Source organism: Xyrauchen texanus, chromosome 43 (genome assembly GCF_025860055.1).
Source record: "Xyrauchen texanus isolate HMW12.3.18 chromosome 43, RBS_HiC_50CHRs, whole genome shotgun sequence".
NCBI classification, from domain to species: Eukaryota; Metazoa; Chordata; class Actinopteri; order Cypriniformes; family Catostomidae; genus Xyrauchen; species Xyrauchen texanus.
In genome coordinates, this window is record NC_068318.1 from 1,416,215 (window position 1) to 1,560,393 (window position 144,179).

Below are 144,179 nucleotides of genomic sequence, written 5' to 3' on the forward strand. Positions count from 1 at the left end.
TCGGCATGCTTCCCTGTTCCCTTTTGCTCTGCTGCCATCAATCTGACACACGTTTGCTCGTTTCCAATGAGTGCCTATATAAGTAATGTGTGTTTGAGTACTTCTAGGCAGGATTTTATAAAATAATATAATAAATAAAGAATTTGTAATAATGACACGAGTTACTCAGAGAGGACACCCAAAGAGTGTTTTTCTTTCTTTAAAAAACACAAAAAAAACAAATCTTTAAATCTAGAGAAGAACATGCTCTGGATTAAACTGCTTCAGCCCTCGTTCCCAAATTAACTTTATAACACCTGCAACATCACCTATATTTGCTCCAAGGTAAATTAAAGCTAATAACTGAACATTAATTAATTTCTGTGTTGATTCAAGTCATAGTAATAGTAAATAAACAGGTCACAGGATAAAAATGTGTGTGTTATGAGATGTTCTAAATAGCTCTATGCACTTACGCTAATGTTATTAGATGTGTAATCTTTATTAAATGTTAAAAGTTTTTCTCTTTTCAAGTGACTAATAATCATTTGCCTTGATTCTGATTCACAGTCCACAGTTTTTAATAAATTTACTGAGTAATTTAAAAAAAAATTACAAACAACTTCAGATAAAATATTAGGGCTGTTAATCGATTAAAAAATTTAATTGAATTAATTACGTGGTGTCCCTTTGGATAAAAGTGTCTGCCAAAATGCATAAATGTCTGATTAATTAATCGCATAAACAAATATTTGCTGAGAAAGCCCCTCATATAACAATAAATCAATATATAATGATGAAATAATTATACATAGTTATCTTTTAAATATTAAAAACTTGTGTGTGTGTGTGTGTGTATATATATATATATATATACACATTTATATGTATCATAAAACACAAGCACAAACATTATTTTTGTGTTTACTTGGTTGCGTTTTGCTTTTATGTTTTTTTGTATTTAATTTATGTATTACAAATACATTAGAGAATTCCAAAATATGTGTTGTTTGAATTGATTTTAAGCCTTACCAAAGGTCGGCTTTGTCTTTTTAGGTTTAACTCTGCACTCTCCCTTCCTACCCTTTGGAAATGAGAGTTTGAAGATAGGTACACCTTCCTGCGTTTCTGCCTGTGGTCGGTCTGCATTTTCATTATAATGCATAGCAGCCAGGTAGAGCCTGGAAATACAAGACAAAACGTGTTAATATTAACAATACTTATGGTTATTGTAGCATAAAATATCTCAGTAAACAAACTTTCTTTTACCTGCACAGCATTCCAATAAAGGAAAAGACAACATTTTTGGGAGCAAAACGAAGGATGACGGCATGGAAAGCCTCCAACGATGAAGTTTGGTGGTGGGGGCTCAGTTTTGCAACATCCTTCAGCATTCTTTTGTTTGTTAGCAACTTCTCTAACTTGTTGAAAGCTCGAGAATCTGCAGACAATAACAAATATATTAGAAAACAATACAGTACAGAATATTACAACGATGATCTCTGGTAAATTTCTGAAAGTGACTACATAACTATGTGTAGTTGTCCGATTACTGTTTTGACATTTAGCCTGTATATTGATTAAATACCTGCTTTGAGCCATTTACTCTTGTCAGTTGTCTTGCGGATTGCATGCTCGCACTCGGGGTAAAGAGGATCCTCATGTGTATGGATATCTTGAACATGGTTCAGGATTGCGTTCCACTTTGCAATTCTCTCTGGCTCGGACGTTGATCCAGCTGCAGTCCAGTATATGTGATTGTTGATGCTTTTCATCCACTTTTTGAGTATCTCACAGTCTTTCTGCTTACTAATTGCTTCCAGTTTCTTTGAAAGTCCTACAATGAAAACACAAATTCCACTTAATTGAGATACTCATGAACTAAGTGATTACTCTATTATAGTGTTTCATAATCAATTTCAAAGCATTTGATAACATTTACTCATAGGGTCTCAGTTTCAAAGTAAGGACAAGTCTTTTCACAAAAAACTGCAGTTGCACATCATTTACCTTTTCAATTTGTATGAAAGATGCCCCACTCAGGTACACGGTGGCAGAAAGGTGCAGATTTCCAGCCGGCACGCTCCCATGCATAGGCTGGCTATTCCATTGTCTTGAAAATGTGCAATGGGGGCACCGCTGCTTCACAGACAGGAATGTCCCCATCGTTTGGGTCGTCACATCACATGCCCGTGTGCAGACTGGACATAAATTAAACAAGTCCATGATGCAGTTCTCGTACACTATGTACTTTTTGCTGTTCTGGGTGGGAGTGGTTGAATCTTCTCTATATCAGACCACAAAGAAAGAAGGAAAACACATTTTCAGTTAAACCGATTGAACTTTCATCTTGACTGTACTGTAAACCATCACCCTTTTTCAGATTGTTTAATAATTGTTATGCATATAAACTATCCTAAAAGTAGTGCTATAAACAACAACAGTCTCAAAGAGACTAAACACTCAGTAACTTACGACTGTTGTGTAGAGTATAACGATGCTGTGATGGAGTCAGCAGGATCATAAGTGGAATCATGTCCCTTTAAAGCTTCCACTAAAGAGCTCCCCTCCAATGGATTGTCCTCGAGCAGTTCATCAAGGTCTAGACGAGGTCTTTTGGCTGGTCTCTTTAAAGGTGTTGATGACAGGCACAGAGGGTCTGCATTGGACGTCCCAACACCAAAATCTTTGCAGGAGACAGTTGCCTGGACACCTACGGCCCAAATTAATTTTTACTATGGAAAGTCTAATGACAACACATAATGAAAGCAAAGAAATAATGCCAGAATACTTACTAATTACATCAAAAGTAAATGCATTTGCAGGTGGCAGGTACATACCTTCACTTCTAAATTTTGTCCTCAGTGTTTTTCTGTATAGCTGTGTGCCTACAGTATGTGTTTCCATGTGGTCTGTCTGGCAGGCAACATCCCTTGAGAGAGGCAGCTGAATGCAAGCACTTGATGTGCTGGCCTACATAGAAACAATAAGGTCAAATTAGTTCTCAATTTATTACTTTGTATTAGTACAATTGCAATTTGTAAGAAGATTAGAATGTTTAGTGAGTAAGATTAATAATTAAAATTAGATCAATGAAATTATAAAATATTAGATAATTTATTTATTTACATATTTTATATTTCATATATCTTAAAAGTTCTTTGAATCAGAATCAGAATGAGCTTCATTAGCCAAGTGTGTGCAGATAGCATGGGGAAAAAACTGTTTTTTTTGTGCCTAACGTTTGATATTCTAGTACGCAGAGATCTGAAACGTCTGTAATTTTGTAAACATATCACCAACAGGAGAACGGATATCCAAATAACAAAGTGTACAACACTTGCGTTACAGTGTGTGCATTCACACATATACCTGATGCTATCTACCTTTACATTAGCGACAGTAACTCGGCTGTTAGCTGCATAGCTAATGTTACAGCCACATTCTACGTGTAACAAGCTAGGTAACCATAAATAGTAAAGCAACACAATTATATATAATTAGTTGACTTACTTGTCCGAGGTTTGTAGGTGGGCCAAAGAGAGTTGGTACTGATCCAGACTTCAGTTTCAGACGTTCAGCATGCCAAGCTCTGAACTGACCCATGTTTTGAAAACAGTCGTCTGTGAAATGTTTGGCGCAGACATACAAAAATTTGGTGTGTTGTGTCGGTGCATTCCCAGAGTAAATGAAATTTATCCATTGATCCTTCTGGGGATTGGATGAAGGAAGTAAAAAAAGACTTCTGTGATCATTTGTGCATTCAATTATTGAGCAACTTTTGTGCATCGATCGGTCACACACCATGATATCTCTCGAGGATAAACTAAAATCGCGCGCGTACTTCCTAACTCGTTTTCTCATGGGCGGGTCAAATTCTCTGGGCGGGCAACTTTCCCCTGTATGACGTCATATAGGGGAGATTCAAGATCAGCCCGTCTGAGATCTCATTTTCTCACAGGCAGAGAAAGATAGCCAAAACTCGGTTTACACCGACTGAAATTTCTAGACACGAGGGGACCAAATAAAGGCTAGGGGAACTAATATTAATGTTAAAAAACCTCAGAAAGTGAAAATTTCATGTCAGGGGACCTTTTAAGATTTCCACTTTTAAATAAAACTATTCAAATTTAAAACAAATATCCTGCAATGTAATCTGTATGAAACAAAGCACTGTACATTTTTTACAGGCTTAGCTCATTATAGATAATGTGATCCCACCCACCAGCAGAGCGTGCCTCCTTTTAACTTAAAACTTGATTTTGATCATTAAGTCTCCTCACATTCATTTTCTTTCTGTCACATTCCTCATTGATAGGCCCAGGGGAGGGGTCTTTGTGTCCTCAGGTGTGAATACCTCAATATTCGTGTGTATTACCTTAATATTCATGATAGTTCACACCTCCTCGCATATGAGCTTTCAACACGAAAAGTGTCTTACAAAAGTTAAAGTACTATATTGTTTTGGATGAATGAGTGATCAGGATGGTTTTCACATCATTTTGTAGCAAAACCTCTAGGCTACAGGATCCAGTTCTCAAAATTCTTGTGGACAAATATTTAGTATGTGTTATATGGCCTTATTTCAATGACTTACATTTTTTTTTTAAACCACGCATAAACGTTATTTTCTCAATAATCCCTGGGAGGAGTCCAAATTCCATCAATCACAGAGAAGCCAGTTAAGAGCCTGGAGAAAGTGTTCAACAGCACATTTAGGGACACAGCCACACTTCATGAAACCGGGAAGGAGTTGCACACCTGGATTGCTGCAGTGGACAAGTCAGGGCTGCCAGGCAAGTTTAAAGCCTGGATTTACCAGCATCCTGCTGCGACAACTCTGGCCACTGCTGTTTTATGATGTCCCCCTAACCACCTTTGAGGGCTTTGAGAGGAAGATCAGCCACACCCTGCGTAGGTGGTTGGGCCTCCCTCGCAGCCTCCGCAGCATAGCCTTGTATGGGAGAAAGAACAAGCTACAACTCCCCTTCAGCAGCCTGTCAGAGGACTTCATAAGTTTCCCGGGCAAGAGAGGTGCTGCTGTTCAGAGAGTCCACTGATAGCAAAGTCTCCTCGGCTGGTATAGAGGTGAGGACGGGTAGGAAGTGGAGGGCCCAGGAGGCAGTCGACCAGGCTGAAGGGCGGCTGTGGCACAGTGTGCTGGTGGGGACAGTGGCGTCAGGACGAGCAGGGCTTGGTTGTATCCAAAGACCTTGATACGACAAGGCCCAGGGAAAGGACAGGCGTCGAGGCGTTTCCTCAGGGGTGGAGGAAAGACGCATCAGCAGGATGGTGGGGATGCGACAACAGGGAGTGTGGACTCGATGGGAAGAGATAATAGACCGAAAGATCTCGTGGTCAGAGTTGTGGAAAGTAGAGCCACACCGGATCCAGTTCCTTATCCGATCAGTCTACGATGTCCTCCCCAGCCCTACCAACCTTTTCTCCTGGGGCCTGAGAAACACCCCTGCATGCCCTCTGTGCCAAAAAAGATGGTCCCTGGAGCACATATTAAGCTGCTGCCCTAAAGTCCTGGGAGAGGGACGTTATCGGTGGCGTCACGATCAGGTGCTAAGGGTCATTGCAGAAGCCATCAGCACAGGGATCTCCCTCAGCAGGCACCAGCAGCCAGCACGGCACTCAATTGCATTTGTCAAGGCTGGAGAGCAGGAACCCAGCAGGGGGACGTCTGGCAACAGCCCGGGACTGGCAGCTAAAGGTTGACCTGGGAAGGCAGCTCAAATTCCCAGAAACCACCGCCACGAATACACTTAGGCCTGACATGATCCTCCTTTCAGAATCATCAAGGCAGGTGGTCCTACTGGAGTTGACTGTGCCCCTGGGAAGACCGAATGGAAGAGGCGTTTGTACGGAAGAGGGCCAAGTACGAGGAATTGGCTGGTGAATGCCGTAGCAGAGGATGGAAGACCCGCTGCTTCCCCATCGAGGTTGGCTGCAGAGGGTTTACTGGCCTGTCGCTCTACAGGGCCCTCAAGCTTCTGGGAATAAGGGGACTGCACAACAAAAAAGCCATCAGGAACATCACGGATGCCAATGAGAAGTCATCTAGATGGCTGTGGATCAAAAGGGGTGATCCGTGGATCACACATGCTACCTAGCCACAAGTCGGGGACTGATCACCCCTGGCTGGGTTGGCACAGCGAGGGTGTATGATGTTGAAAGACCTGAAACACCCGATGACTCCAGGTTACATCACCGATGATGTGTCTAGGTTGCACCTGCATTAAGGTGTATGTTAAATAATGTAATTTCATACCTGCCCATTTTTTTTATTTTATCCATTCCATTTGAGAATAATTTGCCAAAAATCGCGTTGTTCACGGCAATCTCCCATTCATTCCAATGGGGAGTCTGAGTGAGCAACTGTAACAAAGGGGTGCAGAGCTTAGCAATGGATAAATTCCTGGTGAAGAACTACACTGCCCATGATCCTGTAGAGAAATGCTCTACCAGTCAGAATCACAGTGATCAAAGTGCAGCAAATGAGCTCAGCAATGACCGCCAACTCCCATGACGCACTCTGAAGGACGCAATAGAGTCAGACTTCTAACACTGTCAAACTTATATGTTTGCAAATATTTTGCAATAAAATGAAACTGATTAGTTTCCATATTCATAATCAACAAATTCAACAATACATCTGATCAGTAGTTTTATATTTTTCCATCGTTTTTAATTTAATTACATCATTCACAGTTCTTCATTGAATTTTAATTTAGTCATGCATATAGCCAGCAAAGTTGAAAACACTCGTTTTAGCACAATGGTTGATTGACCGGTGAGTGGGTGGTGCTTCACTGCTTTTAGGGACACATTTAATTGTTAGCATTTATGCTTCAAATGCAGTGTGGTTACATGTGTTTTTGACTATCCCTTTGTGTGTGAGATTTTTGTGTCACAAATCGTATTAGATACCATTTACACCACTAATTAGCACTGTTCACTTGTATCATCTTAAAGACAAATTAATATCAGGTGTAAATGGTACATTCCATTTTCCATAACCAGGCTTGACTAGAGGTTGTCTGATATATCGATTTTGATGATTAATCTGTGCCAATAGCACCTTTTTGAAATATTGGTCATCGGTAGAAATTAACTTAAATTGTTTGCCGATAGGTTGATGAATAAAGTGTCTTCCATGTATTCCTGTCTTTTATTATAGTTAACAGCCTCACGTTATGTACCAAATGTTTTTCTTTCTTTTATTTCTGGTTATTATTAGGATTTTAGTTGCACGATAAACTACATTTGGCACCTTTCAAGTTTTGCTCTTGTAGCTTCTATATCTGTGCTTGTCACAGTAAGAAAAGATTTAGAAAAAAAAACACTGGAAAAAAAAACTCTCAATACATCAATTGAATAGCCTGTTCAGTATTGGCCTAGGTCAGCTTCAAATTTAGCATTGAAGTGCTTCCTAAGCATTAGGATTGAGCAGTGTTTGTTTCAAAAGTCTGCATGCCACCCAATTTTTATGGCTAGTACCACACATGGATTTGGGAACACTGGAAACACAGGACAAAATGGAGGCACATAGCTTGGTAAGATAATTCAAACCATTAGGAGGGTACCCATTTGGGGGGAGCGCAGAGACAATAAATCAATGGATCAATCCTGTCATCCAGGTAGAGGTACGTTTATGGTTTAGGATAATGTGTTCAGCTTTAGGACTGTGGTTGAAGATCCAGTTTTTCTTAATCATGTTCATTTGTGTTGTCTCAGGTTGAATACATTTATAAAACAGCATCTTAGAAATTTAAAAAAAATAAAATAAAATTGTGTTTGTCTTAAGTTTGAAGGCCAGAGATGGGTGAATTCCAGAGTTGTAGTTGCTTGTCAGCACTGCTTATGTTGTTTATCTTCTCAATCACGGCCGTCCACAAATAGTCCAGAAATCTGGACATTAAGTTTTCATTTTTATTTGTATAGCGCTTTTCAAAACATGCATCATTCCAAAGCAGCTTTACAGAAAATTATGCTGTAACAGAAAATGAAGCTATGATATCTGTAATGAAAAATGTAAAATTAAAAAGACATAATTTCAGTAAGGGCAAAAAACTACAAGACATCAGTGATAACAAGATTTTTATATCGATATTGTCTCAAGTCCACAAGAGGGTGCAATGAGTCAATATGAACCAAACAACACTGTGTTATATAATTTATTGCAAAGAACTTTTTAGAACCTTTTTAAACTAAAGTGTATACAATTATAAACTCTAAAGATTTAGCCGGTTCATGTTCTCAAATTGGAAAAATTTAAACAAAGAAGCACTCCAATAGACAGTTTTAAGCTAACTAGATTTTGTGATTTAGACATGGTATACCGCTACCACCATTTCATTAATAAGATTTATATATGTTTTTTCATTAATTACAGTTTTAAACAAGCGCTAGATGCATATTTTTGACCATTGCACCATTTTTGTACAAAAGCGATTACTTTTTTTGTTTGTTTTTAAATGCTGTGTCGAGCAAAAAAAAAATAAAAAATCAAATAATTCAATTTTGAATTTGACAACCTTAGTAGCATGCCAGTTTACAACAGAATACATATTGTTTGTTTTTTTGTTTGAGCCAAAGTAATTCTACCATTCCAAATTTTTCTTTCATTTTCTGACAGCCTCTCAAGTCTTCTGATTTATTTATATTTATTGTCAACAAAGTTTTTACAATGCATATAGCTCATTCTACAAATTCTTAAATAATGCTTTTTAATATGCTGACAAATAAGAACTATTTTGTTCTCATCATTTGCAAATTTGTTATCACAACAATTGTATTCATAGTTGGTAAAACTATAAAAAAGTATCGTTAATGCAATTAGCAAATTTGTTTCACTCGGAGGCCAAACTGCAGTGAGTATTAGTGTATGAAATTCCCACTGACACACATAAATATAATAAACAGGAGTGGCTTTTTGTCACTTTTGTGTGTGTTGTGTTCTGTGTATGTTTTGTGTGTGTGTGCACGTGTCCGAGGACTTTGTATGTGCAAACACACATCCACAAATGTGTTCATTTTAAGGATTGGGATCCACTGAACACTTAATATTTCTATATTTTGTAGTCTAATCCATTCATTTCCAATGGCCAGTCATTTTTGAATGGGAACACAACAAGTGTAACAAAGTGAAATAAAACCAAACAATGAGGAATTTTATTCCAGCTGGATTAAGGGAAAAAAAATATTTGTAAGGAAAAAAAAAGTAGTTTAATCTGCTATTCTTTCTAATGCTGGCACACTTTTTTCCTAACTCTTAGCTATTTGCCAGGCATGAATAACATTGTGCTGTTATTCAGGCCCCTGGACCACAGTGGTGGAGAGCGTAAATCGGATCTAAAACCGTACAGACAGCATGTGCAAATTAGCAACATTACTTTCGGGTGCAATTCATTCTTAGTTCAAGTTCAAGTTTATTTATAAAGCACACTTAAAAACAACAAGTGTTGTAACCAAAATGTTGTACAATTTTTTACAAACATTAATAACAGAGTTAAATAGAACTTATAAAATGTTAAAAAGAACAAATTAATAAAACATTATAAAACCTACACAAAAAACTGTTATAATTCTCAACCAACATTATAGTCTAAAGAGAAAACATGTGTCTTCATTCTAGATTTAAATATAGGCAATGAGGAAAAAGACCTAACAACAAATGGGAGTGCATTCCACAACCTGGGGGCCGAAACCTCAAAGGCCCGATCACCTTTGGTTTTCAAACGGGATCGAGGAACAGAGAGGAGTAACTGATTTGATGATCAAAGAGAACTAGATGCCGAATGTAGATGAAGTAAATCGGCAATGTACTGAGGAGCTAAACCATGCAAGGCCTTATAAACATACAGCACAATCTTGAATTTAACTCTGTAACTAACCTTGGTACCCGTTAGATGTCTAGCTGCTGCATTTTGGACTACTTGCAGACATGAGAAAGAAGATCGAGACAGACCCACATATAATGCAAGTAATCCAGCCGGGATATAATAAGAGCATGAATCACTATTTCCAAGTCCTTCTGTGAGAGAAACTGTTTTAATTTAGCAATGGACCTTAGATTAAAAAAAAAACTTCCTTTAACAACAGCATTTATCTGCTTATCAAATAATAAGTCAGAATCAAAAATGACACCCAAGTTCTTAACTCTATTGTGCACGGTTAAAGACAAAGTACCCAACTGATTTTCAATTACAGCGATACGTAACGATGAGCCAAAAGCAATGACCTCGGTTTAATCCTCATTAAGCATGAGGAAGTTTTCAGATATCCATAATTTAACTTCCTCAAGACAGGAGATGAGATTAATGATGGAACAACAATCGTTAGACCTGACAGGAAGGTAAAATTGTGTCATCAACATAACAATGATAGGCTACACTGTACTTCTGAAAGATGGAGCCTAAAGGAATAGAGCCTTGTGGAATGCCACATGTGAGCAGTGTTGGGGAAGAGAAGTGATTATCAATACTGATAGAAAAAGTTATTTCCTTAAGATATGAGGAAAACCAGTTTAATGCAGCTCCCTGGATGCCAACCACCTTCTCAAGGCGATTTAAAAGAATGGAGTGATCGATCACTGAGGTCTAGAAGGATTAAAATGGCCCCATTGCCAGAATCCAGGGAGACTAAAATGTCATTGGTCACCTTTAATAGTGCAGTCTCAGTACTATGCAGTGCCCTAAAGCCTGATTGAAATTTGTCAAATATGTTGAAGGTGGTTAGATAAGAATAGAGCTGCGAATAAACCACCTTTTCCAAGATTTTGGACAGAAAAGGCAATTTTGAAATAGGCCTATAATTCTTAAAAACTGTAGGGTCAAGGTTAGGTTTTTTCAGCAGAGGCTGAACCACAGCATGTTTAAAGCTGGCAGGGACTACTCCATTTCTCAAAGAACTGTTGATGAGTGAAATCCCTCATCTTTAAATGTGTGCAGGGCATCCAAATTCTGTCTTGTAGTGTGTGCCTTATGTCTTGCAATCATGAAGCTGTGGTTTGGACAACTTGGCAACTGCCTGTCAAGCCATTTATGGATACATACCACACATATGATGGCTTTGGGCTGAAAGATATGATCTCAGAAGAGGTTTGAGTGTGCAGTGGATCTCAAATCTGCTTGATAAGGCTGAGGTCTGGCTCTCATGTGCACGGCTGTGTTTATTTGAACTCTGGCTCCTCATACTCAATGTGATTACACTTTTCACTAGCTGAGGTTGTCCAGGGACCGTCACCTCACATGCTCTTTTCACTCTTGTTGTCATTATCCATGTTTTCCCCTCATGAAATCCTTTTGCATTCCTCACCTCCACACCATCCAGTCATCTCACATGTGTCTATAAACAGCAAAGGGGGGCGATGGGCTCTGACTCAATAGACTGTGGCAAAACACACCTACTGTTTGGCGTGTTCTTTAAAAATAACAGTGACAATTTATGGCACGAGTTCGGGCATTAGCTACAGCAGCATTTAGCGAGAATGCTTTTAACCCTTTTAAACATACAGAGAAAAAATGGTTTACTTGAATACTTCATATTACTTTTAGATACCTAAACAAAAAACGAATCACTGTTACTTGATATAAAAATATATATATATATATATTCCTGAAGGCCCATCACTTTTACATTTATGTTACATAAAATAACAAAATAAACATTTGCGTCTCAAATTAGTGCCCCTTAGAAGTAATAGGGTAGAAATATTTATGTTAATTTTAATTAATATAGCTCTTAAATAGACAAGTCATATATCAATATAAATATTTATTTTGTTGCCCTAATACCACAGTTAGAAATATTTTCAGAAGAATCGCAAAATCAAATATGATTTCTGTAAGTCATCAAATTCAAATGTCTCTTTTATGCACCAATCTTTGCTGCTGTAAGCCCTAAGTAGTCAAAACCTATCTGTTCTTCTTTTCTTTTCTTTTTTTCTAGTGCTTGTTGCCTAATGGAATGAAATTACTTTTCAAAGTGAGAGCGTGAACAGAACCCGAATTACATGCTTACAATGTTAGAAAAAAAAAAAAAAACGTTTCGTTCTGAAAAATTAGAATCAATTTTGGCAATTAGTCCACAGTATGTGTGAATGGTGGGCTTTTATATTTGAGTGTGATAAATTGCAATCGACAGCCCAAAAATGGACCAGAGTTTAAAGCTCACAATTAATCGCAACAGAGAATGAATTCGGTCTTTGGCTTTAGTTTTCAAATCCTTCATCCAGTGTTTGTGACTTTTCAGGGCTGGTTTGCTCCAAATCATACATTTGACAAAAAAAAACAACAAAAAAAAAATCCCCTCCTGAGAGGTTTCTTTCATCCTACAGTTGTCAGGATAACAGCTCAACGGAAGATGTTTATTTCATAGAACAAAGCTGAAGTTGGTTAATCCAAATGTGCCCTCCCAGAGTTCAGGCGATCAAATGCAGGGTGAGCGCTGTGACTGTCAGACCTTGACCAGTAAGCATGTAGTTTACCTTTTGTGTCAGAAAGACAGGCATCTGTAAATTAAACAATGACTTAAACATGCACAAGACACAAAAGCATTGCTTCCAAAAATGTATGGGCACTAAATCATGTCTTTGAGCACAGGACATGGAAATTATCTAGATGCATTACATGTACTTTATTGGTCATAAAAGTAACAACAGTAGAGTCTTGACCTCACCACTGTCTTGAGTAAGTAGCCTCTCTATGACAGACCTCTCAACGTGAATTGGGGGTTGATTTCTTCTTAAGCTTGCATTGTGGTTCAGGGTCCTGAACTTTGACCCCTCTTACAGCCTCCCATGCCTTCTTCCCTCAGGTTATTTCCTGGAGTTTGTGCAGCAGCCAAACAATATAACAATAGTTCAGGGCCAGACAGCCACTCTGCACTGCAAAGTAGCGGGCCACTCACGGCCAAGCATCCGCTGGCTGAAGAATGACGCCCCAGTGGTGCAGGAGCAGGGCCGAGTCTACATCCGCAAAACAGAGACCGGATCCAAACTCCGCATTCAGGACCTGGACACCACTGACACCGGATACTACCAGTGTGTGGCCACCAATTCTGCCAAAGTCATCTCTGCAACTTGCCTTAACATTTTTTTAATGTTTTGATTTATTTATTTTATTACTATTAAATTTGCATACATTCACATGTATTCAATGAGCAAGGAAAGTATTTTAATAAATTTTACTTTTTACTTTGGGGGGATTTACAAGTAAATTATGACAAAGTTTTCATTTTTTGGTTATATAAAATTATGAAAGTAATAAAATAATTACTAATAACTTACAATTATTACAAATGACTAATAACTTCTCACTGATTCTTGAGATAAGGGACAAAACATGTATAAAGTTTCTATTTTTTAATACTAAATTCATTTAAATGGATATATTTGTAGACAAAGGTCTCAGCTAACAAACCATGTAAGGCAGGGGTCGGGAACCTATGGCTGGCAAGCCACAAGTGGCTCTCTGTTAAAAATCAAGTGGCTCGCCAGGTCTTTCACCATTCACCAACACTTGATTGTTTAAAACTTTCTAGAGATACTTTTCCAACAGAAAGTGTGGGTGTGATTGCAAAGCTTGAAGTCAATGACACTGTTTTGGTTGCCTTTCTCCTGAATTTTACAGCCTACTTCTGGTGAATCATGTTTGAAATGAACACCCGCCAAATGCAGATTTTTCATGCAGAGTACTTTGCTGATGTACCAGCCACTGTGGAAGGCGACCTGAAAGACCTCTCTGAGAGATATATAACAAGAAATTAGATGCAAAGACGCGCATTTGACGAAACGTGATAATATTTTGAAGAACAGACGAAAGAAAAACTGCCGATGCACGTCTGATTTGATGTGTGCGCTGTGAAATCTGAGTGCAATGAAAGCGCTTCTCCAACACACAAACATTCATAGAATTCTGAGACCCGGTTCCCAATAATTATTGATCTTAGCTGTTAAGTGCATTTTCTACTAGCTATTTTATGAACGTTTGTTATTATTTATGTGCAACCAGGGTGTGATATAGCACCCGCAAAATGCTACGAGACTCAATCCAGTTCGTGAGCTCCTCTCCAAATGCATTTCATGCACGAGATGGCAAATGGTGGGTGACCTGTAAGATGTCTCGGATTGACACGTGACAAGAAATGCTGACGTGTTTGAAGAAACATGCTTTATTATATTTTTAAAGACCAGGCAAAGAAAAGCCATCAATGCTCATGTCTGATTCACTGTTCAGAGGCATGCAACGGGACCCTGTCTCGTGAAACAAGCGAATGTAAAAGTTATCACTCCTTTTTCTGTTTCATTCAACTGAAACTGTTTGCAAGAATAATGTAGTCTATGAGAATGCTGCAAATGATCTCCGATCATCTCGTGAGGTACTGCGAGTATAGTTCGCTCTTACACATTGTGAACGTAACTCCGTAGGTTCAGTAATATATATATAGGTATCTTTGTATTAAATAAAAAGACGGAAATGATTAAATAATAAGGTAATACAAGACACGTACACCTTGAACCTAAAATTGAGTTCTATGTTTTTCTTTAGGCAGCATTAACTGTATTAACCAACGCAATACAAACACATTTGATAAGAACACACATTTGGCAGCATTTTTTGGGAACACAACAATTTTTTAGGCTTATTGATTATGATGATTATTATAATTAGCTTCACATTTATAATTGTCTTCAGTTCTTCATTTGTATACTAGTAATTTTCACCTGTTGCCGCATACTGATACTTGCATGGGAAATGTTGCTGTTGGAGACGGTAAATGTTTGGATTTGGGGAGGTGGTTATATATAAGATTTTTTATCACTTCGTTATTTGTATTTCATTTTCGTTTAGTTTAAAGGGAAATTAGAATTTTGAAATATCTTTTGTTCAAGTTTTTCATGTTTCAATACATTTAATTTTTAAAACAAAATCAATAAAGTAAAAATATTCACGACCTTGGGGATTGACCATATAATCGGATATTGATATTTTAAATTAGATTATCATTAAAATGTGTTTTCATATCGCCCAGCCCAAAAGGGAAGTAACATTTTTCATGAAGTAAAATTAAGTAATTTTATGGAGACCCGCACAAACACGTGTACTCAATACCATATTGCAACATGTTACCTTTTTTGAGTAGTCTATGGGCAATATAAACATTGTATTTTATTGAAACACTTTGTAAAATAGTAAATTATTAACTTGTGATATGGCTCTTTCGAAAAAAATGCATCAACCAAAAATTTTACAATTGGCTCCTTAGTGAAAAAAGGTTCTCGACCCCTGATGTAAGAGAACAGGTTTTTATAAAAATGTTTTTTTTTATTTTTTTATTTTCTGAAAAATTATATTTATTCACTTCATAACTTACTGTCATTTGTGTCAACTCTGTCAGACACACTAAAAGCATGTTATTTTAATTTGTCTTTCAATATCTTATAATGGTATTATTAAAGGAGTTAAGATCAAATATTTTCTATTAGGGCTGTCAATCGATTCGAATTTTTTATCAAATTAATTACATTGTGTCCCGATTAATTAATCGTGATTAATCGCATATACAAATATTTGTTGAGAAAGCCCCTCATATAACAATAACTCAATATATAATGATTATACATATTATATCAATATATAAACTAGAAAAAAAAGTTCGTCGAGACAAACTTTAAGTTGGCTTGTGAAAGTTTGGACCAGAAAGTTTGAAGAAGTTTAAAGTAGTTTGAATTTTAAATTTGTTTATAGTTTAAATTAGTTTGAAGTTTAAATTAGTTCGTAGTTTAAATTAGTTTGAAGTTTAAATTAGTTTAAAGTAGTTTATAGTTTAAATTAGTTTAGTTTAAATTAGTTTAAAGTAGTTTAAAGTTTAACTTAGTTGCTAGAAAGATAGATAGATAGATAGATAGACAGACAGACACTCAGATAGATAGAGAGATAGATAGATATTTACCCTCAGATAGATAGATAGATAGATAAGTATCTATCTATCTAGATAGATAGATAGACATTGACCCTCAGATAGATAGATAGACAACAGACAGACAGAGAGACAGATAGATAGATAGATAGATATTGACCCTCAGATGGATGGATGGATGGATGGATGATGGATGGATGGATGGATGGATGGATGGATTGATCCTTGCTACCCTGAGTCCCATGAACAAAGCCAGAAGTCTTTATGTTGTTCTGTTGCAGAGATATGTGATTTGTTACTCGGTTGCTAGGGTAACCCCATATGGTTGCTAGGCAGTTACCATAGTGATACTTATCAAGTCTTCTTGCCATCCTGATTGAAATAAATCAGCCCAGACGTCTCTACGATTTTCTGGTCCAGAGATATGTGATTTGATACTCGGTTGCTAGGGTAACCCAATGTGGTTGCTAGGCAGTTACCATAGTGATACTTATCAAGTCTCCTTGACATCCTGATTGAAATAAATCAACCCAGAAGTCTCTATGATTTTCTGGTGCATAGATATGTGATTTGTTACTCCGTTGCTAGGGTAACCCCATCTGGTTGCTAGGCAGTTACCATAGTGATACTAATGAAGTGTCCTTGCCATCCTGATTGAAATAAGTCAATCCGGAAGTCTCTACGTTTTTCTGATGCAGAGATATGTGATTTGTTACTCGGTTGCTAAGGTAACCCCATGTGGTTGCTAGGCAGTTACCATAGTGATACTTATCAAGTCTCCTTGCCATCCTGATTGAAATAAATCAACCCAGAAGTCTCTCTGATTTTCTGGTGCAGAGATATGTGATTTGTTACTCGGTTGCTAGGGTAACCCCATCTGGTTGTTAGGCAGTCACCATAGTGATACTTATCAAGTCTTCTTGACATCCTGATTGAAATAAACCAACCCAGAAGTCTCTACGATTTTCTGGTCCAGAGATATGTGATTTGTTACTCGGTTGCTAGGGTAACCCAATGTGGTTGCTAGGCAGTTACCATAGTGATATTTATCAAGTCTCCTTGACATCCTGATTGAAATAAATCAACCCAGAAGTCTCTACGATTATCTGGTGCAGAGATATGTGATTTGTTACTTGGTTGCTAGGGTAACCACATCTGGTTGCTAGGCAGTTACCATAGTGATACTAATGAAGTCTCTTTGCCATCCTGATTGAAATAAGTCAATCCGGAAGTCTCTACGTTTTTCTGATGCAGAGATATGTGATTTGTTACTCGGTTGCTAAGGTAACCCCATGTGGTTGCTAGGCAGTTATCATAGTGATACTTATCAAGTCTCCTTGCCATCCTGATTGAAATAAATCAACCCAGAAGTCTCTATGATTTTCTGGTGCATAGATATGTGATTTGTTACTCCGTTGCTAGGGTAACCCCATCTGGTTGCTAGGCAGTTACCATAGTGATACTAATGAAGTGTCCTTGCCATCCTGATTGAAATAAGTCAATCCGAAGTCTCGACGTTTTCTGATGCAGAGATATGTGATTTGTTACTCGGTTGCTAAGGTAACCCCATGTGGTTGCTAGGCAGTTACCATAGTGATACTTATCAAGTCTCCTTGCCATCCTGATTGAAATAAATCAACCCAGAAGTCTCTCTGATTTTCTGGTGCAGAGATATGTGATTTGTTACTCGGTTGCTAGGGTAACCCCATCTGGTTGTTAGGCAGTCACCATAGTGATACTTATCAAGTCTTCTTGACATCCTGATTGAAATAAACCAACCCAGAAGTCTCTACGATTTTCTGGTCCAGAGATATGTGATTTGTTACTTCGGTTGCTAGGGTAACCCAATGTGGTTGCTAGGCAGTTACCATAGTGATATTTATCAAGTCTCCTTGACATCCTGATTGAAATAAATCAACCCAGAAGTCTCTACGATTATCTGGTGCAGAGATATGTGATTTGTTACTTGGTTGCTAGGGTAACCACATCTGGTTGCTAGGCAGTTACCATAGTGATACTAATGAAGTCTCTTTGCCATCCTGATTGAAATAAGTCAATCCGAAGTCTCTACGTTTTTCTGATGCAGAGATATGTGATTTGTTACTCGGTTGCTAAGGTAACCCCATGTGGTTGCTAGGCAGTTATCATAGTGATACTTATCAAGTCTCCTTGACATCCTGATTGAAATAAATGAACCCAGAAGTCTCTCTGATTTTCTGGTGCAGAGATATAGTTACTGCTAAGCGGTTGCTAGGGTACTCTGTTTAGTTGCTAGGGAGTGGCTTGACAGCTGCCAATCATGAAACTCCAAAGGCTGCTTGTCAGTATGAATGATATAAACCAACTCCCATGCCTCTGTGACATTCACAATGGAAGATATCCCTCTATGGATTTTGGTTGTTAAGGTGCTTCGACAATGGTTGCTAGGGAGGGGCTAGGAAGTGTTGAGGTGATTCATGATTGGCTGTTTGCTGCCCCGAGTCAAACGAGACCACCCTTGTGTTTCTATGACACTTCTACCGGAGATATCCCTTTGATATCTTTCATTAGAAGTCTATGGGAGTTGTTGCTAAGGTGCTTTAAATTGTTGCTAGGGCATGGCTTGATAGCTTCACAATGATCCGAGAGACTGATTGGTCGTCTGAGTAAAATGAGCCCGCCCCTTGTCTCTATGACACTGTGATCCAGAGCTATGTTCAATACAAAATCCCTATGCAATGAGGGAGAGAGAGGGAGAGATGCAGGGCTGACAGGCCCTTTTTGTCTGTGTGTGTTCCCAAATTAATGACTCTAATGAGCCGGTTCTTTTGACTCTACAGTGTGAAACATACAGTGTGACCAGTGTAGTCTGATTCCCAAATTAATGACTCTAATGAGCCGGTTCTTTTGAATCTACAGTGTGAAACATACAGTGTGACCAGTGTAGTCTGATTCCCAAATGAATGACTCTAATGATCCAGTTCTTTTGAATCTACAGTGTGAAACATACAGTGTGACCAGTGTAGTCTGATTCCCAAATTAATGACTCTAATGAGCGGTTCTTTTGAATCTACAGTGTGAAACATACAGTGTGACCAGTGTAGTCTGATTCCCAAATGAATGACTCTAATGATCCAGTTCTTTTGAATCTACAGTGTGAAACATAAAGTGTGACCAGTGTAGTCTGATTCCCAAATGAATGACTCTAATGAGCCAGTTCTTTTGAATCTACAGTGTGAAACATACAGTGTGACCAGTGTAGTCTGATTCCCAAATTAATGACTCTAATGAGCCAGTTCTTTTGAATCTACAATGTGAAACATACAGTGTGACCAGTTTAGTCTGATTCCCAAATGAATGACTCTAATGAGCCAGTTCTTTTGAATCTACAATGTGAAACATACAGTGTGACCAGTGTAGTCTGATTCCCAAATGAATGACTCTAATGAGCCAGTTCTTTTGAATCTACAGTGAGAAACATACAGTGTGACCAGTGTTGTCTGATTCCCAAATGAATGACTCTAATGAGCCAGTTCTACAGTGTAGTGTTAAAAAAGTTTAACTTAGTTGCTAGATAGATAGATAGATAGATAGATAGATAGATAGATAGATAGATAGATAGATAGATAGATAGATAGATAGATAGATAGATAGATAGATAGATAGATAGATAGATAGATATTTACCCTTAGATATATAGATAGATATAGATAGATAGAGAGAGAGAGATAGATATTTACCCTCAGATAGATAGATAGATAGATAGATAGATAGATAGATAGATATTGACCCTCAGATAGATGCTAGCACGTTTTTAGCATGTTTTAGCGTGTGGCTAGGAAGATTTTAGGTCATTACTTTTTGGCTGCTTGATAAAAGAAATCCTCTGAGGAGAGAGAGAGGGAGAGATGCAGGGCTGACAGGCCCTTTTTGTCTGTGTGTGTGAAAATGTCAGTTGGAATTTGAATTTCTGAACATTCCGCAATGTTAAGTCAATGGGAGTTTTTTCGAGTTTGATCATTTTTAGGAAAACCGTAAGTCCGATCAGTTAGAAAAGATATAGCACACTATTCGGGATTAGTCTGAAGGTCTGTGCCGAGTTTGGTGCCTGTAGCTTAAAAGCTCTAGGAGGAGTTAGTCTTGGTAATTTTAGTCTCAGAATAATAATAATAATAATAATAATAATAAGTTTAAATAGGATTTCAGTAAGTTGGCTCTCACAAGCCAACTTAATTATACATAGTTTTTTAAATGTAATTTATATATATATATATATATATATATACACATACATACATACACACACTCACCTAAAGGATTATTAGAAACACCTGTTCAATTTCTCACTAATGCAATTATCTAATCAACCAATCACATGGCAGTTGCTTCAATGCATTTAGGGGTGTGGTCCTGGTCAAGACAATCTCCTGAACTCCAAACTGAATGTCAGAATGGGAAAGAAAGGTGATTTAAGCAATTTTGAGCGTGGCATGGTTGTTGGTGCCAGACGGGCCGGTCTGAGTATTTCACAATCTGCTCAGTTACTGGGATTTTCACCATTTCTAGGGTTTACAAAGAATGGTGTGAAAAGGAAAAACATCCAGTATGCGGCAGTCCTGTGGGCTAAAAATGCCTTGTTGATGCTAGAGGTCAGAGGAGAATGGGCCAACTGATTCAAGCTGATAGAAGAGCAACTTTGCCTGAAATAACCACTCGATACAACTGAGGTATGCAGCAAAGCATTTGTGAAGCCACAACACGCACAACCTTGAGGCGGATGGGCTACAACAGCAGAAGACCCCACCGGTACCACTCATCTCCACTACAAATAGGAAAAAGAGGCTACAATTTGCAAGAGCTCACCAAAATTGGACAGTTGAAGACAGGAAAAATGTTGCCTGGTCTGATGAGTCTCGATTTCTGTTGAGACATTCAGATGGTAGAGTCAGAATTTGGCGTAAACAGAATGAGAACATGGATCCATCATGCCTTGTTACCACTGTGCAGGCTGGTGGTGGTGGTGTAATGGTGTGGGGGATGTTTTCTTGGCACACTTTAGGCCCCTTAGTGCCAATTGGGCATCGTTTAAATGCCACGGCCTACCTGAGCATTGTTTCTGACCATGTCCATCCCTTTATGGCCACCATGTACCCATCCTCTGATGGCTACTTCCAGCAGGATAATGCACCATGTCACAAAGCTTGAATCATTTCAAATTGGTTTCTTGAACATGACAATGAGTTCACTGTACTAAAATGGCCCCCACAGTCACCAGATCTCAACCCAATAGAGCATCTTTGGGATGTGGTGGAACGGGAGATTCATGCCCTGGATGTGCATCCCACAAATCTCCATCAACTGCAAGATGCTATCCTATCAATATGGGCCAACATTTCTAAAGAATGCTTTCAGCACCTTGTTGAATCAATGCCACATAGAATTAAGGCAGTTCTGAAGGCGAAAGGGGGTCAAACACAGTATTAGCATTTATATATATATAAAACACAGTATTTATATATATATATATATATATATATATATATATATATATATATATATATATATATATATATAAAATTATACATTTAAGAACATGCCAAATCCCTGCGTGCGGAAATCGTGACTCTCTTACTCAAAGACGCAATAGAGCCTGTCCCTCCAACCGAGATGAAGAAGGGTTTCTACAGCCCTTACTTCATCGTACCCAAGAAAGGCGGCGGCTTATGACCGATCTTGGACTTGCTAGTTTTCAACCGGGCCTTGCACAAACTCTTGTTCAAAATGCTCACACAAAAACACATTTTAACTTGCGTCCGGCATCTAGATTGTTTCGCAGCGGTAGACCTGAAGGACGCGTACTTCCACCTCTCAATATTGCTTCGACATCGACCCTTCCTACGGTTCGCGTTCAATGGCCAGGCGTATCAGTACAAGGTCCTCCCCTTCGGCATGTCCCTGTCCCCTTGTGTCTTTACGAAGGTCACAGAGGCAGCCCTTGTTCCGCTTCAGGAAGCAGGCATCCGCATACTCAACTACCTCGATGACTGGCTCATCCTGCCCCACTCCCGAGAGTTACTATGTGTCCACAGGGAACAGGTGCTTAGGCACCTCAGCCGTCTAGGGCTTCAGGTCAACTGGGAAAAAAGCAAGCTCACCCTGGTTCAGAGCTCTCTTTTCTCAGCATGGAGTTAGACTCAGTCTCAATGTCAGAGCGCCTCACCAACGAGAGCGCGCAGTCAGTGCTGAAATTCCTCGCCGCCTTCAGGCCGGGCACAGCGGTCCCTTTAAAACTTTTCCAGAGGCTCCTGGGGCATATGGCGTCCTCCGTGGCGGCGCTGGGGTTGATGCATATGAGATTGCTTCAGCACTGGCTCCAGACTCGTGTCCCGAGACGAGCATGGCGCCACGGCACACACCGTGTGATCATCACCCCTGCCTGCCGCCAAACGTTCAAACCCTGGACAGACCTCTGCTTTCTGCGGACAGGAGTCCCCTTGCAGCAGGTGTCCCGACGCATCCTGGTCACTACCGACACCTCCAAATTGGGTTGGGGTGCCGTGTGTAACGGGGTGTGTTGGAAAGGGGCCCCGCTGTGCTGGCACATCAACTGCCTAGAGTTGTTGGCTATACTTTTTGCCCTGCGGAGGTTTCTCCCGCTAATTCAGGCCAAACACATCTTGATCCGATCAGACAGCACCACCACGGTAGCGTACATAAATCGCCAAGGCCGCGTACGCTCCCGCCACATGTCACAACTAGCCCGTAGTCTCAAGCCAGCAGCGACTCAAGTCCCGGGCAACCTCAACATGGTGGCGGATGCGATATCGCGACAACGTTTGCCCAGCGGAGAGTGGAGGCTTCACCCCCAGTCGGTCCAGCTGATTTGGGAACGTTCGGCAAGGCTAAGGTAGACCTGTTCGCCTCCCAAGAGACCTCCCACTGCCCGCTCTGGTACGCCCGAACGGAGGCTCCCCTCAGGGCACACAGCTGGCCCACAGGGCTGCGCAAGAACGCATTTCCCCCAGTGAGCTTTCTTGCACAGGTGCTGTGCAAGGTCAGGGATGGACGAGGAACAAGTCACTCTACTGGCCCCCTATTGGCCCACTTGGACTTGCTTCTCTGATCTTGTACTCCTCGCGACAGCCCCTCACTGGTGAATTCCCCTGAGGAAGGACCTTCTTCCTCAGGGACGGGGCACACACTGGCATCTGCACCTAGACCTTTGGAACCTCCACGTCTGGCCCCTGGATGGGATGCGGAAGATCTAACTGATCTACCACCTGCCGTCATAGACAAGATCAACCAAGCCAGAGCTCCCTCTACCAGGCAACTTTACGCCCTGAAGTGGCACTTGTTCACAAATTGGTGTTCTTCCCGGGCTGAAGACCCACAGAGGTGCGCAGTTAGGTCAGTGCTCTCATTCCTGCAGGAGAGCTTGGAGGGGAGGCTGTCCCCCTCTTCCTTGAAGGTGTATGTAGCCGCTATCGCGGCCCACCACGACACAGTAGACGACAAGTCTTTGGGTAAGCACGACTTAATTATCAGGTTCTTAAGAGGCGCCCGGAGGTTAAATCCCTCCCGGCCAAGCCTGTTCCCCTCCTGGGATCTCTCAGTGGTCCTCTCAGGCCTTCAGAGACCCCCCTTAGCCGCTAGAATCAGTCGGACCTCCCTTGGGCAGTTCCCACTGGCCCTTGGTTGCCGTGTCTGTAGCAACTCCTCCCTCCCAATGAGGTAGGATCTACCACCGCGCCATTCTCCACATGTGACCTAAAAGCCCATGTGATGTATTTCACCACTTTCTACCTCCCTCAGTCTGGGCAGGTGTGGTCTCCGCAGGGTCTTTCCCCCCTGAAAGAATAGGAAAACTGGGAAAGATCGCCTTCCCCAGATGGCCCCAGCCACTTTAACTCTATGCGAGAAACATAGAGAGAGAAAAGACGCGGCTGGCGCCTCCTGCCCACTACACTGTGCTGTATGAGTCTGTGGCCCAAACACACTCTGAATGAATATATGAATGAAAATACTTTTGGCTACTATTAATGTATCGTTGCATGCTGAAATGTGTCAGAGAGCAATTCATAACTCAGCACAGCAATTCATAATTTCAGCATTGCCACAAGAGTCAGCACAGCAGGCTGTAGTGCAAAATATCTTCTACATCACTATTCAGTTCAACTACTGTCATGGCGGAGCATATGTTTGTGAAATTGGCAACAGAAGGTCTATTGTTCATAAGCTGAAATCGGTCTGTGCTTACCGAAATTCAAACCACTGCCCCCAGTAGTTGAAGCGGTAAGTGTTGTTGAGTGTATGGGCACAGGTGAGCTTCAGTTTTCCAGGTGAAATGCTCACAGAGTGGCACCAAAAGAGAGTTGTTTAAATGTAAATTAAGTAATACAGTGAAGATGAATGCATAGTTTATTAACTCCACACCCCAACCCTAAACAGTCATTAGAGTGAAATTGTAATCTTTGACGGAAATTGTAACCGCAAATTTGTGTTCATCGTTGATTGTCAACACATTTACTTCCTGGTTTCCTGTAAATCTCCAACTGATTTCTTTGTCATTGTAATTTGCTGTATTTAAGAACACCCCTCGAGGGAGTACAAGAATACTAAACAGTGTAGGCCCTCACGCATTGAAGCACAGCTGTTATTAATCAACAGAGTCGCTGTACTTTACAAAGACAATATCGTTAATTTTCCTTGAAGATAATCAAACTTACAGTGTTATTATGAAAGATAAATTACATTAATTAAAGAAATACAAATATAAAAGAGTGTACTTTATACCTTCTTTTAACAACTTACGTATTTAAAAGATTGATTCGCTTTCATGGTAATTATGAATGAAAGACATGTCAAACAACAACCCTTTTTAAGAGATTAACGGCTTGGACGTCATAGTTTTACACTTGTGCTCATCATCTAATAACTTCAGAGACTTCAGAAGACATTACAACATTTCTGATAAGGGTGAGCAATGATGCTACCTGGTTTTTATGTTGCATTGTGGGATTTATTTTAAGGGAGCGAACTTTTCAGTGCACTAGAAGAATTTTGCAATTTTCTCTTCTGGCCAGACAAAATGTCCTATGTTCATGTTCATGTCCTAACAGTGTCTGAAATTCAAGAGACTTTGACAAAAGCGTTTATACTGTGTTCCTATAGAATTTATTTATGAATATAGTAGAGCCCGAAGCCATTTGTTTTGAGAATAATGGCTGGCTGATGAAGTTATTGGCTGGCTAGCCGGCTCAGCCAAAACCTAAATGGCTGCTGCAGCCGCCAAACTTTTCATAGCTGCAAATGGCTGAAGCTGCCACTTCATGTCTACAGATGTCTATGTTCAGTGGTGGACAGTAACGAAGTAAATGTAATTTGTTACTGTACTTAAGTAGCTTTTTTGTGTATCTGTACTTTACTGAAGTATTTAAATTTGGGGAGACTTTTGCTTTAACTCCACTACATTTCAAAGTCAAATATCTTACTTTTTACTCTACTACATTTTCAAAATCAGTCGTTCCTTTTTATTTATGAGTGGATAAAAATGTAACTGGTCAAACGAGCCACCAATCACAGTACAGCGCGCTTTGTTTTGAACTTGCCTTGGCGGCATCTACTAAGCCTGAACCAGGGGTGCGTTTCCCAAAAGCATCGTTAGCCAACTATGGTAGCAAGTTCCGTCGTTATCATCATAGTTCAACGAGTCGGTGTTTCCCGAAACCATCGTTCCAACGAACATTCGCAAACAGCATCGCAGAGTTGTGTGGTTGGAACGACAGCTCTCGACCTGTGGTTAGAAGCAGAGTTTCTTGATATTATAACATGTGGGCTTAATAAATTATTATCTTGAGCCAAATAAGCAAGATGACATTCAGTACAATCAGTATCTTTTATTTAGAAGACATACAAATGTCCTTTATGTCTTTTAGTTTGTCAATAGGTTTAAAGCACCGTTTTTGAAGAGTGCGCATGTGTGAACGTGCTCTAGTGCGTAAGAACGAGCCTATGATTGAATCTGGAAATAAAGCAAATAACTGAGAAAAATATGAGAGAGTCCTCAGATGACATGTCCGTAATTTATTGCAAAACATCTAGCATTAATTCGATCATTAATTCGAACAGATTCATTAAAAGTAGTTTTTAATCCACCACATGTGTGACATCATTAACCAACGTGGTTGAACAACCAATTTGCGACAATACGGTTTTGGGAAACAGTCGTGACTAGCAAGTTGATTTCTTCAACAGTGCATCGTACTACGGTAGTGGAGCAGCAAGTTACGTTGTTGTACAGGAAACACACCCCAGAGCCGTCAAATATGAGAGTTGCGAACATAGACGGTTGCGACAGTGATCTCGCCGCCACACGGTCACGTGATTCGTGTAGCTCTCAATAGTTCCAAACAAATTGCATTGCCAATGATTTTAAGCGGGGCAGAGAGCAGCAGCTATTATTGCAGCAATTATCGGTAAATATTGACGCATAATGTACATTGCTTATTATGTTGACACTAAAATGACTTGCATATAATAGCATTGTTTTTCTGGAGAGTAGCAGAAACACTGCATTAATACGTTTTTGTGTTTAATTTTGGAGGAAATTGGCTGCTCCCATAACATAGAATATATATATATATATATATGTCTATGTATGTGCGTGCATGTCGCAAGTGTGTGTGTGTGTGTGTGTGTGTGTATATATATATATATATATATATATATATATATATATATTTATATTTAATGGCATTGTGCCATATATATTTAGATTTAATGGATGTTAATAATTATGACCATAGACGCTCGAGAAAAATATATACAGTAAATACTGTAAATGTATTATACCTTATGGGAACAGTCCCTTCCCTCCAAAATTAAACACACAAAAAATGTATTCAATTCAAATATATATATATATATATATATATATCATACACACATCTGACTAATTAATGTCATTTTATTAATAGATTGGTGTGCCAAGAGTGACATTAGTCTTCATGTAGACTGAGTTAAGCAAGAGTCTTGTGACAAATTATAATAGGACATTATGGCCATAAAAATCATAGTACTTGGATACTTAAGTACATTTGAAGGCAAATACTTTTGTACTTTTACTCAAGTGAATTTTTAAAGGCAGCACTTCTACTTTTACTTAAGTAATATTTTACCTTGAGTATCTTTACTTTAACTCAAGTACATGGTATGTGTATTTCGTCCACCACTGTCTATGTTATACTGATTTACTAGATCTCAATATTTCCAAGCAATGCATGGCTTACACTATATTTCTACAAAATGCAATACAATGTAATAAAGAAAACACCAGATTTTACTTTCACAACGTATGTACATATTTATTTTGTAGTCTGTATGCTACTAAACATTTTCAAATAGCCTACAATGTGTTGTGTTTAGGCTAAATGTATGTAGGCTAAGTTGTATACAATAACTTGGCATTATCATGGATGAAGCTTATCATATTACACCTTGATTAAGAATGCAAACTTTTGTTGAATTTTATGAGAAATCTACAGACGCAAACAGACGAAGTGTAGTAAAATAAAGACCTAAATGTGTATTTCGGACTTTTTTTCACCACAAGTCTGAAAGAAGACATGTTATTGAAGACAAATATCCAAAAATCTCAAAATTGACCAGTAAAAAAAAAACTATGTTTTTGCCTGCCGTGTCTCGCCTTAATATAAACACACACTTTTATCAGTAGCCTATTATTTTGGACAAAGTTTTGCACATTTCACTTCAATGTACACTGAAGCATGCGTCGTGAATTAGCAATGTGGAAACGGTGGTTTGTTACCACAGTAATATCACGTTCAATGCTATAAATCTCTCCGTTCCAGAATATTTGGTTCATAACATCAATCTTTGATTCAGGTGTTTGTGCAACCGTGCCCTGAAGATTTAACAAAAGTCTGGGTAGGCCTAAGTTAAGAAAAAAGTAAGTAGGAATTAGGAAAGTATGTGAGAAGTGAGATCAAAATTACCTTGCTTGCTTCTTTCCGCCATTTCACCTCAGTGCGAGAAAAACATGCATCGCTTCTTCTGTACGGAAAACGAGCAATTTTAATTGGTCGTCAATTCACTGTGAGTCTGTGTATCGTAGCAACGGGCACAAGACTGCGCTGTTATGAATCCAGTGGGAAAATAGATCTCGTGTATTGTTTATATATTTCGTGTGTGTATGTCTCTATGTGATAGAATTATTATTTGATGCAAATAATTCTAGCCGGCTCAGCCAAACTTTATCAGATGGCAGCTCAATTTGGCTTAACGAAATTATTGGCTGGCGGCGGCTGAAATTCTAAATGGCGCAAATGGCGGCGCCTGGTGGCGGCTTCGGGGTCTAGAATATAGAGTAGATGCACAATAAAAAAAAGTCATGTGACTTTGCCTCAACAAAAATACATAATTTGCTCAGATTTGCTCATTATTTTCTCATTTTGTCTGCATGCTCTAAACCACAACTAGTTAATTACATTTAATAAAAGAGACACAGTGGCTTCAACTTCCATTTTCATTTCTATTTTGCCAGAAGTGACTACTAAGTTCTCATAAGTACATTATTCGCAACAAGCGCTTTATTCACAATTATGGTTGTTGCCATATTCTGATTTTTCACATAAATTTAATTTGCATCTTGGATGGAAACATGACTACAGACAAACCATTTTTAATCTTTATAATGGATGAATATTTCACAATAATTAAAAAAAATTGTATTAGATAAATAGTTCACACAAATATGATCATTCTGGCATTTAATCAATTTATTGTTGCTCCAAACCAATTTTTATTACGTTCTTCTGTAGAATACAAATGGCAAAGAAAAATTTCACACAGTATAAAAAAATAAATAAACATGACAATACATTCTAAGTGTGGTGCTGTATTCCAAATGATCTGAAGTCATACATTCATTTGCGATAGACAGGCCAATATTTAAGTTTCATATTTGATTTGGGTGAACTCATCAAATAATGACAGAATTTTCATTTTGGGGTGAACAATTTCCTTAATAAAGTTAATAGGGTCAGTCTTGCTTTCCTGTTTACTTTCATGTTGGAGACATGGTTGGGTGGGCTGCACGGTGGAGCTTATGTAGGCGACCCAAGTTACAGTCTGGCTTGTTACACCCCCCCCCACCCCCCCATCTTTTTGTTTATAAAAAGGCCAAAACTCAAATTAAGCAGCAAATATTTAAATGTAAAAAGACTATATCATGTGCTGCCAAAAAATTGCTCTCCACATTTTCAATATTGTAAAGCTTCAAAATCACACAAAGATTTATCTTTTAAGGTTTCCTTGTCAAAGAGCTCTTTGAAGGTTACAGACTGCTTTTATTCTCCGGGGTGACGGGGATAATCTGTTATTAGGGCCATAAAAGAAGAAATAGTTGTCCAAGTAGATGTGCTTTGAGAAGTGATGTGATCACATGTGGGCATATTTGATAAAAAAACGCACAAGTATTGTTTTTGTCGGCCTAAACAGCTACAGATGAGCATAAGAGTGTTCTCTAGTCAGAATTCAGAAGATTCTCCTGTAACAACCTGACGACATCATGTTCTTACACATTGATATATGTTGAGTATTTGTGAAAATGGGTCCGAATTTTTAACTAACCATTACTCAAACTAGGTTATATTTTCTTGTGAAATCATTTATCAGGGTAACAACAGCAATGCAAAACAAGATTACAAAGATGAATCTTTAACAAATTAGAAAGAAAGACATGGGGCATGCATACATAACTGCAGCGCTCAGTGTTTCAATTATCTGTTGTTTTTTTTGCATATGCAAAAAATATGGCATAAACAGATTTTTCTCTTTATGCCATACCTCATGCCATATTTTTGTTAAAAAAAAAAAAAAAAAAGTTGGAAGTAAATCTGAATCTTTTTAGGCTGAAGGCCTCAAACATTAGCTTTAGAGAAAATTCCTTGCTCAATCCAAACTGCAGTGAAATTGTAACCTTATGTGGTATTGATACGGAACGTACCAGGAGTTTAGAAGCATTGATGGTTCCTTTGGCAATGTGCCACGCTGTGGCTTGAACAAAATTAATTTATAGTGAAAAATTCCTTTTAAGAGCATTTATTTTTGCAAACCTGGAAAACGTGTTGAAAACTTGGGTGCTTTTACATTGACGTTGAGCATTTCTCTAATCAGTCAAAGGCTGATGGGTGAAGTAGGCTATTACTCGCTGCAGGGTTCTGGACAGACATGTTTACCTGTGTTGTTTGTTCTTGATTATGTTACACATGACCATGGATTTCCTGAAAGAAGTTTGCCATATCACTAGTATACTACTGAAAAACTAGTGAAAGTTCTGTTTCCTGTTTTTCTAGATTGGTGGCGGATCAGTTCTGTTTTCAAGGGCTGAATCTTAAACCGTATTTGGATGGGATTCGTTTTCAGGACGAAAGTCTTTGAAATCATTGGGCCTCATTCATGACATTTTTGTAAATATACGAAAAAATTGGGACAAATTTACACGTTAGATGGAGCTTCCGAAAAACTTTCCGCCGGATTCACGAACGCTTCGTATTCCCTGGATTTGTTAGTAAAACCTGTGTATGTTAGTGAATTCCAAACATTTGTAAATAAAGTGCACAAGCACATACATTCACAATTATCATAATCCACACCCATGAAAATGTCATATAAGTAAGGCTTCAGGCTCACTATTACTTGAGAATAGGAAGCCTTTAACATCTATGTGAACAGTAATTTATATATATTAGGGCTGTTGAGTTAACGCGTTAATAACGTGCGATTAATTATACAAAAAATAACGCGTTAAAAAAAATTACGCATTAATCGCATGCTTGTAGTACCACCTGTATACTCCAGAGGGCAGTAAGTGAAATTTCAGCTGTGTGAGCAAAACACAGTTTATACAGTGAAGAAAACAACACAGATATGCGTTACTAAGGATTCAAATGTGAACTAAGGGATCTCAATATGTGTTTAAAGATTGAGTACTAAACTATATTTAACTTGACACAGTGAACTAAACATTTAATTTTTATGACGCAACACACCCGAGATACGACACAAGCATGTCTGACGCAGGTCGTATGGTAGGGTGACCACCTTTCCCACATTTTGCGTGACAGTCCCGAAATTGGAAGCTTTGTCCCGCATTTCAGTTTTGTCTGTATAATTTTTTATCTTTATTATTATTTCGGCATCATTTTATTTCATCGTCCTTTAATTACAAAATCACTAGGCCTATAAAAAAGTTAATAAGAAAACACTTAAAATGCGCAGCGCAGCCTTTTTTTCTTGCCAGAGCGGGAAAACACTGGAAAAAAAACTGCAACAGAAAAATGGGTCTATCCGGATCTCCTGAGAAGAAAAAGTGTCTTTGTTCGTATAATAAAGAATTGGAGAAAATATATACATGGTTAAAACCAGTTACAGGTGACCTAAAAAAGGAGAGTGCATGGTATGCCACCGAAGTTCACGGACAGCTCTGCTGAAGCATTTCAGTGCCCCAAACATGACAGCTCTAATATCTTTGGCTTTGAGCATTCCTTTCACCAACGCGTTCGTGGAGAGGGTGTTTCCACTGATGACCGCTGCGTGGACAGAGACAAGGAACTGAGTGTCTGTGGACCTCATCAAAGGTGAACTCCTGGTGAAAGTGAACACCTACACCTGCCAAGAGTTCTACTGTCATAATGAATGAGAAGGCCCTACTCGAAGCAGCCAGATCAGACAAAAAAATTAAATTCAAGATGCAATAAATCTGGTAAGAACACATTTAATCTTTCTAGTCTTTAATAATGGAATTGATGTGCTTATTTGGAAATGTGCTTTTTAACGATTAGATTATTATTTTCACTTCATTATATTTACATAGTTGGTCTGTGCTGTTAAAATTAGTTTGTATCGTAGACCTTATGCCAAACTGAGTGACGTTCACAGCGGCGTCATTAACATTTAACATCACTGCAAAAATACATCTAATATAAAATCAATATTAATTCACCTAGTACAATAATATTAAGTTATCTCTCCCTCGTGTCCCGCAAAATCAGGTCTGCTGACCTGCAACAGAGCAATAGCCAGGTGGTCACCTTATCGTATGGTCTTTACCTCACAAATATTGAATTACCGGTTAAGAAGGTGTCCTTTAAACTGTTACACCGTTTTTACCCAGTCAATCTTTATTTAAGAAACATGCTTCCTGAAATAGATGCACTTTGCTCCTCCTGTAATGCTGTTGATGAATCTGCCCCTCACCTTTTTGGGAATGTGTACACGCAGTAGTATTTTGGAGAATTGTTTTAAATATATTATTTAAATACTTTTTGTACCTCCAACAACTCCAAAGCATTGGGAGTTGCACTATGTAATGAATATAATGTAAAATAATGTAATCTTGGCATTATTGTAAAATATATCTGTAGTTAGGGGTGGGCGATATGGAAAAAATATCATATCACGATTTTTTCAGGAAAAATCCCTATTCACGGTTTTATCATGATTCTATTTCATGTTGCTTTATAAGACTGTTTTGCAAATTACTGAGCCGCAACACAGGAAACATTATATTCCCATTTAAAAAAACATAGCCCTACAAGGTAACAAAACATAAAAGGGAAAAAAAATGACAGACTATGTCAAAGTACGTTTTCGAGCATATTTTAATCAAGTGTAGATTTAATGGAAGTGCAATTGTGCAAAGTAAGAACATTTAACAGGACTTGCATTACAATCAAAGACTTCTCATCACAAAATCTAACATTGGCAACAGCTGTAACAGACCCTGAGCAAAACCCATGTCAGCATTTTTTTCTATTTCTATTTTTTTGAGGTAGCATATAGCATGAAAAATATAGATAAATAAACAGATGCAGCAAAAACAAGTTAAAAAATGTAAGCTTATTTTAAAAAGGTTAAATAAAAATGTTTAAATAAAAAAATATTAACTTGATCTAGTTATAAATGTAAGTACAGTCAGAGACTATAACATAAATCCCCAAATAAACATTTTCTTCAAAAGGTAAAACACTACAAAAATAAATAGCTTAATAAAGAAAAGTTGGCTTGAGAGTTGCCCTTTGGCATGTGACAATATTGCCACCAGTGCTAAACGACTGACGACTTTCTTGCAGATAGGCTAGATGTTATGCGTTCAACACGAGTGTCTTTGGCACTTTTTTCTAAATTAAAAAATAAAATAAAAATGTATTGATTAGATTTTATTAAATTTTAATTCAAAAAGGTTTATATTTTTCAATTGTAATATTTTATTGAAACCAAACAAATTGTGCTACAATACCATATTTTTTTTTTCATATACAAAACATTTAAATATAATAATCCAATTTATATTGTAAACTAGTCTCATCATTTTACTCTGTTCAGTGTTCCTAATGTACCCTAATTAGTAAATATTTAGTATTACAATTTACAAACAAACTTCTAAATGCCAGTGACAATATTTTATTTTTAGTTTCACTCACCAATAGCTAGGTGAAGTCTGTGCCCAAAGCACTGCAGACGTGTCCAACTGTTGAGCTCCAAGGCTCTCACCATGTTAGCCCCACTGTCAGTAGTCATGCAGGTCATGTTCGCTTCTTTCAGTCCCCAACATTCAAGCGCTTCCCTAAGGCCTTGTCCTATGAGCTCTCCCGTGTGGTCTCGCGGGAAGTATGTTGTTTCTAGACATGCACTGCACAACTTCCAGTCATCAATGAAATGAATTGTCAGACTTAAAAAGGGTTCTGAAGTGCGGCTAGACCAAGTCAGCTGTTGTGGCAAAAAAATTAACGTTTTGAACTTTGTGTTCCATCTTGTTGCGGCATTCGGAATACAGCCGTGGAATGGCCGTCACAGAAAAATATTTGCGGCTGGGAATCTCGTAACGATCAACGATTTTGAGCAGTCTTTTGAAACCCTCGTTTTCCACAGTTTTTATGGGGATCATATCCTTGGCCAGGTAAAATGTCACTGCATCAGTTACATCTTTCCAGAGCAAGTTTATGATCCTGTTAACACGCCGACATCTAGTGCGCCTCGCATCGCATGTTGTTAAGTAGTTGAAAAGCCATAGAACTGCATCTGATAGAACGTGCACTGCAGCACGATACAACGATATTTCCGAAAAAGTGAATCGTGGAGACATTTTAATCGTTCACGATCAAATATCGTCATATCGCACACCCCTATCTGTAGTATTGTGTACTATGTGGCTTGTTTCTAAAAAATAACAAATAAAAGTCTGACGCAGATGTACATTGACAGGTTATAAATGGGTGAATCTGATTGACAATGTCTCTGAAATTTAAATGAGCCCTTTCACCTTTTTCTCCTTTTGTAATTACCTGCTGTCTCTTTCTCTCCTCACGTACCTCATGTAAGCGAATGTGATTAACAAGTTAACATACATGACATGAAACTAATGTAGACCTTTTTAGTTTTAGATTGTTTTACTTAACCCTCATGTGTTATTAGGGTAATTTGTTTTTACCCATATTTCTTTAATAAAAATAGTATCCTTAATCTGAGTGGTCCAAGACTTGGGTACTTGTCCTGCATGGACCATCTGAACACACACATGCACACACAAAGAATTGGCTAGATTCGATATGTTGAAGCTTTGTGACCAAAAAAAACTACTTACACTCGTGTTGTTCCGAGTAAAAAAATTACCCATCATAGGAAATGAATGACTACAACACAGCATTTAATATTATTATTATTATTATTATTATTTGTCACATAAAAACCAATAAATCAGACATAATCCAGAAAACAATCACACAATAAATGAAGTGGTGAGAATATAAAACATCCACTCATGCGCTCACACACATTTTATAGATTTAAGGCTAAGATTTTTCCTATTTCCCAAATCTACCCCAAAACCTAACCATCACGCAAACATGTGCACATTACAAGATTTGAAGATTAACATAATCTAACCATTTAGGAGCCTTTTTATTTATTTATTTTATTTATTTATTATACACAGTTAGACAAACCTGTCCACACATAGCACACAAGTCTGAGTCTGGCCCCTGTGTGACAAAAGTTTATACACAAATTCAGTTTTGTGTTTGAAATAAATGACAGGTAACAAAATAATTACTCTGTCTTTTCTTTTTAACACAGTCAGATGCGAGCAACTCTGGCAGCATGGTCAGGTTTAGCAGCATATTGGACCATCAATGCAAAATCTGACACTTCACAAATTGACACAGTGTGCTACAATTTGAAAAATCTTTGTTTTTACAATGTCTAAATATATATCAAATGCATAACTTGTGGTAATATCATGAAATTTAGTTTGTTACAACAGTGGCTTATAGAGATCAGCCAATGCACAGAGAACTGAAGCCATCTACTGGTCTTGGCTGTTGTTTCATGTAATTGCTATTTTATTCCAGCAGATGTCACCAGAGATCCCCAATGCATGGCATATTTTGATGTTTTGAGACACTTTCAATTTACTGAAATGAACATATTTATTGAAGTGAAAAAACAAACAAACATAAAATTTGTTTATTTTACATGAAAAGTAATTATGTACTTTGTAGTTTAGGGCTAAACAAGGCCTAATTACCATCAAATGGGTAGTATTATACAATTTACCCTGAGCACCTCAGTCTAGTTGTCTTAGTCAAATATCAGTCTGATGCCATTTGGGTGAAATGCCTTTTTAAATCATCCAGGGTTTCCACGTTCATGTAAATTCCTGTAAATTTACAATTTAACTGGCTTGAAGTTGTTGTTTGTAAGTGCAATTTATGTATAGTTATGTACATTAAATCCTTACTTTATCACTAACAATTAGAAAAGTCAGGGAAATTCTTTGGTCAAAATATGTGGGAACTTGGAGTTACAAATAGAGACTGGGGCCACGTCCACACTAATATGTTTTTGTTGGAAAATATTTAGATTTTGCTACATTTTAATAAGTGTAGATTTTGCTACACTTATTAAAAATAAGTGTTTTCAAATGAGAATGACGGTGTGACTTGTTACCTTGAAACATTGAGATTCACTAGTTTTTCAACGATGAGACATTTGTTGGTTAATCTTGTGGTGTGTTGGCTGAGTACATTTTTAAACAAGGCAGTTACGAGACTGAACTGTGAATACTAAACTAAAATATTAAAAGATACAATTCAGTTGGGTAACAACACATTCTGCTATTCCTCACTACTTCTCTCATCACATCTGTTATGTTGCAGTGAATTGCTTTGGTCATAGTTTTTCTCACAAAAGTTAGTTTAGGTAACAATGTCTGCTAAAGAATAAATGTAAATGGAATTTAATTGTTTTCCCTTTAATAATGTAGGCTGACAAGAGATTGACGCTGATGAAGAGACGACATGAAGCACCAGCAATTTGAAAAAATGCATCCAATAATTAATAGTAATAATTGGAATTAACAAATCTTTCAAGTAAGACAGTATAGTTCGTTAGCCTAAGGGCTGATTAAAGGATGATTTATACTTCTACATCAAGGATGATAAAAAAAGATTATTTTTCAGATCTGTGCACATATCACATTGTATTTTAGTTTGTTTTAATCGGAAGCATCTGCAGTTTTTCTATTTTGATAATGTTTTATGAAGTTACAAATGAAAATGTGACAAAAAGCTACATCAGTTTTAGACGTATTTCTTCACTTTCACTGCTTTTACTCAATAAATATTTGGTCTGTGAGTGAAACAATATGCTTGTTTATACTTGTACTTATTGTATAGACCATTCCGATCTATATGTTTTCACCCTATGTTTGACAGTAAGGTGTACAGTAAATAATCTTATCTTGTAAGTTACAAAAAAGAGCACTTATTTTTCAGCAAATTAAATCAGAATCAGAATCAGAAATCAGAATCAGAAATAGCTTTATTGCCAAGTAAGTTTTTTACGCATACAAGGAATTTGTTTTGGTGTTGTAGGTGCGTGTCACACAATCTCTAAATATATGAAACAAGAATTAAAATATAAGCAATATAAATATAAATATGTCCATGCAGTATCAATTAAAAATAAGTAAAAAATAAAAGAGAGCAGAGTAGTACAGTGGCATGTAGAGCCAGAGGTGGAGTGTGAAGAGTGTCAGGGTGGGTACCGGGCCTTGTTGATAAGGCAAGTGGCGGATGGGAAGAAACTGTTCTTGTCCTGATGGACCTCAGCCTTCTGCCAGAGGGGAGTGATTCAAAGAGATTGTGGCCAGGGTGGGGGAGATCAGCCACAATCTTTCCAGCACACTTCAGGGTCCTGGAGGCATACAGGTCCTGGAGCGGTGGCAGATTGCATCCAATCACCTTCTCTGCAGACCGGATGACACGCTGCAGTCTGCCCTTGTCCTTGGCAGTAGTAGCAGCGTACCAGATTCATAACATCTCCACTGTCTTTAGAGCATTGAGCTCAAGGTTGTTTTGGTTGCACCAGGTCACCAGGTGGTCAACCTCCCACCTGTAGGCGGACTCGTCACCATCAGAGATGAGTCTGATGAGGGAGGTGTTGTCCGCAAACCTCAGAAGCTTGACGGACTGGTGACTGGAGTCTTTCATCATAAACTGTAAGCCTTTTTATTCACCCGTTAGTTAGCTTCATTCATTCTGGTCGGTGTTTACATCCCGCCACGGGCCAACGTGCAGGTCACACACAGCGCATGCTCGCCGACCAGATACTGTGTGTGGAGCGGACCAACCCGGACTCTTTAGTTATTGTCCTTGGTGACTTTAACAAAGGAAACCTCACTCATGAACTCTCTAAATTCAGACAGTTAATTAAATGCCCAACCAGAGAGGAGAACATTCTGGATCACTGTTACACCACAGTCTGGAATGCTTATCATGCCGTCCCCCGTGCTGCACTGGGAAACTCTGACCACGTGATGGTCCACCTGATTCCTGCGTACAGGCAGAAACTAAAGCTCTGCAAACCTGTAGTGAGGACATCAAGGAAGTGAACCAGTGAGGCTGTGGAGGCTCTCCAGACATGTTTTGACACTACTGACTGGGATGTGTTCAAGACTGCTACAAACAGTCTAGATGAGTACACAGAGGCTGTGACATCATATATCAGCTTCTGCGAGAACTGCTGTATTCCATCACGCACCAGGGTGAGTTACAACAATGACAAACCCTGGTTTACAGCCAAACTCAGAAGGTTAAGGTTTGATAAGGAAGAGGCCTTCAGGAGTAGGGACACAGACAGATTTAAAGAGGCGAAGTAAAAGTTTAGCAAGGCGGTGAAATTTATTTTAAATGGCACTTATTAAGAGTTGGACATACTGCCTATATGCATTGTAAAGTCCGTAAGCTTCTAAAACCACCAATTTTGTGTTGGTCAGGGGAGTAATTAATTAAAAAACACATTTTTGTGTGTGTGCTGATCATCAGAAGTATGGCAAAAGTATTTTGCCATTAAAGTGACTCAAGAGCAAGTGTAAAGTATATGCCTGGTTTATGTTCTCTCTGCATGGCAGGCAACATATATTATAAATAATAGGTACCCCAACTCTATCTGAATCTCAACTTGTTTTAATGCTGCAATAGTAAATACTTTTAAATGCATGAATGACATTGCTTTTCATTTAAAAAATATTTAATTATTTTAAATATTAAGGCGAAATGAAAGCCGGAACAATTCAAATGTTCTGAGGTGAAAATATAATTTTTAAATGCTGGTAACCAGTTATAAGTTAATTTCGTTCCGATAATTTTTGAATGAAACTAAAAGCCAAAGGGTTTATTACAGTACAGTTTTGGAACTACACAATTTTATGTTACCTGAAAAATGAAGCATGAACTTTGATCCTGAAAGAAACTGCAGCATCACTATGCCTAAATGCCCATTATTGAACATAAGGCAATCATTGGCATACAGTTCGCAGCAATCCATTTTACAAGTGAATTTGTCAATTTTCAAAGTTTATTATGAGGGCTTGTTTACGGACCAGTCAATGTACACCTGCGTCAGACATGCTTTATGCCATAAACATAAAATGTTTAGATCACTGTGTCAAGTTAAATATAGTTTAATACCTAGGACACATTTTGAGATCCCTTAGTTCGAATTTGAGCTCCATCAAGAGTTTTGAACGCAAGATTGTAACGCATGTTTGTGTTGTGCTGTCTGCTGGAGGATTGTTTTCTTCACTGTATTTACTGTGCGTTGCCTATACAGCTGAAGTTTCACTTACTGCCCTCTGGAGTAAACAGGTGATACTACAAGCTTACATTTCTCAGGAATCTTCCTTATTATGGTCCAGGGGCATTGCGATTATTTGCGTTAATTTTTTTAACGCTTTATTTTTAATAAAATGAATTGCACTGAATTAACGCGTTAAATTGAAAGCCCTAATTACTACATATTCATGCACAGCTTATCCCCCATACAAGGAAAACATTATTAGAGGTAAGAATTATATTTATCAGTTGTGTCCAAGTCTTCTCTGAATTGTTGTTAGATATGATGCATTAATACAGATTTGATGCTGCCGGGTTTTTGACTGAGAGGCAGATCTGTAATTAAAATTATAATTAGCGGTTAATTAACTATATGTTGATACATCCACTACACAGGAAACATACAAATATATTGCTTATTTTCGCTTATTTTGGTGAGGCAAGTAGCTAATTTAAGGGCTTTTTTTTCCAGATCATGTTGCTTGTTTCTCTTGTGAGATCTGGCAGCACTACAATAGGTATTTCACCCACCCTTTAGAACAGAGTACTGTCATTTTAAAAAGAACATTATTAACCGTTCTTAAATTTACCATAGTTCTAAACGGTAACTATTTGGAAAGGAGACTGCGGAACTTCTGAACCGGAATAAAAAAATACAGTTTTTGCTCAGAATGAACCGAAATGAAAAACATTTAGTTTTTGAAGTATATGGTACAATATCATCTTGTTTCTAATTTTGGTACCATATTACAGTATTCTGTCATCAGCAAAATTATGAGATGTGACAAATTTTAAATTAAATCAATGACAATTTGAAAATAAAAACCCTCTGGATATTGCCAAGTGTGTTGATTAAACAACAGAAGTATGTCATTTAATTAAATATATTATAAAGTCACATGGGCTGCATGCTACAGAATGAACAAGAGGTGCCGCTCTGCTCTGTCATATGATTCCCACACACACATAGGCGCACACATATCACGCAGCACAAATTTCATGAAATGTTTTTAGAGTATAAACGGCTGTTAACACTTAAATGAACTCCTCGGGAGTGCAACATTTTATCTGACCAAAAATAAAATTGCAATTTTTGGTTTAAAAATATATATAACAAATATAAACCATCAACTGGTTTATATATATATATATATATATATTTAAAGATAACTATGTATAATTATATATTGATATAAATATGTATAATCTTTATATATCTAATTATTGTTATATGAGGGGCTTTCTCAGCAAATATTTGTATATGAGATTAATCACGATTAATTAATCGACACCGTGTAATTAATTTGATAAAAAATTGTAATGGATTGACAGCCCTAATCTATATATGTGTGTGTGTGTGTGTGTGTATATATATATATATTATATATATATATATATATATATATATATATATATATATATAATATTTAAAGATAACTATGTATAATTATATATTGATATAAATATGTATATTCTTTATATATCTAATTATTGTTATATGAGGGGCTTTCTCAGCAAATATTTGTATATGAGATTAATCATGATTAATTAATCGGGACACCGTGTAATTAATTTGATAAAAAATTGTAATGGATTGACAGCCCTAATCTATATATGTGTGTGTGTGTATGTGTGTGTGTGTGTATGTATATATATATATATATATATATATATATATATATATATATATATATATATATATATATATATATATATATACACTCACCTAAAGGATTATTAGGAACACCATACTAATACTGTGTTTGAACCCCTTTCGCCTTCAGAACTGCCTTAATTCTACGTGGCATTGATTCAACAAGGTGCTGAAAGCATTCTTTAGAAATGTTGGCCCATATTGATAGGATAGCATCTTGCAGTTGATGGAGAGTTGTGGGATGCACATCCAGGGCATGAATCTCCCATTCCACCACATCCCAAAGATGCTCTATTGGGTTGAGATCTGGTGACTGTGGGGGCCATTTTAGTACAGTGAACTCATTGTCATGTTCAAGAAACCAATTTGAAATGATTCGAGCTTTGTGACATGGTGCATTATCCTGCTGGAAGTAGCCATCAGAGGATGGGTACATGGTGGCCATAAAGGGATGGACATGGTCAGAAACAATGCTCAGGTAGGCCGTGGCATTTAAACGATGCCCAATTGGCACTAAGGGGCCTAAAGTGTGCCAAGAAAATATCCCCCACACCATACACCACCACCACCAGCCTGCACAGTGGTGACAAGGCATAATGGATCCATGTTCTCATTATGTTTACGCCAAATTCTGACTCTACCATCTGAATGTCTGAACAGAAATCGAGACTCATCAGACCAGGCAACATTTTTCCAGTCTTCATCTGTCCAATTTTGGTGAGCTCTTGCAAATTGTAGCCTCTTTTTTCCTATTTGTAGTGGAGATGAGTGGTACCAGGTGGGGTCTTCTGCTGTTGTAGCCCATCCGCCTCAAGGTTGTGCGTGTTGTGGCTTCACAAATGCTTTGCTGCATACCTCGGTTGTAACGAGTGGTTATTTCAGGCAAAGTTGCTCTTCTATCAGCTTGAATCAGTCGGCCCATTCTCCTCTGACCTCTAGCATCAACAAGGCATTTTTGCCCACAGGACTGCCGCATACTGGATGTTTTTCCCTTTTCACACCATACTTTGTAAACCCTAGAAATGGTTGTGCGTGAAAATCCCAGTAACTGAGCAGATTGTGAAATACTCAGACCGGCCCGTCTGGCACCAACAACCATGCCACGCTCAAAATTGCTTAAATCACCTTTCTTTCCCATTCTGACATTCAGTTTGGAGTTCAGGAGATTGTCTTGACCAGGACCACACCCCTAAATGCATTGAAGCAACTGCCATGTGATTGGTTGATTAGATAATTGCATTAATGAGAAATTGAACAGGTGTTCCTAATAATCCTTTAGGTGAGTGTGTATATATATATATAAGTGCTGTCGATTTAATGCGTTAATTCAGTGCGATTAATTTGACAATAAATAACGCGTAAAAATTTTTTATGAAAAAAGGTTTATGACGCAAAGCATCCAAGACGCTTCACAAGCATGTCTGATGCAGATGTTCATTGACGGGTCCTTAAAGAAGCACTCATAATAAATCTCCAACTGATTGACAAATTCACTTGTGAAATGGATTGCTGTGACATGCCAATGACTGGTTTATGTTCAATAATATAAAGAATAGTAAACAATACATTGTATTCTAAAGTCGATTTTGTATTGTCTTATTCATGATTAACTGTTCTGCCACAAGAATGTAATGCATTTTAATTATCTGAATATTTATATATATATATATATATATATATATATATATATATATATATATATATATATATATATATATATATATATATATATATTTTTAATACTATGTATCATTATTTAATCATTATATATTGAATTATATTTATATGATGGGCTTTCTCAGCAAATATTTGTATCTGCAATTAATCGCGATTAATTAGTCGGGACACCATGTAATCGATTGACAGCCCTAATATATATTATAAGTTTTTCACAGAAAATGCATAATTTGTATCTGTAAGACTTTAAGCAATTCATTTATTCAAGTAATTTTCTGTGTAATTTCATCATAAATCTGAGCCTTTTTTATTTGTTGATTATAGCAGTGATAGGGGTGCACCGATCGATCAGCCGGCCACCGATCGGAATCGGCAGATATTCGTTTTGCCATGCTTCAAGGGATGAGCAAGCGCTCATTTATTAGTGGTGCAGCGTGTATGCGTGATTCCCTGCGTGCTGCCAAAAAGATAGGCCCTGATTCTAGGCACGATCAGCCGATCGTGGATTTAAGTGGCCTTTGCAGGGTGTTGGCAATTCTAAGCATTCACGAATTTAAAATTTCCGACATGCTGTAATACAGATGAATAAACTGGTTTGTTTTTTTAAAAAAAAAAAAAAATGACATGTGAATGAATATTGAGCTGCCACGAGTCATTACGGTAGTAATGCTGACTTGCTGTGAGTCGTGACAATCAGACATTGTGTATAGCTATAAAGACTGTTTGCGTGATCGTGATCACTTTTAGCTTCACTCCCTTCAACATGAGTGCTCTCGGTGTCAATCAAACATACGCATTCTCCAGGTGCTCTCAATATCACATCAGTCACTCTGAGGATCCCAATTCAAATCAGATTAATATTAGTCACAATTCCACTAATCACAGATGTAAATGTTTAACATTCAATAACAACACCACATCTTCATGCATTTTCTTAATTCGTGGTTTGTGTTACAACAAGATGCCAAAGACAGTAATCAAATCATAGATATTAATGAATTCTCACTGGAGCAGTTTTAAAGCTTGTAATGGTATATTTTTCTTATTTTTGAAAGTATCTCTGCGGGTGCTGCTCTCATGGTTTTTACTGGTTGCCAGTATGTCACAATGACCTTTTATATTGACAATATAACTGATAATAACAGTTTTCAGTACAAATAAATGTTAGCAATTCACAATTAATGTAATTATAGAGTAATTTTGGTAAAACTTAATAAAAAGGTTTAATTTCTTTAACATTAGTTAATGCATTAGGTAGCATGAATAAACAATTAATAATATATTTTTACAGCATTTATTAATCAATTTTAGTTATTAGAAATACAATTGTTCATGTTAGTTCATAGTGCATTAATGTTAACTAATACAAATTTAGATTTTAGTAAATGTTGTAACTAACATTAAATTCATTAGGTCATGTAATGTTCTTAAATAAGCTTAACAAATTTAACCTTTTTTAAAGTATTACTGTAATATGACTGCGTGGGGCATAAACGTATAACTGAAGCATATAACTTGCAAAAGTGCAGCAAAGGGCACTTTAAAAAAAATCGGTATAAGCCAATCTTAATGTAAAAAAATAGGAGATCGTATCGGCTTCAAATTTCCTGATCGGTGCACAACTAGTGCTTAATAGGCAGTTGTTGCCTCTAATTTCACATAGTTATAGATAGTTTTTCATTTAAGGCCAGTTTCGCTTGTAAAAGAGCAAATAAACATCTTTTTGATTTAATTTTTTCATTCTTTTCATTCTTGTCTTTTGCTTAAAGAAAAAAATCAGAATCTGCCCAATTGCTTGTAAAAAAATTGGCCATGAAAAATCATGATCGGTGCATCCCTAGTGATTTAGTTACAATACAGAAATACCTGGGCTGGTATCATACTTAAGCCAAAAGTTTGGTAACGGAGCAACCCTACCCTACACATAAGCATGAATCAGCCTTAAATACATTTGTACAGCTTTCTGCAGTAATGTAGAATGAAGCATCACAGATGTGCATTTAATGGAAGTGGTGGTGGTGTAGTGGGCTAAAGCACATAACTGTTAATCAGAAAGTCGCTGGTTCGATAACCACAGCCACCACCATTGTGTCCTTGAGCAAGGCACTTAACTCCAGGTTGCTCCAGGGGGATTGTCCCTGTAATAAGTGCAATGTATGTCGCTTTGGATAAAAGCGTCTGCCAAATGCATTAATGTAAATGTAATGGCATTTTACAATGGCTTCAAATCTGGTTTATCCAATAAGATTTCAGAGTCCGAGCTATCCTTTTTAAAAGATATCCATTAACTGCATATGTTAGTTGTTCACCAGTGGTATCATTGCCATCTTTGCTGTTCTGCTCTCTTTCAGAACACACAAAAAGGGTTTCTGCCAGCCATACCGAGGCATCGCTTGTGCTCGCTTCTTAGGAAACAGAAGTATCTATGTGGAGTCTCTGCAGATGCAGGGAGAAAGTGAAAACCGCATCACTGGTAAACGTTGCTGTCTCTGTGCTGTCATTTCCAGTGTTGGAATCAGAAATGAACATAAGCACATATCTTATCACATATACAGTGGGCCAAAAAGTATTTGGACACAAATGCATTAAAGTACATTCGATAACAAAATGGCATCTGCAAACAAATTATTCTAGACCTTTTCTACAAACTAACCACGTTATCCATTTTTCACATCAAGGCATCCATACATTTTCAAATGTGGATTAAGTGTCCAAATACATTTTGTGGCACAGTATCGTGTCCATAGATACACTATACATTCTGTTTTTAACATATATCATCATTCTTGTGTTGTTCAGCAGCCTTCACTATGATTGGCACCTCCACTCAGCTCTCAGACCAGTGTTCTGAGTTTGCCATTCCATCCTTCTGCTACTATGTCTTCCCATTGTGTGAGGACGGCACCAGAGGTTCACGGCAGCGTCAGCTCTGCCGCGAAGAGTGTGAGGCTTTGGAGAACGACTTGTGCAATGCCGAGTATACCATTGCACGCTCAAACCCCCTCATCCTCATGCAGCTCGAGCTACCCTTATGCAACCAGCTTCCCCACCATGGATCACCTGAAGCTGCCAGCTGCATTCGCATTGGCGTGCCACCCCAATGTAGATTAACTTGACTTATACCTTTTTTTAAATGTGAATACTAACATTAGATCGATGTAGTGATTCACCTATGCCACTTGGTAGGATACTCTTATCGGGCTAATACACACATTGACATAATGACGCATTTGCACTTGCAGTGCTTGTCACTTAAAGGGATGTTCTGGGTTCAATACAAGCTCAATTGACAGCATTTATGGCATAATGTTGATACTACAAAAAAAAATCTTACTTTAGAATCGCCCCTTGTTTAAAGTAAAATCCAGTACCAGATTACAGGATTCTGTTGCCCCCATTCACTTCCATTGTGTAGGGTTTCTTGGTTCAGGTTTGGGGAATGTACAATTAATATTAATGATTGTAATCAATGATTAATCATACGGTTTGAACTAGATACCAATACATTCTAAATTGCCCCAAAACAGGAGTTATATAGCCCAAAAGTCTGCTTCAGATATATATAGATAATTAACACAACAAATTATAATTAATTAGGAATATACATCATATGCAGACAGGCTGTATTCATTTTCAGAACACCTTAATGGAATTAACCCGTACCGCAACCAATCAGTTCGTCCACCAAACCACTTTGCTCAACACTCTTGATCAATTCTCCAGAAGGTTTATTCTTAATATAAGCCTACTTAATCAAAGCACGTTAACTTACTTTGATAATATCAGCTCGTAGCTTTAGATCGCACATTAAAGAGGCTTTGCTTTATGACCAACAAACACAGACAATCAAGCGTATAATTGGGTTTAATACAAGGAACTAGGATATATCACTACACTTAAACAAACATAGAACACATTTAACAACAAACATTTAACATAGAATAAACAAAGTAAAACAGTAAGGAAAATGATAGCAAACTTGTTACAACAGTTAAACCTTAAGAGCCAGCAAGGGACTTACACACTTTAATGCATTTGAATTTAGATGGGATAATACTTGCAAAATGGACCTTTGTGTCGCTGAACAAGACTGCGTGTGTGCGTGAATGTCCTCGTTGCGTCCGTGAGCTGGAGGATTTCTGTTGGTGCTCCCCGAGCGTGGATCGCTCGCGGGAAGTTCAAAGCATCTTCGGAGTAATGGTTGAAACTGAGAGAGAGTCCTTTCACCCGGAGGATATCGGACTGCTCCAAAAACGTAGAGTGTTGAGCTTTGTCCGAAGACAAGAAAAAGACTGAGATAAACACCAAATAAAACAAAAGACAAGTCTGATGAGAGTAACACAAAAAGGGAAGAAAAAGCAAGAGAGCTTGAAGAGAGATAAAAGAACAAGAGGGCAAGCGAAGACAAAAGAGAGCAAAAGAGGACGAGTCAACACCAGATCCTGACTTTTAAGGTTGGGAGGTCACACCTCCTTTGGGAGGAATGACCCAATGAGGCACCTCAGTTTTGGCGCGAGATGGTTCCCTTTGTCTTGTCAAGGCTAGTCATTTGCCTAATTTATGAACAGGGTCCGGATGTGGTTTGAATCACTCAAAAGATGGTAAAACATAGCAGAATACATTTTAATGTAACCTTATATATATATTCAGCTAGGGCGAGTCGTAAGGTTTAATTTGATACCAAGAAACTTGTATTTGGTACACTTAAAAGTGAATATATATTCTTAGATTCTTTATATAAGCCCTCAGAGTTTAACTACACAACTAAACAATCTTAACTAGTTTGATATAACAGCAGAAATACCCAAGCATACGGGAATAAAGCATATTTCCTTAAAAATAAGCTATTTCTGGGTTTTAAATGAAAGGAACGTGTGTGTCTAAGAAAATCTCACATTCCTTTCTCATCTAAGGAGGTGGGTGTGGGGAGAGTAACAGTGTGTGGGGGTTTTAGGGCCCTTGCAAGAATGTGTGCATTGCATTCAGCATTAATGAGTTCATGATTTTCCGTTCATACTCTACAATTGTAAGTGCCTTATTGGAACTATGTACAGTTGAAGTCAAAAGTTTACATACACTTAAGTTGATGTCATTAAAACTAATTTTTTAACCACTCCACAGATTTAATACAAGCAAACTATAGTTTTGTCAAGTCGTTTAGGTCATCTACTTTGTGCATGACACAAGTAATTTTTCCAGCAATTGTTTACAGACAGATTGTTTCACTTTTAATTGACTATATTACAATTCCAGTGGGTCAGAAGTTTACATACACTAAGTTAACTGTACCTTTAAGCAGCTTGAAAAATTCCAGAAAATTATGTCAAGCCTTTAGACAATTAGGTAATTAGCTTCTGATAGGAGGTGTACTGAATTAGAGGTATACCTGTAGATGTATTTTAAATCCTACCTTCAAACTCAGTGCCTCTTTGCTTGACATCATGGGAAAATAAAAATAAATCAGCCAAGACCTCATAAAAAAACATTGTGGACCTCCACAAGTCTGGTTCATCCTTGAAAGCAATTTCCAAATGCCTGAAGTTGCCACGTTCATCTGTACAAACAATAGTACGCAAGTATAAACACTATGGGACCATGCAGCCATCATACCACTCAGGAAGGAGACGTATTCTGCTTCCTAGAGATGAACTTAGTTTTGTGCCAAAAGTGTAAATCAATCCCAGAGCAACAGCAAAGGACCTTGTGATGATGCTGGAGGAAACAGGTAGACAAGTATATATATCCACAATAAAATGTGTCCTATATCGTCATAACCTGAAAGGCTGCTCAGCAAGGAAGTAGCCACTGCTCCAAAACTGCCATAAAAAAGCCAGACTACAGTTTGCAAGTGCACACGGGAACAAAGATCTTTTGGAGAAATGTCCTCTGGTCTAATGTGAGTCTAGTGCTTTGCTGCAGGAGGGACTGGTGCACTTCACAAAATAGATGGCATCATGAGGAAGGAAAACTATGTGGATATATTGAAGCAACATCTCAAGACATCAGCCAAGAAGTTAAAGCTCGGTTGAAAATGGGTCTTCAAAATGGACAATGACCCCAAACATACCTGCAAAGTTGTGGAAAAATGGCTTAAGGACAACAAAGTCGAGGTATTGGAGTGGCCATCCCAAAGCCCTGACCTCAATCCAATAGAACATTTGTGGGCAGAACTGAAAAAGCTTGAGCGAGCAAGGAGGCCTACAAACCTGATTCAGTTACACCAGTTCAGGCTGAAGGAATGGGCCAAAATTCCAGCAACTTATTGTGAGAAGCTTTTGGAAGGCTACCCAAAACATTTGACCCAAGTTAAACAATTTAAAGGCAATGCTGCCAAATACTAGCTAGGTGTATGTACATTTCTTACCCACTGAGAATGTGATGAAAGTAATAAAACCTGAAATAAATCTTTCTCTCTACTATTATACTGACATTTCACATTCTTAAAATAAAGTAGTGATCCTAACTGACCTAAGACAGGGAATGTTTTCTATAATTAATTTGTGAAAAACTGAGTTTAAATGTAATTGGCTATGGTGTATGTTGTAGGTTGTGTGTGTGTATATATATATATATATATATATATATATATATATATATATATATATATATATACTTGTGTGTGTGGAAATCATCGTTATGCTTCATATTGAGTTTAATTTATATTGAACATGGAATGTTCCTTTAAGACTAGGTTAAAAAACATGTAAGCCATTTGAGTGTTCAAAAAGTTGAGTTTGGGTGAACAAAAACATAATAAATGATCAATTGCAAAACATATCATACAACATTCATGCAACAAACAAAAATATTAATGGATAATTTCAAAAGTCATCTGTCATTTTGACAGATAAAAAACAAGAAACCTAGCACATCTGTTCTCATTTTATCCATCATTACGTGATATACTGTAGATGTCGATTTTCAAACACTGAAAACATTAATATTAGCTATATTGAGATATCAAATTTACAAACAAATGGAATTGCATCTATACAAACAAACAAAAAACTATTCAAACACTTGTATTGGTGCTCGGTATCGACCGATTCTCTAAGACTTCTCTAAGATTCCTGTGAATCTTAACTGGCCTCAAGATTTGATTACGATTCAAAGGGTAGCGATTCGATTATAAAACGATTCTCAATGCATCACGATGCATCTTGTCCTTCAATATCTTTTTCCAGTTTTTTCAAAATAAATGTTTTACTCTCTATTTTTTCCCTTACAGCTTTTTATTTAACAGCTGTTTTAAAAATCAGAACAAGTCACATTACATAAACTGGCCTTTTACATTCATTATGAGCTGTGAACAGAATATGGAACATACACAAGGTTAAATAAATGGTTCTATAGTTTAAAAGAATATCTCAGTTTTATCTCAATAGCTCAGTTTTTGCTTCAGAAATGTATTGTATGTATGTATTGTATGTATGAACTGTTCAATCTGTTTGCTCTGTGAATAGAAGATAAAACCTTTATCGTCAGGTGCATGCACTGTCCTGACAAACGAGTGACCAGCAATGACAAAAGCCAACAAAATGGAGAGTGCGCAGGGGGAGGGGGAGTTAAATGAAAAAATTATTAAATGAAAACATCATCAACATTTCCCGAACTGCTATATTTTCTTCTGTGTTTTCCCCCATTGTGTGCAAATCAGTGCAATTATGGGTGCAAGCTCGTCTTTCATGTTGTTTGTTGGCTTCTTATCAAGAATAAACTCTTCCGTTGCGATGTGCAAGGGTTTGTGAAAGAATTTTAGGATCGTAGTTTCATTCGGGCACAAATGGTCATGTGTTTGATACAGCTGGTCTGCAAACAGTCGTGGTTGTGCACTTGACTTTAGTGTATGCACTTAACTCACGTCTTTGTTTTCACATCGGTCTTTGGTGCACACCACTGCTCTGCAATGATTTACACTGAACTCAGAATCGATTCTGATTCTTTTGAGAATCGATTCAGAATCGTTTGACTATGAATCGTGATGCATCACTGAAACTATTTTTTCCAACAGCTCTACTACTTAATATTGTATTGGTCTTTAAAATTTGGTATCAGGGCACCACTAGATTATTGTCATAATTCACCCCAAAAATGTATATTCTATCATCATTAAGAAGAAAGAAAAAAATGATAATAAATTGAATGGTGATTGAATGTTCTTGGGTGAAATGACCCTTTAATTTTGTTTTTAAAATTGCATCTAATTTTGGTAAAGGGAGATTTAAATATTGCAAGAAAAAAAATGTACATTCGTGGCCAAAAGTATTGGCAGTGACATACATTTTTAGTTTTGCAATGTTTGCTACTTCAGTATTTGTAGATTATTTTTTCACATGATTCTATGGTATACTGGAAAACAATGATAAGCAATTCATAAGTTTTAAAGGCTTTTATTTGCAAAAACATTAAATATTTGCAAAGAGTCAATATTTACAGTGTTGACTCTCGTTTTTCATAACCTCTGCAATTCACACTGGCATGCTGGATATCAGCTTCTGGGCCAAATCCTGACTGATGGTGATCCATTCTTGCCTTATTAGTGCTCTGAGTTGAGCACAATTTGTGGGCTTCTGCTTGTCCACTCACCTTTTGAGGATTGACAACAGGTTCTCTATGGGATTAAGATCCGGGAATTGCCTGGCCACGGATTTCAATGTAATAATCTCTGAGCCTTTTCATTATCACTCTTGCCTTGTGACATGGTGCTCCATCATGCTGGAAAATGCACGGATCATCACCAAATTGCTCCTGGATCATTGGGAGAAGTTGCTCTTGCAGGACATTTTGATATCATTGTTTATCCATGGCAGAGTTTTTGGGTAGAATTGTGATAGAGCCCACTCCCTTGGATGAAATGCAACCCCACACATGGATGGTACCAGGATGCTTTCACTGTTGGCACGACACAGGACTCATGGTAGCGTTCACCTTTTCTTCTCAGGACAATCGATTTTCCAGATGTCCCAAACAGTCGGAAGGCGGCTTCATCAGAGAAAATAACTTTGCACCAGTCTTCTGCTGTCCAATCCTTGTACTTCCTGCAGAATTTCAGTCTGTCCTTAATGTTTTTCTTGGAGAGAAGTGGCTTCTTTGCTGCCCTTCCTGACACCAGGCCATTGTCCAAAAGTCTTCGCCTCACTGTGCACACAGTTGCACTCACACAAACCTGCTGCCAATATTGAGCAAGCTCTGCACTGGTGGTGACATAATTCCATAGCTGACTCCTCAGGAGGAGACCGTCCTGGTGCTTGCTGGATACACTGGGATGTCCTGAAGCCTTCTTCGCTGCAGTTGAACCTCTCTCCTTGAAGTCCTTGATGATCCAGTAAATGGTTCTTTCAGGTGCAATATTCTTTGCAGCAATTTCCTTGCATGTGAGGCTATTTTGATGCAAAGCGATGATGGCTGCACGTCTTTCTTTAGAGGTAACCATTGCGAACAAGAACACAATGATTGGAAGCATTTCTTCCCTCCTTTTATAGCAAATCAGTCTGCTCTTATAATCCAATCAGAATGATACAGTGATTTCACCTGACTAGTACTCGTTCACACTTTCCCTGGTGCTGCTGATATGATTTGAGAAATTATGTTGGCTGGTCATTTTGTGCCAGGGCCAAAAAACTGTGAAATTTGGGTTTTTGTGATAAAGTTCATTTTTTTGGCCAATGAAGCGTTTTGCATTTGCATTATTTAAAATGCATCTGATCACTTTGCACAATAATCTAGAAACAATGTGAATCAACACCACAACAACTGAAGCCGAAAAATGTATGTCACTGCCAATACTTTTGGCCATGGCTGTACTTGGCTTTACAAGCAAAGTATATGAGATGAATGACAGAGCAAGTAAGGCATGGGGGCCCTCTTGTTGTTCATCAAAAATGTATTGTTTGTACTGAATTTGTCTATATAACCCAGTCTATAAATCTGACTAGTGATTTGCTTCTAATTAATATTCTGAGCCTAAATACTGAGCAGACCAACTTATTTTTAAATACTTGTCAAAGATTCACCCCCAGATCACAGCTGTTACAATGAAAGTGGTGCCAACTACAGGGGCACAGTCAGTGTGACAAAATCAGGTTACTGGTGCCAGCTTTGGAGTGTCCAATATCCACACAGTCACTATCTGACCCCTATTGAGTACCCTGAGCTCAGAGGAGGACACCATTTCTGCAGGAATCCTGGAGGGCAAATGGAGAGCCCTTGGTGTTTCACTTTGGACCCTAATGTTAGAGTGGATGTCTGTGGCATTCATCCCTGCAGTGAGTAGACTATCTTGACCTCATGATTCTCAACTAATCTTATTACATTTCAACAAACAATTTTAATTCCTAAACTGAATTTGGTTATAACTGACCTTTATTTAAACAAAAATTCTGCCATGAGTTACTCATCCTCATGTCATTCCCAACCCGTATAACTTTCTTTCTTCCATGTAACACAAAGTGAAAGAATGTACCAGCCATTTTTTCATGCAATTTTAAAGAATTGGGACTGACCTTTCAAGCTTCAAAAAGGAGCACCATGAAACTAGTCCATATGATGTGTGCATTATATAAGCTATACAATACAATAGCTTTAAGTAATTATTCCATGAAACAAATTCTTCAAAATTACTGCTTTTGTGTTAAATGGAAGAAATTCTTGTGGGTTTGAGTATGGCAGAATATTCATTGTTGGGTGAACTACAGTATACCTTTAAAGGAATTTTCTGGGTTCAAGTTAAGCTCAATTGACAGCATATTGACACACCACTAAACATATTTTCAACTCGTCAAAAACAACAACTTTGTTTTTTTTTGTTTTTTTAAATAAGCAGAAATTGCTTTTCCAGTAAGGCACTTACAATGAAAGTAATGGGGTCAATTCATAAACATTAAAACACACATTGTTTCAAAAGTATAGCCACAAGATTGAAAAAAGTATACGTGTTAACATGATTTTAGTGTGATAAAATCACTTACTAACCTTATAGGTGTGAAATTATCCAAAAGTATAACCCTGTTGCCATGACAACACAACATCTGTAAACCCTATAAGAGATCATATTACACTAAAATCAAGTAGAACAGTGATTTTATCACACCATAGTCATGTTAACATTTATAATGTTTATATCTTGTGGCTATACTTTGGAAATAGTGTATTTTAATGTTTAAGTACTGCCAGAAGTCACCATTATGCTACAAAACCTGTTGATTCAGCTTAACTTGTATTGTACATAGATTATTACTTTAAATATCTTTGTTTATATAAAGAGTAAAAAAAAAAAATAGTCACTGAATTTTACTAAATGTGTAACACCAATATCCGTTTTCATTTTTGACAGAAGCCCCAGAGAAAATGAAAAAGGAGATACTGTACATCTTGATACCCAGTTTAGCCTCCCCTCTTGTTATTGCCTGCTTATTCTTCTTGGTCTGCATGTGCCGCAACAAACAAAAGGATTCTGCTGACACACCTTGTCGCCTGCATCTCACTGCCTCACCAAGTCAAGAAATGGAGCTGCCCCTTCTCAATCAGCACAAGCATCAGGTACTTTTATCCCAACACCTCCCATCAGTGTTAATCATGTCATTAAAATTTCTGACGATTGTTTTTTTTTAAGACAAAAAAGACACATCACAACAATAGTTAAACAATTTTGATTAAAACATACTGTTAACAAAACATATTTAAAAAAAAATTAACAATACTGCAAGATATTTACAATGCATTAACACTTTTTATTTACATTAGGGCTGCCAATTAAAAAACAAATAACATGCAATGCCCCCGGACCGTAATAAGGATGATTCCTGAGAAATGCAAGCTTGTAGTACCACCTGTTACTCCAGAGGGCAGTAAGTGAAACTTCAGCTGTATGGCAATGTGCAGTTTATCCAGCAACCCTTCAGCAGGCAGCACAACACTAACAAGCGTTATGTTCTTGCGTTCAAAACACTTGATGGAGCACAAATTAGAACTAAGGGCTCTCAAGATGTGTTCTAAGTATTAAACTATATTTAACTTGACACAGTGACCTAAACATTTTATGTTTATGATGCAACGCACTCGAGACACTACACAAGCATGTCTGACGCAGGTGTACATTGACTGGTCCTTAAACAAGGCCTCATAATAAATCTCGAACTGACTGACAAATTCACTTGCGAAATGGATTGCTATGAACAATTGATTGGCTTATGTTCAATAAAATGGTAGTAAACAATACATCGTATTCTAAAAGCCGCTTTTGTATTGTCTAATCAATGATTAACTCTTCTGCCACAAGAATGTAATGCATTTTAATTAATATAATATAATAAATAAATGATTATATATATATACACTCACCTAAAGGATTATTAGGAACACCATACTAATACTGTGTTTGACCCCCTTTCGCCTTCAGAACTGCCTTAATTCTATGTGGCATTGATTCAACAAGGTGCTGAAAGCATTCTTTAGAAATGTTGGCCCATATTGATAGGATAGCATCTTGCAGTTGATGGAGATTTGTGGGATGCACATCCAGGGCACGAAGCTCCCGTTCCACCACATCCCAAAGATGCTCTATTGGGTTGAGAGCTGGTGACTGTGGGGCCCATTTTAGTACAGTGAACTCACCAACCAATTTGAAATGATTCGAGCTTTGTGACATGGTGCATTATCCTGCTGGAAGTAGCCATCAGAGGATGGGTACATGGTGGCCATAAAGGGATGGACATGGTCAGAAACAATGCTCAGGTAGGCCGTGGCATTTAAACGATGCCCAATTGGCACTAAGGGGCCTAAAGTGTGCCAAGAAAACATCCCCCACACCATTTCACCACCACCACCAGCCTGCACAGTGGTAACAAGGCATGATGGATCCATGTTCTCATTCTGTTTACGCCAAATTCTGACTCTACCATCTGAATGTCTCAACAGAAATCGAGACTCATCAGACCAGGCAACATTTTTCCAGTCTTCAATTGTCCAATTTTGGTGAGCTCTTGCAAATTGTAGCCTCTTTTTCCTATTTGTAGTGGAGATGAGTGGTACCCGGTGGGGTCTTCTGCTGTTGTTGCCCATCCGCCTCAAGGTTGTGCATGTTGTGGCTTCACAAATGCTTTGCTGCATACCTCGGTTGTATCGAGTGGTTATTTCAGGTAAAGTTGCTCTTCTATCAGCTTGAATCAGTCGGCCCATTCTCCTCTGACCTCTAGCATCAACAAGGCATTTTCGCCCACAGGACTGCCGCATACTGGATGTTTTTCCCTTTTCACACCATTCTTTGTAAACCCTAGAAATGGTTGTGCGTGAAAATCCTAGTAACTGAGCAGATTGTGAAATACTCAGACCGGCCCGTCTGGCACCAACAACCATGCCACGCTCAAAATTGCTTAAATCACCTTTCTTTCCCATTCTGACATTCAGTTTGGAGTTCAGGAGATTGTCTTGACCAGGACCACACCCCTAAATGCATTGAAGCATCTGCTGATTGGTTGATTAGATAATTGCATTAATGAGAAATTGAACAGGTGTTCCTAATAATCCTTTAGGTGAGTGTATATATATATATATATATATATATATATATATATATATATATATATATATATATATATATATATATAAATGTGAAAATGAACAGTGTTTTCCATAATTTTAGATTTTCATTCCAAGTTCAGATCCAAAAGTTCTTTATTTGCCAAAATTTCTACGAGTGAGTTTTGTTAGGCCCAGTGTGAAAATTAGTGATGCACCGAAATGAAAATTCTGGGCCGAATTCAGGATGCACATGGCCGAAAACCGAAAATAATGTTGTTGTTTTTTTTTTTGTTTTTTTTATACCGATTTTAAAATATTTTTTTTTCATAATTGTATTAATATTATACTTTTTCATTAATTTCATGAATTTAATTAATCTGAATTGAAAAACTAAAAACCAATAAAACGATCACACTTTTATTGAAAGTAACGCACCAAAATTTGACAGAAAATATATTAAAACAATATTAAATATATTATTCTTTATTCAGTTCTTTAACAATCAAATTGAACAGATTTTTTTTAACCAATTATCCAAATAATGTAACGTTCTAGAAAATTACAATGATATGCAAAACAGCTCTAGGCTAGCATTTTGCAAATACAAAAAGCTTAAATATCCTACAGTCATTTTAATGAAAACAACAGGCAAAACACAGAATGGCAGAGGGCCTCAATTCTGTTATGTAAATGTATTTCCACTTTAATATAAAATTATTGTGCTAAACAACAGTGCAAAACAGCAGTAATGGAACTAAAAGCAACCTTAAACTGTGAACGACAGATGAAGAACAAAGTTTTGCAGGGCTAAACAAATTTTAATGTAATTGCTATATACCTAGCTAATTGGACTGCTTTCTATTTAAGTAAAAGTGGCAGGTTTCTCCAAGTACAAAAGTTGCTTAGCTTTCTGGCAGGAGAGACGGTTCCTCTTCTCATCAAGAACATGAGATGCTGCACTGAATAGTCTCTCTCTCTGTGCTGGTGCTTGGGGCAGATAAATACTTGCGTGCAATCCGCACAAGCAATGGAAAGTGATCTTTGTTCATGTACCAGTAGTCAAGAGGATTGTCGCGTTCGCGTGATATGAGCGTGAAGCGATCATCTGTGTTCCGCAACTGCTTTTGGGTCCTTGAATAAAGTGTGAGGAAGGGCACCCAGTGTAATTTCTGGTACCCTCCTAGGGTAAGATGGTACCCCCCTAGGGAATTGGTGCCCTACGCAGACTGCATAGTATGCGTTTAGGGAGCTGCGGTACTGCTTTGAAATATTTCCACACCGCTGACATCAGCCTTTGCTTGGTGGCGCCGTGATAATGGCTAGATCGATCAAGAGTGAAACCTGAGCACCGTGGGTGGGTAGGCATACATTTTCTGCCTTTTTTTCTCTTTCAGCCAAAACAAAAAATGCAATTTTTGGCCGAAAATTTTCAGTGGCCGAAATCTCGGTGCATCCCAAGTGAAAATGGCTTGTTTTCTTTCATTCATAGGCAAAGTTGCGAGAAATCAACTAGTCTGCACTTCAATTTATGGAGGAGCTTGGAGAGGACCGTTTCGGCAAGGTCTATAAAAGTCACCTCTATGGTACCGCCCCAGGTGAACAGACCCAGGTGGTGGCCATAAAGACAAGGACGAAGGTACACTGCGGGAGGAATTCTGCCACGAGGCCATGCTCCGTTCCCGCCTACAGCACCCCAATATCGTCTGCCTTTTGGGTGTGATAACTAAAGACCAGCCCATGAGTATGATTTTCAGCTACTCAGGCCACGGTGACCTCCATGAGTTCCTAGTCATGCAGTCCCCCCACTCAGATGTGGGCTGCTCTGATGATGACAAGATGGCTAAATCCACCCTAGAACAAGCAGACTTCCTACACATTGTCACACAGATAGCTGCTGGAATGGAGTATCCATCTAGCCACCATGTTGTCCACAAGGCTCTGGCCGCTCGCAACATTCTGGTCTGTGATAAGCTCAATGTGAAGATCCTGGACCTTGGGCTGTTCCGAGAGGTCTACTCTGCTGACTACTATAAGTTGATGGGTGCTAGTCCCTTCCCCATTCGTTGGATGTCCCCAGAAGCCATATTGTACGGCAAGTTCTCCACTGATTCAAACATCTGGCCCTATGGCGTGGTGCTGTGGGAGATATTCAGCTATGGCCTTCAACCTTATTGTGGCTATTCAAACCAGGATGTCATCGAGATGGTGCGCAACAGACAAGTGCTGTCCTGCACGGATGACTGTCCGGCCTGGATTTACACACTCATGTTAGAGTGCTGGAGTGAGTTCCCTGCAAGACGGCCACATTTCAAAGATATTCACACGCGTTTGCGCACCTGGGAGAACAATAGCTCTGCACAGACCTCTGGGGAAAGCAATACCACTCAGACCAGCTCCCTCAGCACAAGCTCCATCAGTAACATTAGCAATGCCCGCTATATTAGTCCAAAAAAGGCGTCTCCCTTTCCTCATCATAATCAGTTCATGCCCATAAAGGGCCAGATGCGCCCAATGGTGCCACCTCAGCTCTACATACCAGTCAATGGCTACCAGCCAGTGCCTGGCTACCTGTACCTGCAAAACTTCTACCCTATGCAGATCCCTATGCAAATGCCTCCACACCAGTTGCACCCACAGATGATAGCCAAGGCTGGATCGCACCACAGTGGATGCGGCTCCACCAGCACTGGCTACGTCACCACAGCACCCTCCAACGTATCTGGCACAGAAAAGGCAGCCCTTTTGAATGAAGAGCAAAAGGCATTTGAAGATGAGATATCTGATGGGGCCTCTCAAAATTGTATCCTCAATGAGGACATATCTGTTTTTGAGACTAAGCCCCTGGAGGACAATGGCAGCGTACACAAAGACAATTATGTCAACTCAGAAGCATAGGCCACCTTTTGGATCTGATGAGTAAGAACAATTCTGTTAACTGTGATTTTTGTCACAAAAAAGTGAAGGGAAATCATTAATTAACTAATTAACTTGCTGTTATACAGTATATGTTTTGTTTCTGATTTGAAGCTACTTTCAGAAGAATCTGGCTTCACATGTGGCAACACAGTCCTTGTGTTTTGGATTCAGGAGCAGACATGATACATGAACAGCATCTTGGTTTGGTTTTTGAATCAGTTTTGCAAAGCTATTCAGAAGAATGTACATTGTGCTTAAGTTTGCTGAGCAAACTTAAGCACTTTTTAACAACAAAAAAAAAAAAAAAAAAACAAGAAAGGCTGAGTAAAACCTCACTTTTTTTCTTTTACTTTTTTCTATTAAGGCTTTAAGCTCCACCACAGGATAAAACGTATGTCTTACTTGTTGACATTGCATGATGAAAACTGCACCATGGATCACAATACGGAACTATTAAAGACATGGATGTGCAAATAAATGTATGCTTTGTTTTAGACATAGCTTTTTTAAACGTTGAATCCATGTTTTAAAAATTTTTAATTTATGTTATTGATTATCTAAGATTTTTTTAATTGGTTTGAAATATTCTTCTGTAATGTTTCTCATTTTCTGGCAGGATCTTTAGCCAGTGGTATTACTTTTGAATCATACCAACCAGATACTTGCTTTCTGCCCAGATTTTAATAAACATTAACATATATTGTGTAAATCAAGACAGATGAACTGTACATTTTACTTGCTTAGTTTTCCCGACCTTTATCAAATTGATGCTAAAATGTAGAAATTGCTAAATAAATTTGCTTTGAAAATGTGATTATAAGTGTACAGTTTTTACATCTATGTAAAATATGTACAATGTAAGTGTACAGTAAAATAAACCCATAACACTTTACAATAAGATTATATTTGTTAACATTAGTAAATGCATTAGATAGGCTATCATGAACTAACAATGAACAATATATTTGTACAACATTTATAAATCTTGGTAAATGTTTGTTTATAAAAATACAATTGTTTATTGTTAGAAAGAGATATATATATATATATATATCAATAATACATTAGCATACTCTACATGGCAGCACAAGAGGAAGGAGGAACATCTTCTGGAGATGTGTGCCTTTGAGCTACACACATATATATATATATATATATATATATATATATATATATATATATATATATATATATATATATATATATATATTCCATAAGGTTGTATAGCTGAGTTAACAAATGTTCATCAATGCCCTCATTGATCATCCTTGATAATTAATTTTAGGAATAACTCTGTTATTAATGCAAATCTTATTCTAACAATACTATAAATGTAAAAAGTCTCAGTGTGTCCTGTTCTAATGTAAAGTGAGTAATGTGCTGGTGGCTCGTGTTCCCCGATGGCTGTCAAGTAGGCGTTATTATCTCATGACCCTTCCCATAAGAGGCGTGTCCGGAATATTGACTGATAGCCAATAATATCCACAAGTTCACTTTTTTGGCAGACAGTCTGCAAATAATTTTAAACTGACATACAGCACCTGATAATTTGCTGATAAATAACAGATGAAGTAGACGGCTTTAACTGAGATGTCAACAGGTACGTGTTGCTCCACGTGTGAGAAAACGTATCAATTTTACGCGATGTCAGGCCTTCACACAAACACCGGAACGCGACGAAAAAGGAAATTTACTCCTGATGAGCAGAAAGACAGTAATTACTGGCTCAAGCGAAATCGTAACAACGAAGCTGCGAGGAGGTCTCGGCAGCGCAAGAGGATGGAGGAACATCTTCTGGCGACGCGTTCCGTCGAGCTTCAGCGAGAAAATGAACACTTAAAGGCTGCACTATCTGCAGTTCGCCATAATCCCATGGATGTTGCTTTAAAATACAATATTGGCATGCGCAGGGACTATTATCCACGGAATGTACAAATCCCTACAATGATTCCATTGCATGGTCTGTCGCATTGCCCGTTTCCCGATTATCGTGGATCCATGGTATATCCTCAAACAAGTAATTTCAATTCGGTCTACGATTTAGTCTCATACCCTGTGCCAAACAACGCCACTAATATTACGAAATTGCCGCGCTATAGTTTAATGGATGGTTATCATCCTGTGGGCAGGTACAGTCATGGAATGAGCACATGGACAAGTGGAACTCATTTGAGCAATAGATCTTTCGCCAACGAAACTAATACATGTCAAATGCTTGGGCTATCGGACTGCAACAGTCCAGTGATGAACCTGTCGCGCAACACCTGCTGTTATAACTCGAGAACATCGTCAACTGAAGTGACACAAAATTGCGCGCGACTGCTTGGATCGACGCATCGAGGTGCAATGCAAACATATGCAGCGGAAGATACTTGCCAACAACAATCAACCCAGTCAGTTCTTCTGCCACACAAACTCCGCTACAAAGGTGGTAACGCAAAGTTTGTGACCAAGAATTTCTCACCTTGATGGAAACCAAGTCACATCGACACACGGACATTTCCTTGCTAATGTGTCTTTTTCCCTCCGTTGCATTCGTCGTGTTCGCGTTTAAATCAAGAGAACATATTTTGTACTGTGAATCTTTAGTTATAATGAATTGTAAATAAAATGTATTGTTTGTGAACAAGTGAATGCTGTGGTGTGTCTTTTATGCTTTGAGCATGGGTGAAAATATAAGCACGAAGTAACAATCTTAAAATGATATATTACGAGCGGAAAAGTCGCTATATATTTATTTTCTTAAAATAGGCTTATGTGTACGTTTTGATAGGAAATCTCGCTTCAACAAATGCCCTTGTGGTGGAAGTATTTTTGTATACCACTATAGATGGCGCACTAGCACCTTATTTAATGTAAGGCATCGTTGTGCAACTGCTTAAATTTTCAGTTAAAGTTGCATCATCATATTCACGCTTATTAGCCTATCATATCGACCGTTAATTAGTCATACATTAATGATGGGATGAATATTGAATAATACATAAACTTGTAAAGCAGGGTTTATTTTTTTCCTGAAAATACGTTGTAAGGTGGTCATTGAGATTTATGATAATGAGAAAGCATCAAGGGGAATTAATGTAACCAATGTGGTAAGGTCCATTTAAAATACGTTATCGAAATGCCTTAAATATGAGTCAGTTTTAACCATTTTAGAGCTCGTTTAAAAAAAAAAAAAATTCTATGGATACCACTAGGTGGCTTTCGTTCAAACAAAAGAGGTCTAGTTTAGTAACATCTGCGAACACGTCATCAGCATTTGAAGTGATTTGGCTAATAAACGTTGGTTACATTAGTTTAAAGAATCGCGATATATATATATATATATATATATATATATATATATATATATATATATATATATATATATATATATATATAAACAAACATATTAAGATTGTGACAATAATTTATAGCAATAGCTACTACATTTAATGACTATATTACAACATATAATTATACAATGTTCAAATAAACACTGTGTATAATATATTTAATGCCCGGCTCGTAGAAAGCAGTGAAGGTCTTTAGGGGCCTATTAGAAAAAAAATGCTTTAAATAGGTATATTATAAGCACTTAATATAACGAGATTTTAAAGGTCCAGGTTTTTCCTCAGCTGTTTTTCAAACTTTCAGTATATCAAAAGATCAAGGTTCATCCCTATGGTGTCATTTACTGCTTATTTGAGCCAGACTAATATTAAAGAGGAGCGACTGATTGGCTCAAGTATGTATTTGCTTTATTTCGATTGGCTGCAGAATGTGTCAGTTAATGAACGCTGCCAATACACATCTGTAGTGACCTACTAACACAGATCCATGAGGCAGTAGTCACTCCTGCAAGGAAAATGCACAGGATGTACTCAAGTGTTAATCCTCAAATGGGATTTTATTACCGTTGATGAAAATCTTCTGATCGCTTTGAATGTTTTTATATAAACTATATCGGACCTCCATTTGTCTGTGGGCCTTGTTTATTACAGGTAATTGCTCTTCTTTCTAATTGTACTATGTGGCACACATATGAACGGATGGGTTTTGTTTGGGGTGTTGCAGCCGGTAGCCGGTATATGAACCATAACAGATTAACGATTTGTACGCTATTCTTATTTTTCCGCAAAACATCATATTAACAAAACTGTTAGAGTCATTTTGTTCAACTATTTGGCATACAGTGTTTGGGAAACGTGATGGCACAGTAACCCAGTACTCATGTGGGTGGGTGTATCAAGCTTTTGAGTAGGCAGCCTACAGGCCAATATCTAAAATAATTATTCACTGTGCAATTCAATTTAATAAAACGTCGTTTAAAAATATATACTTGCTTCGTGTTTTGCATTCATGCTATAATGTGATATTGGTGATATGCAACTGTTTTAATAGTCAATTTGCATATTTTAAATGCTTAAATGCTATTTGTATCCGTCCAATACACGATCACTTATTGTGTAATAGTGACTGATCATTTTAGAATCTTTAAACAATGACGGAAGCTGGAACACTGGCACTGGTGAAACGGTAAGAAAAAAAAAAAAAGACCGGAACGACACGACATTAAAAATCTAATTTGAATGCTCATTGACCACATATAGTTATTCTGAATATATATTTCTCTTTAATCTGTTGTTAACGTTTGTGTTTCACATGCGCAGAATAGACTGTCCTGACTGTTGGGATGTGGTGAATCCATTAAAGGCCTGTCAACACACACACACACACACACACACACACACACACACACACACACACACACACACACACACACACACACACACACACACACACACACACACACACACACACACACACACACACACACACACACACACACACACACGCCTTTACGGTGGTGGTACCATTTAAACCGGATTCAAGAGTAAACTTAAGTTTCACTTAATCACGCCAGACCGTAAACTATAACTTTGTTTACATCGCATACGAGCCAGAGCCATTGTTGAATCCCAAAACTTTACCGCCAAAAAATTGTCTTTAAGAAACATTTAGTTCTAATAAACCGTTATAGTAGGGGTATAGTTGTGCATTTTAATAGCACTCTTTATTGATTCATTTATTTTGTCTCTGTTGAGCCACGTGTGATGATGACGATGATGGCTGGTCGCATTCCTTTGTTCCCTGTGCTCTGCGCAGAGCGTAACTTCGAGCCTGACTCGATCTGTTTACAATGAGTTTTTGGAGCTTTAGTCAATCACACATCTCGGGGAACAAATGTTATTTGGGAAAACGTAAGGTTTTGACAGTAGGCAGCTTTGGGGGAAATATTTCCAGTGGTTTGAAGGACATTGCCAGACGGTTACCTTCCTATTTTCAGATTTGACTATTGCAACGACGTGAACTAATATTCTGGCCTCTAAACACATTGTACTGCTTCGAAATGTTTTCCATATTTCGATTTAATAATGAACAAACAATAAAATCCTTTAACTTTTGAAAACGTGATTTGTTTCATCACTGAACATTACCCTACTCAAATGGTGACATGATGGGGCAGAGCCCCATTGGAATTTGGAGAAATATTTATACCTGCGTACTATATAGTTACAGAGTTTAAAATTCCTGCTGTTATTTTTAAATAGTAATTAAGTGGCAATATTGAATAAAATCACAGATATGTGCAGCATACATGTCAGCAATGCACACTAATAGTCACTTCCTCCAGCAACTTTAAAAAGCCTTACTTTGTTGAATAGCACGTGGCTCAATGATGCGAGTTCTTTAAAGGAATAGACACCTTTACACCGCTAAGGTGGTTCAGACGCTTATTAGGTGTATTTACATAGACTTCTTAGTGCTGCACCGAGCAGGCAAGAATGCCTTAACATGCTTAAGAAAAGAAGTAATGTGGATATGAAACACCATGGGGGTGGGTCAATTATCACTTTTGGTTAAATTATTCCTTTAAACTGTTCCATCTGTCATCTAAAACAATCCAAAGCTTTTCTCTTGATGGATAAAGGTCTGAACTAGGATTATTTTGTTTTAAAATGTCTCAAAGAAAATAGATACTTAAACCAACCTACTTAAAGCCATGCTTGAAAGCAACGTGAGCCCATTTAGGAAAATAATGTAGCGCATAAACTAGATTATTATTTGGAAATGATTGTGCGCATTTGGAAACTTTAGCAGAAAAATTCTTAACTTTTTGAGCTACTTATTCTCAACACCCAATGAAAGAAATATCCCATAGACAGCTGTGTTTTGGTTTGAAAAGCACACTGCCCTATGTGCTGTCATGGGAGTAAAGGGGTATCTCTAGGCCAATTTTAACTTTATAGTAAAACATTATTTTCAAGGATTGATTTAGAAGAAACTTGAGCCACCACACACTCATGTTAAACCTGGTTACATTTCACTTCACTACATGAGATTCATTGCAGCAAAATCAGTGCAAACTCTACCACCTTCTCCACAATAAATGTCCATGATTCTTCCTTAACTTTTCCAATCAAATCAAATCACTTTATTGTCGCACTACCATGTAAACAAGTGCAACAGTAGGTGAAAGTCTTGTGTGCAGTTCCGAGCAACATAGCAGTCATGACAGTGACGAGACATATACCAATTACAATAAACAACATATTTACACAACACAATTTACATATCAAATGTACACATTAGGGCTGGGACAACGCGTCGACGTCATCGTTGACGTCGACGCAAAAAATACGTCGACGCAAAATATGCGCGTCGATTCGTCGAACCCAAAACAAAGATGGCGGCACCGGCAAGTAGTAGCAACACGAGTGGCTCCTCAGACTATCAGAAGTGCAAGGCGACATGCACTCGTTCCTCTAAAGTATGTGAATTCTTTAATTTAAAAGGAAACAATTCCGTGATATGTCGTCTTTGCAAAATGGAGATGGCCTTCCATTCTAGCACCACGGCAATGCACCAGCACCTTAAGAGGCGCCACCCGGTTGCAGCTGCAGATGACAGAGCACCGTAAGTTTTTTTTTTCAACTGTCCACTTTGCACTCGATGTTGCAGTAGGCTATAATACGTTATCGACACCTAAAGTTTTCGCTTATAGCTATTAATAATGCGCTTATAGCTATGAATGTCCTGAAAAATACATAGAGGTCACTGACAACGCGCTGACAGACAGGACCAAGCAGGTAACATTTAATAAAGTCTCAACTTTCAAATTTGGTCATTCAAAGAAAATTAAACCATAAATAGGCCTACTATTTTGTGGCTCTTTAATGTGTCGTGACAGATTGCCTCAGTTAAAGCTGCTCGTGAACCGATCATCTTTTCCTTGGTTAATTTATAGCATCAAATAGGCTAAACATGAATGTAGCCTACATCAGAAGGACTGTTGTTTTAACCACGGAAAGACGTCAGTACGGTAGCCTACAATCCATTATTCAAATTCAAATCCACCGACGTTAGTCTTCTCTCTCCTGACTACTTTGTCGGACAAAAATGGAGTATTATGATTGATTGATCAGATCGCCAGTCAATCAAACTCCCGGCAAATGTTTTTTTTTTTACATTTTATACACCCCCACCCCGATGAAACCGGTATTACCGGTGTTGTCACAAGTCGATTAATCGAATCGAAATCGAATCGGACTGAAAAAATGAATCATTAGATTAATCGATGCATCGAAAAAATAATCGCTAGATTAATCGTTTAAAAAATAATCGTTTATCCCAGCCCTAGTACACATACTTACACAGCACAATAATTATATACAATGCACAGTAAACGATACACACAACATAGAATACACATACAATAAAAAATAAAAATAAAGAGTATATAAAAAATATATATATACGGTAGTTGTATTGAGGAGAATATTTTTGACAGTCCAGTGTGAGATATAAGATTAATAAAGTGCAGTGCTGATTATTGACCGTGAGAGATCAAATGTTCAAAACTGCAGTGTTGTGTCGGAGCTCGCAACGCAGCAGCCATACTCGGCGCCATCTTGAGTCCAGTCACTGGGGAATACTGGATAAGGATTGTGTTTAAACATATTTTATAAAGATTGCACATAATTTAAAATAGCAATTTCTATCCTATGATCTATTTTAGAGCAGAGAATAACTAGAAACACTAACTTTAAAAGTTTTCTAAACCATTCACCATACTCTTTTACTTAACCTCTGTGCTTTGGTATTAGGATAGCTGATGTATGTCTACATCTAAGGTAGTTGTTTTAAAGATCTCAGAACAGTCTTGGCCTGTACTTATGTTTCCATCCAAGATACAAATTACATGTATACACTAACTGTATAGCAAAAACAATATCACAAAAAACTATTTATCACTTTTTTTTTTTATGTGCATCTGTATTCCAATATAAATTATATAGGAATACATTTTGAAAATCAGTTTCAATCGTAGTTTATGTGCATGTCTTCTTATCGAATAAAACATTTATCCACCTCAAGCAAGCATATACATTTTTTTTTGTTGCATAAACAAGCATATACAAACATTTTGGAGACAATTTGCATTTTGTTGTTTCCATTTTTTATTTTATTTTTAATTGCATGAAGATACGTGGCTGGAAACCTAGCAAGACAACAAGTATTCCTTTAACAATAGTTAATGTTGGTAATTGTGCTATCTTGTATGATTATTTATCTAAGTGTGGTTTCTTTTTTATCTCACCAGATCCAGAGGAAATTCTTATTTACTGGAATTGTTTTCACAAAGAGGACATAACTTCTGTATCACTAAGTTTACAATGAGTTGTTTCCTTGAAACCATTGTCAACTAATGAGCTTATTCCTTCTTGATAACAACACTGTAATATGCAGGCCATTAAGAAAGAACCCTATAGTGGAGAGGATGCCCTGGTTCTGGCAGTGGCTTTACAAGGGGCAGACAGTGACCTGATTAACCACAAAATGCCCAACCTGCCCTTTAAGACCAAGTCTACCACCTGTCGTAGAAAACGGGAATTTATCCCAGATGAGAAGAAAGATAATATATACTGGGAGAGAAGGCGCAAAAACAATGAAGCAGCGAAACGCTCACGAGAAAAGCGCAGACTCAATGACATGGTGTTGGAGAATAAGCTCATGGCCCTAGGTGAAGAGAATGCATCACTGAAAGCTGAGCTGCTGTCACTGAAACTCAGATTTGGCCTACTGAGCTCTGCTGCATATGCCCAGGAGGTGCTGAAAATTTCTAATTCAACTGATGAACTCTACCAGGACTTTGTCATGCCAAGTGCAACCAAGGGTTCCTACCTAAGAGAACTGAAGCCGGCACAACTGAGCAGCAGTTGCATATCAGTGATCAAGCACTCACCTCACTGCTCCATGTCTGATGGTTCCGACTCAAGCACACTGACCCAGGGGAGCCCACTTATAAATATTCCCAGAACTCCCGATATCATCAAACAAGAACCCTTGGAAACTAGCAGTTATGCAAAAGACAGGACCAGTTTGAATGAACTTTACAGAAACTACCTTAGTAGCCCGTTCCCTGGAAGCTTCTCCCAATCATCTCCATTCATGCAACTTACCAGATCATCTAGCAATTCACCACGAATGTCTGATGGCGATGATGGGGCCATAAGTAAGTCTTCGGATGGAGAGGATGAACAGCAGGTCCCAAAGGGTCCAGTTCCATCTAGGGCTTATGCAAAGAGTGTGATAGTCTCAACCCTCAAAGTGCCAGAGCCTAGTGCATCAGCTTTGCCCCACAAATTGAGGATCAAAGCAAGGGCCATACAGATCAAAGTGGAGGCTATTGATCCCGACTTCGAATCATCGGGCAAGTCCTCCTCTCCCATGGACATGTCTGCAAGTGGATTCTACCAAATGGGACAGTATGCTACACCGGAGTACATTCAGTCATCTCTTCACCCATTATCTTTGCAGGTGAACAATGCTCAGGACTGGAACCACCAGCCTAAGGAATGGCAAAAAGATCACTGGGAGACACCAGCTAGCTGCAAGCACCGCCTCTGTCCGGACTCACCAGGACTTATGCCTAAACTCATAGGCCTTCAAAGCGATTCCTATGCTAACTCTGACTCTGAGAATGTGTACTTGAAACAAGGCATTGCTGATTTGTCAGCAGAAGTGGCTTCCTTGAAAAGACTGATTACAAAGCGGCAGGGGTCTGTAATTGAGTCCACCAAAAGCACTACTGATCTTGACTCAAACTGAGTTTCCTTTATTTGCACAACGCCTGTTTTTCACTGTGTTTGCTACTGAACTGTGCTGTTGTTATGGAGTCAAAAGGCTGCACTTCATTGAAGAATGGTGTTTTCTGTGCACTTACTGTTGTAATTTGGCATGTCTTCTTGATGACTCCATTTGTTGCCCAGAAGCCAAAAATGGGGCTACTGTTATTAATGTTAACTTTTCAAATTTATTGTATGTTGAATGTTCTCTTTTTGTTTACAATAAATATATGTAAGGACTGAAATATTCTTGTCTTTTTCCCAGCTCACACATGTAGGCAAGTATATCACAACATTAATAGTGCAACTTCAACATACCATTTACTTTTGAGTATTTGAACATTTAGTACACACTCTGAGGCCAAGTTAAAATTATATAAAAGTGACATATCTTTATGTAGTATAAAGAATTATAGGTATATCTATACAATTCAGTATCTATACAAAAGGCAGTTAATGCCAGTGAACAAAAAAATGGTTTGCCCTAAAATAAGAAATTCACTCGTCCCAAATAGAAAAGTTTCAATAAAATGTAAAGTTACGTTTACACATGAATAGGGTTGTGACCTCTGGACAAATTTCTGACACAGAAAAACCAAAGCCTGTTGCATTTAGTCAATGAAAAAGCCAACAATTCGTTCAGTGCACAAAACTTAATTTCGTGATTTATCATTAAGTGGCGGAGATATGCATTTCTTGACATAAGAAATATTAATAATAATTTTGTTGACTAAAGAAATATAATGAACCAGAACACTAGATTTGTGGACAAAATGCATATCATCTCCACATTATGAGCATTTCTTTTCATGCTTCAACACAAAATGGAATGTACAAAGGCCAGTTCGTTGACCAAAAGAACCTCTTTCAAGTACAAATCTTTTGACATTCAGGGTGCATTTTCATCATAATCATCATTTTTTGCTATCCATTAAATGGAAAGTGCATTCACCCTTATATATATGAAATGAAAGGAATGTGCATGAAATCAGGTTATGGTGAAGTGTTACTGCAATTTGTCATAAAAACAATCTGCATTCTGTGTCACATAATTAATTCAGTCCATGAAATTTGTCATGTTACACATAATGCCTTACAATATACTGGTAAATATATAGTGGATGGTGTTGTTTTGTGGTGCTGTTAATGCATGAGAACCTTGTAGTGATTTGATAACCAGCATAAACTCAACAGGGTAGATTCTGTAGAGCCGTGGTTCTCAACTGTTGGGTTGAGATGGTCCGTTTTGTTAGGGTTGTGGACAAAAGGGGAAAAAACAATGCTACATGCAACTTATAAAATGCTGCTAAACATTTCAAATAGAGTTAGGATAGCAAAAGAAATGGCCTCATCAACTTTTAAAAGGTTGGAGAAAATGATCATTGATGTCAAAGGGCTGAATCAATCAAATTTTACAATATTTATAAAGTGCAAATGTATCTGTCACTAGGACAATAATACAATACTTAGCACAGTGTTTGTTCCACATGCTACTTCAGCTAATATTTATGCTTTACAAAACTGTCAATTTTACTTTTCAAACTATCATGTTAATTTGCATAATGTTGGGCCTGTACAGTTCACAGTAGAATTAATACACTTTATGTTTGATCATAAGACATTTTTTGTTACATCTGTATGATAAACTGTTACTGTTTTGCGTCGTTACTTGATGTAAAATTTTGCGTTATGCAAAACAGTTGAGGATAGGGTTTAAAGTTCACAATATAGAGGTAACATTGTAGTTAATTCATAAGTAATGTTGGAAAATAATTTGCCCATATTTACGAACAATATTAGCTACTTTTACTTGAGGAACCGTAAGCTTAGAATTAGGATGGTCGGCGAATCATTTGCTCATTCAAAGTCATAGGAGAAATCTCGCTGCAGAGGGAGCAGTAGGTCATTTGACCTCACAAGACACAGCAGTTTTTTTGTTTAATTGTTACACACAGCAGTGTAGCAGATGTAGAGTGCTGTTTCAGCTTATTCGACCCCAAACGAGCACTATAGATGACGTCCTATAGAGGGATCTGTCACTACAGTTCAGACATTAAGTCTGGAGATGATCTAATCATTACACTCTTGGATGGTGATTACTCACAAATGTTGGGTTAACTATTCCTTTAAGAAAGTTGTATTTTATCATGAATAAAAAATATTATAATTTTTTTTTTAATTTGAGAATGTATTTAGCTCCATAATGTGACATTTCTGAGTGAAAATGTCTGATTTCTGACAGATTTGCAGTGTTATCTGAAACTCTGGTAAGCGCAATTAGGCTGTTGCATTGTTATTTTTTTACTACTTGTATTATTAAATTTGACAAAAGATTATGAAAACACATTTTCCTTTAGAATAATGTGCTTTGATTAATAGTACTCAATAAAACCTGGGACATTCAGTAAGAAAGCACATATATAAATAGGTTTGATTGTTGACAATACATTTTAATTTGTCCAATACGTTCCGATTTTTTATATAGTGCTTTTGTCAACTACTTTATATTGCCGCTAGGTCATCTCAGGCACACTAATCAGATATTTGCAGTTGTTTGTGTCATGTTTTGTTAAAATAAATGAAATCATAAAAAACACTCATATATGTACTGTAGTCAGTAGTACTAAAAAAATCACATAACCTTAAGATTTGACCTAGGGTTAGGGAGGCAAAAAGTATCAGTTCAATGCCTATAAAAGAAACAATTGTACTTATTTAATTTATTTTAAAATATATTTTTAATTCAGAAAATGGGTATATGTTTGCTCAGTGGTCAACATGTTTTTGTCTGAAAAGGTTTGGACCTAAAAGAATGAGTAAAAATGCACCAAAGTGAAGTAGGACCATTTGTGACTAAAACAAGAACACTTATAACAGAACTGGGTGAGTAAAACAGCTGAAAGCATGAATTTCAAAGGTTGCCAGAGTGAAGATGTTTCGAAATTATTAGATCTGGCTAGTTCTTTAGTCAGACAGCTTAAGTTAACAAACTGAGAGGACTTTATACTTTTACACCTTTTACACAGGTCACTGTCTAGTTTTGCCTTTTGTCTTTGTGTAATTGTTACACTTAAACAACAACTGCAATAATGATTTGCCCAGATCAATTGTCATACACTGTTAAACATTTTCTCGTCAAAAAACTGTAAAGAACTGGCAGCAGGGTTGCCAGCAAGTTACTGTGAAATTAACAGCTAGATACTGTTTTTACAGCTACAGTATACAACTGTAATTTAGCAGCATATAGCTGTCAAATTACATACTATCTACTGTTGTTGAAATTAACAGCTAAGTTCCCAGCATGCACTGCAGCATGAAGAAATTACTTAGATTTTTTACTATTTACTGGGTTATTTTTACATTGTTTTTGTTGCAGTTACTTGTATTTTAATGTTCAGCATTTACTTTTTACGTTAAAAGTATGTTTGTTAATTGTCACCATTGTTGCGTTTTGTATGCAGAGAGTTGATATCTGTGTGTGTCTTGTCAACATGTGTTATGATGTAAGTTCAAAAACATCAAACACTCAACTTGCTGATATTATTAAGCTGAAAAATCCTTTACTGTTTTAGCTTTTATGTGTAATGCATCACTATTGCAAGGTAGGATCAGATATTCAGTCTGACCTTAGGTTTTGTCTTCCAAGTAGCACAGTGCAACAACTTGTGTTTTACTTAAACACAAATTCACTGGCTGGAAGATCATAATATAATAATAAACAAGGTCTAAGTTTCCAGCTCAAGAGAACACTAATCACCATGATGGTGAGTTCAAACAAAAACAACTATTGTTAAAAAAAAACAACAACAATAATTAAACTAAGACTTCTATTAATACTTATTCTTATTCTTATACACGTGCCCTCGATATATTCGACTATCGTGGGTGCTGAGACACGGGGGTATTTGATGATGCCTCTTATAAAGCTACAGTAAATCATATATTTGATCGTTTACATTTGTATGTTAACTATGATCACTGAACGTCACATGTGGCACTGGTAGGGAAAGAACTATCTGGTGTAGTTGCAGTAGACTGAAACCTCATCCAAAACATTAACCTCCAAAGGGTCAAAATGTTATAATTTGTAATGTAGCACTGTCGCCTCACAGCAAGAAGGTCGTGGGTTCAAACCCTGGTTGCCCCGGCCTTTCTGTGTGGAGTTTGCATGTTCTCCCCGTGTCTGCGTGGGTTCTCTCTGGGTACTCCGGCTTGCTCCCACCATCCAAAAGACATGCAGGCTAGGTTAATTGGTGTCTCCAAAAATAAAAATTGCCCTAGATGTGGAGGTGAGTGTGAGTGTATGTCTGTCTATGTGTGGCCCTGCGATGGACTGGTGACCTGTCCAGGGTGTCCCCCGCCTTTCACCCAATGTTAGCTGGGATAGGCTCCAGCCCCCCGCGACCCTGTACACAGGATAAGCGGTTGACGATGGATGGATGGATGGATGGCATAGTTTTCACTGTTATTGTTATACCACTCAAGCAAAACAGGAATGGTTTCACACCATCAGTCGAGAATTGAGGTGCAGTGACTATATGTATAGGCAACTCAATTTGTCCTCTTAACTAAACTGAAGCAGAAGTGCCTGACCTGTTAATTCGACACAAGAGAAGTTTCTCAAAATGACTGTCGGAAAGACGGTTGCGTTTTGGCAGAAAAATGTCCTTTCCAGCACTAAACAACCGCTCACATGCAGCACTGGCTGGGAGACCAGTAGTGCACTTAATGAAGACTCTCTTCATTTTTGATAGATGCTGGAAAGCACTATCAGGTGTGTTTGCTGTAGACTGTAGATAAATGTTCAATTCATCCAAAACATTCTCCTGGTTTCTGGAGAAGTAGTCTGTGATCTCATCGCTTTCATTTTCTGGCTTCCTTGAAACAATTGTCTCTGCAACATGTGGACTGTGTGCTTCTGAAAGCTCCTGTTTTAGTCTTAAGATGATGTCATCTTTTTGTTCATTTGGTATGTAAGACATACAAAACATAGGATGTGAAGCCGTTGCCATGAGATACTTTTTACCAGAAAGGTAACTGAACCTTCTGTTCACACCACTGATGATGGCATTAACTAATGGCCCACAATATTGGAGGTTTTCTTGCTTGAGTGTCTGCAACTTCTCAACAAGAATGTTGATTGTGGGGACCAAGACTCCGAGGTATGCCATTTTGTCTGACTGAAGAACATCTAGGGCCTTGGACACTGGTGCCATCACCTGTGAAATTACACATAAAACATGGCTGTATGCATGAGTGCAAAAATACATGATGAAAATCACAGGATGCATAAGTCATGTTGATTATTATATTCTTAAGTTATTAATAGGTAATTAACTTTAAAATAATTGACTAAAGAATTAGGCTACTAAAGTCATTGGTTTTAATAACATTTTTATTTAACGTACAGTATATACCAAAAATATTTTTATTTTACAAATATGGGATTCTATGAAATACTAAAAATATTTACATAAAATGATTGATTCAATACATCTTAGACAGTTCAAACTCACCATGACATATTCTTTGATGAATGTAATCTCTGATGGCTTCAGTCGTGGAATGTCCATTTTCTCACAAACATCATGGAGCTCCTGAGGTTTCTCTTCAATGCAAGTTTTCATACGATCCATTGCATTATATGTAGAGTTCCAACGTGTTACATCAGGCACAACCAGCATGCATCCAAGTCTGTCTTTAATGTTGTCAGAAGCTTGGGTGCTTCTACTCTGCTTATTCCAAAGGCTTTGACATTTGGCGAAAGCTGTCCTTGAAATCTTTTTAAATGAAGAATCTTCCACAGCTGCCTCAGCATCTTTGGTTGCAACCAAGTGGAGAGAATGGCAGGCACAGCGTTGATGGGCTGGCAAGTGGTAGTCATCCTTTTGGTCTCTTCTAGAAATGCTGCAACATCAGTGAACTCAACATCTGCCTCTTCATCATTTTCTTCATCATCTTCAGTCACTTTTTCTTCAGCTGCGAACACACTAAATGCTTTTACAAAATTTGAACCGTTGTCTGTCGTGGTTAACACAGCTTTGTTTTGAATGCTGAATTCCATGTGGACACTTTCAAGCATCTCTGCCAGAGTGTCATAAGTGTGCCTTCCCTTGATCCTTCGGCAAGCTAAAGCCCCGGAAGAGATGGTAAGTGTGTCTGAATCTATCCAATGGACAGTGACTCCCAGATAGCTCTTGTGATTTGTAGACCATGCATCTGTGGTTGTTGCTAAAAATTCCTGCTCAGACAAAACTTTACACATATCTGCCTTCATGGAAATGTATTGATCCTCTAGCATTCTGACTAATGTCTTTCTAGACATCACATGCCTTGAAGGCAGTACCTGCTTGAATAATTCTTTAAATTCTGCCCTTTCAACAATACTGAGGGGATGAAGCCCCTGAATAACAAAATTCAGAACCAGCTTGTTGAATTTTTCCTGGGAAACTGGTGCCACCTCCTTCATGAAATACTGAATTGGTATTGATGAGCTTGAGGAACTCTGTTCTTGAATGGAGGGTGTCGTTATCTTTTTACTGAATTGTTGCTGCATTCTCAGTAACTCATTCAGTTTAGTTGGATGCAGTCTCTGATAGGCGTAGTATAAAGGAGAAAAAAATAGAAAGAAAAACACATTTTAAATGCCATACTTTTAAATTATTATTATACAAGACAGAAATATATAAGCCTACTAATAATACAACTGCGTACATAACATATACAACAACATGCATGCAACAACATAAAAGGAATGTTTCCTTTTTATATTAATTTTCATTTTACACTAAGGTAGCTAAATGATAACACTTGTCTTAATTTCTCCACTTGAAAGGATTAAACACTTGAGATTTTATTTTGGCGGAAAACTGTGTGACGAGACCTTTACGTTTCTATTACATTAAAAATGCTTTTATATTACAAATCGAGTGAAATGCTGTAATTATCTGCCTGCCCACACAAATGTTGGAAGTTATGTGAACGTTAAACAGCGTAACTGGTATTTGAAAAAGCACGTTAAAATCACTCACATGCAGTGATGGAGCTCGCAGAATTTACTGTGAAAGAAGAACGTGAATCACAAGCTGCTTGTGAGCACAGTTCGGTTTGCTCTGAAACCAGTCACAACAAATCTATACAGCAATTTAATTAGATAAAAGCCTTTGTCGTGCGATAAACAAACTAAGATTAAATTTTTTGTTCAACTGACAAGATGGCGCAAACGTTAGTGGTCTTTTAGGTTCATTACCAAACTGGCGTACAGATCATTGTGGGTCATTGTAATTAAATCAGAAATAGAAATTTGATGTAACATAGAGAGCAATAAAGCAGGATAATTAATACATTTAAAATGGCTATTACTCACCTGTATGTGCGTCCTTAAATTTGTGCTTGAGGTCTTCGACGTAGACAGCGTTTTAAACTTTGGTTTGCAAAGATTGCATACAAAAGTGTAACCTTTACCTGTCGTTTCTTTGAGAGACATGAACTTGGACAAATAAGGCCATGGGTAATTAACGTTAGTTGTTTCTCCATCCTCCAAATCTGCCGCCACGTCTTGCTCCATCATGGATCATATGGGTGTGTGTGTCAAACCACTTCTGTACATCAGTGAATCGTTAGCCGCAAGATGCATGATTAAACAACAGGTGGCGGTAATGGCAAAAAATTAGTTTGTAATCTAAAAAGAAGAAGAATATCCTTGCATCGCGCTGATTCGCGCAGGCTCGACAGAACGCAATGTAGCTTTTGCTCGCGCGACACCGCTACTTGCTGCACAAAGTAGTTAGCTACTGGAAAAGCTACACTGTTTAAAAAGCAACTGAGCTACTGCCAAGCTACTGAAAAATGTAGTTAAGTTAGTAGCGTCACTACTTGTAGTTAACTACTCCCCAACACTGCCTGTTTGATGCTCCAGGAGTTCCTGAACAAAGTAACTTACCTGAAAAAGGCCAAGTTGAAGTTGAAATGGGTAAATTCTGTTCAAGAAGAATGATATGAAGTTGAAGTAACAGAGGTTGCTGAAAATTCAAATGTTCCTGCGAAAGGAATAGAACAACAGTCAGAAGTTGAGATCTAGATACTCTGCCAAGACGTTCTGTCAGAAAGATCGACTTACCTATTTTCAGCCAGGAAACCCATTAATATATGTGGTTCAATCTTTGTTTCAAGGTCTGATTCAGCTTTTGTTAAATCTCTTGGTGGAGATGAAAACCTGTACATCCTTCCCTTAATATCTAATGGTTCACAAGGTAGTCAGCCATACAGAACATGCAAATGGACAAGGTTTTATTAATTCATTATTTATTAACATCATATTTCCCTAAAAATGTAAAAATTATAATGAAGTCGATTTAAGTTATTTAGTTGATTAGCCATTTGACCAATGAGAGCTCTCCATCATCACGTGCCCTGCGTGTGTCCGAGTGTATGCGATACAGTGGGAGAGAGAGCTGAATATGACAGAGGAGAGACGTGAGCTGATCTTCGCGAACGAAGTTGAACAAATATTGTTTAAAAACTCTGAAGAAGCCGATTGATGATTTTTGAGTCACATTTCCTCTCGATCACAGACGCCATTCCTGGACACATTCGCCAGTGTAAGAGAAAAACGATTAATATAGAGGCCATGTTTTTTTTCCTTCCTTGTGTTTTTCTATTTCTTGGTTCTACGGTTTGTGTTACTTCTGTGAGCTGAAACTTGATGGCGAGCCACCCAAATTCTACACTAGTAAAAGAGGCATATTCTACCTAGAAAAGAGGACAACAAATCATAAAGAAGAGGATCATTTCCTTTCTTTCATCCACCAGTCCTGCTTCGTGAAAGTAAGACAATTCCAAATTGGAGAAATATTTAGTTTTCCCTGGAGAGAATGGACAAATAAGAAAAGAAGAAACTGATCAGTATTTTACAGTACATTGATCTATTGATGGTGTATGGTCACCCATAACCATTTGATTGATATTGACATCTTTGTACATTGAAATGCTGTGATAATCTGAGATAATTTATTTATTTTATTTTCTTTAATTTCATTCTGAAACTGAAAATACCAACCCGTGTGTATTTTCAGGGTAAAAGAGAAGGGCACTTAAGGAAAGTTTTCATTCATTATCTGTATTGTATATTGTATGTATAACATTGTAATTTACTTTATTTTATTTTTGTATTTTCACTCTCTATCAAAAAAGGAACAAAATAATATTCCAAGTTGGAATACTTTCAAGACTTTGGAAGAGATCTTGGCAAGTGAACAATGGGTATCTGGTCCACACTTTCTTCAACTTGAAGAGGAACATTGGTCTTTTCAATCTATAATAAATGACTTGCCTGAGGAAGCAGAGATTAAACGAGCCAAAGAGGTCTATGTGGCTAGCATAAAACCAAACCAAGTGATGAAAAATCCAGTGGACAGACTACTGGAACGATACTCCAGTTGGCATTGATTGAAAAGGGTTCTCCTTTGCGTCGGAGGCAGACTAACAAATGCCCAATTCCCTTCGAGGTTAAACATCCAGTGATCCTACCTAATAATTATCACATAACCCAGCTGATTATCAGTCACTACCATCTTCGCTTGGGTCATGTAGGTCCAGAGCGAGTACTTGAGGAAATTCGTCAACGTTTCTGGATTCTAAAAGGATGTGCTGTCAATAACCGAACTCTCAAGTCATGACTACAGTGTCGCAAGTTAAGAGCTAAGCCACAAAACCAGCAAATGGTAGACTTACCTGACTCTAGATTGACACCAGGTGATCCTCCATTCACTCGTGTGGGCATAGACTACTTCGGACCATTCTTGGTTAAGAAGGCGCGCGCAGTGAGCTCAAGAGCGATTTATCACTAGGAGAGGCCCACACACACAGAGATAGGATTGGATAATGGGACTAATTTCGTCTGTGGATTACGAGAGTTGTGGAAAGCCAAGTCAAGTCAAGTCAAGTAAATTTTATTTGTATAGTGCCTTTCACAACACACACTGCTTTGAAACATTAGGCCCTATCTTGTACCCGGCGCAAATGACTTTGTACACTGACGCATGTATCATTCCTATTTTGCACCCGCGCTAAGCTAGAGTTTCCTCCACAGACGCACGTCGGTAAACTAGGAAATGAACTTGTGCTCACTGGGCGGGTCGGCGCAAAAAGGAGGCGTGTTTCGGCGCAAACATTCCCTAGTGCTATTTTGCAGTTCCAGAAAACTATTCCGCCACTGACCAGAAAAAACCTAGTCTAAAGTAAGTGGCACATACACTTTGATTCTCTCATCAACACAGATGCAGCAGTTTTTATTTTTGCAAATCATACATTATAACAAGGAAAAATATTAACACATGAGGGTACATTGTGGTGTCCATGAAGATGTAAAAAAATGTAGGCCTAAATCTAGCTTACACATTTACCCAAATTTTTCAGGCTAATTGTAGTAATGATGGATCAGACCTGTTTGCCCAATAGTGGCAAGACACATATGTACATAAGGACATCTGACAAATTAGTTTGTCCCTCAAGAACCAGGAAAAAAAAAAATCTGAAGACTGCGAAATCACCTTTACCATAATGTAAGTACATTAAAAACCTTACTCTTTAACTTACCAGTTAAGTTGAGCTTTCTCATATTTTTTTCTATTGCACAGTGAGATGGAGTATGTCTTGGGACAGAGAATTAGACGCCGGAGGGAGAGGGTCTACTGGCCCAGACAGACCTATCTCTCCCTCAGTGAGGAGGAATGTATGCGTAAGTTACGCCTGACCCACCAGGCTTTGACAGACATCTGCCATCTCCTGGCAGATGAGCTGGGGACTGATGCACCCTGTCCTTATGCCTGCCCCGTTGCAGTGAGAGTTACAGCGGCATTGCATTTCTATGCATCTGGGTCGTTCCAGCACCCCCTTAGCTCCATTGGAGGCATTTCTCAATCTGCCATAAGTTCGGCTATACATGCAGTTACATCAGGTCAAGTCCGACATGCTGGGGAATACATCCAATTCCCCGTCACACCTGACAGCCAGGAAAGAGCGAAGCATGCGTTTTCTGCAAAGTATGGGTTCCCTGGTGTCCTTGGTGTTATAGACTGCACCCATGTGCAGCTACGTGCCCCATCAGAAAACGCACTTGTATACGTCAACCGCAAGGGAACCTATTCAATCAACATACAAGTCATTTGCGATGCTAATAGTAAAATCACCCATGTCTTTGCGAATTATCCAGGCTCGAGCCACGACTCATTTATACTAGCAAACTCTGCCATTCCTGCCATCTTCGAGGGGAATCACCCATTGGATGGGTGGCTATTAGGGGACAACGGGTATCCGTTAAAGACATGGCTGATGACACCATTTTTGATGCCAGCAACAATGAGTGAAATACGGTTTAATCGAAAACACACACAAACACGCTGTGTAATTGAACGAACGTTCGGCATACTGAAAATGCACTTCAGGTGTTTGGATAGGTCAGGAGGCACTTTACAGTACAGTCCTCAAAAAGTTGCAGCATTCTTTGTGGCATGTTGTGTTTTACACAACATTTCCATAAATCAAGGTTGTGTTGTTGACATTGATGAGGAAACATTAGAGGACTTAAGGAGATGTGATGGTGAACTGCATGTGCCAATGCCACTTAACCCAAATGCCCCAGCAGCAGCACGGGACAGGAGAGCTTATTTGGCAGAAGAGCTGCTGCATCATCTATAGTGAGGTAAAGCAAATTAATCTCGGTCTAATGTTCGACTACATTTCAAAAATATAACCATGCATATATTTGTGATTCAGAGAGAATGAGTCCAAAACATCCGAAAGTATTTATTTGTGACATTTCTTTATTTACATTTGTCAAAATGAAAAATCAATATCAAACAGTAATTGATAAAAAAATATATATATAAACGGAAAATTAGGTTGAAAAGATTAGATTCTTTTTCCCTCCTCTGATAGTAATGCAACGCACGCCACGGCGGGATTGGACACTTGAGGGTCCGGGAGTGGCATTGCGCGATGTGCTCCTGGTGGAACGGGTGGACAGAGATTGAGTGGGGCAAGGAGGAAGGGGTACAACAGGAGGAGGAAGAGGCACAACAGGAGCAGGTGGTGCGTTTGAAGGGCCACGCTCCATGGCTGCAGCAATCCTCTCCAAACTTGAGGAGATGCGCCCGAGAGGCCGCAGCAACATCGCCATCCGGTCAAGACGGGCATCCATACTTTGCCGCATCCCGGACAGCTCCTGCTCCAGCATGTCAAACCCAGTTTGCTGGAGCTGTAGGAATGGGTGGTCCTCCGGTCTGGCGATGCTGCCATGGCGTGTAGTGGGTCTGGGGCTTGGTGGTTGCGCTGTTCCCTCCTCAGATGGCCCGTGCGCACGGCTCACGAGGTCAGGGTCTTCCTGCGAAGCTGCATTATATTGTTTTTATTTATTGTGTGGCTGTGTTACATTTATTTAATGTAAATAACTATAAAAATATTTTCACAAGAAACCTTAATGCATGTGAACTTGATTTGTAAGTGTACCTTGGGGTTGGACTGCTTGCATTTCTGGTTGGGTGCCGATTTGAAAGCCCCCAAACCCTTCAACGTTTTCAGTTCCTGAGTAGATGCAGATCCACCTCCCGTTATACGGCGTGTCCGATTGTTGCTAGCAAGCTTGGACTTCCCCCGTCTTCTGATGTCATTGTAGCGGCACTGGTGCGATGTCCTGGGGATGCCAGCTGATGAAACAATTGTGGCTATTTCCTCCCACGCCTGTTTAAACGACGCTGATTTGGTTGGGTTTCTCCCATCCCCATACATCGTCACTTCTCTGTCTTTCACTGCCCTGACAAGAAAGTCGGTCTCCTCGGCTGTGAACCGCTCCTGGCGCGCGCCTGGTAAATCCGCCATAATAATAACAATCCGCCATGCAACATGCGCACCTGCTCTTAAAGGGTATGTTGGATGATGCTCTGATTTTATTTCACGTTACGCCCAAACCACACCTATGAATAATGAAGCTATTTCAGACCAACCCCTTTTAAACTTGCGTCGGGCGCAAGAGTCATTTATCCCGCCGGTAAAATAGCAACAGCGCCCAAGACCCGCCCACAAATTTACTTGCGCTTCGCGCTTGATACTTGCGTTTCAGATCGTTAAAATAGGGCCCATTGTTTCAAAGCAGCTTTACAGAAGATCAGGCATTATCAGAAGATAAAACTGTAATGTCTATAATGTGAATTACACAATCATCATTGTGTAATTAGATAAAATGCGATTGTTAATAATGTATAAAAATAAGTAATTAAATAATAATTGTATTAATAACCCCAGTGAGCATGCCGAAGGCGACTGTGGCAAGGAACACAAAACTCCATAAGGTGTTGGTTAATGGGAGAAAAATAACCTTGGAAGAAACCAGACTCACTGTGGGAGCAAGTTCCCCTCTGGCTAACATCATGAATATAATGTTAATATTTCTTATGTATAGTGCAAGTCATGGTTAAAAATTATTAAACTAAGTAAGTGTTAAGGGATAGTGTTTAAACAAAGACTTTGTATGAATTGTAAGATTAATGACCAATGTCTTTGAAGTCCATCCTGGATTAACTGCAGAAGTTCACATAGATGCAATTGTCCTTGTTAATTGAGACAGGGAAACAAAAAAAATAATATAAGCATGGATGCCATTCAATTTATTGCAGCGTTATAGATCATGATCAATGTTTCTGGTTTCTGGTTCTGGCAGACTAAACTAAAGTAGCCTAATTGTGGGTTGAAGGCTAAATTAGGTGTATGCCTGGCTAAATAGATGAGTCTTTAGTCTAGACTTATACTGAGGGAGTGGGTCTGCATCTCGAACAGTGTTAGGGAGACGATTCCATAGTTTAGGAGAAAAATATTAAAAGGATCTACCTCCTTTTGTGGATTTTGATATTATAGGAACAATTAACAGGCCATAATTTTGTGATCGTAATGAACGTGATGAAATGTAGTGTGGTAGAAGGTAACATAAGTACTGTGGAGCTATGTATGTAGTTAAAAGAATATAAAAATGTATCTGAAATTTAACAGGTAGCCAATGTAACAATGATGAAATGTGGCTAATATGATCATATTTCTTGGTTCTCGTTAGAACTCTGGCTGCTGCATTTTGAATCAATTGAAGTTTATTTATTGATCTTGCTGGACATCCTCCCAAGTAATGCATTACAATAATCTAGTCTTGAGGTCATGAATGCATTAATTAGGTTTTCGGCATCAGCAACAGAGAGCATGTGCCATAATTTAGCAATATTTCTTAGGTGGAAGAATGCTGTTCTACAAACATTGGTAATTTGATTTTCAAAGGACAGATTGATATAACACCAAATATAACACACTGTTGAAGATGATGTAACAGTACATCAATCAATAGTCAAATTACATTTTAGCTGCTTATTGTTTTGAGGTTTTTGGTCCAATAATTAGTACCTCTGTTTTATCAGAATTGAGTAGAAGGAAATTTCTGGCCATCCAATATTTTATTTCATTGATACACTCTGCTAATTTGGAGAATTGTGAAATCTCATCAGGTTTTGAAGAAATATAAAGTTGTGTATCGTCTGTATAGCAGTTGAAATTAGACACTGTTTTCTGAGGTGCTTTGACAGATGATGGCATAATTCCATAATTCTGATTATTTCAATTTTATCTGTAAAGAAATTCCCGAAGTCATTACTCTTGTGCTGTGACATAATATTTGGTTCTGTTGAGGCTTTATTCCTAACCAATTTAGCCACATTACTGAATAAACACCTAGGATTGTTGTGGTTATTTTCTATGAGTTTACTAAAATATGCTGACCTGGCAGCTTTTAGTGCCTGTCTGTAGCTACAAACACCATCCTTCCATGCTCCACGAAATGCTTCTATTTTTGTATTATTCCACATGTGATCCATTTTCCGAGCTGCTCTCTTGAGAGCATGAGTGTGATCATCAGATTTGCACAACTCTAAGATATTTCATCTTAATCTAGCCTTGCTAGATAATGCTGAAAATCACTTTGAACTGTGGTAACGTTTGTACCTGACAAATTCATGATTATAGACTGATGGAACTCTTTAAAATGCGTGTAGCGTTGTGCAATAGCCTATAATTGATCAATATAATCTTAATTTTTTTATGATTCATCTCCTTCTACTAATAATGGTAACTATAAGGTTTAACTTAATAAAATGCAATGATGTGTAAAACCATCAAATCTTCTGTAACCAGAGATTTTCATGTTTTATTACCTACATGTATAACATCCATATAAACATGTCATGTTTAGTATGTAAACATTTGTTTGTGTATGAAGAAAAATCTGATGACAATGAATATCATGCCTCTTGTACCATTCTCAAGATATAAAAGCTCATGATTAAATATGCACTATTTTTGAGCAGGAAATTCTTAAGAGTCTGAAACAACTGTCGGAAAAGACAGCCCAGTTGACCATGTGAATCTAAAAAGTCACTTCTGATTGGCGCAGGACACCTTTCGGAGATGTGGCCAATCTCAGTTCAAATTGTTCCAAACAGGAAGAAGTCTCTCTCTTCATCTTGCTCTCTTCAGCTGCTCTTGCTCTCCTCGCTTGCTCTTCTTCAGCCTGCACGTGCTTCATCTGGTCACTCTGCTGATGGCCAGGTCGGAGAAGGAGTGAGAAGGCCTCGCTTCACAGCTAACCTCACCATTCATACAGACAGTGTATGAGAAAAGTGCATAGAACCTTTCCAAACCTTTCAAAGAATGTAAGGAAACACCACAAAGACAAGCAAGTACATCTCCAATATTGTGCTCAAAGTGCTGATGTATTAATCAAATAATTTGGGTAATCCCATAGCAAATCGACGTAGACTCAAAGAAGGATGAAAGGGTTCTTAAGGTGTTGTCAACAGACACCATAGAGTTCATCTTCACTGTACTGATCAGTTATTTCACATTCTGTCACTTTTCACCAACCTGTCTCATGTGTATATATATGTTAGATTAGATTTATGTTTACAATAGCAATAAAGCTTGTCTGTGTTCAAAGACGACTTGACTGTAGTATATTTTGATAAATAAGCTCATCCCTGTTTCTACAAGATTTCGCTTCAAAGCTGTACCTAAATACATGTGATATTATTTTCAATAAGCCATGAGAATAATATCACTCCAATAAGTGAATTAATCATAATTCACTTATTAAAGCTAATTCCTTACAGTAAAAATTGTGAGCTGATAGAATTAGACGTTGTATAATGTTTCAATGGTGGAGAATCTATTTATCTAATTTATAATGGTTGTCGAACGCGACTAATTCCATTATACATTTCCTTACCTAATAAGGACAGTGTAATTTAGTTCATAGCTCACATATTTCAAGACCCTATATTCCCTTCTAAATTCAGCATGCGTGCAAATTACCCTACATATTAGGGTGGTAAAATGCTTGCAAAATACCAATTTTAACTGACTGAGTCCACATCTTTAAATATTACATGTAAAACCCTACACAACTGTAGAAAGGGCAAAAGACAACATTGTTTTTTTTTTTTATTTATATCTGACGGTGTCACATTAAGCATTATTAGTTCAAAAGACTTTATATCCTGTCCTCTGAGTAACACCAAAACTTCACTGTAAATTGTAGCAACACCTCCTCCTCGACCCTTCAGACGAAGTTCATGTTTATAACAATAACCTGGGGAAGTAGATTCATTTAAACTAATATATTCCACCGGTTGAAGTCATTAACCTTCTCTGTCAGCCTGACTAATTCCTTATATTTATCACATGTGAATCCCTCACTGCTGACAGAGGAGGCTTTTGTATAAATGTGACATGCAATGCAGGAAGAAATAACATGAGCGGATGCCATGACTTACTGCAAATTGTTTGTTGTTGTTGATTGTTCCTGAGCGGTGAGGGTTTGAGATTGATGTGAATCCCTCACGCAATTGTTTGTTGTTGTTGGTTGTTCTTGATAAGCGTTGCTTTGAGATCTGTGTAACACAGTGGAGAAAAATGGGTGTGCACTGAAAAATGCATGCAGTTTAATCGCTATAAAAATAGAAAGCGGATGCAGGTGGAATATGCGCGCAGTTGAATCGTGAATAGAGAAAGAGAATAATGTGAGGGAAAACCCAATGCGTGCTTAAAAATGGCAGATGTTAAGGATTAAAGGCTGAAAACAAATATATAAGCAATGCTAAAAAAGTAGCAGGCTACAAACACAGACTCGAGCTAGGCGCCAGCAGCAACAGGTAAAATACACGCAAATGAAACAGTAGGAAAAAGCTGAAAACACAGGCAGGGGTCTTCATCTGTCCTACAGGACAAATCTGCCTCCTGGAAGCCAGTCTAATTAGTTTAATTAGTTTAATTGAGCTATCCTAAGAGACATCACCCTTCCTTTGATTGAATGACTTGTTTTGGGTCATTGGGGCCGGAATGTTGGGTGCTACCCCTTTTAGGACATTGATTCTGTGGGCTCGTGTGATCGCCTAGGAAAAGGCGCAGGGAAAAATCTGAGGGAGAAAGCCATGTTTTTCTTGTGTTGAGACTTGCTGAAATTCTGTAACAATTCCAGATGAAACTATTCCCAGCGTGGTAATACTTTTGTTGTTATAAGTATATTGATGGTATCTTGATGTATCGCTATGTAGATCGCTATTTGCAATTAGCACCTTAATTAGCCTAAATGCCTAATGTGATAGACTTGTTTTTTGATGTTTGTGTTCAAATCTACTGTTTTATTTTACCTGTTGAAATATTCATTTTGTTGCATTTGGTTGGTAAACAAAGTTTAAATATGTGTTTGTAATACAGAGTCTGTTTCTCCGTATTGATGGTTGTATCACATTTGTGATAATGTTTCATGCAAATATGTGATTTTTTTGTATTGTAGGGGATATCTTTGATTTATAAGCAAATACTTTAGTGTTTACCATCTAAAAGCTGATGTTATAATTTTTGTATAGATTTATTTGGTACAATACTGGATATTGTCATGTTTATTCTGTTGTTTCATGTTTTCATGTCATGTGATTGCTGTTTCCCTCATGTGATCTTGTCATGTGTTTCCCCTGTTCATGTGTCTTGTTTTCATTGGTTCAATGGTTGATTACTTTGTTATTTGTCTTGTCTTTTCATTGGTTTAAGTTAATTTACTCTTGTTATCTTGTTTATAGTTTAATCTTGTGATTGGTTGTCTCGATTACTTGTTAACCATGTCCTTGTATTCAAGCCCTCATGTTTGCCTTTGTGTTTTGTCAGGTATTGTGAATGTAACTATTTTGTTCAAGTCTAGTCAAGCCAAGCCAAGCCAAGTGGCCACGTGAGGTATTTTCCCAGTAATCCAGAACTCTTAGTTTTGAGCCTCCCATGGCTCCGCCTTCCACGACTTTGTCCCAAGTCATGGCAGCCATGCCGGAGTCAGCTCTGGGCCATGTCACAGCCACGCCAGAGTCAGCTCCAGGCCATGTCACAGCCACACTTGAATCAGCTTCATGCCATGCCCATGCACACTACCACAGAGGTAATTTCCAAGTCTCTGCCAATGTACATGACCATGAAGGTCATTTCCAAGTCTCTGAGCATGTACACAACCACGGAGGTCGTTTCCAAGTCTCTGCCCATGTACACGACCACAGAGGTCATTTCTGAGTCTCTGCCCATGTACACAACCACGGAGGTCGTTTCCAAGGCTCTGCCCATATACACAATCACGGAGGTCGTTTCCAAATCTCTGCCCATGTACATGACCACGGAGGTCGTTTCCAGGTCTCTGCCCATGTATCTAACCATGGAGGTCATTTCCAAGTCTTTGTCTATGCCCACGAGCACAGAGGTCTTTCCCGAGTTTCAGTCCATGCCCACGATCACAGAGGTCATTCCCGAGTCTCTGTCTACACCCACAACCCCAGAAGTCATTCCCGAGACTCAGTCCATGCCCGCAACCTCAGAGGTCACTCCCGAGACTCTGTTCATGTTCACGACCACTGAGGTTTTTTCCCAGTAATCCAGGACTCTGGATTTTGAGCCTTCCATGGCTCCGCCTTCCATGACTTTGCCCCAAGTCATGGCAGCCACACCGGAGTCAGCTCCAGGCCATGTCACTGCCATGCCAGAGTCAGCTCCAGGCCATGTCACAGCCAAGCTAGAGTCAGCTCCAGGCCATGTCATAGCCATGCCAGAGTCAGCTCCAGGCCATGTCACAGCCATGCCAGAGTCAGCTCAGGCCATGTCACAGCCATGAATCTGTGAAACTCTGGCATGTCACAGCCACGCTAGAGTCAGCTCTAGGCCATGTCACAGCCATGCCAGAGTCAGCTACAGGCCATGTCACAGCCATGCCAAAGTCAGCTCCAGGCAATGTCACAGCCACACCAGAGTCAGCTCCAGGCCATGTCACAGCCATGCTAGAGTTTGCTCCATGTCATGCCTAAGCCTGCTCCATGCCATGTCACAGCCATGCCTGAGTCTGCTCCATTCCATGTCACACCTCAGCCTAATCCATGCCATGTCACAGCCATGCCTCAATATGCTCCATGCCATGTCATGCCTCAGCCTGCTCCATGCCATGTCACAGCCATGCCACAGCCTGCTCCATGCCACATCACAGCCATGCCTCAGCCTGCTCCATGCCACGTCCAGCCATGCCTCAGCCTGCTCTATGCCATGTCACAAGCACGCCTTAGCCTGTTCCATGACATGTCACAACCACGCCACAGCCTGCTCCATGCCATGTCTCAGCCGAACCTCAGTCTGCTCCAAGCCATGTCTTAGCCAAGCCCCAGACATATCCATGCCATGTCACAGCCATGGCTCAGCCTGCTCCATGCCATGTCACAGCCACACCTCAGCCTGTTCCATGCCATGTCACAACCATGCCTCAGCCTGCTCCATGCCATGTCTCAGCCAATCCCCAGACTGCTCAATGCCATGTCACAACCGAACCTCAGTCTGCTCCATGCCATGTCAAAGCCAAGTCCCAAACGACTCCATGCCCACCTCTGCTCCACGGTCCAGGCCTGCCTGTACTCCATGGTCCAGGCCCGCCTTATGGTCCAGGCCCACCTCTGCTCCATGGTCCAGGTCCACCTCTGCTCCATGGTCCAGGCCCGCCTCTCCTCCACTGTCCAGGTCCGCGTCCACTCCACTGGGGACCTTCATCCCTGCGGCTCCACCTTAGTACTCATCCCCATCTGCTCCTCGAGCCTCTCAGGGTCCCAACTTTCCATTGGCTTTGCCCTGTTCCCATGCTCCACGGCCTGTCTCGCCTGTCCACGTCTCAAGTACCCCCCAGCTCCCTAATTAACTTTGTTATTATATTTTGGAGTGCTGCCCCTAGACAATATGTCATGTTTTTTTCTGTTGGTTTATGTTTTCATGTCTTTTATTTAAAAAATCTAGTTCCTGTTTTATGTTATGTGATTCCTGTTTCCCTCATGTGATCTTGTCATCCCCTGTTCATGTGTCTTGTCTTTCCATTGGTTTAAGTTTACTGTAACTTTGTTGTTTTGTTCAAGTTAGTCAAGCCAAGTCAAGTTTATGTCAAGTCATATCAAGTCAAGTCATTCATGTTTATGATTTTTTTTTATTCACTTTTGTAGTCTGGGGTTTTGGATATCACATCTGTAAATAAAACTGCACTTGGGTTCGTCACTTCATTGTCTTCTTCATTGCCAGTGTCAGCATCGTTACAGATATTAATTGTGAATTGTTTTGTTTTACAGTTTGACCACATAAATGTGCACATAAATACTCTAACTTGGATTTTGATTATTCCGCTTGTGCAGAACTCACAATGCATACATTTAGTTGCTGTAGTTGTAGTTTAAGTGAAGTTTAATGTTATCATTTCATGGGTAACAGAGAGAGTAGCATGAGTCTCCACATGCTGGGTGTATCCGCGGTGCCATGCACAACAAGCCACGTGATAAGATGCGTGGATTGACTGTCTCAGAAGTGGAGGCATCTGAGCCTTTCATCTGCCACCCGGATTGAGGTGAGGAACCGCACAACCATGAGGACCTATTAATTAGAGGTCATTCCAAATTAGGAGAAAAGGGGATAAAAATAATAATAATAAAAAGTTTCTGGCCAGAGAATGTGGGCGGAGAGACTGGTTAATGGCGTCTGCCCATTTAACCCATTTTTAACCCATGAAGATTGTATGGCCAAAGTTCAGGTACGTACATTACTTCCTTGGGGTGCGAGACCACACCTGGGAGCAGCAGGGCTGCAAATAGATGTGACGAATACTGTCGCTGGTAGCCAGGCTTAGGAGGAATCTCTGGGGTTTTATTCTCTCTATGACATCATGGTTGAGGGGCACGTTCTGTTGTGCGTTTCATCAAGTCAAGTTAATTTTATTTGTATAGCGCCTTTCACAACACACATCGTTTCAAAGCAGCTTTACAGAAGATCAGCATTAACAGACGATAAAACTGTAATGTCTATAAAGTCGATGAATCATTATTGTGTAATTTAGATAAAATACAATTCTTAAAATACGATCATTACGATTCTTCGTGTTTAAAAATAATTAAATAATAATTGTATTAATAACCCCAGTGAGCAAGCTGTAGGCGACTGTGAGAAGGAACACAAAACTTCAACATATTTCCTGCACTGCACTGAATGTATTTTCATACCATATGTTTTCACACAAGGCACCTTCATTTCAATTGTGGCTATTTTAGGCTCTGCGAACGGTGTAATTGCACAGTGACTCAAAGTTGCCATGATGTAAAAAATAATAACTTGGAAGGTTTTTTTCTTTTCTTATTTTCTCTCCATGAAAAAGAGCTTCACATAATATGGAATATCATTCAGTGTGCTTGGCATACGCCTATGTCAAGTGTTGTCATGGTTTCAAACTGTGAAATAAACTGGTAGCCTTTGAGCTTTTGGACTGTTGTGAGAAGACATTCTTGTATATTTTAATTTTGAGAATTTCTATATATAATTTTGGTGTAGTAACACTATTGTTACTACTTTTTACCATTGCATTCAAACGTACAACAAAATAAGCATAGCTATCATTACATATTACATTTTTTTTGTATTTTATGGTATATTCAGCAATGATAATTTATGTTTCTATTTATATCTATTTATGTTTTGACATTTTAATTTGTATTATAAATTATTATTATTAATTACATATTAATCAGCACATTTTTGTTATTATACTGAATTGTGCAAAAGTCTTTGATGCATTATATTTTTCACAAATACATTTGCGTTAAAATGGTTATTTTATATATTCTGCTGTATGTATCAGTAGGAAATATCAATTTTAGATTTCAACATTCCCTTTGCAAATAGAATTGAATAGAAGAACAAAAAGGAGCCCTATAACAGATGTTAATGCCCCCACAGAGCCCGGATGTCAACATCTTTGAGTCAGTCTAAGAGACAGAAGAAACTAAACAAATAGAAGAACTGTGGCAAGTCCTCCAAGAAGCTTAGAAAATCCTATCTGCTCACAACCAAGTAAACAAAAACTGTGTCCAGGTGTAGCAATTGGTGCTGTTTTGAAGGCAAAGGTTGTCGCACTAAAAATGTATTTAGTTTTTTATGTTAACTGGACTTTTTATGACATTAATTGATAAATCAAAACTATTTATCATTTTTGAAGACACCCTCTCTATGCAGCATTTTTCATGCCTTAAACATTTGCACAGTACTATGTGTCTATATATGTATGAGTATGCATGTATGAATCACAGACCAGGCCTTTTTAAACAATCATTATTTGCTTTGAGTAAAAGCGGTAATTTCCAGGGGCATTCATTATTGTTTCCTGAGGCCTTGTGACATTTTGTCTTTCACAATGTAAATGCTCATCTGAAAACACAAATTTGAGTCTCTTCACTTTGACTTGTTTCACAGCAACCTCTACTAAAATGAGACTGGTTGAGAAGAAACTAGCCATAATTCCTGGTGCAGGTAAGCATCTGTGTCTATTCTAGTATTAATATGTTTTGGTTTGTAAGGGGGAAAAACCTTGTAAAGAACTTTTTCTAAATGTTTTGCCATTGTGCAGAGCAATTTTTCCCCTGAAATGAATGTGTGACGTCAGATTGTAAATAGCTACACTTGTATCTCCGAGCTGCTGAACACTCAGTGCTGCTTTTACATGTCATGTACATTACTGTTTTAAACATTGGCTTTTTGGAGAGCCCAGTTATTGTTAGGTATACCTTGTCTTGTCTCACTGTTGCCCTTTGTTTGTCTTTTTTGTCACTTTTGTAGTTCCTTAGTTTGCACTTTTGTCACCTTTGTAGCTCCATAGTTCCCTTGTTAACCTTCGTGTTCTCTGTTCATTGTTTTCACCTGCGCTCGTTAGTTTGCCATTGGTTTCTGTTTATTGCCCTGCTATCTTGTTTGGGTTCTGTTTGTTCATTGGCCCCCATTTTCCCATGTCCGTGTATTTTAACCCGGTTGTTTTCACTCCCCTCTGTCAATCGTTGAATGTTGTTAAGCCTGGTATGTGTTCCCTGCCCGAGTTCTCAGTTTTGTTTCATCGTGTTTAAGTTTCCTGTTTTCCCATTGTGGGTTTTTCCTTTGTGTTTATTTGTTTGTTTGTTTAATAAAGTTAAGCTGCATTTAGATCCATTCTCCTCGTCTGCCTTCGCTGCCACCATTCATAACAGAACGATTGACCAACACACATGGATCTAGCAGCCCAGTCGGCGAATTACTGGCTCCTTTGCCTCAAGCAGGGGGACCGCCCTTTGGAGGACCACGTCCGGGATTTTCTGGAGCTGGCACACATCTCTGACTTCCCCGACCACGCCCTGGTGGTATTCTTCCGGGGTAACTTGAACGAGTCTCTGAGGGAGCGGTTGCCGCCGGCAAGTCCTTGTGGGACGCTCCTCGGTTTCATGGAAGAGACCCTGCGGGTCAGCGGATCGCCGCTCACTGTGGGCGTTCTGAAGGATGACGCTCCTCCCACGAAGATACTCCCCCTGTCCGCCACGATTCGTCTCTCCACGCCCGTCCTGACCTACACGCTGCCAACCTCGTCCGCTTCAGAGCCGGTGTGCCCCGCATCCGCGATCCTCGAACCAGCGTGCTCAACTTCGTCTGCCCGGAGGAGGAAGAGAAGACGGGCTTCCGCCTCTCGGCCCACACCTGCCCCGGTCTGCGAGCCAGAGCCCACGCCTGCCCCGGTCTGCGAGCCAGAGCCCACGCCTGTCACTGTGAGCGAGCCAGCGCCCACGCCTGTCACGGAGAGCGAGCCTGCGCCCGCGTCAGCCACGGTCAGCGAGCTTGAGCCCTCGTCAGCCACGGTCAACGAGCCTGAGCCCTCGTCAGCCCCGGTCAACCAGCCAGAGCCATTAGCCCCCGATGTCAGTGAGCCAGCGCCTGTCGCCTCAGCCGTCAGTGAGCCAGCGCCAGTCACCACCGCCAGCAGTGAGCCAGCGCCTGTAGCCTCGACCGTCCCCGAGCCAGCGCCTGTAGCCTCGACCGTCCCTGAGCCAGCACCAGTGGTCTCGACCGTCCCAGTGCTAGTAGCCATGACCGTCCAAGAGCCAGTGCCAGTAGCCATGACCGTCCAAGAGTCAGTGCCCGTAGCCATGACCGTCCAAGAGCCAGCGCCTGTAGCCTCGACCGTCCCTGAGCCAGCACCAGTGGTCTCGACCGTCCCAGTGCCAGTAGCCATGACCGTCCAAGAGCCAGTGCCAGTAGCCATGACCGTCCAAGAGCCAGTGCCCGTAGCCATGACCGCCCAAGAGCCAGCGCCAGTAGCCATGACCGTCCAAAAGCCAGTGCCAGTGGTCGTGCCCGTCCAAGAGCCAGTGCCAGTGGTCGTGCCCGTCCAAGAGCCAGTGCCAGTAGCCATGACCGTCCAAGAGTCAGCGCCTCTCGAGCCTCCCTGGGCTCCTCCTCCCGAGACTCCCAGGGCTCCGTCTCTCAAGTCCCTCGAGTCTTCCAGGGCTCCTCCTCCCGAGCCTTCCAGAGCTCCTCCTCCCGAGCCTTCCAGAGCTCCGCCTCTCAAGCCTCTCGAGCCTCCCAGGGCTCCGCCTCTCGAGCCTCTCGAGCCTCCCAGGGCTCCGCTTCTCAAGCCTCCTGAGCCTTCCAGGGCTCCGCCTCTCGATCCTCTCGAGCCTCCCAGGGCTGCGCCTCTCGAGCCTCCCAGGGCTCCACCTCTCAAGCCTCTCGAGCCTTCCAGGACTCTGCCCCTTAAGCCTCTCGAGCCTTCCAGGGCTCCGCCCCTCAAGCCTCTCGAGCCTCCCAGGGCTCCGCCCCTCAAGCCTCTCGAGCCTCCCAGGGCTCCGCCCCCTCAAGTCTCTCGAGCCTTCTAGGGCTCCGCCCTCAAGTCCCTCAAGTCTCTCGAGTCTCCCAGGGCTCCGCCTCTCAAGCCTCTCGAGCCTTCCAGGGCCCCGCCTCTCAAGCCTTCTGGGACTCCGCCCCTCAAGTCTCTCGACCCTCCCAGGGCTCCGCCTCGCAAGCCTCTCGAGCCTCCTACGGTCCCACCTCCAGAGCCTCCTACGACTCCACCTCCCGAGCCTCCTAGGGCTCTTCGCCCCGAGCCTCATACGGCTCCACCTCCAGAGCCTCCTACGGCTCCAGCTCCCCAACGTCCTACGGCTCTACTCCCAGAGACTCCAGAACCTCCTACGGCTCCGCCTCCCGAGCCTCCTACGGCTCTGTCCCCCGAGACTCCCGAACCTTCCTCGGCTCCCCCTCCTGAGCCTTCCTCAGTTCTGTCTCATGAGCCTCCCTCGGATCCACCTCAAGAGCCTTCCAGGCCTCCGCCTCTAGAGCCTCCTTCGGCGCCACCTCCATCGGCTCCGCCGCCAGAGCCTTCCAGGTCTCCGCCTCCGCCTTCATAACAGTTATCATATAGAGAAGCCGGGCTTCTAGGTGGGACAAATACATTTATTGAAAGCCCAATGTTATTAACAAACAATCAGTAATTAATAAACAATCAGATGCATATGCAAATAGCGCTAATGAAGCTACCATGGACACTCAGAGAAGCACGCTGTCAGTGATGTATGATATTTTACTTTTATTTGCTAAAATATTGAAATGCACAAAGAGTAATATGTCATTATAGATTATTATATACATTGTCATATAATTTTATGTCATAAATTAGCATTTCTTAGGTCAGTGAATTGATGACAATATTTGTAAAAAATTATTCGCATAGTTTTGTGTGATTAATCGCGATTACCCATGGTATATTGAAACAAACAAATATAATCGTAAATATATAAACTCTAAATGGATAGAGTTAATTAGACACATTTTTACAGGTATAATTATTTTAAAAAAGTACAGTATATTCTGGTGTTTTCAAGTGGACTTTTTAAATAATAGGATTTAATTGGGCAGATCAAATCAAGCTTTATTGCCAAGAGAAACTTAAGTGCACATTGACAATGCATTATTAGACACTACAAACATATATAAAACATATTGAATGCTGAAGATTAATTTGCTGAAATTAAAAATTTCATAACTGCTATTTTCTCTGGCTGCCATTTAGGCTCTATCGCACTCATGCTGGGTCTCTCTCATGCGGTTTCACTTTTGACGCTGGTTCAGATGACAATAAGTGAGCATTTTCTGTGATGTGAAGAGATACAACAGCTTGAACATGTTTCTACCCCTCATGGAGCACCGCTTGTGGGAGTTGTCTCCATTCTCCGTACAGTAAATCTGCCCATGTGTTTATTATGCCCATGATGTGTCATGTGTTATGAATAAGTGGGTACTGCTCCACACAATCAGTTTCTGTACTAGGATGTGCAGTCGAGTCTAACACGTGCCTCTTGGAAATGTATATATGACAATTTTAGCAACAATAAGTGGGGGTAAATATTAGTGAAGTTTTTATTTATGCATTAAGTAGTCAGTTTTAATTAACGCTTTAAATTGCCCAACCCTTGTATTATACATGTATTAATCTTGGCATCGCTGCATTTCTTTTTTTTAACCCTATTATTTAGTTTTTCGTATAAAGGGAATACATGTAGCCTACAATATCGGTACAAAAAACAGTAGGCATTATACACATTCTGCAAACATAAATCATCCAAATAAACATTAATTGAATAATGAGCTTAGCAATGTATTTAAATATGCCGTTGCTGTCACAGTTTGTCTCAACTGTGCTCAAGGACTCATATTTTGAAGTTTTCTCCTGCACTATGTTTCCCAGAATGCACTGCCCTAATCACGTCATCGTCATCCCCATCTGTATGCCATTCACTCATTAGTTTCCCTGTGTATATATACCCTCTAGATTTGTTCATTAGTTGTCAGTGCTTGAAGTGTAATGTTTGAAGTGTTACGTTGTGCTAAGTTTAGATTTTGTGTTTGTTCCACTCCATCGATTACTTTTGTTGAGCCTTCTGTCTGTTCCACTCCAGTATGTTCCTCTCCAATGTATGTTCCACTCCAATTTATGCAATTAAAGGATTTAAAGAATTCTGCTCCTGCGTCTCCACTCTTCCTCTTTCACTCCAAGACACCAAATGTTACTGTTGCTCTAGCAATACACTTCTGAATCCTAATACACAAGTAAAAACACACTCACACCTACTGGAATAATGCATAGCAATGCATCCCCAGATAATACCTTGAAATCGTTAAACATTCTGTCGAAAGCTTTTTACTAAACTAAACATAATTAGTATATTAAATATTACTTGTATATAAATAATGACATAATTAATATTTGCATAAATGAAAATGCTAAATATTTATACACAGTTTCCGGCCACTTAACTGTGGATAATAATAATTATTTAATAATTGAAAATAAACATATCAAACACAATAACAGAAATTACTGCATATCAAACACAATAAAAGAAATTACTGCCTAAGCATGCCCATCTCCTAAGTGTGATCTAATTTCTTTCCAAATCTTTTTGAAAGTGCTTAATTTGTCCCGTCATGCAAATCTTAGTTCGTCCAGATACAAGTTTCCCAACTCTCTTGCTCACATTTCAAAGGTAGTAACAGATTTTGATTTACTTAATTGTAAAATGAGCCTCTTTGCTATTGTCATTTTTTGGGAGTAGCTCAAACCAGCTTTCTTAGTTTTTTTAGATCTCTGTATGTTACCAATGGATAAAAAAATTATAAAAAACAGACAGAATTAAACTACACAATCTAAACCACTATGACAGCACTCCTGGTCATTGTGACTATGCCAGTATTGCTTGGATCAGTCCAAGCTCTTCTCACATGCATAACTGGTTGTAGTCATAACTTTGTGGTTGCATTGGGAGTAGCTTTGTTTGAGTATAACCTCAATCCAGACAGTTAGTGAGGGGATCACTCAAGGGCTTTGGACCTTCCTGACTTCCCGACAGTGGGTTTCTCTCTTCAGAATGAAAATAGGTCACCAGAGTCTTGGCACCCACCCAACCAGTTAGAGATTTATTTTGCAGAAGTCCAAAAAATAGATTGACTTAGACGTAAGTACAAGACATTTTTTAGTTTGGCAGACATGCTGTTTTGTGCCCTTTTGCATGCTGACCTGATAAGTGCAAATCAGCTGAAGAGGTGAACCTCTGATTTGTAGACAAGGTGGATCAGTGTGTATATCCATTTCTAATAAGCATTATTTATACGAGTTCACCCAAACATCTTCCCCTCTTCTAAAGCTCTGAAATCTCATTCACGATTGTTTTCGGGTTCATAAATAGTGCCTTGATTTATAGTACCAGGTTTGGTTTTGGTTTTTATTCAGAGGCGTTTCCAGCATTGAAGGACATCCAGGGCTTAGCCCAGACCATTTTATGCAAATACAGGGATCACTCAAAGAGTTTTTTTTTTTTTACAGTAACACTTTACTTTCATTCAAAGTACATCTTAATTGTGTGAGACTTTAGTAGAACATAATATGAACTGTTGTGTATTGGTATATTACATTTTAAGTCAACAAAACAACTGTCCTAGAGAGTTCAGTCAATTTCTTTTCACCCGCTCCTGTTGCTCTCCCTTCTCATCAAGTGTTGCTGTCTTTTTCTCTCTCCTTCCACCAGAAAGCTACCAGAGAGACAAAAGGTGTTTAATGTTAACATTAGTTTAACATTATGTACACACACATACACACTCTCTCTCTCTCACACACACACACACACACACACATTCAACATACACTATTCACCTCTTGCTGTCTATCTGGTGTCCTTCTCATTACTCGTTATATTTCACTCTTTCATCACTTGCTGCTGTTTCTCTCTCTCTAGTACTATCCTCGACTAACTCATCCTCTCTCCTCCCTGAATCATCTGTGATGCAAAAGAACAGATACAGCACATAACTTATTGCAAACCAGCTTCAAACAACTAATTCATCAAGTGCTACATATTTCAAATTGTAGACCAATACCATTGACGAAAGTGTATTGGGAAGAGCAGATCAATGGGATTGCCCTAAGATCTATTATGATTACCATAAAGTCATCACAAAAGAGTTATATTATAATGAGTAAAGTGAGGTAAAAAAATATTTAATATAAATAATTTATATTTTTTTACATAAATACTCAAAATGATGTATAAGATCCTAAGTTAATACATGAATGACTTTAGTCTAAGTTCATTGACACACCATGGCATCGAACTGTATATAATTCTCCATGTTCATCTGTCAAAATCCTTTCATTAGGATCATTAGGAGCATTGGGATAAACAATGTTTCACTTTTAACTTTCTCTAAAGTAAAGTGACTGATTAATTGTTACCCGTTTCCATGCCTGATTCGGGTCCAGCACCTGATAAACAAGGAAAGTATTCAGTGCAGTGGGATAAAACTAGTGTTTCTGGCTACCTACAGCATGAACAATAGCAAGGTTATGTAGCCTACACTTTTCTAGAAATGGGCACACTTATCTCGAAATGTGTAGCCGTTGTTTATCTTCAAATGCGATGATAAGCATGCTGGTCGAAGTGCTAACATAGCCTATGGTAATAACTGGTAATAACTGTGGGTGAAAGCCAGCCAGATGATGATCTTCAGACTTTAAGGACTAAGACTTGAATTCTTACCCACTAACTTCTTTCGTAAAAATCCCCAAAGCCTTGTTTGCTTCATTTTTGCTGTCTTTCCTGCTAACTGCTGTTAACTCGCCACTAAGTAACGTTAGTCGATGTCAACGACTGTGCTAGCTCCTCCCCTACCTGCTGCATATTCAACAGAGAGGAAGAAAAAGAGTAGCCCATAGGCTACCGACAGCAAGAAACTTATTCTATAGGCTAGATTATTTTTAAGACCTATGTCTATATTTACAGGCTGTATGCAGTATGTGCAAAGCCAAAGCACAATGAAATAAGGCAACTTATGATTTCGGGGGTTTACATAGGCTATTGTCCAGTTTCATATTTGTCAGTCAACTTTTCAAAATACATTCGGGGCTACACTCAAAACATTCGGGGCTGAAGCCCCAGCAAATTTGGCTGACGCCACGTCATGGACTTCACAGACAATAAACTGCTACTAACCGCACAGCATTTGCCAGTTCTAACAGCTAATAACACTTCACTTACCACTGCTTGCATCACTTTATTCTTCTAAAATGTAATAAAAATATGACTACCAACTAGTTTTAAACATAACTAAACTACTAAATAGTTGTATCACTTAATCCACTAAATACATGCCATGTTTTACCTTGATATTGGCATTATGTTCATACTGTACAGTATAGCCAAAGAGGAACTGGCTCCTCCAGATGGTTTATCCCAAGTTTTTTTTCTTAAATTTCTAACATCTTATATAGTTTTTGTTCCTTGCCACAGTCACATTTGTTTTATTCACTGAGGGCCTAAAAACTGATTGATGAATGAATCTATTCACTGGGGCCTTGCTTTGAAACAATGGAAAAGTGCCAAACAATTGAACGTGACTTGACAAAACTATCGAATGTAAAATAGAAGACTTGAAATGTAGCACATGAGGTGCGTGGATTACAAATATTAAATATTATTTTATTACATAAAATTATTTTATGGTGTATTTTGGTCCTTTTTGGAGCTTGACAGTAAATTGTAAATTGTAAATTGTAAATTGTTCATGAAGCCTCCCTTTAGGGCTTCATGAACAATTTACAATGTTTGTTTAACTCTCTGAAGATAATTTTCTAATTGTCTCTGAAGATAATTGCTAACTGCAGATGATCTGAATCTGGTCGCTCTTTGAAACTCGAAAACTGCAATGGACTGGTTTATATGTTTAGCCAAAGACCTGTGAGGAAATGTATTGTTTCCTGGTCACTTTGTGTTCTTCTATTAAATTGAGTCTTCTGAGAAGAATTTAAAAAACAAACAAACAAACAAAACCTTAAACACAAAACATTTCCAGTTGGTGTTATCGAATTAAAAATAGCTGGGATTGTAGCATGTGCTAGGGTTACTCATGGGGCTCTGCCCAGCATGAGGCTCTTTTCCAGTGACTCAGCACACTGTGGGGTCATAATTGTAGCACTAGTATGGTGAGGGAATATTCACACCCAACCCAGCTGTGTGCCAGGGCATCTGTGCCAAGGGGAGCCTCGGTCAGAGAGTACCAAAGTGGGCAGTGGGAGGATTCTGGGGAAGCGAACAGGTCTACCTGTGCTTGCCGAATCGACTCCAGACCAGCTGGACCACCTGAGGGTGGAGTCTCCACACTCTCCTGAGCATAAACTGTCGCAACAGTGCATCTGCTGTGCTGTTGAGGTGGCCCAACTTGAGCCACTGCGGACTCCAAAGGAGGAGACGATGGGCGAGTTGTGACATTCGACGAGAGTGTAGGTCACCTTGGTGGCTGATGTATGCAATCAACGCTGTGTTGTCCGTCCGGATCAACACATGCTTGCCCCGGATCAATGGCAATAGCCTCTTCAGGGCAAGTTGTGCTGCCAGCAACTCGAGGCAGGGCCGACGACTGAGTGCCTGTTGTATACGGCGCCCCAGCCCCATTGGGAGGCATCTGTTGTAACCATGACATGCCTGGGGACCTGGCCTAGGGGAACTCCTGCCCATAGGAATGCTAGGTCTGACCAAGGGCTGAGAAAGCGGCAGCAAGCCTGCGTGACAAGTATGCGGAGTGTGCCATGACGCCATGCTCGTCTCTTGACTCGGGTCTTTAGCCAGTGCTGAAGTGGTCTCATATGCATCAACCCAAGCGGCGTGACCGTCGCTGAGGATGCCATATGCCCCAGGAGCCTCTGAAGTGGGACCAATGTGTTCTGTCTGATACACATGCAGACAGTTCAGCACTGACTGTGCATGCTCATTGGTGAGGAGTACCGTCATTGAGACCGAGTCTACTCCATACCGAGAAAAGAGATGCTCTGAACCGGGGCGAGCTCGCTCTTTTCTCAGTTGACCCGAAGCCCCAAGCGGCTGTGGTGCCTGAGCACCAGGTCCCTGTGAGCACACAACATGTCTCACGAGTTAGCTAGGATTAGCCAGTCATAGAGATAGTTGATGATGCGGACGCAAGGGCTACCTCTGCGACCTTCGTAAAGGTGCGAGGGGACAAGGACAGGCTGAAGGGGGGAACTTTGTACTGATATGCCAGACCCTCGAAGGCAAACCGGAGAAAGGGTCTGTGTCGAGGAAGGATCGAGACATGGAAGTACGCGTCCTTCTGGTCTACCACCGCGAACAAATCCTGATACCAGACGCTTGCTAAAATACATTTCCGCGTGAGCATCTCGGTGGGAGTCTGTGCAGAGCCCGGTTCAGAACTCACAGGTTTTGGATTGGCTGCAACCTGCCGCCTTTTTTAGGTACGATGAAGCAGGGGCTGTAAGACCCCTTCTTCACCTCGGCTGGAGGGACAGGCTCTATCGCGTCCTTTCATAGAAGTGAGCAATCTCCGCGCACAAGGCAGCGCCGTTCTCGCCTCTCACCGTGGTGGAGCAGACGCCGTTGAACCTGGGAGGGGGCCTGGCGAACTTAATCGCGTAGTCGAGTCGGACGGTCCTGTTCAACCAATGCGATGGGTTGGGGAGTGCGAGCCATGCCCCCAAGCTCCGCGCAAGAGGGAACTAAAGTGTCGGACATACTGGCGGGCTGGGCCTCACGACAGGGCGGAGCTCGAGGTGCTGAGTCTAGAGACATCAAAGTACTTGCCTGGCTCCTTGTGATCTAAAGTCAAACTGCACTTTAAACTAAATGAAAAAGCAATACAAATAAAGAAGTGATTAAAAAAAATCTTAGATATATAACCACCTCCCCAAATACAAACATTGGCTGCATTTGCCATCACCATACCAATAATCATCATAATAAATAAGCCTAAAAAATTCCCAAAAAATGCTGCTCGTGTGTTCTTATTGAATGTGTTTGTATTCCAACTTGGTCATAAATTAAAAAAAAAAATGTTAGGTTCAAGGCAAAAGATACCTGTATATATTACTGAACATGCAGAGTTGAGTTCACAATGTGTAAGAGCAATCTAAACTCGCAGTACCTCACGAAATGATCGGAGATCATTTGCAGCATTCTCATAGATTATATTATTCTTCCAAACAGTTTTCAGTTGAATGAAACAGAAAAAGGAGTGATAACTTTTACATTCGCTTGTTTCATGAGACAGGTCCCGCTACAGGTCTCTGAACAAACAGTGAATCAGACACAAGCATTTACAGCTTTTCTTTTGTATGTTCTTAAAAATATAATAAAGTGTGTTTCTTCAAACACAACAGCATTTCTTGTCATGTGTCACTCTGAGATACCTTTTGCAGGTATATGAGCAAAATTACTCGTGCATGAAATGCATTTGGAGAGGAGCTCACGAAGTGGATTGAGTCTCGTTGCATTTTGCAGGTGCTATGTCAAACCCTGATTGCACATAAAAATAATGACCGTTCATAAAATCGCTTGTATAAAATGCTCTTAACAGCTAAGATCAATAGTTAAGATCAATAGCGAGTCCCAGAACTCTATGAATGTTCGTTTGTTGAAGCGCTTTCATTGCACTCAGAGTTCACTTCTTACACATCAAAGCAGACGTGCATCGGCGGCTTTTCTTTCTTCTGGTCTTCAAATATAATCACGTTTCATCAAACGCACGTCTTTGTGTCTAATTTCTTTTTATATATCTCTCCGACAACTGTTTCAGGTCGCCTTCCACAGTGGCTGGTACATCAGCAAAGTACTCGGCATGAAAAATCTGCATTTGGCATGTGTTCATTTCAAACCTTGTTCACCGGAAGTAGGCTGTAAAATTCGGGAGAAAGGAAACCAAAACAGTGTCATTGACTTCAAGCTTTGCAATCGCACCCACACTTTCTGTTGGAAATGTATCTCTAGAAAGTTTGATACAATCATGTGTTGGTGAATGGTGAGAGACCCGGTGAGCCACTTGATTTTTAACAAAGAGCCACTTGTGGCTTGCGAGCCATAGGTTCCCAACGCCTGCCCTAGAGTGTTGTCTGCATGTTGTCACCTGTTTATGTGAACTATTTTTTTATCTACATTGGGCATTTTTTTAATGGCTGATGCCAATTGAGAGCAAAAGTACCCACCCACTTTTTCAGCCATCTTAATTTCAGAAGTATTTTCAACATAAAAAAAAATTTCATAGGGAATTCATAAAAGTCTGAACAAAAGAGTTGCATTAAAATCTTGGAAAAGTCCCAACAATAAGGAAGGAAGCGGGGTGGCAGTCCAGGTAAGTCAAACTTTAATGGCTTATCAGTTTCACAAACACAGTCTTTGGCTTTTCAGCATCAAAACAAAGTATCTCTAGTCTCTATTTTTTTGCACTCAAAGCTTCAAACTAACAATAAACAGTATCACATAGACAGTCATAAATAACTTTCCAGCTTCGAGGTGTGCCTCCGACACTCTCTTTCTCCCTCGGTGGCCTTTTTCAAGCCCATCTCTGTCGTCACTGTAATGAGACACAGATGTTAAGTATCAGTAATCACCAGGTGATGGTCCTTACCGCTTCCTCTCTCCCCAATGACAGACACAGGACCATGTGCCACTCCAAACGGACAAAAAGACTGGACTGTGTACGTACCATCTTTCATGAAGGAAAATGATCTACAGTCTAGGGCTGAAACGTTTAGTCAACGTTATCGACAACGTAGACAATAAAAAATTTTAGCTGAATAGTTTGATGTCATTTAACTTAACATGAGATCACATTAAACTCTAATTATGGTGTGCGAGAGAGCAGCACTGCAGTTCGTGACTAACTGAGGAAAGAAGAAAACAGCTTACAGCCCAGATGCAATCTAAACTTTCCAAACAGCTTTGGGTGATGTAGATTGCAAAGTATGATGGAATTATACAAAAATACCAAATAACTAAACACAGAAGCACTCTTGTTGTGGAATAAGTGGAGCTGGAGCAAAACTTGTGTGCCCAGCATCTTTAAAGGAAACACCCCTGCATTACGTATTTAATGCAGTTATATTTAATATGTTATAGGGTAATGTAAATAACTACAAACTCCGAAACTGGCATTTCTCTGTGCAGTCAGCACCTTTAATATGAGTTGATCAAATTGTCCTGTAGTATTACACATGCACAAGAATTGCATCAACATGATTTGAATCTGGGAAGAAGCCAACCTTTTAACCCTTCAATGTCATAAATTAAAAGCCAGGCATCAACACTGGTCAGAAAAGGCCCCTCAGCATAATCTATTATTTGTACAATACCTAGTCTTGCTAGATAATTCTGACAATTGCTTTAAACTGTGGTAACTTGCATAACTGACAAATGAATGATAAACCAGTATGATTTGTAACCAGGGATTTTCATGTTTTGTTACCTACACATATAATATTCATGAAAGAATGTCAAATTTGGTATGCAACTGCTTGCTTGGTTACATAGAGGTAGCTGATGACAACGAATATCATGTCTCTTGTACCATTTTCAAGATATAAAAGGACCATAAAATCAACTGTTGGAAAGGACAGCCCAGTCGACCATGTGACTCTGAAAAATCACTTCTGATTGGTGCAGGACACCTTTTGGGATGCGGCCAATTTCAGTTCAAATGTTTCCAAACATGAAGAATACACTCTCTTCTCTGCTCTCTTCTTGCTTTTCTCTTGTATCTTCTTCTACCACTGCACTCTCTGCTCTGACTCTTCCCTCGTGGTCTTCTCTGAATCTCTTCAGATCCAGATCCATGCCATGTGATGTCCAAGGAAGCTCAGGACTCAAAGTCCCGAGGAAGCCTCTGAATATCTACGGTTCACACACCCAACGGGAGTCCCAAATCCTCCATGAGAAGGCCTCGCTTCAAAGCCAACCTCATCATTCATCCAGACAATAACTATCTGATCTTACAGATGTTCAAAACATTGACGGACGCACATACGACTAAGTGCCAAGAACAAAGCAACACAAAGAACGCAAGGAAACATAAAAGCATGCAAGTACATCTCTACACTTTGCTCAAAGTGCTGATGTAGTAGTTAAATACTTTGGGTAATCCAATAACAAATCAATGTAGACTCAAAGAAAGAAGGATAAATGGTTCTTAAGGCATTATCAACAGACTCCATCAAGTTCATTTTCACTGTATTGATCATTTATTTCACATTCTGTCACTCTTCTCACTAACCTGTCTCATGTATATACAATATATGTGTTAGATTAGGTTTATGTTTAGAAATTGCAATAAAGTTTGTCTGTATTCAAAGATGATTTGACTGTATATTTTGATAAATAATCTCATCCCGGTTTCTAAAAGATTTTGCTTCAAAGCTGTACCTAAATATGTTTTCAATAAGCCATGAGAATAATATTACTCCAATAAGAGAATTAATCAGAATTCCATTATTAAAGCTAATTCCTCACAGTAGAAATTGTGAGTGGATACAACGAGTATTATGATTTTAATGGTGGAGAATTTTATTCAGACCAATAATCTAGATATTTGTCATTTATCTAATTTATAATGGTTGTCGAACGCGACTAATTCCATTATACATTATATTACCTAATAATGTAGAATAAGGACAGTTTAATTTAGTTCAGAGCTTACATATTTCGAGACCCTAAATTCCCTTACATATAATGGTGTGAGAATAAGGGCACTTTAATGGTTCCCTTTTAAATTTAGCATACCAAATACCCTACATTCATGATGCTATATGGTTTGTGAAGTGCACCAGTCCCTCCTGCAGCAAAGCACCCCCACAACATGATGCTGCCACCCCATGTTTCATGGTTGGTATGGTGTTCTTCAGCTTGCAAGCCTCCAAACATAACATTAGTCATTTTGGTCAAACAGTTAAATTTTTGTTTCACATTTTTTCCAAAAAGTAAGATCTTTGTCCTCATGTGCACTTGCAAACTGTATTCTGGCTTTTTAATGGTGGTTATAGAGCAGTAGCTTCTTCCTTGTGCAGCAGCCTTTCAGGTTATGTCGATATAGGATTTGTTTTACTGTGGATATAGATGCTTGTCTACCTGTTTCCTCCAGCATCTTCACAATGTCCTTTGCTGTTGTTCTGGGATTGATTTGCACTTTTCGCACCAAAATATATTCATTTCTAGGAGACAGAATGTGTCTCCTTCCTGAGCTGAATGATGGCTGTGTGGTCTCATGGCATTTATACTTGCATACTATTGTTTGTGCAGATTACCGTGGTAAATTTAGTCAATTGGATATTGCTCCCCAGGATGAACCAGACTTGTGGATGTCCGCATTTTTTTCTGAGGTCTTGGCTAATTTCTTAAAATTTTCCCATGATGTCAAGCAAAGAGGCACTGAGTTTGAAGGTAGGCCTTAAAATACATCCACAGGTACACCTCCAATTCAGGACACCTCCTATCAGAAGTTAATTGTCTAAAGGCTTGATATAATTTTCTGGAATTTTCCAAGCTGCTTAAAGGCACAGTTAACTTAGTGTATGTAAACTTCTGACCCACTGGAATTGTGAGCCAGTTCTTTTGAATCTACAATGTGAAACATACAGTGTGACCAGTGTAGTCTGATTCCCAAATGAATGACTCTAATGAGCCAGTTCTTTTGAATCTACAGTGTGAAACATACAGTGTGACCAGTATAGTCTGATTCCCAAATGAATGACTCTAATGAGCCAGTTCTACAGTGTAGTGTTAAAAAAGTTTAACTTAGTTGCTAGATAGATAGATAGATAGATAGATAGATAGATAGATATTTACCCTTAGATATATAGAGAGATAGATATAGATAGATAGATAGATAGATAGATAGATATTTACCCTTAGATATATAGAGAGATAGATATAGATAGATAGAGAGAGAGAGATAGATATTTACCCTCAGATAGATAGATAGATAGATAGATAGATAGATAGATAGATAGATAGATATTGACCCTCAGATAGATGCTAGCACGTTTTTAGCATGTTTTAGCGTGTGGCTAGGAAGATTTTAGGTCATTACTTTTTGGCTGCTTGATAAAAGAAATCCTCTGAGGGAGAGAGAGAGGAGAGATGCAGGGCTGACAGGCCCTTTTGTCTGTGTGTGTGAAAATGTCAGTTGGAATTTGAATTTCTGAACATTCCGCAATGTTAAGTCAATGGGAGTTTTTTCAGAGTTTGATCATCATTTTTAGGAAAACTGTAAGTCCGATCAGTTAGAAAAGATATAGCACACTATTCGGGATTAGTCTGAAGGTCTGTGCCGAGTTTGGTGCCTGTAGCTTAAAAGCTCTAGGAGGAGTTAGTCTTGGTAATTTTAGTCTCAGAATAATAATAATAACTAGAAAAAAAGTTCGTCGAGACAAACTTTAAGTTGGCTTGTGAACGTTTGGACCAGAAAGTTTGAAGAAGTTTAAAGTAGTTTGAAGTTTAAATTAGTTTAAATTAGTTTAAAGTTTAAAGTAGTTTATAGTTTAAATTAGTTTGTAGTTTAAATTAGTTTGAAGTATAAATTAGTTTGTAGTTTAAATTAGTTTGAAGTTTAAATTAGTTTAAATTAGTTTAAAGTAGTTTATAGTTTAAATTAGTTTAGTTTAAATTTGTTTAAAGTAGTTTAAAGTTTAACTTAGTTGCTAGATAGATAGATAGATAGATAGATAGATAGATAGACAGACACTCAGATAGAGAGATAGATAGATATTTACCCTCAGATAGATAGATAGATAGATCGATAGATAGATAGACATTGACCCTCAGATAGATAGATAGATAGATAGATAGATATTGACCCTCAGATAGATAGATAGATAGATGGATGGATTGATTGATGGATGGATTGATCCTTGCTACCCTGAGTCCCAAGAACAAAGCCAGAAGTCTTTATGTTGTTCAGTTGCAGAGATATGTGATTTGTTACTCGGTTGCTAGGGTAACCCCATATGGTTGCTAGGCAGTTACCATAGTGATACTTATCAAGTCTTCTTGCCATCCTGATTGAAATAAATCAACCCAGAAGTCTCTACGATTTTCTGTTGCAGAGATATGTGATTTGTTACTCGGTTGCTAGGGTAACCCCATCTGGTTGTTAGGCAGTCACCATAGTGATACTTATCAAGTGTTCTTGACATCCTGATTGAAATGAACCAACCCAGAAGTCTCTACGATTTTCTGGTCCAGAGATATGTGATTTGTTACTCGGTTGCTAGGGTAACCCAATATGGTTGCTAGACCGTTACCATAGTGATACATATCAAGTCTCATTGACATCCTGATTGAAATAAATCAACCCAGAAGTCTCTATGATTTTCTGGTGCAGAGATATTTGATTTGTTACTCGGTTGCTAGGGTAACCCCATCTGGTTGCTAGGCAGTTACCTTAGTGATACTAATGAAGTGTCCTTGCCATCCTGATTGAAATAAGTCAATCCGGAAGTCTCTACGTTTTTCTGATGCAGAGATATGTGATTTGTTACTCGGTTGCTAAGGTAACCCCATGTGGTTGCTAGGCAGTTACCATAGTGATACTTATCAAGTCTCCTTGCCATCCTGATTGAAATAAATCAACCCAGAAGTCTCTCTGATTTTCTGGTGCAGAGATATGTGATTTGTTACTCGGTTGCTAGGCTAACCCCATCTGGTTGTTAGGCAGTCACCATAGTGATACTTATCAAGTCTTCTTGACATCCTGATTGAAATAAACCAACCCAGAAGTCTCTACGATTTTCTGGTCCAGAGATATGTGATTTGTTACTCGGTTGCTAGGGTAACCCAATGTGGTTGCTAGGCAGTTACCATAGTGATACTTGTCAAGTCTCCTTGACATCCTGATTGAAATAAATCAACCCAGAAGTCTCTACGATTATCTGGTGCAGAGATATGTGATTTGTTACTCGGTTGCTAGGGTAACCCCATCTGGTTGCTAGGCAGTTACCATAGTGATACTTATCAAGTCTCCTTGCCATCCTGATTGAAATAAATCAACCCAGAAATCTCTCTGATTTTCTGGTGCAGAGATATGTGATTTGTTACTCGGTTGCTAGGGTAACCCCATCTGGTTGTTAGGCAGTCACCATAGTGATACTTATCAAGTCTTCTTGACATCCTGATTGAAATAAACCAACCCAGAAGTCTCTACGATTTTCTGGTCCAGAGATATGTGATTTGTTACTCGGTTGCTAGGGTAACCCAATGTGGTTGCTAGGCAGTTACCATAGTGATACTTATCAAGTCTCCTTGACATCCTGATTGAAATAAATCAACCCAGAAGTCTCTACGATTATCTGGTGCAGAGATATGTGATTTGTTACTTGGTTGCTAGGGTAACCACATCTGGTTGCTAGGCAGTTACCATAGTGATACTAATGAAGTCTCCTTGCCATCCTGATTGAAATAAATCAACCCAGAAGTCTCTCTGATTTTCTGGTGCAGAGATATGTGATTTGTTACTCGGTTGCTAGGGTAACCCCATGTGGTTGCTAGGCAGTTACCATAGTGATACTTATCAAGTCTCCTTGCCATCCTGCTTGAAATAAATGAACCCAGAAGTCTCTCTGATTTTCTGGTGCAGAGATATAGTTATTGCTAAACGGTTGCTAGGGTACTCTGTTTAGTTGCTAGGGAGTGGCTTGACAGCTGCCAATTATGAAACTCCAAAGGCTGCTTGTCAGTATGAATGATATAAACCAACTCCCATGCCTCTGTGACATTCAGAATGGAAGATATCCCTCTATGGATTTTGGTTGTTAAGGTGCTCGACAATGGTTGCTAGGGAGGGGCTAGGAAGTGTTGAGGTGATTCATGATTGGCTGTTTGCTGCCCCGAGTCAAACGAGACCACCCTTGTGTTTCTATGACACTTCTATCCGGAGATATCCGTTTGATATCTTTCATTAGAAGTCTATGGGAGTTGTTGCTAAGGTGCTTTAAATTGTTGCTAGGGCGTGGCTTGATAGCTTCACAATGATCCCGAGAGACTGATTGGTCGTCTGAGTAAAATGAGCCCGCCCCCTTGTCTCTATGACACTGTGATCCAGAGCTATGTTCAATACAAAATCCCTATGCAATGAGGGAGAGAGAGAGGGAGAGATGCAGGGCTGACAGGCCCTTTTTGTCTGTGTGTGTTCCCAAATTAATGACTCTAATGAGCCGGTTCTTTTGACTCTACAGTGTGAAACATACAGTGTGACCAGTGTAGTCTGATTCCCAAATGAATGACTCTAATGATCCAGTTCTTTTGAATCTACAGTGTGAAACATACAGTGTGACCAGTGTAGTCTGATTCCCAAATTAATGACTCTAATGAGCCAGTTCTTTTGAATCTACAATGTGAAACATACAGTGTGACCAGTTTAGTCTGATTCCCAAATGAATGACTCTAATGAGCCAGTTCTTTTGAATCTACAATGTGAAACATACAGTGTGACCAGTGTAGTCTGATTCCCAAATGAATGACTCTAATGAGCCAGTTCTTTTGAATCTACAGTGTGAAACATACAGTGTGACCAGTGTGGTCTGATTCCCAAATGAATGACTCTAATGAGCCAGTTCTACAGTGTAGTGTTAAAAAGTTTAACTTAGTTGCTAGATAGATAGATAGATAGATAGATAGATAGATATTTACCCTTAGATATATAGAGAGATAGATATAGATAGATAGAGAGAGAGAGATAGATATTTACCCTCAGATAGATAGATAGATAGATATTTAGATATTTAGATAGATAGATAGATATTGACCCTCAGATAGATGCTAGCACGTTTTTAGCATGTTTTAGTGTGTGGCTAGGAAGATTTTAGGTCATTACTTTTGGCTGCTTGATAAAAGAAATCCTCTGAGGGAGAGAGAGAGGAGAGATGCAGGGCTGACAGGCCCTTTTTGTCTGTGTGTGTGAAAATGTCAGTTGGAATTTGAATTTCTGAACATTCCGCAATGTTAAGTCAATGGGAGTTTTTTCCGAGTTTGATCATCATTTTTAGGAAAACCGTAAGTCCGATCAGTTAGAAAAGATATAGCACACTATTCGGGATTAGTCTGAAGGTCTGTGCCGAGTTTGGTGCCTGTAGCTTAAAAGCTCTAGGAGGAGTTAGTCTTGGTAATTTTAGTCTCAGAATAATAATAATAATAATAATAACTAGATAGGTACATTTCCTGAAGAAAATGTGAGTGGTGCTTGTCGTGGCAAAACTCGTCAAACAGCATGCTATAACTTGAAAAGAACAAAAATTATGGTCATAAATAAATCAAACCCGAAGTCTGTACGATTTTCTGGTGCAGAAATATGTGATTTGTTACTCGGTTGCTAGGGTAAGCCCAAGTGGTTGCTATGCAGTTACCAAGGTAATACAACACATGGCTCATTTCCATCCTGAGTGAAATAAGTCAACCCGGAAGTCTGTAGTGTTTTCTGGTGCAGAGATATGTGATTTGTTACTCGGTTGCTAGGGTAACCCCATCTGGTTGCTAGGCAGTTACCATAGTGATAGTAATCAGGTCTCCTTGCCATCCTGAGTGAAATAAACCAACCCAGAAGTCTGTACGTTTTTCTGATGCAGAGATATGTGATTTGTTACTTGGTTGCTAGGGTAACCCCATATGGTTGCTAGGCAGTTACCATAGTGATAGTAATGAAGTCTCCTTGCCATCCTGAGTGAAATAAGTCAACCCGGAAATCTCTACAAATTTCTGGTGGAAAGATATGTGATTTGTTACTCGGTTGCTAGGTTAACCCCATCTGGTTTCTAGGCAGTTACCATAGTGATACTAATCAAGTCTCCTGGCCATCCTGATTAAAATAAATCAACCCAGAATTCTCTTCAATTTTCTGGTGCAGAGATATGTGATTTGTTACTCGGTTGCTAGGGTAACCCCATCCTTGTTGCTAGGCAGTTACCATAGTGATCATAATCAAGTGTCTTTGCCATCCTGATTGAAATAAACCAACCCAGAAGTATCTATGTTTTTCTGATGCAGAGATATGTGATTTGTTACTTGGTTGCTAGGGTAACCCCATATGGTTGCTAGGCAGTTACCATAGTGATACTAATGAAGTCTCCTTGCCATCCTGAGTAAAATAAGTCAACCCGGAAGTCTCTACTGTTTTCTGGTGCAGAGATATGTGATTTGTTACTCGGTTGCTAGGGTAACCCCATCTGGTTGCTAGGCAGTTACCATAGTGATAGTAATCAAGTGTCCTTGCCATCCTGAGTGAAATAAATCAACCCAGAGGTCTGTGATATTTTCTGGTGCAGAGATATGTGATTTGTTACTTGGTTGCTAGGGTAACCCCATCTGGTTGCTAGACAGTTACCATAGTGATAGTAATAAAGTGTCCTTGCCATCCTGAATGAAATAAATCAACCCAGATGTCTGTACTATTTTGTGGTGCAGAGATATGTGATTTGTTACTCGGTTGCTAGGGTAACCCCATCTGGTTGCTTGGCAGTTACCATAGTGATACTAATCAAGTGTCCTTGCCAGCCTGATTGAAATAAGTCAACCCGGAAGTCTCTATGTTTTTGTGATGCAGAGATATGTGATTTGTTACTCGGTTGCTAGGGTAAGCCCATCTGGTTGCTAGGCAGTTACCATAGTGATACTAATGAAGTGTCCTTTCCATCCTGATTGAAATAAGTCAACCCGGAAGTCTCTACGTTTTCTGATGCAGAGATATGTGATTTGTTACTCGGTTGCTAGGGTAACCCCATCTGGTTGCTAGGCAGTTACCATAGTGATACTAATCAAGTCTCCTTGCCATCCTGATTGAAATAAATCAACCCAGAAGTCTCTCTGATTTTCTGGTGCAGAGATATAGTTACTGCTAAACGGTTGCTAGGGTACTCTGTTTAGTTGCTAGGGAGTGGCTTGGCAGCTGCCAATCATGAATCTCCAAAGGCTGCTTGTCAGTATGAATGATATAAACCAACTCCCATGCCTCTGTGACATTCAGAATGGAAGATATCCCTCTATGGATTTTGGTTGTTAAGGTGCTCGACAATGGTTGCTAGGGAGGGGCTAGGAAGTGTTGATTTGATGCATGATTGGCTGTTTGCTGTCCCGAGTCAAACGAGACCACCCTTGTGTTTCTATGACACTTCTATCCGGAGATATCCCTTTGATATGTTTCAATAGAAGTCTATGGGACTTGTTGCTAAGGTGCTCTTAATGGTTGCTAGGGCGTGGCTTGATAGCTTCACAATGATCCTGAGAGACTGATTGGTCGTCTGAGTAAAATGAGCCCACCCCTGCGTCTCTATGACACTGTGATCCAGAGCTATGTTCAATACAAATCCCTATGCCTTTTCATTTCATGGGCCGTCCTACACCATTATAAGTCAATTGGGGCATTTTTGGGCAGCTCCTGCCCCCAGGGGTGCAACTTTTACCCCATATTGAGGTATGCTCTTACAGAGCCTGCCAGCCTCTTCAAATGTGGCAAATCACACGTTTCTGTGAAATCCTCAGCTTGGAGCTGTGACGCGTCAAAGTTTGTCTCAATGTTAAGTCTATGGGATTTTTCGGCCGCTTTTTTGCCCCTGGGGCAAATACCGTACTCCGATCGCTTATAAAAGTCATAGCACACGTGTCCTCAATAGGCCGTTCGATTTGACACCTCATTCGTGGGTCTACGCCAAACGGTGCGGGACGAGTTAGGTGCCGAAGTTTTGTTAAGAGATATAAAAATAAAAATAAAAATAAAAATAATAAGTATGTGAGATTACAATAGTGATGCTTTGCAAGCACCACTAATAAAAATAAAAATAATAAGTATGTGAGATTACAATAGTGATGCTTTGCAAGCACCACTAATAAGTATGTGAGATTACAATAGTGATGCTTTGCAAGCACCACTAATAATAAGTATGTGAGATTACAATAGTGATGCTTTGCAAGCACCACTAATAATAATAAGTTTAAATAGGATTTCAGTAAGTTGGCTCTCACAAGCCAACTTAATAATAAGTTTAAATAGGATTTCAGTAAGTTGGCTCTCACAAGCCAACTTAACTAGAAAAAGTTCGTCGATACAAACTTGACTGAAAGTTTTGACCAATAAGTTTGAAGAAGTTTGAAGTTTAAAGTAGTTTAAAGTTTAAATTAGTTTGAATTTCAAAGTAGTTTAAAGTAGTTTAAAGTTTAAATTAGTTTAAAGTTTAAATTAGTCTGAATTTTAAAGTAGTTTAAAGTTTGAATTAGTTTAAAGTTTAAATTAGTTTAAAGTTTGAATTAGTTTAAAGTTTTAAATAGTTTAAAGTAGTTTGAAGTTTAAAGTATAGTTTGAAGTAATTTAAAGTTGCTAGGGTGTTTCTAGTGGGAAAGAAAGAGATAAGATTATTGTAAGAACAGCTAATGTGGGCACGCGTTGTCACAGTAACCAGGTGAAGGAAATGAGGAAATTAAATTGCTACATTTTGAGACACAATTGCTCTGTTCCCTCTAAGATGGACAAAACAACATATTCGACAAGGGTTAAAAAAATCTTATACACAATCAAAATTAATCTATTACAACTGTCACTATTGAAGCTGAAATAAAAAAGTGTTAGCGTCATTACAGTTAAAGATGCTCACGTGGCAGGCAAGATTACTTTTTATACTTTCTGCAGCGTTGAGCATTACCACCAATCACACAAGTCTCTGTTGAGCTCATAATGCAATAACCAATCAGATTAGTTTAGATTAGTCACCGATGAAGAACAAAAACTGCGAATTCGCGGGAGTTTTTGCTGCTGCGTTCAACACCATGTGCTGTTTACCTCAGTCAGTCAGTCAGACAGATAGCGAATTCTGTCGTGGGAAATTGTAGATACGATGTAAGTAAGATATTGATTTATAATCCTTTTGTTTTTCATGCTACTAAAATAACAATATATTGATTGTCGTATACATAAAAAGCAATTAACTAATTCATAAACTGTTCTTGACTGTGCGACACACAAGAATGACCCCACACAAAAACGTTTACTGTATTCTTGTAATGACATTAATCATTATATCACGAACAATGATCGACAATAATGATGTTTTTCACTTACAAGGTAAAAAGTTGTTTTGATAACAGCTTCAACCTTTTGGGGAATACTGTCTGCTAGATGTGTGCATCATCTTTTGTGTCAAATCCTTACATTTAATCAGTGAATTAAAACAAATATATTCTGACAGAATTTTTTTTTTTCTGAAGTAATTTCCCCACAGAAGCAGCATCTAAAATAGCATTGTTTAATGCAGCTCACAGGGAATTAGTAATGACTTAATTAGTAAAGGACATTATTAATGCTTCTTTTTAAACATAAAACGTTTAATACATTTACTACTTTAATACTTTTGTTGTTTGTCAGTTGCTAGGGTGTTCTGAGTGGTTGCTATGTGCACACACACACACACACACACACACACACACACACACACACACACTAATGCACACACACACACACACACACACACACACACACACACACACACTAACTCGCTCACACACTTACACACTCACACACACATACATGCTCACTAACTGTCACACACACACACTAATGCACATAAACACACACACTAACTCGCTCACACACTTACACAATAACACACACACATACATGCTCACTAACTGTCACACACACACACACACACACTAATGCACATAAACACACACACACACACTAACTAGCTCACACACTCGCTCACACACACACACACACACACACACACACACACTAACTAGCTCACACACTCGCTCACACACTCACACACACATACATGCTCACTAACTCGCTCACACACGCTCACACACACACACACTAACTTACACACTCAGTGTGTGAGTTTAGAGTTTATAAGTTTGTTCATTTGAGTTTAAGAGTTCATAAGTGTATGAATTTATGAGTTTATTAGTGTACAAGTTTGAGTTTAGAAACAAGAGGATTTTAACTAAATTAGTTTGAAGTTTAAATTAGTTTGAAATTTGAATTTAGTTTAAAGTAGATAGATAGATAGATAAATAGATAAGTGTCATAGATAGATGAGTTTATTAGTTTAAATGAGTCTCAATGGCTCATATAGTATATAGAATGGCAGTTTGATTTAGTCTCTGGTTTCAAGGGATTTAGATTTGAATTTTTGGCAGTTGAGGAGTTTGAAAATCTGAACATTCCACAATGTTAAGTCAATGGGAGTTTTTTCCGAGTTTGATCGTCATTTTTAGGAAAACCATAAGTCCGATCAGTTAGAAAAGATATTGCATACCGAGTCAGAACAGTTTGAGTGTCTGAGCCGAGTTTGAAGTATGTGGAGTTAAAGCTCTAGGAGGAGTTCGAGTTGTAAATTTTTTACAGAATAATAATAATAAGTTTAAATAGGATTTCAGTAAGTTGGCTCTTACAAGCCAACTTAATAATAATAAGTTTAAATAGGATTTCAGTAAGTTGGCTCTCACAAGCCAACTTAACTAGAAAAAGTTCGTCGAGACAAACTTTAAGTTGGCTTGTGAAAGTTTGGACCAGAAAGTTTGAAGTTTAAAGTAGTTTGAAGTTTAATTTAGTTTATAGTTTAAATTAGTTTAAAGTTTAAATTAGTCTAAAGTTTAAATTCGTTTGAATTTTAAAGTAGTTTGAAGTTTAAATTAGTTTATAGTTTAAATTAGTTTAAAGTTTAAAGTAGTTTAAAGTTTAACTTAGTTGCTAGATAGATAGATAGATATAGATAGATATTTACCCTTTGATAGATAGATAGATAGATAGATAGATAGAGAGAGAGAGATAGATATTTACCCTCAGATAGATAGATAGATAGATAGATATTGACCCTCAAATAGATAGAGATAGACAGACAGATAGATGCTAGCACGTTTTTAGCATGTTTTAGCACTTCGCTAGGCGATGCTAGCATGTGTTAACATGATGCTAGCACATTTTTAGCATGTTTTAGCACTTCACTAGGCGACGCTAGCATGTGTTAGCATTATGCTAGCACGTTCTTAGCATTTTTTAGCACTTCGCTAGGCGATGCTAGCATGTGTTAGCATGATGCTAACACGTTTTTAGCATGTTTTAGCACTTCGCTAGGCGATGCTAGCATGTGTTAGCATGATGCTAGCACGTTTTTAACATTTTTCATCACTTAGCTAGGTGATGATAGCATGTGTTAGCATGATGCTAGCACGTTTTTAGCATGTTTTAACACTTCGCTAGGCGATGCTAGCATGTGTTAGCACGTTTTTAGCATGTTTTAGCACTTCGCTAGGCGATGCTAGCATGTGTTAGCATGATGCTAGCACATTTTTAGCATGTTTTAGCACTTCGCTAGGCAATGCTATCATGTGTTAGCATGATGCTAGCACGTTTTAGCATTTTTAGCACTTCGCTAGGTGATGCTAGCATGTGTTAGCATGATACTAGCACGTTTTTAGCATGTTCTAGCACTTTGCTAGGCGATGCTAGCATGTGTTAGAATGATGCTAGCACGTTTTTAGCATTTTTTAGCACTTCGCAAGGCGATGTTAGCACGTTTTTAGCATGTTTTAGCACTTCGCTAGGCGATGCTAGCATGTGTTAGCATGATGCTAGCACGTTTTTAGCACGTTTTAGCACTTCGCTAGGTGATTTTAGCATGATGCTAACACGTTTTTAGCATGTTTTAGCGTGTGGCTATGAAGATTTTAGGTCATTACTTTTTGGCTGTTTGATAAAATAAATCCTCTGAGGGAGAGAGAGAGGGAGAGATGCAGGGCTGACAGGCCCTTTTTGTCTGTGTGTGTGAAAATGTCAGTTTGGATTTAAATTTCTGAACATTCCGCAATGTTAAGTCAATGGGATTTTTCCAGTTTTTGATCAGAGTTTGGTGCATGTAGCTTAAAAGCTCTAGGAGGAGTTAGTCTTGGTTATTTTAGTCTCAGAAGAATAATAATAACTAGAATGTACATTTCCTGAAGAAAATGTGAGTGGTGCTTGACGTGGCAAAACTCGTCAAACAGCATGTTGTAACTTGAAAAAAACAAAAATTATTGTCATGAATAAATCAACCCAGAAGTCTCTACGATTTTCTGGTTCATAAATATGTGATTTGTTACTCGGTTGCTAGGGTAAGCCCATGTGGTTGCTGTGCAATTACCAAGGTAATACAATACATGGCTCCTTTCCATCCTGAGTGAAATAAGTCAACCCGGAAGACTGTAGTGTTTTCTGGTGCAGAGAAATGTGATTTGTTACTCGGTTGCTAGGGTAACCCCATCTGGTTGCTAGGCAGTTACCATAGGGATACTAATGAAGTCTCCTTGCCATCCTGGTTGAAATAAATCAACCTAGAAGTCTGTACGATTTTCTGTTGCAGAAATATGTGATTTGTTACTCGGTTGCTAGGGTAACCCCATGTGGTTGCTAGGCAGTTACCATAGTGATACTTATCAAGTGTCCTTGCCATCCTGATTGAAATAAACCAACCCAGAAGTCTGTACGTTTTTCTGATGCAGAGATATGTGATTTGTTACTCGGTTGCTAGGGTAACCCCATGTGGTTGCTAGGCAGTTACCATAGTGATACTAATCAAGTCTCCTTGCCATTCTGATTGAAATATGTCAACCCAGAAGTCTGTAAGTTTTTCTGATGCAGAGATATGTGATTTGTTACTCGGTTGCTAGGGTAACCCCATCTGGTTGCTAGGCAGTTACCATAGTGATACTAATGAAGTCTCCTTGCCATCCTGATTGAAATATGTCAACCCGGAAGTCTGTACGTTTTTGTGATGCAGAGATATGTGATTTGTTACTCGGTTGCTAGGGTAACCCCATATGGTTGCTAGGCAGTTACCATAGTGATACTAATCAAGTCTCCATGCCATCCTGATTGAAATAAGTCAACCCGGAAGTCTCTACGTTTTTCTGATGCAGAGATATGTGATTTGTTACTCGGTTGCTAGGGTAACCCCATCTGGTTGCTAGGCAGTTACCATAGTGATACTAATGAAGTCTCCTTGCCATCCTGATTGAAATAAGTCAAACCGGAAGTCTCTACGTTTTTGTGATGCAGAGATATGTGATTTGTTACTCGGTTGCTAGGGTAACACCATCTGGTTGCTAGGCAGTTACCATAGTGATACTAATCAAGTCTCCTTGCCATCCTGATTGAAATAAGTCAACCCGGAAGTCTCTACGTTTTTCTGATGCAGAGATATGTGATTTGTTACTCGGTTGCTAGGGTAACCCCATGTGGTTGCTAGGCAGTTACCATAGTGATACTTATCAAGTGTCCTTGCCATCCTGATTGAAATAAGTCAACCCGGAAGTCTCTACGTTTTTCTGATGCAGAGATATTGGATTTGTTACTCGGTTGCTAGGGTAACCCCATCTGGTTGCTAGGCAGTTACCATAGTGATACTAATCAAGTCTCCTTGCCATCCTGATTGAAATAAGTCAACCCGGAAGTCTCTACGTTTTTCTGATGCAGAGATATGTGATTTGTTACTCTGTTGCTAGGGTAACCCCATGTGGTTGCTAGGCAGTTACCATAGTGATACTTATCAAGTGTCCTTGCCATCCTGATTGAAATAAATCAACCCAGAAGTCTCTCTGATTTTCTGGTGCAGAGATATTGTTATTGCTAAACGGTTGCTAGGGTACTCTGTTTAGTTGCTAGGGAGTGGCTTGGCAGCTGCCAATCATGAAACTCCAAAGGCTGCTTGTCAGTATGAATGATATAAACCAACTCCCATGCCTTTGTGACATTCAGAATGGAAGATATCCCTCTATGGATTTTGGTTGCTAAGGTGTTCGACAATGGTTGCTAGGGAGGGGCTAGGAAGTGTTGAGGTGATTCATGATTGGCTGTTTGCTGCCCCGAGTCAAACGAGACCACCCTTGTGTTTCTATGACACTTCTATCCGGAGATATCCCTTTGATGTCTTTCATTAGAAGTCTATGGGACTTGTTGCTAAGGTGCTCTAAATTGTTGCTAGGGCGTGGCTTGATAGATTGAAAATGATCCTGAGAGACTGATTGGTCGTCTGAGTAAAATGAGCCCACCCCCTCGTCTCTATGACACTGTGATCCAGAGCTATGTTCATTACAAAATTCCTATGCCATTTCATTTCATGGGCCGTCCTACACCATTATAAGTCAATTGGGGCATTTTTGGGCAGCTCCTGCCCCCAAGGGGTGCAACTTTTACCCCATATTGAGGTATGGTCTTACAGAGCCTGCCAGCCTCTTCAAATGTGGCAAATCACACGTTTCTGTGAAATCCTCGATCGGAGCTGTGACGCGTCAAAGTTTGTCGCAATGTTAAGTCTATGGGATTTTTCAGCCGCTTTTTTGCCCCTGGGGCAAATACCGTACCCGATACGCTATAAAAGTCATAGCACACGTGTCATCAATAGGCCGTTCGATTTGACACCTCATTCGTGGGTCTACGCCAAACGGTGCGGGACGAGTTAGGTGCCGAAGTTTTGTACGGAGATATAAAAATAAAAATAATAAGTATGTGAGATTACAATAGTGATGCTTTGCAAGCACCACTAACTAGAATGTACATTTCCTGAAGAAAATGTGAGTGGTGCTTGCCGTGGCAAAACTCATGAAATAGCATGTTATAACTTGAAAAGAACAAAAATTATGGTCATAAATAAATCAACCCAGAAGTCTGTACGATTTTCTGGTGCAGAAATATGTGATTTGTTATTCGGTTGCTAGGGTAAGGCCATGTGGTTGCTATGCAGTTACCAAGGTAATACAATACATGGCTCCTTTCCATCCTGAGTGAAATAAGTCAACCCGGAAGTCTGTACTATTTTCTGGTGCTAAGATATGTGATTTGTTACTCGGTTGCTAGAGTAACCCTGTCTAGTTGCTAGGCAGTTACCATAGTGATACTAATCAAGTCTTCTTGCCATTGTGATTGAAATAAATCAACCCAGAACTCTGTACTATTTTCTGGTGCAGAGATATGTGATTTGTTACTCGGTTGCTAGGGTAACCCCATCTGGTTGCTATGCAGTTACCAAGGTAACACAATACATGGCTCCTTTACATCCTGAGTGAAATAAGTCAACCCGGAAGTCTGTACTATTTTCTGGTGCAGAGATATGTGATTTGGTACTCGGTTGCTAGGGTAACCCCATGTGGTTGCTAGGCAGTTACTATAGTGATACTAATGAAGTCTCCTTGCCATCCTGATTGAAATAAGTCAACCCGGAAGTCTGTACTATTTTCTGGGGCAGAGATATGTGATTTGTTACTCGGTTGCTAGGGTAACCCCATCTGGTTGCTAGGCAGTTACCATAGTGATACTATTGAAGTCTCCTTGCTATCCTGATTGAAATAAGTCAGCCCGGAAGTCTCTACGTTTTTCTGATGCAGAGATATGTGATTTGTTACTCGGTTGCTAGGGTAACCCCATCTGGTTGCTAGGCAGTTACCATAGTGATACTAATCAAGTCTCCTTGCCATCCTGATTGAAATAAGTCAACCCGGAAGTCTCTATGTTTTTCTGATGCAGAGATATGTGATTTGTTACTCGGTTGCTAGGGTAACCCCATCTGGTTGCTAGGCAGTTACCATAGTGATACTAATCAAGTCTCCTTGCCATCCTGATTGAAATAAGTCAACCCGGAAGTCTCTATGTTTTTCTGATGCAGAGATATGTGATTTGTTACTCGGTTGCTAGGGTAAGCCCATCTGGTTGCTAGGCAGTTACCATAGTGATACTAATCAAGTCTCCTTGCCATCCTGATTGAAATAAGTCAACCCGGAAGTCTCTACGTTTTTCTGATGCAGAGATATGTGATTTGTTACTCTGTTGCTAGGGTAACCCCATGTGGTTGCTAGGCAGTTACCATAGTGATACTTATCAAGTGTCCTTGCCATCCTGATTGAAATAAATCAACCCAGAAGTCTCTCTGATTTTCTGGTGCAGAGATATAGTTATTGCTAAACGGTTGCTAGGGTACTCTGTTTAGTTGCTAGGGAGTGGCTTGGCAGCTGCCAATCATGAATCTCCAAAGGCTGCTTGTCAGTATGAATGATATAAACCAACTCCCATGCCTCTGTGACATTCAGAATGGAAGATATCCCTCTATGGATTTTGGTTGCTAAGGTGCTTCGACAATGGTTGCTAGGGAGGGGCTAGGAAGTGTTGAGGTGATTCATGATTGGCTGTTTGCTGTCCCGAGTCAAACGAGACCACCCTTGTGTTTCTATGACACTTCTATCCGGAGATATCCCTTTGATGTCTTTCATTAGAAGTCTATGGGACTTGTTGCTAAGGTGCTCTTAAATTGTTGCTAGGGCGTGGCTTGATAGCTTCACAATGATCCTGAGAGACTGATTGGTCGTCTGAGTAAAATGAGCCCACCCCTTGTCTCTATGACACTGTGATCCAGAGCTATGTTCAATACAAATCCCTATGCCATTTCATTTCATGGGCCGTCCTACACCATTATAAGTCAATTGGGGCATTTTTGGGCAGCTCCTGCCCCCAGGGGTGCAACTTTTACCCCATATTGAGGTATGCTCTTACAGAGCCTGCCAGCCTCTTCAAATGTGGCAAATCACTGCGTTTCTGCGAAATCCTCGCTCGGAGCTGTGGCGTCAAAGTTTGTCTCAATGTTAAGTCTATGGGATTTTTAGGCGCTTTTTTGCCCCTGGGGCAAATACCGTACCCGATACGCTTATAAAAGTCATAGCACACGTGTCCTCAATAGGCCGTTCGATTTGACACCTCATTACGTGGGTCTACGCCAAGCGGTCTTGGGACGAGTTAGGTGCCGAAGTTTTGTTAAGAGATAAAATAAAAATAAAAAGATAGATAGATTAAAATATAAATAACTAGATAGGTACATTTCCTGAAGAAAATGTGAGTGGTGCTTGCCGTGGCAAAACTCGATCAAACAGCATGTTGTAACTTGAAAAGAACAAAAATTATGGTCATAAATAAATCAACCCAGAAGTCTGTATACGATTTTCTGGTGCAGAAATATGTGATTTGTTACTTCGGTTGCTAGGGTAAGCCCATGTGGTTGCTATGCAGTTACCATAGGTAATACAATACATGGCTCCTTTCCATCCTGAGTGAAATAAGTCAACCCGGAAGTCTGTAGTGTTTTCTGGTGCAGAGATATTTGATTTGTTACTCGGTTGCTAGGGTAACCCCATCTGGTTGCTAGGCAGTTACCATAGTGATACTAATGAAGTCTCCTTGCCATCCTGATTGAAATAAATCAACCCGGAAGTCTCTACTGTTTTTGTGATGCAGAGATATGTGATTTGTTATTTCGGTTGCTAGGGTAACCCCATCTGGTTGCTAGGCAGTTACCATAGTGATACTAATCAAGTGTCCTTGCCATCCTGAGTGAAATAAGTCAACCCGGAAGTCTGTACTCTTTTCTGGTGCAGAGATATGTGATTTGTTACTTTCGGTTGCTAGGGTAACCCCATCTGGTTGCTAGGCAGTTACCATAGTGATACTAATGAAGTGTCCTTGCCATCCTGGTTGAAATAAATCAACCCGGAAGTCTGTACTCTTTTCTGGTGCAGAGATATGTGATTTGTTATCTCGGTTGCTAGGGTAACCCCATCTGGTTGCTAGGCAGTTACCATAGTGATAGTAATCAAGTGTCCTTGCCATCCTGAGTGAAATAAATCAACCCAGAAGTCTGTACTATTTTCTGGTGCAGAGATATGTGATTTGTTACTTTCGGTTGCTAGGGTAACCCCATCTGGTTGCTAGGCAGTTACCATAGTGATACTAATCAAGTGTCCTTGCCATCCTGAGTTGAAATAAATCAACCCGGAAGTCTCGTACTGTTTTCTGATGCAGAGATATGTGATTTGTTACTTTCGGTTGCTAGGGTAACCCCATCTGGTTGCTAGGCAGTTACCATAGTGATACTAATCAAGTGTCCTTGCCATCCTGATTGAAATAAGTCAACCCGGAAGTCTCTACGTTTTTCTGATGCAGAGATATGTGATTTGTTACTTCGGTTGCTAGGGTAACCCCATCTGGTTGCTAGGCAGTTACCATAGTGATACTAATCAAGTGTCCTTGCCATCCTGATTGAAATAAGTCAACCCGGAAGTCTCTATGTTTTTGTGATGCAGAGATATGTGATTTGTTACTTTCGGTTGCTAGGGTAAGCCCATCTGGTTGCTAGGCAGTTACCATAGTGATACTAATGAAGTGTCCTTGCCATCCTGATTGAAATAAGTCAACCCGGAAGTCTCTACGTTTTTCTGATGCAGAGATATGTGATTTGTTACTCGGTTGCTAGGGTAACCCCATCTGGTTGCTAGGCAGTTACCATAGTGATACTAATCAAGTCTCCTTGCCATCCTGATTGAAATAAATCAACCCAGAAGTCTCTCTGATTTTCTGGTGCAGAGATATAGTTACTGCTAAGCGGTTGCTAGGGTACTCTGTGTAGTTGCTAGGGAGTGGCTTGGCAGCTGCCAATCATGAATCTCCAAAGGCTGCTTGTCAGTATGAATGATATAAACCAACTCCCATGCCTCTGTGACATTCAGAATGGAAGATATCCCTCTATGGATTTTGGTTGTTAAGGTGCTTTCGACAATGGTTGCTAGGGAGGGGCTAGGAAGTGTTGATGTGATGCATGATTGGCTGTTTGCTGTCCGAGTCAAGCGAGACCACCCTTGTGTTTCTATGACACTTCTATCCGGAGATATCCCTTTGATCTGTTTCAATAGAAGTCTATGGGACTTGTTGCTAAGGTGCTCTTAATGGTTGCTAGGGCGTGGCTTGATAGCTTCACAATGATCCTGAGAGACTGATTGGTTGTCTGAGTAAAATGAGCCCACCCCTGCGTCTCTATGACACTGTGATCCAGAGCTATGTTCAATACAAATCCCTATGCCTTTTCATTTCATGGGCGTCCTACACCATTATAAGTCAATTGGGGCATTTTTGGGCAGCTCCTGCCCCCAGGGGTGCAACTTTTACCCCATATTGAGGTATGCTCTTACAGAGCCTGCCAGCCTCTTCAAATGTGGCAAATCACTGCGTTTCTCTGAAATCCTAAGCTTGGAGCTGTGGCGTCAAAGTTTGTCTCAATGTTAAGTCTATGGGATTTTTAGGCGCTTTTTTGCCCCTGGGGCAAATACCGTACCCGATAAGCTTATAAAGTCATAGCACACGTGTCCTCAATAGGCCGTTCGATTTGACACCTCATTAGGTGGGTCTCGTCAAGCGGTCTTGGGGCGAGTTAGGTGCCGAAGTTTTGTTAAGAGATATAAAAATAAAAATAAAAAGTATAACTAGATAGGTACATTTCCTGAAGAAAATGTGAGTGGTGCTTGCCGTGGCAAAACTAGATCAAACAGCATGTTGTAACTTGAAAAGAACAAAAATTATGGTCATAAATAAATCAGCCCAGAAGTCTGTACGATTTTCTGGTGCAGAAATATGTGATTTGTTACTCGGTTGCTAGGGTAAGCCCATGTGGTTGCTATGCAGTTACCAAGGTAATACAATACATGGCTCCTTTCCATCCTGAGTGAAATAAGTCAACCCGGAAGTCTGTAGTGTTTTCTGGTGCAGAGATATGTGATTTGTTACTTCGGTTGCTAGGGTAACCCCATCTGGTTGCTAGGCAGTTACCATATTGATACTAATGAAGTGTCCTTGCCATCCTGGTTGAAATAAATCAACCCGGAAGTCTGTACTCTTTTCTGGTGCGAGATATGTGATTTGTTTCTCGGTTGCTAGGGTAACCCCATCTGGTTGCTAGGCAGTTACCATAGTGATAGTAATCAAGTGTCCTTGCGATCCTGAGTGAAATAAATCAACCGGAAGTCTGTACTCTTTTCTGGTGCGAGATATGTGATTTGTTTCTCGGTTGCTAGGGTAACCCCATCTGGTTGCTAGGCAGTTACCATAGTGATAGTAATCAAGTGTCCTTGCGATCCTGAGTGAAATAAATCAACCCGGAAGTCAGTACTATTTTCTGGTGCAGAGATATGTGATTTGTTACTTTCGGTTGCTAGGGTAACCCCATCTGGTTGCTAGGCAGTTACCATAGTGATAGTAATCAAGTGTCCTTGCCATCCTGATTGAAATAAGTCAACCCAGAAGTATCTACGTTTTTCTGATGCAGAGATATGTGATTTGTTACTCGGTTGCTAGGGTAACCCCATGTGGTTGCTAGGCAGTTACCATATTGATACTAATGAAGTGTCCTTGCCATCCTGGTTGAAATAAATCAACCTGGAAGTCTGTACTCTTTTCTGGTGCGAGATATGTGATTTGTTTCTCGGTTGCTAGGGTAACCCCATCTGGTTGCTAGGCAGTTACCATAGTGATAGTAATGAAGTGTCCTTGCCATCCTGAGTGAAATAAATCAACCCGGAAGTCAGTACTATTTTCTGGTGCAGAGATATGTGATTTGTTACTCGGTTGCTAGGGTAACCCCATCTGGTTGCTAGGCAGTTACCATAGTGATACTAATCAAGTGTCCTTGCCATCCTGATTGAAATAAGTCAACCCGGAAGTCTCTATGTTTTTGTGATGCAGAGATATGTGATTTGTTACTTTCGGTTGCTAGGGTAAGCCCATCTGGTTGCTAGGCAGTTACCATAGTGATACTAATCAAGTGTCCTTGCCATCCTGATTGAAATAAGTCAACCCGGAAGTCTCTACGTTTTCTGATGCAGAGATATGTGATTTGTTACTCGGTTGCTAGGGTAAGCCCATCTGGTTGCTAGGCAGTTACCATAGTGATACTAATGAAGTGTCCTTGCCATCCTGATTGAAATAAGTCAACCCGGAAGTCTCTATGTTTTTGTGATGCAGAGATATGTGATTTGTTACTTCGGTTGCTAGGGTAAGCCCATCTGGTTGCTAGGCAGTTACCATAGTGATACTAATGAAGTGTCCTTGCCATCCTGATTGAAATAAGTCAACCGGAAGTCTCTACGTTTTCTGATGCAGAGATATGTGATTTGTTACTTTCGGTTGCTAGGGTAACCCCATCTGGTTGCTAGGCAGTTAACATAGTGATACTTATCAAGTCTCCTTGCCATCCTGATTGAAATAAATCAACCCAGAAGTCTCTCTGATTTTCTGGTGCAGAGATATAGTTACTGCTAAGCGGTTGCTAGGGTACTCTGTTTAGTTGCTAGGGAGTGGCTTGGCAGCTGCCAATCATGAATCTCCAAAGGCTGCTTGTCAGTATGAATGATATAAACCAACTCCCATGCCTCTGTGACATTCAGAATGGAAGATATCCCTCTATGGATTTTGGTTGTTAAGGTGCTTTCGACAATGGTTGCTAGGGAGGGGCTAGGAAGTGTTGATGTGATGCATGATTGGCTGTTTGCTGTCGAGTCAAGCGAGACCACCCTTGTGTTTCTATGACACTTCTATCCGGAGATATCCCTTTGATCTGTTTCAATAGAAGTCTATGGGACTTGTTGCTAAGGTGCTCTTAATGGTTGCTAGGGCGTGGCTTGATAGCTTCACAATGATCCTGAGAGACTGATTGGTCGTCTGAGTAAAATGAGCCCACCCCTCGTCTCTATGACACTGTGATCCAGAGCTATGTTCAATACAAATCCCTATGCCTTTTCATTTCATGGGCCGTCCTACACCATTATAAGTCAATTGGGGCATTTTTGGGCAGCTCCTGCCCCCAGAGTGCAACTTTTACCCCATATTGAGGTATGCTCTTACAGAGCCTGCCAGCCTCTTCAAATGTGGCAAATCACTGCGTTTCTCTGAAATCCTAAGCTTGGAGCTGTGGCGTCAAAGTTTGTCTCAATGTTAAGTCTATGGGATTTTTAGGCGCTTTTTTGCCCCTGGGGCAAATACCGTACCCCGATAAACATAAAAGTCATAGCACGCGTGTCCTCAATAGGCCGTTCGATTTGATACCTCATTAGGTGGGTCTCATGCCAAGCGGTCTTGGGACGAGTTAGGTGCGAAGTTTTGTTAAGAGATATAATAAAAAAATAAAAACTAGATGGGGACATTTCCTGAAGAAAATGTGAGTGGTGCTTGCCGTGGCAAAACTAGATCAAACAGCATGTTGTAACTTGAAAAGAGCAAAAATTATGGTCATGAATAAATCAACCCAGAAGTCTGTATGATTTTCTGGTGCAGAAATATGTGATTTGTTACTTTCGGTTGCTAGGGTAAGCCCATGTGGTTGCTATGCAGTTACCAAGGTAATACAATACATGGCTCCTTTCCATCCTGAGTGAAATAAGTCAACCCGGAAGTCTCTACGTTTTTGTGATGCAGAGATATGTTATTTGTTAGTGGGTTGCTAGGGTAACCCCATCTGGTTGCTAGGCAGTTACCATAGTGATACTTATGAAGTCTCCTTGCCATCCTGATTGAAATAAGTCAACCGGAACTCTCTACGTTATTGTGATTAAGAGATATGTGATTTGCTAGTGGGTTGCTAGGGTAACCCCATCTGGTTGCTAGGCAGTTACCATAGTGATACTAATGAAGTCTCCTTGCCATCCTGATTGAAATAAGTCAACCCGGAAGTCTCTCGTTTTTGTGATGCAGAGATATGTGATTTGTTACTTTCGGTTGCTAGGGTAACCCCATATGGTTGCTAGGCAGTTACCATAGTGATACTAATGAAGTCTCCTTGCCATCCTGAGTGAAATAAGTCAACCCGGAAGTCACTACTGTTTTCTGGTGCAGAGATATGTGATTTGTTACTTTCGGTTGCTAGGGTAACCCCATCTGGTTGCTAGGCAGTTACCATATTGATACTAATGAAGTGTCCTTGCCATCCTGGTTGAAATAAATCAACCCGGAAGTCTGTACTCTTTTCTGGTGCGAGATATGTGATTTGTTTCTCGGTTGCTAGGAGTAACCCCATCTGGTTGCTAGGCAGTTACCATAGTGATAGTAATCAAGTGTCCTTGCGATCCTGAGTGAAATAAATCAACCCGGAAGTCAGTACTATTTTCTGGTGCAGAGATATGTGATTTGTTACTTTCGGTTGCTAGGGTAACCCCATCTGGTTGCTAGGCAGTTACCATAGTGATAGTAATCAAGTGTCCTTGCCATCCTGATTGAAATAAGTCAACCCAGAAGTATCTACGTTTTTCTGATGCAGAGATATGTGATTTGTTACTTTCGGTTGCTAGGGTAACCCCATGTGGTTGCTAGGCAGTTACCATATTGATACTAATGAAGTGTCCTTGCCATCCTGGTTGAAATAAATCAACCTGGAAGTCTGTACTCTTTTCTGGTGCGAGATATGTGATTTGTTTCTCGGTTGCTAGGGTAACCCCATCTGGTTGCTAGGCAGTTACCATAGTGATAGTAATCAAGTGTCCTTGCCATCCTGAGTGAAATAAATCAACCCGGAAGTCAGTACTATTTTCTGGTGCAGAGATATGTGATTTGTTACTTTCGGTTGCTAGGGTAACCCCATCTGGTTGCTAGGCAGTAATCATAGTGATAGTAATCAAGTGTCCTTGCCATCCTGATTGAAATAAGTCAACCCGGAAGTCTCTACGTTTTTCTGATGCAGAGATATGTGATTTGTTACTTTCGGTTGCTAGGGTAACCCCATCTGGTTGCTAGGCAGTTACCTTAGTGATACTAATGAAGTCTCCTTGCCATCCTGATTGAAATAAATCAACCTGGAAGTCTGTACTCTTTTCTGGTGCCGAGATATGTGATTTGTTTCTCGGTTGCTAGGGTAACCCCATCTGGTTGCTAGGCAGTTACCATAGTGATAGTAATCAAGTGTCCTTGCCATCCTGAGTGAAATAAATCAACCCGGAAGTCAGTACTATTTTCTGGTGCAGAGATATGTGATTTGTTACTTTCGGTTGCTAGGAGTAACCCCATCTGGTTGCTAGGCAGTAATCATAGTGATAGTAATCAAGTGTCCTTGCCATCCTGATTGAAATAAGTCAACCCGGAAGTCTCTACGTTTTCTGATGCAGAGATATGTGATTTGTTACTCGGTTGCTAGGGTAACCCCATCTGGTTGCTAGGCAGTTACCTTAGTGATACTAATGAAGTCTCCTTGCCATCCTGATTGAAATAAATCAACCCAGAAGTTTCTCTGATTTTCTGGTGCAGAGATATAGTTACTGCTAAATGGTTGCTAGGGTACTCTGTTTAGTTGCTAGGGAGTGGCTTGGCAGCTGCCAATCATTAATCTCCAAAGGCTGCTTGTCAGTATGAATGATATAAACCAACTCCCATGCCTCTGTGACATTCAGAATGGAAGATATCCTCTATGGATTTTGGTTGCTAAGGTGCTTTCGACAATGGTTGCTAGGGAGGGGCTAGGAAGTGTTGAGGTGATTCATGATTGGCTGTTTGCTGCCCGAGTGAAGCAGAGACCACCCTTGTGTTTCTATGACACTTCTATCCGGAGATATCCCTTTGATGTCTTTCATTAGAAGTCTATGGGACTTGTTGCTAAGGTGCTCTAAATTGTTGCTAGGGCGTGGCTTGATAGATGCAAAATGATCCTGAGATACTGATTGGTAGTCTGAGTAAAATGAGGCCGCCCCATTGTCTCTATGACACTGTGATCCAGAGCTATGTTGAATACAAATCCCAATGCCATTTCATTTCATGGGCCGTCCTACACCATTGTAAGTCAATTGGGGCATTTTTGGGCAGCTCCTGCCCCCAGAGGTGCAACTTTTACCCCATTTTGAGGTATGCTCTTACAGAGCCTGCCAGCCTCTTCAAATATGGCAAATCCTGCGTTTCTCGCGAAATCCTAGCTTCGGAGCTGTGAGCGTCAAAGTTTGTCGCAATGTTAAGTCTATGGGATTTTTAGGCGCTTTTTTGCCCCTGGGGCAATTACCGTACCCGATAAACTTATAAAAGTCATAGCACTGCGTGTCCTCAATAGGCCGTTCGATTTGACACCTCATTAGGTGGGTCTCACTAAGCGGTCTTGGAGACGAGTTAGGTGCGAAGTTTTGTGCGGAGATAGAATAATAATAAAAAAAGAAAATAAAAATAAAATAAGTATGTGAGATTACAATAGTGATGCTTTGCAAGCACCACTAACTAGATAGGTACATTTCCTGAAGAAAATGTGAGTGGTGCTTGCCGTGGCAAAACTAGATCAAATAGCATGCTTGAAAAGAACAAAAATTATGGTCATAAATAAATCAACCCAGAAGTCTGTACGATGTTCTGGTGCAGAAATATGTGATTTGTTACTTTCGGTTGCTAGGGTAAGCCCATGTGGTTGCTATGCAGTTACCAAGGTAATACAATACATGGCTCCTTTCCATCCTGAGTGAAATAAGTCAACCCAGAAGTCTGTAGTGTTTTCTGATGCAGAGATATGTGATTTGTTACTCGGTTGCTAGGGTAAGCCCATCTGGTTGTTAGGCAGTTACCATAGTGATACTAATGAAGTCTCCTTGCCATCCTGATTGAAATAAGTCAACCCGGAAGTCTCTACGTTTTTGTGATGCAGAGATATGTGATTTGTTACTCGGTTGCTAGGGTAACCCCATCTGGTTGCTAGGCAGATACCATAGTGATACTAATCAAGTGTCCTTGCCATCCTGATTGAAATAAGTCAACCCAGAAGTCTCTACGTTTTTCTGATGCAGAGATATGTGATTTGTTACTTCGGTTGCTAGGGTAAGCCCATCTGGTTGCTAGGCAGTTACCATAGTGATACTAATGAAGTGTCCTTGCCATCCTGATTGAAATAAGTCAACCCGGAAGTCTCTATGTTTTTGTGATGCAGAGATATGTGATTTGTTACTCGGTTGCTAGGGTAAGCCCATCTGGTTGCTAGGCAGTTACCATAGTGATACTAATGAAGTGTCCTTGCCATCCTGATTGAAATAAGTCAACCCGGAAGTCTCTACGTTTTCTGATGCAGAGATATGTGATTTGTTACTCGGTTGCTAGGGTAACCCCATCTGGTTGCTAGGCAGTTACCATAGTGATACTAATCAAGTCTCCTTGCCATCCTGATTGAAATAAATCAACCCAGAAGTCTCTCTGATTTTCTGGTGCAGAGATATAGTTACTGCTAAGCGGTTGCTAGGGTACTCTGTTTAGTTGCTAGGGAGTGGCTTGGCAGCTGCCAATCATGAATCTCCAAAGGCTGCTTGTCAGTATGAATGATATAAACCAACTCCCATGCCTCTGTGACATTCAGAATGGAAGATATCCCTCTATGGATTTTGGTTGTTAAGGTGCTCGACAATGGTTGCTAGGGAGGGGCTAGGAAGTGTTGATTTGATGCATGATTGGCTGTTTGCTGTCCCGAGTCAAAGCGAGACCACCCTTGTGTTTCTATGACACTTCTATCCGGAGATATCCCTTTGATCTGTTTCAATAGAAGTCTATGGGACTTGTTGCTAAGGTGCTCTTAATGGTTGCTAGGGCGTGGCTTGATAGCTTCACAATGATCCTGAGAGACTGATTGGTTGTCTGAGTAAAATGAGCCCACCCCTCGTCTCTATGACACTGTGATCCAGAGCTATGTTCAATACAAATCCCTATGCCTTTTCATTTCATGGGCGTCCTACACCATTATAAGTCAATTGGGGCATTTTTGGGCAGCTCCTGCCCCCAGGGGTGCAACTTTTACCCCATATTGAGGTATGCTCTTACAGAGCCTGCCAGCCTCTTCAAATGTGGCAAATCACACGTTTCTCTGAAATCCTAAGCTTGGAGCTGTGGCGCGTCAAAGTTTGTCTCAATGTTAAGTCTATGGGATTTTTAGGCGCTTTTTTGCCCCTGGGGCAAATACCGTACCCGATAAACTTATAAAAGTCATAGCACGCGTGTCCTCAATAGGCGTTCGATTTGACACCTCATTAGTGGGTCTACGCCAAGCGGTGCTTGGGACGAGTTAGGTGCCGAAGTTTTGTTAAGAGATATAATAAAAATAAAAATAAAAAGTATAATAAGTATGTGAGATTACAATAGTGATGCTTTGCAAGCACCACTAAAAATAAAAAGTATAATAAGTATGTGAGATTACAATAGTGATGCTTTGCAAGCACCACTAATAAAAAGTATAATAAGTATGTGAGATTACAATAGTGATGCTTTGCAAGCACCACTAATAAGTATGTGAGATTACAATAGTGATGCTTTGCAAGCACCACTAATAAAAATAATAAGTATGTGAGATTACAATAGTGATGCTTTGCAAGCACCACTAAATAAGTATGTGAGATTACAATAGTGATGCTTTGCAAGCATCACTAAAAATAATAATAAGAAAAAGAAAAATAAGTATGTGAGATTACAATAGTGATTGCACCACTAATAAGTATGTGAGATTACAATAGTGATGCTTTGGAAGCACCACTAATAATAACTAATAAAAATAAAAATAATAAGTATGTGAGATTACAATAGTGATGCTTTGCAAGCACCACTAAATAAGTATGTGAGATTACAATAGTGATGCTTTGCAAGCATCACTAAAAATAATAATAAGAAAAAGAAAAATAAGTATGTGAGATTACAATAGTGATTGCACCACTAATAAGTATGTGAGATTACAATAGTGATGCTTTGGAAGCACCACTAATAATAAGTATGGCGAATAACAATAGTGATGCCTTGCCTTTGGCAAGCACCACTAATAAGTATGGCGAATAACAATAATGATGCCTTGCCTTTGGCAAGCACCACTAATAATAAGTATGGCGAATAACAATAGTGATGTCTTGCCTTTGGCAAGCACCACTAATAATAATAAGTTTAAATAGGATTTCAGTAAGTTGGCTTTCACAAGCCAACTTAATGAATAGACTTGCTCGGTTCACATTTGTTCTTCTTTTTTTTAACCTTTGGTTTTGTTTTCAACATCAAGATACAGAAACACACTTGCGTCTGTCTGCCGCAAAAATACTGAAATCGTTCAAAAGACAGCGGGCTGTCCGCCGAAGACAATTTTTGCGAAGGCAATCAGAAATCATCTCTCTGCTTGCAGCGTGTGTGCGTCAATCCCGCTTTTCGTCAAGGTAAGTGTATTTACACACACACACACACGCACGCATGAAAGTAAACCCTTTCCGCTCATTTTGAAAGTGACGCGTGTGAGACTGACGACCACATTATACGTCATCAATAGCGGTTCACTTCCGCGGTTTGGTTCGATTGCGTTCATATCAGCAGCGAACCGTACTGGAGTTCACATGAACCGTACCCCAGACCACCTTTTTAAGCGGACTCGAGTACGGTTCGCGGGTGCGCACCCGAGTTCGGAAGACAGCGTTCACATCATCCAAACGAACCGAACTCTGACGTCATTCGAACCGGGGTGCGCACCAAAAGTGCTAGTGTGAAAGCCCCTAAGGCGTTTTTCAGCAGAAGATGTATAACAGCATGTTTAAGACAGCTTGGAACAACACCACTTGCTAATGAACTGTTTATAATTGCTGTCACTCTGGAACCAATTGTTGGAAAAACATATTTAAAAAGACATGTTGACAAATAATCCAGCTTGCAACTGGATCACTTCATCTTCATAGCTATATCAGACACCTGCACCATTGGTGCTCGGACCCTAATAATAAAAACGCCTAGAAGAACAATAGGGTCCTCACACCATCGTTGCTCGGGTCTTAATAAAATGCAGTGGGGTTCATTCTTAAAAAGACATTGTGGACAATGTGCCAGTTTAAATGATTGTGCTTATTCAAAGGCTTCTGAAGCCGAACTGTAGCTTTGTGTACAGACAAAAATAAAGTAGTGTTTTGTCATTTTGGAAACATGACAGCCCCGTCCCCATTCACTTTCATTGTTCAGTATCCTTTTGTTTTCCAAGGAATAAAAAAAAAAACAGATGGGTTTTTTAAATGAGGGTGAGTAAACATCGACAGAATTTTCATTTTCAGATTAACTGTTCCTTGAAACCATAAATTCAGTAAGCCAATCTTACAAGATGTCAATTAGCAAACAGAGCATGTCAGTTTATTGCCTTATTTTCATACTTCTACTTCATGCTTCCTGTTCTTTGATAGGGAGGATTGTGTTTCACATGCAAGGAACAAAACACTTGCCCAGGTCACTGGAATATGGGCATTTTTAAATAATGACCTATGTGAGACATGCAATTATGCATGTTTGCAAGCCATATGATATCACCAGCACATCTTTTAAATACTGTGGAAAGCAGCGTTACCAAATATATGGGGTAGAGTGTTACAGTGCTTGCTTGTTCACATTTTATTTTCTCTTGGTGTCGAAAATCAATCTTGCATCATCCTTTAGCTTTTAAAAAGCAATATTTGTACACATCAAGCTTATATATATATATATATATATGTGAAAAGCAATCATTTGCTGGTTCATTTTCCAAACATTCATGAAACACAAGCCAAAAAAATATCTGTGTGATTCTTTCGCAAAACAATTGGTATGTTAATTGTCACATTGAATTGAATGCTGAAATGTTTGTTAGAATGGTTTTGCGAATGTTTTACTCAGTAAATACATTTTGTTTCATGAATGAGACCTATATTTTGCATGTACCAAAAAAATCGCATGTGTTTTTCTTCAGGCCACATCTAAGTTCTTTGCTCTGGAAGTGTTTTCACCCATTCTTTGTCTCAGTAGAGCACAACAGAGTGCCCGCCTTTTCTTCCAGCCGTCATGGTTCCGAAAGTATTTTTCCCATTAATTTCTTCCTAAAGGATTTTATGAAATCATCCATAAAAGAGTTCTAAGCCATGAACCAAATCAACCAGATCTGAACTGAATCACATTACAAGCATTGATTTAAAAGCAAAATTTGAAAATAAGCTACAAGACCATGTACGATCATGTCTTTATTTAGGGTATGAACTACAATCCCCACGTTCTTCGAAAGTGAAACAATGATCACTTCCCTATGCATCAATTGTTCATGCTTTTTCAATATGCAACCCCTTTGAAACTGGACAAGATTAGATTAAAGCTCACTGGGATCGTGTTGCCTTTCCAGGAACTCTTCCGCAGGCTTGGCTACGATGCTGTTTCTTGACAGTTGATTTCTTGGAATGCAATATGTAACACTTACCAGCCGCTGCTGTCAATTTCAAAACAACCTTGAGTGAACTGTCACACTCAGGGCTCAGAGTCTTCAACTTGTCGACACTGTTTGTGCAGATGAACGTGGTACCTTTAGTCATTTGGAAATTGCTCCCCAGGATGAACCAGACTCTGGTTATCTGCTTTCTCCTTTTTTCATACATTTATTTTGTTTGCTGTAAATGTACTGTAAACAGCCAAAGCCCACCGCGTCTTCTCAGCGGCCTGGACTTTGATGTGACACAAGGATTTTCTTGAATTTCTTGCAAAGTCTCTGGTGCATAACAAAACATTGTTTGTTTTCCCAGAGTTTAGTCTCAGGAAAATCTACTGATAGCAAGATCTACTCATTTGGTGAGAGATAGTTCCCCTTCTGTCGCTCTCTCCACGTTGTGTCGGAGAAGCGACACTAGGGGTCTCTCTTGAGCGCCGATATCCACCTCTGATCTGTGAAAAAAGGCCAATGAGAGTTGGCAGCCAGTATTTGCATGTCCCGCCCCCGGACATACGGGTATTTAAGCGGCGCAAATACGGGAGTTCATTCAGAAAATTTCTTCGGAGCCAATGGTCTGTCTGCAGTTTGCTGCGAGTTTAAACACCACTACGTTCCTGTTTCCTCTGACGATCTGCATGCTGTTGGATTTGACGGCGCACAACAGCGGCTTTCTCCTACTTGCACGGCGTGTATTGTTGCCCCTGAGCACTTCGACAGCGCAGACACACACACATACTGTGTATTAAAAGAGTTATTTCCCTTAAAAGAGTGAATTTCTCTAAAAGAGCAAAACACAGCAGCGTTGAACGTCCTTCTCAGGACGCGTCTTTTCAAGATGCCCTTCCGCCCCTGTGTTGTTCCTGGATGCGGTAGAAGCCTCTCTGCTTCAGACGGCCACAGGCGCTGTCTCGTGTGTTTGGGCCGCGATCACACCGAATTGCAGCGTTTGTGGATGGTTCATGTTCTCACTGCGAGAACGTGACCATGACCACGTTGCGGTCGCGGCTTGCTTTCAACAGAAAGCAAGCCACCCCAGCTGTACCCCGCATTGTTCCTTCTTCCCACGGGATTGAGGACGATGCGGTTGGCGCTGGGGGCGATTTGGGGGCGGCAGCGGGTGCAGTTTCGCCGGGTAGCCCCCTGCGAACCTCCCGTTCCCCGACACGCTCGATGGTCCCCGTCCACGCTCGCGGCGATAGCGGCTCGCCTCACGGCCTGGCTGTCTATCCTCCCGAGCCCGAAGCAGATGAGCTCGCCGCCGCATCAGAGAGTGTGATGTCTAATGCCGAGGACTCCCCTGGACTGCCGCCTTCGGGCCAGCAGGCCCAGGCTGAGGCCGACGCTCAGATGTCTGACATGCTTTCCCGGGCCGCCGTGAGCGTGGGTTTGGATTGGAACCCTCCATCCTCCCCACAGCCTTCACGGTTGGATGATTGGTTCCTGGGGGCACCAGGCCAAAGCACTCAGTCCACCAGGCCAAAGCACTCAGAAACATGCACGGGGATGGACCTGATCCTGATGTGCTGCAGGAACTGCGCTCAGCGACCGACCTTGCCCTGAGAGCGACGAAGGCCACAGCGCAGGCACTCGGACAGGCGATGGCCACCCTAGTGGTCCAGGAATGCCATCTCTGGCTCAACCTGGTCGAGATGCGTGAGGCCGACAAGAACCGCTTCCTAGACGCACCGGTCTCCCAGATTGGCCTTTTCGGCGACACTGTCGAGGACTTCGCCCAACAGTTCTCCGCGGTGAAGAAGCAGACGGAGGCCATATCTCACATCATGCCCCGCCGCACACCTGCCGCTATGGGCCCTGCCCCGTCTGCTCGCCGAGGCGTCCCCTGCGGCGAAGAAACCAGCTCCTGCTCCGCCTCAACCCGGGCCCAGCTCTCAGCCCCAGCGTCGAGCATCCGCGAGGCGGCGCCGCCCCTGTCTCACGAACCCCATCTAGAACCCGGAAGGCTCCCAAGCGTTCCTGAGACAGCCGACCCAGAGCCGAAGACGTTAGCTCCGGAGGTGGTAAGACCGCTCCGTCCCCCGGCGGAGGGCCGGGAGGAGAATCCTTTGTTTTTTCATTTGCCATTTTTCATTGCCCTGATGGGGGCTGTGGTACCCACATTCTCAATAAAAGAGCTATTTCCTTTGCCTCTGGGTCACCTGGCCCACGAATGCCATTCTCACGGCAATCTGCTTTCAGATTACGACAGTCCCGGTACACCAGACGCGCGATCCCGCCTTCCGCCTGCCCACGACTGTCCCCCGGCCGGCCGGTTCAGACGAGTCCAGAGGACGCCAACATCAGACCTCCTCCTCAGTCATGAACCCGCCCCTGCGGGCGCGGAGCAAGGTAAGTGCTTTGAGTCTATTCTCAGCACCTCAGCCTCAGGCACGCAACGAAGCCGCCCGGCGCTGCATTACCTGTTCCGCCCGCTGCGAGGCCCGCCCGGGTACGTCCAAAATACTCATCCCTTTGGTGCCCCTAGCATAGGGCGGGAAGCGTGGTTTTCAGCTTCCCAGCGTGTCACGCTGGCTGCACCGGACCATTCGACTTCGATTACGCCAATTCAGTTTGCCCGGCTCCGCCCCCTTCAGGGGCGTCCGCTTTTCCGCAGTACACGCCGAGCATGCCAGTTCCCTGCGCATGGAAATCGCGACCCTCTTAGCCAAGGGCGCGGTAGAGCCCGTCCCTCCAACCGAAATGAGGAAGGGTTTCTACAGCCCTTACTTCATTGTACCCAAGAAAGGCGGCGGCTTACGACCAATCCTGGACCTGCAAGTTTTCAATCGGGCCTTGTTAAAACTCCCGTTCAAAATGCTCACACAGAGAAATATTCTGGCTGGTGTTCAGCATCTAGATTGGTTCGCAGCGGTAGACCTGAAGGACGCGTACTTCCACGTCTCAATTCTGCCACGACACTGACCCTTCTTACGGTTCGTGTTCGACGGCCAGGCATTTCAGTACAAAGTCCTCCCCTTTGGCCTGTCTCTGTCCCCTCGCGTCTTCACGAAGGTCGCAGAGGCAGTCCTTGCCCCGCTACGAGTAGCCGGCATCCGCATTCTCAACTACCTCGACGACTGGCTCATCCTAGCACACTCTCGAGAGTTATTATGCACACACAGAGACCAGGTGCTCAGCTGCTTGGGGCTTCAGGTCAACTGGGAAAAGAGCAAGCTCAGTCCGGTTCAGAGCATCTCTTTTCTCGTGTTGGAGTTAGACTCAGTCTCAATGACAGCACGTCTCACGAGCGAGCGTGCTCAGTCGGTCCTGGACTGCCTCGCTTCCTTCAAGCCAGGCACAGTGGTCCCTCTAAAACTTTTCCAGAGGCTCCTGGGGCATATAGCATCCTCCGTGGCGGTCGCGCCGCTGGGGTTGATGCATATGAGACCACTCCAGCACTGGCTCCAGACTCGAGTCCCGAGACAAGCATGGCACCACGGCACGCATCGGGTAAGGATCACCCCCGCCTGCCTCAAAACACTCCGACCCTGGACAGACCTCTGCCTTTTACGGGCAGGAGTGCCCCTGCAGCAGGTGTCCCGACGCGTTCTGGTCACAACCGACGCCTCCCGGTCCGGGTGGGGTGCCGTGTGCATCGGGCCGTTGGAAAGGGGCCCCGCTGCGTTGGCACATCAATTGCCTGGAGTTGTTGGCCGTCCTTCTTGCTCTCAGGAAGTTCCTCCCGTTAGTTCGGGACAAACACGTCCTCGTGAGATCGGAGAGCACCACGGTGGTGGCGTACATAAAATGCCAAGGCGGCGTACGCTCCCGCCACGTCACAACTCGCCCGCCATCTCCTCCTATGGAGCCAGCAGTGACTCAAGTCGCTGCGTGCCACTCACATCGCCGGCAAGCTCAACGTCGTAGCGGACGCGCTATCACGACAACGCCTGCCAGGTGGGGAGTGGAGGCTTCACCCCCAGTCGGTCCAGCTGATTTGGGTACGGTTTGGCAAGGCCCAGGTAGATCTGTTCGCCTCCCAGGAAACCTCCCACTGCCCGCTCTGGTATGCCCTAACAGAGGCTCCCCTCGGGACAGACGCGCTGGCACACAGCTGGCCCTCGGGGCTGTGCTAGTACGCATTTCCCCCAGTGAGCCTTCTTGCACCGGTGCTGTGCAAGGTCAGGGAGGACGAGGAGCAAGTCACGCTAGTGGCCCCCTACTGGCCCACTCGGACTTGGTTCTCGGAACTCAGGCTTCTCGCGACAGCTCCTCCCTGGCGAATTCCCCTGAGAAAGGACCTCCTCTCTCAGGGACGGGGCATGCTCTGGCACCCGCACCCAGACCTCTGGAACCTCCACGTCTGGTCCCTGGACGGGATGCGGAAGAGCTAGCCGGCTTACCGGCGACCGTTGTGAATACAATCAATCAAGCCAGAGCCCCCTCTACCAGGCACCTTTACGCCCTAAATGGCGCTCGTTCGCAGATTGGTGTTCTTCCCGAACCGAAGACCCGCAGAGATGCGCGATCAAGTCAGTGCTCCTGTTCCTACAGGAGAGGCTGGACAGGAGGCTATCCCCATCCACCCTCAAGGTGTATGTTGCCGCCATTGCCGCCCACCACGATCCTGTAGACGGCAAGTCTTTGGGTAAGCACGACCTGATCCTCAGGTTCCTGAGAGGCGCCTGGAGGTTGAATCCCTTCCGGCCAGGCCTAGTTCCCTCCTTGGATCTCTTGGTAATCTTGGCAGGACTCCAGAGACCCCCCTTCGAGCCACTTGAATCAATTGGACTCAGGGCCCTCTCTCTTAAGACGGCCCTGCTGATCGCGCTCGCCTCTATCAAGAGGGTCGGGGACCTGCAAGCGTTCTCTGTCAGTGATACTTGCCTGGAGTTCGGTCCGGCGGATACGTCTGTGATCCTAAGGCCGCGACCGGGCTATGTGCCCAAGGTTCCTACCACACCATTCCGAGATCAGGTAGTGAACCTGCAAGCGCTGCCCCGGGAGGAGGCAGACCCAGCCCTTTCGTTGCTATGTCCAGTGGCGCGCCCTGCACATTTACCTGGACCGCACACAGAGCACCAGACGCTCTGAGCAGCTCTTTGTCTGCTTTGGGGGACGGCAGAAAGGGAATGCCATCTCCAAACAGAGGCTCGCCCACTGGGTTGTTGACGCCATCACACTGGCTTATCACACCCAGGCCGTGCCCCTACCCTTGCGGGTCCGAGCTCACTCAACAAGGGGTGTTGCGTCCTCGTGGGCACTGGCCAAGGGCACCTCCCTAGCAGACATCTGTAGAGCTGCGGGTTGGGCAACACCCAACACCTTCGCGAGGTTTTACAACCTCCGCGTTGAGTCGGTTGCATCTCGTGTTTTCTCAGGTCCGAGCCCGTAGAACTCGGTAACACGTAGACTGACCGGCCGGGTGGATTGCTTGCGCCCTGCACCCATTTCCTGACATCAAGGTTAAGTAGTGCGCCTTTTTTCCCAGGGCGCCCCACTCCGAGTCGGGACCCTGGTCGATTCCTCCCCAGCCCTCCGGGTCCGCGGTTCAGCGGAGGAACTCGCCGACCCAAGCCACTGCGGGTACCCTGATGGCTACCCTGTACTGGTATAGGTGCTCCACAGGTAAGGCCTCCTGCTCGGACTCCCCCTGTGTGTAATTCCACGGTTCTGTCCCCTTACGAGCGGACCCCCATGTCTCCCTTAGGCAGTTACAGCTGCCCCGGTCACCGTGCTGTAGCAACTCCCTCCTTTTGAGGCTGGATCTACCACCGCACCATACTTTCCACACGAGTCCTAAGACGGCCTTGTGACGTGTCTACCACTTTTCCTCCCCAAGAAAAAGGGCAGGTGTGGTCTCCGCAGTTTCTGGGTAAGACCCCCTTCACTACATGCGTGTAAGGGCCCCGGCCGTGATTGCTCTATGCGAGAAACATAGAGAGAAAAGAGGCCCAGCCAGGCTGGCCCGTTCCCATGTTGGCAAACATCGCCTTGTTCCCCTCTCAGGGTAACTAGAAGGATCCCGATGTTCGTATGGGGCATTGGGGAAGGGTACGTGCAGCCAAGTACAGATGATGCGCGGCACTGGATGAATCCCTGCCCACCTCTGTATCGGCAGTCCACGTACACGGTTCAGCACATGGCAAGATTGGAATGGGTCCCCTGGTGTCGCTTCTCCAACACAACGTGGAGAGAGCGATGAAGGGGAACATTTGGTTACGTATGTAACCTCCGTTCCCCGAGGGAGGGAATGACACGTTGTGTCTTTCCTCCGCCATGTCGCTGAACCGAGCCACTGTTGTGGCCGGACCATTTCCGGCTCCTCAGAAAAATCCTGAATGAACTCCCGTATTTGCGCTGCTTAAATACCCGTATGTCCGGGGGCGGGACATGCAAATACTGGCTGCCAACTCTCATTGGCCTTTTTTCATAGATCAGAGGTGGATATCGGCGCTCAAGAGAGACCCCTAGTGTCGCTTCTCCGACACAACGTGTCATTCCCTCCCTCGGGGAACGGAGGTTACATACGTAACCAAACGATTTATAACCCCCTGTACACTGACATACTTGACTGAATTTGTTTATCATGAATTCAAATCCAGGTTAAACTTAAAGTATTTGCATAAATGTTTTAAATTCGTTTTTTTAATTGATTAGTTTGATCAGATAAAGGAAAAGCAGTCAACAAGTGTCCGGCACACATGAAAACTACTTTAACCTTAGAGTAGACGCTTATGTAACCAGAATAGTTATGTCCGTTTAATTTGGCCATGCCCCCGGGACATGCGTAATGTTAATCGCGTAATGTTAATCACCTAATTAGTAACAGGTGAGGTTGTGTGTATATATAAGGTTTCCGGTAGGTCTTTGGAAGCGTGTTGACTGATGGCCGGTTGATGTACATTCGGATGCTGGCAGATTTTTCCCTTGCAGTAAAGATCGGAGAAGTACTGGTCTAGTGTTTGGCTGTAGCTGCATTTGGGGCACCCAGCGCTGTAGTTGATGCTAGTAGTTGATGCGGAAATGACCAATGTGCGAACAATCAGCTGAAGCGGCGCATGTTATATGATGTCCGGTTGTTCTCGTGGATAGACAATTGGGACTGCGGCCCAGCTTCCCCTTCTGCTTTACTCCTCCTACTCCTGATTGCACACCAATTGAGCTCCGCATCGGGAGATTGTGGAATTGCGTATCGACCGCGCATCGGCGCCACATCGTATTGTTTCAACTGGGGAACTTTGGTTCTGTCCTCGTATTTCTGTCTAATGTGTGCGTTTGTGTGGGATCTGTTAACAGCCAAGTGCGTGCGCCCCTGTGTGTGCGTGTGTGTGCGTGTGTATGGAACGATCCCATTGTATGTAAATTTGTTTTGTAAAATAAAAATGTAAAGTGAGTGAATGTGTAAGGTGATTTACATAAAAGTGATTGTATTTGTGTAGATTATATGTTATAGTTAAAAGTGATTTTATTTCTGTTCTTTTTTTTCTTGTTTTTGGTTTAGTTGATGTTTTTGTATAATTTAATTTGGTGGTAATTGTGAAATTGTCCCTTTTTCTTTTATATGCCTCCTTTGTCAATCTGAGGCACTAGTTTTAGACTCTATTAGGGGCCGGGGCTGTGGAGGGAGAGGGCACAAACTGCTCTGGGATAACGGGTACCCTAGTTCACTGAGTTTTGTGACTCTATTTTTGTGTGTTACCTGCATATGTGCGTGGTGAAGTGAGTGTACGTGTGGAATTTATAGTGAAGTGGAAATTAAGCAGGTTGTTATTTCGCTCCCTGCCAACGACTGTGTGCTCCTATGTGAATTAGATTTTTTGAATGAGTGTCATTTCTTTGAATAAGTTACCAGATCTGGTTATATGCCCATGACTTGGGTTGGTATGTTTTTTTTTTTTTTTAGATAT

General features: G+C 40.1%; 1 protein-coding gene and 1 pseudogene across 1 annotated transcript; both read left to right on the top strand.

Moving 5' to 3' along the window:
• Positions 1-5,831: 5,831 nt before the first annotated feature.
• Positions 5,832-59,591, top strand: LOC127635491 (tyrosine-protein kinase transmembrane receptor ROR2-like; annotated as a pseudogene).
• A 3,085-nt stretch (positions 59,592-62,676) lies between these two features.
• LOC127635964 (nuclear factor interleukin-3-regulated protein-like) lies at positions 62,677-69,245 on the top strand. Its single transcript, XM_052116283.1, has 2 exons — positions 62,677-62,831; positions 67,496-69,245. The coding sequence occupies exon 2, from the start codon at positions 67,636-67,638 to the stop codon at positions 69,001-69,003; it is 1,368 nt and encodes a 455-aa protein (XP_051972243.1). The 5' UTR covers positions 62,677-62,831; positions 67,496-67,635; the 3' UTR covers positions 69,004-69,245.
• The last annotated feature ends 74,934 nt before the right edge of the window (positions 69,246-144,179 follow it).

Coding starts and splice junctions, on each gene's coding strand:
- LOC127635964 (XM_052116283.1), top strand. CDS start 67,636: ATGCAGGCCATTAAGAAAGAACCCTATAGTGGAGAGGATGCCCTGGTT.